At 46.4% G+C, this 144,179-nt stretch overlaps 5 protein-coding genes and 1 long non-coding RNA gene across 6 annotated transcripts; 1 reads left to right on the top strand and 5 right to left on the bottom strand.

The window, feature by feature from the left end:
• Positions 1-51,903: 51,903 nt before the first annotated feature.
• Positions 51,904-68,102, bottom strand: LOC116983989. The gene is made up of 8 exons (XM_033037995.1): positions 68,093-68,102; positions 65,610-65,889; positions 62,390-62,533; positions 60,535-60,822; positions 54,897-55,057; positions 53,818-54,097; positions 52,894-53,024; positions 51,904-52,208 (listed from the first exon to the last, which is right to left on the bottom strand). The coding sequence occupies exons 1-8, from the start codon at positions 68,100-68,102 to the stop codon at positions 51,904-51,906; spliced, it is 1,599 nt and encodes a 532-aa protein (XP_032893886.1).
• Positions 68,103-76,309: 8,207 nt separating this feature from the next.
• Positions 76,310-91,150, bottom strand: LOC116984017. Its single transcript, XM_033038050.1, has 11 exons — positions 91,040-91,150; positions 90,518-90,626; positions 89,793-90,138; positions 86,246-86,406; positions 84,569-84,848; positions 83,751-83,911; positions 82,255-82,534; positions 81,261-81,613; positions 80,027-80,306; positions 77,809-78,086; positions 76,310-76,593 (listed from the first exon to the last, which is right to left on the bottom strand). The coding sequence occupies exons 1-11, from the start codon at positions 91,148-91,150 to the stop codon at positions 76,310-76,312; spliced, it is 2,643 nt and encodes an 880-aa protein (XP_032893941.1).
• A 109-nt stretch (positions 91,151-91,259) lies between these two features.
• On the bottom strand, positions 91,260-99,607 carry LOC116984028 (fucolectin-like). The gene is made up of 4 exons (XM_033038072.1): positions 99,601-99,607; positions 92,989-93,268; positions 92,246-92,406; positions 91,260-91,543 (listed from the first exon to the last, which is right to left on the bottom strand). Exons 1-4 carry the CDS (start codon positions 99,605-99,607, stop codon positions 91,260-91,262), a joined length of 732 nt encoding a protein of 243 aa, XP_032893963.1.
• Positions 99,608-99,628: 21 nt separating this feature from the next.
• Positions 99,629-110,066, bottom strand: LOC116984036. The gene is made up of 9 exons (XM_033038095.1): positions 110,035-110,066; positions 109,522-109,679; positions 108,548-108,827; positions 107,807-107,967; positions 106,847-107,126; positions 106,098-106,258; positions 102,209-102,488; positions 100,539-100,696; positions 99,629-99,708 (listed from the first exon to the last, which is right to left on the bottom strand). Exons 1-9 carry the CDS (start codon positions 110,064-110,066, stop codon positions 99,629-99,631), a joined length of 1,590 nt encoding a protein of 529 aa, XP_032893986.1.
• Positions 110,067-112,252: 2,186 nt separating this feature from the next.
• On the bottom strand, positions 112,253-121,450 carry LOC116984049. Its single transcript, XM_033038113.1, has 8 exons — positions 121,396-121,450; positions 120,141-120,420; positions 119,671-119,840; positions 118,303-118,582; positions 116,663-116,823; positions 114,833-115,112; positions 113,184-113,344; positions 112,253-112,536 (listed from the first exon to the last, which is right to left on the bottom strand). The coding sequence occupies exons 1-8, from the start codon at positions 121,448-121,450 to the stop codon at positions 112,253-112,255; spliced, it is 1,671 nt and encodes a 556-aa protein (XP_032894004.1).
• A 16-nt stretch (positions 121,451-121,466) lies between these two features.
• On the top strand, positions 121,467-130,885 carry LOC116985615. Its single transcript, XR_004415313.1, has 3 exons — positions 121,467-121,498; positions 128,744-128,747; positions 130,873-130,885. It is a non-coding gene; the product is annotated as an uncharacterized LOC116985615 (long non-coding RNA).
• The last annotated feature ends 13,294 nt before the right edge of the window (positions 130,886-144,179 follow it).

A 144,179-nucleotide genomic window follows, 5' to 3' on the forward strand; every position in this document is an offset into this window, starting at 1 on the left:
CAAGCATCTTTGCTAAAATTTTCTGATCCGTATTTAGAAGTGAAATAGCTCTATATGAACCCGGTTCATCTAAATCTTCATCTTTTTTTGGTATAAGTGTTATTGTTGTTTCTGCTAGGGTTTCTGGTAGTTTATTTTCAGTATAAGCCTGCGTGTATAAATTGATTAATCTTGGTACAATTGCCTCCTGAAATCGTTTATAAAATTCATTACTAAAACCGTCTGGTCCTGGGGTCTTCCCATTTTTCAGTGAGTTTATTATTTGTTTTATTTCTTGGCTAGTAATCCGTGCTCCTAATTGCTCTTGTTCTAAACTGTCCAATTTTGGGAGCTTGCAATTATCTAAAAAATTTGTAATTTTACTTACATCTGTATTTATTTTAAATGTATATAAATTATGATAAAATTGGGCAAACCTCTTATTAATATCCTTAGGCAGTGTTAGAAACTCACCCTTATCCGATTTAATTTTAGTAATAGTTTTTTCCTTTTCTCGTTGCTTCAGTTGCCTCGCAAGTAGTTTATGTGGCTTATCCCCAAATTCGAAGTATGCTTGTTTTGTAATTTGGAATAATATTATTACTCTAGCCGATAGTATTCTATTGACTTTATATTTCAATAAAGTTATCTTATTATGTTTATTTATGGTTGGGTCAGTTGCATTGTGCAGTTCTAGTAATTTTATTTTCTGTTCTATCCGCTGAAGTTGTCTTTTATTTTCCTTATTTTGAAAACTTTGGTAAGAAATTATGACACCGCGAATATATACCTTGAAGGTTTCCCATAATAGCGGTGCAGAAATACCCGGCGTGTCATTTATTTCGAAAAAAAGTGTTATTTGTTCTTTTATATACTGATAACCCTGCGGGTTATTTAATATGTGTGCGTTGAATCTCCAACAAGGTTTTATACTCGGCATTCCCTCAATTTTAAGTATAAAAGTCAATGGTGAATGATCAGAAATAATACTATTATGATATGATGGTTTATTCGTATACGGGATTAATTTTGTATCCAATAAGAAATAGTCAATTCGCGAATAAGTTTTGTGAACTGATGAATAAAATGAGTATTCCCTACCACTTGGATTTGCTATTCTCCAAACATCAGCTATGTTCTTATTTTTTATATAAGTATTTAAAAATTCCCAGGTCTTAGTTTTAACAAGACGCTTCCCTAGCTTTATTGATTTATCTAAGTATGGGTCTATAACACAGTTATAATCTCCCCCCATTATTATATTTTGATAATTATGCTCTGCGATTAGATCTATTATTTTCCTAAAAAATTGTGGGTTATCAAAATTAGGCGCGTAAATATTTATCATAGTTAATGGTGTATTGTAAATTTCTCCCGTGACTATAACATATCTTCCCTCTTTATCAGATATGGATTTCTTTAATTTAAAAGGTATACCCTTCCGAATTATAATGGCCGTGCCTCTTGCTTTAGAGGTGAATGAGGAGTAATAGGTTTGACCTATCCAATTTGCCCTTAATCTGATCTGAGTTTGTTGTTTCAAATGTGTCTCTTGTAGGAAAGCAATATCCATATTTAATGATTTTAATTGTGCCAGAATTGTACCCCTCTTAATTGGCTCATTCGCACCTCTGATGTTCCAACTACAGAAGGTGAGACCTCCGATATTTATTCGACTATTATCTTGCATTGGCTATTATTACCAGACTGTATGATTGATGTGATGCAGCCAAGTACCTCGGAATCCCGAATCCAGAGTTGACCTTCATAATTTCTACAGTAGTTTTACATCTCCTGACACTATTAAACATAATTAAGGGAAAGAGAAAAACATAAAATAAAGTGTACATAAAAATTATTAAGTCATACAACACATAATTGTGAATAAACAAAAAGCCGCATTTAAAGTTTGGTGTTCAGTTTTCGGCACCATGTCACAGGAAAGCTGTTGTCAATCTGGAAAGGGTGCAGAGAAAAATTACGAGGATGTTGGCAGAATTCCATGGCTTCAGCTATGGGGAGAGGTTGAGCAAGCAAGCTAGATATATTCCTTTGAGCGCGTAAGTATGAGGGGTGATATAAAATCATGAGAGGAATAGTTCCGATGGACATAGAGTCTCTTGCCCATAGAAACATACACACATAGAAAATAGGTGCAGGAGGAGGCCATTCGGCCCTTCGAGCCAGCACCGCCATTCATTGCGATCGTGAGGGGCCTTGATCGGGTGGATGCACCGAGGATGTTCCCAATGATCGGGGAGGCTAGAACTAGGGGACATAGTTGCAGAGTGAGGGGGGGGCTCTTTTAAAACTGAGATGAGGAAGAACTTCTTCACCCAGAGGGTGGTTAGTTTGTGGAATTCACTGCCCCAGGGAGCAGTGGAAGCAGAAACGTTAAATATATTTAAGTCAAAAATAGATGGTTTTTTAGCTGCCAAGGGGATAAGGGGCTACGGGGAGAGGGCAGGGATATGGACCTAGGTATGGTTAGTATAGTAGACCTGAGTGATCTCCTGGACAAGTGTCGATCGCCTGGATTGGGGTCGGAGAGGAATTTCCCGGATTTTTTTCCCGAATTGGACCTGGGTTTTTATCCGGTTTTTTGCCTCCCCCAGGAGATCACGCGGTTCTTGGGGTGGAGAGGGGTGATAGCGGTATAAAGGGGAGGGTAGTGTCTTGTGTTCTGTGTCTTGTGTCTACTGTTTGTGGGTAAGTGTGTCTGTTTAGTGTTCAGCCATGAGTGAATGGCGGTGCGGGCTCGACGGACCTGGTGGTCTACTCTCGCACCTACTTTCTATGATTCTATGATTCTATGATCATGGCTGATCGTCCCCAATAAATAACCCGTGCCTGCCTTCTCCCCATAACCCTTGGTCCCACTAGCCCCAAGAGGTCTATCTAACTCTCTCTTAAATCCATCCAGTGATTTGGCCTCAACTGCCCTCTGTGGCAGGGAATTCCACAAATTCACAACTGTCTGGGTGAAACCGTTTTTTTCTCACCTCAGTCTTAAATGGCCTCCCATTTATTCTAAGACTGCGGCTTGACATCTCTTTCTTTCGTCTCTCCCTCTCCAGCGATTTGCGTAGCCTCTTCCCCTCTGCCTCCTCAGCGAAGACTCTCGAGCCAAAGACTCACACTTTACTCACAAGGCCGTTCTCTCACTGCCGCTCCCTAAGAGCCGTCTTGCTTATGTTGACTGATAAATTGCCTAATTTACCAATTTACAAACCAAATTCCTCGGTTTTAAACTGTTTCCCCCCTCTGACTCACTGCTAACTCTCCTCCCACTCGGGCTAGAGCCAATCGGTGCTTTTTCCTACTTCTCTTTGCTGCTGTTTCTTCCAAATCCACGGAGGCCCAGATTAGCCGGATCGAGAACCAGATGACATAGGTTAAGGTGAGGTGCGCGTGTGTGTGTCTGTGATGGGGGGGGGGGGGGGGGGGGTGGAGTAATTTAGCAACGTTGAAGAAACATTTAGACATGTTCACGGATATAAACGGTTTAGAATGGTATGGGCGAAAAACAGGTAAGTGTCAAACACAAGTAGGTGTAGATGGGACGTTGGCTGGAGTGGCAATGGGGCCGAAGGACCTGGTTCCATGTTGTAAGGCTTTATACACCCATGAATCTATGAAAGGGTACAAGGAAGGGTAAATCAGTTTGTAGATTACATTAAAATAGTTTGCTTCGTAGAAAGTGACCAACGTTATTAAGATTAACAGAAATCTTTATCAGCGAGACAATTTTCTTCGGGTGGATACAAAAAAAATCTTTTTCCAATGGTGTTACAAATGGTACCCGGACGTGGCGCCGACAGACACGAAGCCGAAGCAAAGAAGTCGAAGCCAAAGAACGGAATGGAAGCGAGGCCGAAACGACAATAAATCGACTTCCTTGCTTCGTCCTCTCGTCCGTCGGCGCCACGTCCGCACACGGTTTCAAATATGACTGGAATTCTATCCACTGCCCGGTGGATAATGCACAATAAACCCCAGAGCCCATGTGAGTGTTGCAGAACAGAGAGATATGTTAATAGATGTGCCTGATTCCCTGAAAGTAGCGAGTCGGGTGAATAGTGTGGTGAAGAAGGCGATTGACACGCTTGCCTTGAGTGCGAAGGGTATTGAGTACAAAGGTATGGACGCCATAATGCAGCTGTACAAGTCATTGGTGATACCACCTTTGCAATACTGTGTGCGTTTCTGGTTGCCGAGGTGTAACAAGGATGCCATCAACTTGGTAAACTAGAATACACCAGAGATTCGTCATGATGTTACTTGTTGTGGCTGGCTTGGTGCATCGGGAGAGGTTGGACAGCATAGGTCTCTCTTCGTTCGCGTCTAGGGGGCTGAGGGACGATAATATTCAGGTGTACAAGATCATTGGGTAAGTTGGCAAAGTGAACGATCACAGTAGTTTTCCTCTGGGTAAAAGAATCGTAAACGAGAGGTGGAGGAAAGAAATTTAAGAGGGACCGTAGCGGCAATATTTTTACTCGGAGGATGGTCGGGATCGCAAACGAGCTGTTAGAGGAAGCTGCAGAAGCGGGTACAATTTCGAGTTTTAACATTCTTTTGGAACGGTACATAGATAGGAAGGGCTCCGGTTGACATGGGCCACGTACCCGCTTCCAGGAGACCTTCTTTGTTCTGATGACCCTGCGAAAGAGGTTGATCTCATGGAAATAGACTGTGAACGTGTTAAAAATAGAAACATGGAAAGATAGAATATAGGAGGAGGAGGCCATTCGGCCCTTGGAGCCAGCACCGACATTCAATGTGATCATGGCTGAACGTTCCTAATCATTAACCCGTGCCAGCTTTCTCCCCATATCCATGATTCCACTAGCTCCTAGAGCTCTATCTAACTGTATTAAATCCATCCAGTAATTTGGCCTCCACTGCCCTCTGTGGCAGAAAATTCCACAAATTCACAACTCACTGGGTGAGAAGAGATTTTCTCACTTCAGTCGTAAATGGCCTCCCCTTTATTCTAAGATTGTGGCCCCTGGTTCTGGACTCGCCGAACATTGGAAACATTTCTCTTGCATCTAGCTTGACCAGTCCTTTTATAATTGTATATGTTTCTATAGGATCCCCCCTCATCGTTCGTAACTACAGTGAATACAAGCCTAATCTTTTCATTCGTTTCTCATATGACAGTCCCATCATCCCAGGGATCGTCCTCGTGAACCTACGCTGCACTGCTTCTATCACAAGGATGTCATTCCTCAAATTAGGACATCAAAACTATACACAATACTATAGATGTGGTCTCACCAGCGCCCTATACCACTGCAGAAGAACCTATTTACACCTATAATGAAATCCACTTGTTTTGAAGGCCAACATTCCATTAGCTTTCTTCACTTGCCTGCTGTACCTGTAAGCCAACTTTCAGAAACTGGTGTACAATGACACCCAGGTCGCGCTGCACCTCCCCCTTACCTAAGTATAACCTAACCCCATTGAGATAATTATCTGCCCCCTTGTTTTTGCCACCAAAGTGGATAACCTCACATTTATCTATATTATACTGCATCTTCCACGCATCTGCCCATTCACTCAACCGGTCCAGGTCACCCTGCAACCTCCTAACATCCTCTTTGCTGGTCACACTGCAATCCAGCTTTGTTTCATCCGCAAACCTGCCAGTGCTGCTCCTAATGCCCACTTCCAAATCATTAATATATATGGTAAACAGTTGCGGCCCCAACACCGAGTTTGTGGCACCACACTCGCCACTGCCTGCCATTCTGAAAAGGACCCATTCACTCCTACTCTTTGCTTCCTGTCTGCCAACCAATTATCTGTCCATGTCAACAACCTACCCCCAATACCATGTGCTCTAATTTTAGTCGCCAGTCTCCCGTGCCGGACTTTCTGAAAGTCCAAATACACTACATCCACAGGCTCACCTTTATCCATTTTACTTGTCATATCATCAAAGTATTCCAGAAGATTAGTCAAGCATGATTTCCCTTTCATAAATCCATGTTGACTTGGACTAATCATTTTACTGCTATCTAAATGCCCCATTATAACCTATTTAATAATTGACTCCAGCATCTTTCCCACCACCGAAGTCAGGTTAACTGGTCTGTAATTCCCCATTTTCTCTCTCGCTACATTCTTGAAAAGTGCGATAACATTAGCTATCCTCCAATCCACTGGAACTGATCCTGAATCTATTGGACAATGGAAAATGACCACCAATGCGTCCACTATTTCCAGAGCCACCTCCCTGAGGACCCTGCGATGCGGACCATCAGGCCCAGGCGATTTATTATGCTTCAGTCTCATTAGCCCACCCAATACTATTTCTCGCCTAATGAAAATGTATTTCAGTTCCTCTACCCCCTTAGATCACGTGTCCTCCAGTACATCTGGGAGATTGTCTGTGCAGGAATGACGGTGGAACAGCAATGGCGGAAATTTCTGGGCATAATCTGGAAGCCGCATGATCACATTGGTGATCATTTTCCAATTTTCAATTTCAGTATAGGAGTAAAGATGGACTTCTGCAGTCGTATAGGGTTCTGGTAAGACCACATCTAGAGTATTGTGTACAGTTTTGATCTCCTAATTTGAGGAAGGGCATCGAGATTGACCACTGGGATGGCGGGACTGTCATATGAGGAAAGATTGAAAAAGAAAAGCTTGCATTCACCGTAGTTTCGAAGGATGAGGGTGGTTCTTATAGAAACGTATACAATTATAAAAGGACTTGACAAGCTAGATGCAGGACAACTGTTCTCAATTTTGTGCGAGTCCAGAACCATGGGCCACGGTCTTAGAGTAAAGGAGAGGCCATTTAAGACTGAGGTGAGAAAAAACCGTTTTCACCCAGAGAGTTGTGAATTTGTGGAGCTCTCGGTCACAGAGGGATGTGGAGGCCAAATCGAGTTAGATAGAGCTCTGGAGGTTATTGGAATCAATGGATATGGGGAGAAGGCAGGCACGGGTTATTGATTGGGGACGATCATCCATGAATGGCGATGTTGGCTCGAAGCGCCGAATGGCCTCCTCCTTGCACCTATTTTCTATGTTTCTATATTTGAAACTATATTGAATTGTGCGCTGGAAGCCTTAGCCAGGTGGTTGGGAACAGAGATCTCAATTCCGTTCGTTTTATGAATGAGAATATGTTTAGACATGTGCGGAGGTTACTACAATGGGAAAATGTACATTGCAACATTTCTTCGGCATGATTACAAAACGGCGCCTATGCAAATTCTCCGTGGATGCTGCCTGACCTGCTGAGTTGCAAATTGAAATAAGGTTGTAAAGAATATGAGTAGAATTGGGCCATTCGGCCCATCAAGTCTACTGCGCCATTCAATCGTGGCTGATCTGTCTCTTCCTCCCACCGCACCTTCTCACCTTAACCTCTGATATCTGTACAGGGATATCCACTGACGACCTCCACAGCGTTCTTGGGTATAGAATTCCACAGATTCACCATCCTCTCACTAAATACAATTCTCCAAATTTACTTCCTAAAATAACTCCTTTAATGTTGAGCCTATGACCTCAAGTGCTAGACTCTCCCTGTAGTGGAATCATCTTCTCCACATCCACTGTATCCAGGCCATTCATACCTTCCCCCCTCTCCCTTACTTTCTCCCCCATCATTCCCTCATACCATCACTCTTCTCTCCATTCCCCATACCCTCCACTACCCCTTCCTTTCCTCTATTTCTCCTGTCCTCATCCCTCTTCTCTCCCTTCTACGTCCCTCCCTCATTTCTCCTCTCCCTTCCCCTCTCTCTTTATTCTTTCTCCCTTCCCCTCCTCCCCTCCCTCATTCGCCGTCTCTCCCCTTTATTCCCTCCCGCGTCCAACCCTCTCTATATCCCATCCCCTCCCTCATCTCTTCACCTCCCTCCTTTACCTCTATCACCACTCCATTACCTCTCCCTTCTCCCTCACCGTAAAGCCTACCCTCACTCTCTCCTCATTCCTCCCTCTGCACTACCCCTGCTCTCCCTCCTTTCCCCCCTCTACACGTTCTCTCTCTCCCCTTTCTCCGCATTCCTTCTATCGCCACATTCTCTCACTCACCTTGCTCTCTCCCTTCCTCCCTCTCCCTCTTCCCTCTCCATCCTTCGCATCATTTTCATTCATTCCCTCCCCACTCCCGTTACCCTCACATTCTCTACCTCCCTCACATTTTCTCCCACCTAATTGCCCCATCCTCCTCCCCGTCCCTCTCCTCCCTCTCCCTCCTCTCTTCCCCTCCCCTCAATCCAACCTTCTCTGTCCTCACCCTCTCATCCCACTCATCTCCTCACCCTATCTTCTCATTCCCTCCCCACTTCCTCAGTCGTATCTTCCGCTCACCCACTACCCCCCCTCCCGATTCCCTCCCATTTGTGTCCCTCCTTCCTTGTCCTTCTCCTGCCTCCTCCCATTCCCTTACTTCCTTTACCCCTCCCTCACCCTCCACTCCCCACTCCATGTCCCCTCCATCATCGCTCCTTATCTCCCCATTTACCCCCTCCCCATTCCCTCTCTCTTCCCTCCCATTCCCCCTCCGTCATTCCCTTCTTCCCTCCCTATCTCCCACCACGCGTCCTCAATCCACCCTTTTCCCGCCCTCCCCTCACATTCTTTCGCTCTCTCCCTCCCTATTCCCTCACACGCCCTCCTTCTTTTTCGCTCCTGTTCCCCCGTCTCCACCACACCCCCCCATCATCCCCTTCTTGTCTTTCTCTCCCCCTTCTCCCCACACAATCACCATCATTTCTCCCACCCTCATTCTCTCCCCTCCCCCTGCTTCTATCCCCCACCCTTATTCCCTCTCTTCCCCTCCTTCTTTCCCCGTTCCTTCATTCCTCCCCTTATATTCTCTCTTTATTCCCACCTTTCCCCTTACACACCCTCTTTCTCCACTCCTCTTCTCCCTCACACAATCACCCCCCTCATTCCCTTATTTCATTCATCTCCCTCTCACATTATCCCTAATTTCTCCCATCCTCATTCTTTCCCCTCTCCCTTTCTCTCCCCTTTATCCCTTCCCTCATTCACTTTCCCCTCCCTTAATCCTTCTCGCTCCCCCTCCCCTCATATTCTCTCCCTCCTTCCTTCTTTTCTGCCCATCTTACCTCATCCCCTCCCCCTCCTGCACCCTCCTTTTCTACCCCTCCCCTCCATTCCCCTCTCCCACCCCTCCCTCATCCTCCTCGTCTCTCTCCCATTCCCTCTCTCCCCTCTCCTCCTCCTCCCCTCTCCTCCCCTCCCCTCTCTCCTCATTTATCGACTCTCTCCCTCTCGCCTCTCCCCATCTCAGCCTACGCTCCCCCTCCTCATTCACAATCTCTCCCCGCACAGACTCACCCTCTCCCCATTACCTTATTTCCTTCCTCCCTTCCATCACATTCTCCCTCCTTCTCCCCCACTCCCTCCTTTTCTCATTCTCCCTCTCTTCACACACCCACTCTCCCCATTTCCCCTCACATTCTATCCCTCTCCACTTCCTCTCTCCCCTCTCCACATTCCCTCCACTTATCACCCCCTTACTACCTCTCTCACTCCCTTCCTCTGTCCTCCGTTATGCCGTTCCGACACTTTCCCTCTCCTCGTCCCCTCGTTCTCCCCCCCCCCCCTCGTTATGCCCGCATTTTGTGCCTGTATTGATAAAACGACAACTGAAGTACGCACCAATCAAAATACGCACATGCAAGATATGGCGGTGCTGGCTCGAATGGCAGAATGGCCTCCTCCTGCACCTATTTTCTGTTTCTATATGAAAATTGCCCGTACTATTTGCAGATTCCATTCTCATATAGATTCTGATATTCGATTTAACAACAGACAGTAATGCTTTCGACGTCTATAGACCACACGAAGGCTCATTCTTTTGTTTGTCTGATATTTATTATTTCAATTCAAATCATACAATACATGCGTTTGCATCCATTCCACGACCACACTGATACATCCTACGATTACCAGATGAAACTATCTAAACATTCGTTCCCCACGGTGCCCGTGTCAGATTGTTGACAGTGGGAGCCTGGTGTGGCCATCAGGCTGTGGGCAACTTCTCTCGCATTTCTACCTTCCAGCCGAAGATTTCAATCTTGCATATGATGAGGGTTTTGCTGTGTCCCGGTAGGATAATGTTCACATATCGTCCCGACCTCCCCTCGCAGACGTAGTCAAATACCGTTCCAGGCACCGACTGGACAGATCCACAGCTTAAAGAGAGGAACATCGATCAATGAAAAGCCAGCACCTGAGAGGATTCTGATCCCGATTGTGTCGCCGTGGAGCATAGAATTTCGGACTTTACTGCTCTTCGCTGGTCACCACGGGGATTTCTACATTATCTACAAATACACAGCACCGATACAGGCCAACAGTCTCTGACGAACGTGGTGGTGCGTCACTGTCGGTGGATGAAGGGACGTCTGTGGCTTTCATTGCCCGTTTCAACCCCAGTTACCTGTGGCCTGACGACCCGTTCCAGACTCGTCTGCGGTGAACTCTAATATGGGCAGATTATCTGGAGACGATGTCCTTCTCTACTCGCTTCGGTAACCGAAATGAATGATTGTCACGGAACAGCGTTTGGGTGGCCGGGTGGAATTTGCTTTAGTTCAGAAGTACATCGCGTAAAAGGGCCATTCGGCCCACCGAGTCCACGCAGAGCAGCGGTTCCCCACACGTAAACTATCTACACACACACTAGGGGCAATTTACTATTATACCAAGCCAATTAACCTACACACCGATACGTCGTTAGAGTGTGGGAGGAAACCGGAGCTCCCGTAGAAAACCCACGTAGGCCACGCGGATAACGTACAGACCCCTGGCAGACAAGCACCCGTAAACAGAGTCGAACCCGGGTGTCAGAAGATGTAAGGCAACACCTCTACCGCTTCGCCACTGTGCCACTCAAATCGTAACGTAAACGTGGGGGGAGATGGGTGTGTGGGCGGGGGCAGCGGGTGGTGGTGGGGGGGGGGGGGGGGGGGGGGGGGGAGGAAGATGAGAGCTCGGTGAAATGCCGGGGAAAGAGCCATGGGGGGAGGGTGGCATCACGGAGGAGGGCATCAGGAACCAGCGAGGGGGGGGGGGGGGGGGGCAGAGGGAAAGTGGCTGGAGCTGGCGGTGCGATAGGGACGCACAGCGGGCGCTGGTCGCTGCTCGGTCTCCTCCGCCGCGATCAGTGTCTCGGCTTTACGTTTAGCGATATCGACGATATCTCCGCCGACAGGCCGGGCCGCTTCCAGTCCCTCGGAATAGTGTGTCAGGTTGGAGACCTCCGCCGGCCATCCAGAGCGTCCCTCAGCTCCAGTAAAGACGCGGTGGTGCGGACCGTCCCAGAGGAGTGACAGGAGAAGAGACTAATCCGCTACTGCCAGGAGAGGAGTTCAATCGGCGCTGACTGCCAGGAGAGGAGTTCAATCTGCGCATTGTTTAAAACTCGCAAACATTTACAATATGCCACCGATCTAGCAGCACAGGAGAACGGTGAGCGAGCTGGGGGGAAATCGAAGCGCTATCGCGTACCATTTTTGCGCAAATAGAAAACACCGGACAAACCGGAATATAACAAGATCAGAGTTTTAGTTATGTGAAGATAGAAGATAGGTTGATAGATAGATGAGCCAAATGCAAGCAAATACAATTAGCGTAGTTCGGGCAACTTGGGCGACATGGACGAGTTGGGAAGAGGGCCTGTTTCCACTCTGTATCACTATGCCCCTGAACTGCAGAAGATCTGCCATTTGCCGCGAATACTTACACGACATTCGAATTATCTACGTGCCCCAAGGCATCTGCAATGCGGAGTTCGGCTGCTCGGAGCCAATCGGCGCAGCAATCCATTCTCTGTGTGATTCTTACGTCGGATACGTCGCAAATTGATTTTGCGTCCATATCCCACCAAGTGTTCGTGGTTCTCTTCATCTGCGTACAGGAAGCCAGCAGCCAAGTGGCTCGTTCGGCATCTGTTGTCCGATAAGCGGTGTTTGTTTCTATCGGCATAAGCGCAATGTTCGCTGTTGGGTAGGAACAGATATTGTCATAACCGCAACGATATATGTTGTGATGAATCAGCTGGTCTCTGTCCTTGACCAATAGAATTTGAAGTCCATTCGCGTCATGTACCATACCCCTAACTCTACCACAGTGTGCACATTGCACTTGCCTCCCACACCGTAAAGACAGACTGGGTTGTCCGTTAATTGGCAGGGTAAAAACTGTAAAAATGTCCCTCTTCTGTGTAGGATAGTGTTAATGTGCGGGGATCGCTGGTTGGTGCGGACCCGTTGGACCGAACGGCCTGTTTCCGCGCCGTATGCCTAAACGAAAATCAATCTCCAAGTTTGATTGATGCGGACACGGCACGCAATATAATCCCGTCAAGTACGAGGTGTGGTATTTGGAGGGAATTCATGATAATAGGCCTTCGTCAGCATTGCTTCGTTAAGGGGAGGTCTTGCTTGACAATTTTTCTGGAATTATTTGAAGAGGTATATAGCAGGACAGACAAAGGAGAGTCGGTAGATATTGTTTACTTAGATTTTCAGAAAGCCTTTGATAAGGTGTCACTCGTCAGGCTGGTAATAAAGTTGGAAGCCCACGGCATCAAAGGGCAGATACCAGCATGGATAGCAGGTTGCTATATTAATGATTTGGAGGAGGGGATTGAAAGCTCTGTGGCCAAGTTTGCGGTGATACGAAAATAGGTGGAGAGGCAGTTAGTGTAGATAACGCAGGGACACTGCTGAAGGACTAGGACTGGTTGGGAGAGTGGGCAGAGAAGTGGCAGATGGAATATAGTGTAGCAAGGGTTGGTAGTAGGATTAAAGGCATAGATTATTTTCTAAATGGGGAGATAATCCGGAAATCGAATGTGCAAATGGACTTGGGGGTGCTTGTGCAGGATTCCCCAAAAGTAATCTGCACATCGAATCGGTAGTGAAGAAGGTAAACTAAATGATAGCATTTATTTCAAAACGGCTTGTATATAAAAACAGGGATGGAATTCGGAGGCTCCATACGGCACTGGTCAGGACCCATTTGGAATATTGTGAGCACTTTTGGGCACCATAGCTAAGAAAGGGCGTGCTAACGACCACGGAGAAGGTCCCGAGGAGGTTTACAAGAATGATCCCAGGAATCAGTAGCATAAACTGTGGTGTGCGTTTGTCGGCACTGTGCCTGTGGATGTGGGGAGGATGTTTCCAGCAGTGGGAGATGAGGAGAGGTTTCTGTGTTCAGATTGTGGTGAATCTGTCGAATTATTTGTCACAAAAGGCTGCAGTGGCCTAGTCATTTGATAGTTTTAAGGCCGAGATAGAAAGATTATTGATTAGTGTCAGTGGTTTTGGGGAGAAGGAAGGAGAATGGGTTTAGGAGGGAGAGGTAGATCAACCATGATTGAATGATGAAGGTGGACCTGATTGGCAGAATGGCCGAATTCTACTCTAGCACATGGCATTATGACCTTCTGAATTTGGCCCTCAGAAGCGCTGAATGATGAATCAAGTGGTCAAATAAGGGTTATATAATATATAAACTTATATTATACATAATATTTATATAATGTATAAACATATAATAACTGATAGACGTCTGGAGAACAATTGTGAACAGGTGGAGCTTGGGATTCATAATTCGCCAAAAGTGACAGCACAGGATATATGGTTATATTGAAGTCCGCGGTATGCTTGTCTTTGGAGGTCGCGGCGTAGCATATAAAAGTTGGGATGTCATGTTATAAATGTACCGAACACGACACAGAATGTACATGGAGTAGTTTGTTCAGTTCAAATCACCACGGTGCAGGGATAATGCGGTCGAACTAGATAGAATGTAGAAAAGATTTACCAGGATAAATTAAATAATCAACGAGACGCAAAACACCGCAGATATTCGTTTCTGTACATAAAACAAAACTTCCAGGAACTCGGCAAGACGGGAGGAATCTATGGAGTGAAGGACAGACGAGGTTATGCGTCGGGATTCTTATTGATAATGATTCAATATCGTTCGTTATTGGGTAATGATTCAATGTCGTTCGTTATTGCAGCGAAGGAGGCTGACGTTTGACTTGATAAAGATAAATGCTTGGTGTGTGGTAGATACGGAGTGTTGGAAAACTAGAGGCTGTATCTTCTACAATCCGAAAGAATAAATATCTCCAGGTGAACTCAGGGGATCGGGCTTTGTAGGACTAAAGGGATAGTCGACGATTCGGACCTAGGCAGTGCGAGAGGACCGCAAGTACAACGAGCGTGTGGAGGTCATGGAGGGTTATGGCAGAGTCTGGAGGGAAATAGTTGGAAGCAAATGTTGGAGTGGATGGTGTGGAGGGGGGGGGGGGGGGGGGGGGGGGGGGGGGGCTAATAACGGCTAGACTAGTAGATATTCGGCGTCTGGCGTGTTCTAATGGGTGGGAAAATTTTACACTGAGACGCAATTGACAAAATAAGCCTGAATTACTCGACCGTTAACCCTTCGCAAAACCAGGTTAGATGTCGACCTGAATGGCAGTTCATCTGACAGCAATAATTGTATCCTTGCGGATCCTCGTTCTCGGGATGTGAGGGTGTTTCACTCAGAGGGTGGCTGGCATATTAAACGAGCTGTCATATGTTGTAGGCGAGTCAGACGCAATACCATTTGAAGGGTACTTGGAAGGCACGAGGATACGAAGGGTTTAATACGACATTGGACAAATGCGGACAATTAGGAGTAGCCTAGATGTGACATCTTGGTCGGAACATGCGACTAGGACTGAAGGGCCTGCTTCCGTGCTGTCTATCTCCATGACTCTATATGACTTTAATACTCTATCTCCACAAGTCTATGAATCTAAACAGTAACAGACAATGCTCCGATTGCAGCTTACCTTCACTAGTCAGCATCGGAAGGTTTACGGCAAACACCGCTACCGCGCACAGGGCCAGGACCTTCTCGCGCCCTGGCATAACGATGTTCACATATCGACCTAATATCCCATGACAGCTGAAGGTTAGGTTTAATGTAGAAATGGACTGGACTGTGGCACAGCTGAAAAAAGATGAAGATCGCATGGTGAGAGGGGAGCGTCGGGAAATCAGCTAACCGTCATGCCAGACGCTGTTCTCCTGCTCAGCGTTTGGAGAAGGTACGCTCCTAGTTGCAGACCAATGTTGGACTTAAGACCCGGTGAGCACACATCTGGAGAAGGGGCATCTTCCTAGTTCCAAATCACATGTGAGCATTAGGACCCAGTGGACACACCGCTGGTGGAGCCGCACCCTCCTAGCTCCAGACTCTTTCTTACAGTGTTAAAACTAAACTAAAACCAGACATAATTCGAAGCAGATTGACAAGGATGTTGGCAGGACAGGATTCGAGGAAATGTATTGAAAGAAGAGGTTGGGCAGGCAAATACGTTGTTCCATGGATCGCAAGAGGCTGCCGGAGTGATCGCATCAAAGTGCATGAAGACATTATTTCCCTGTAGGGAGAATGGCAAAGACGAAAGGCATAGCTTGAGAGTTGAGAGGAAGATGTTTAATGGTTTAAAGACAAAATACGCAGCGTCTTTGTTTACATAACCGTGGTGGTTGCTTGGAACGCGCTGCCAGGGCTGGTGGTGGAAGCAACTACGACAGTAATGTTTAAAAGGTGTTTAGATAACACATGGCTATGTAGGGATGTGGGAAACGTGCAGCATAGATTACATTAACTTGGCGCCATGTTTGGCACGGTTATTGTGGACAGAAGGGCAAGTTCCTGTACTGTACTACTCTGTTTTTTTATGTACGCAGTCTGGCCGCTGAAGTTTGCACACGCTCATTATATTGCAACTTATTACGTTCGTTCTTTTTCCCTTGTATACTCACAGTGTGTTGGATTTGCCGTTGTTCTGCAGAGAGTTCCCAATGCGGATCTCCGCACCAATTAGCTCCTCCCTGCAGCAGTCTATTGTGTTGATGATTGTAACTCGTGACACGGTGAAGGTTTCCTCCAGGTCAAGCCTCCACCACGGGTCGGTGCTTCTCTTGGTGCGCATGCACGATCCCGTACGCCAGGTGTGCACAGTGTTCTGAATGACCGCTCGGTGAAAACCAGCTTGCTCCAGTTTAGTTTCTGTTGGGTAGAGAGTAATGTCACTTAGTGGCAAGGATTAAATATACTTGTCTGGGTGCCAAATACTGGCTTCGAGTTCACCTATAAGTACTTAAGGGGCTATTTTATAGTGTGGAGGCCTCAATAGGCCCGACTTTGGGTGGACAAGAGGATGGGGACTGGACGTTGTGCCTTCCCCCACAGTGGGAATCACTGTGGGGGGATGTTTTTGTGTTGAACTTCTTTTTGAATGCTATGTTGTATTTTTATTAGTGTGCTGCAAGGACATCAGAATTTCCCCTGAATAAGGGGATTAATAAAGTTTAATCTAATCTAATTTAATCTAATTTCCCACCCTATAGTTGGAGGGGATCAAGAGATGGTGCTGTGGATGGGTGATAGCAAACTTGCCAGCAGTGTGCGGTATACTAAAGAGTGGGGGGTGGGGGGGGGGGGGGGTGGGGGGCGGAGAGGGGTGGGGGAGAGGAGGGGGAGAGGGGGGGGGGGGGGGTGGGGGTGGGGGAGAGTGGGGTACAATTGGCGTATAATTTGGAAATGTAAGGGGTGAAATTAAAGGGAAGAAGTTCAGAGGAGAGCTTACTGAAAACTCCAGGAGAAATAATAGTACATAAAGTTTAAAAAGGGATAAGAGGCTGAGGTTAGGTAAAATGGGGGGTGGTGAATACAGACCTAAAGGTGTTATATTTGAATGCGCCTAGAAGGCGGAACAAGTTTCATAAGCTTCTAGCACAATTAGTAAATGATAGGTAATACGTAATAGGCATTACGGAAACATTGCTGAAAGAGGATTGGAGCTGGGAGCTGAATTTCCAAGGATTCACGTCAATGTCAAAGTCAAAGTCAAAATAAGTCTTTATTGTCATTCAGACATTGCGGTCTGAAAGAAATGTCGTTGCCTTGCCACCCTACAAATAGTAAACATGACAAAAACACACAATAAGCACAAATTAACATCCACCACAGTGAGTTCAACAGGCACCTCAATGTGATGGAAGTTAAAAGTCAACAGCATTTCGTTGTCTCTGTACTGTACACTGACAATGACAATTAAAGTTGAATCTGAATCTGAAGTATTTGTCTCTTCCCTCCTTATTCCCCCTCTGCGCGGAGGCGATCCAAGCTTCGGATGTTGTGACCTCGCCGGTCCACCAGTCCAGCGGACGAAGCTGTTCTAGCGGGAGCTCTGGAGAACAGGTCACCAACCTGTGACCTGCGAGCTCCCGACGATGCCGTCCACAGGGCCCGCGGCCGATCCTCCGAGATCGGGTCGCCGCTGCGGCCGGAACGCTCCCCAGCTCCGAGGTCGGGTCGCCGGTGCCGCTGTCCAGCTCCGAGGTCGGATCGCAGCTGCCGCCGGAACACCACAGCGCCGGAGTCCGAATGCTGCCGATGGAACGCTGCCTCAGCTCCGAGGCCGCCAGCTCCGCTATTAGGCCTCGGAGGAGACGGAGACGGGGGATACGACAAGAGAAGTCACATTCCCCCGAAGGAAGAGACCAGAAACATGTTTCACCCCCCCCCCCACCCACACACATACACAACCTAATAAACCAGAAATTAACTAAAACAGGACAAAAGAACAACAACAAAAAATAAAAAAACAGACGGACTGCAGGCGAGCCGCAGCTGCTAAGGCAGCGCCGCCAACGGCAGCGTGGCTCTAGTGGTAAATAATTAGAGGGAAGATACCAGCATGGATAACAGGTTGGCTGTATGGCAGAAGGCAAATATTGGGAATAAAGGGGCTTTTTCTGGTTGTTGCCAGTGACTGGCGGTGTTCGCAGGGTTTAGTGTCGGGACCGTCACGTTGTATATCAATTATTACAAATATGGAATGAATGGCCAATGTTGCGTACAATATGAAGATAGGTGGAAGGACAGGTCATGTAGAGGCAGCAGCGATTCTGTAGAATGATTTGGACGGGTTGCGAGAGATGCAAATAAGTTGGAGATAACAGCATAACAAAGTGAGTGCTCATGCCATGTAGAAAAATAAATACAACTGCAGACTGATTTTTGATGGGGGGGGGGGGGGGGGGGGGGGGGAAGGATTCAGAAATCGGAGGTGCAAATGGACTTGGGAGTCCTGGTGCAGGATTCCCAAAAGGTGTATTTGCAAGTTGAACCGGTAGTAAGGACGGAAAATTAAATGTTAGCATTTATATCCATAGCAAGAAAATAAAAAAGCAGGGGTTTAATGCTGAGGCTTTAAGCGGCTTTTTCACGGGGCGACTTGACGCAAGAATTAACCAGAGTTTAACATCGTGGGAACCTCGTGCGATAACAGTACGGCATTCGTCGACCACCGTGGACCACCGTAGCGCTAACGGCAGGTATTCGTGTACCTTGGTCACTCGGGAGCAAATTCAAGAAAGTTTGAATTTCTCCAAGAGTGACTTGTACACTTGTGGTTGAGCATTGCAACATTGTATGAACATAGTGGCCAGTGCGATATCCGTGCGATATCCGTAATAACTCTTGCGGGTACCGTGGGAACTCCTGCGAACGGTGAGTAACTGAGCAGTTTGATTGTCAGTGCTTGTTTTACCTCATTGTTAAATAAATATATTTTTTACTATCAGATTGATGTCTGCAATTCTTCATTAACACATCACTACCAGATGAATGTCTCTAATGTTATAATCCCTCTCATGCTGAAACACAAAATAGTTGAAGGGAGGTGAAATAATCACATTTTCATTCTTTTTCATTTTTGAGTGTTCAGGTACCTCACTTGCTGAGCTTTTTTACTCTAGCAGTTTGTGTCTCTTTTTGTCTAAAGCAGTTTCTAAGACTGTAGGAACTCCGCGGGCCAGGCAGCAACTACGGAGGGAAATGGACAGGCGACACTTTCTTCAGGCTGCCTTATCTCTCTCTCCCTCCCCCCCCTCCCCCCTACTTCCACCCACACACATAAATGCTGGAGAAACTCAGCGGGTGCAGCAGCATCTATGGAACGAAGCAAATAGGCAACGTTTCGGCCCGAAACGTTGCCTACTTCCTTCGCTCAATAGATGCTGCTGCACCCGCTGAGTGTCTCCAGCATTATTGTGTGTGGGTGGAAGTAGGGGGGAGGGGGGAGGGGGGAGGGGGGGGAGAGATACTTGCATAGAGGCACAACGGTTAAAGAAAGGGCATATAAACAGAGAGGGGGGGGGGGGGACTTCCCTCAGTGCCCATCTGTTACCATTAATTGGACAGTTCGGTCTGTGAAACGTAACACGCCAGCCCCGACATCCAGCCCGGTGGTCAGTCCTTTGAAGATAGACACCAGTTGCTTGGAGCAACTCAGCCGGACAGGCAGCAAATCTGGAGAGAAGGAACGGGTGGCGTTTCGGGTCGAGAGCCTTCTTCAGACTGAGGTCAATCCCCTGCATGGATAACAGGAGTCCCAGCCAACACGACAATCGCCCGTTGCACAGTCTCGGAGCTTCCACTGCGAAAACGGTGCCTACATTTGAGCACGTATGTGACTGAACCATCATAACACCAACCACAGATCATTCCTGAACAACTACCTACCTCATTCGAGACCCTCGGAATGGGGGACGGTTCGGGACGAGACTCTGAAGAAGGGTCTCGAACCGAAACGTCACACATTCCTTCTCTCCAGAGATGCTGCCCGTCCCGCTGTGTTACTCCAGCATTTCGTGTCTATCTTCCGTATGCTCTGTGATGGTCATCTCGGAGTCAAGTGGCAACTCTGGTCTGTAGACACGAGGAACTGCAGACGCAGGAATCACGAGCAAAACACAGAGCGTTGGAGGAGCCTGACCCTTTGAGTTCCTCCATCACTTTGTGTTGAAGTCAGGTCTGGACATTGCTTGGCTCAGTCTCAGGCGCCGGCTAACTAGGAAGGTCGAGTCAAAGTCCAGCACTAACACTCAAGAAATAACGTTTGCGGCCTGATGTTCCCAATATTTAATTGAAATCATTAATAAAGTAAATAAATAGATACCGGTCTAATCAGTATCTACGGGATTGGACAGGCTAGATGCAGGAAGAATGGTCCCGATGTTGGGGGAGTCCAGAACCAGGGTCCCAGTTTTACAGTCTACCGTGGGAACTCTTTAACTCAGTAAAGTAAAGTTAAGTAAAGTAGCCTTTATTGTCATAGCAGCGCACAGGCAGCAGTTGATTGTTGCTCTATTCAGTTTCCCAGGGGGTCGGGACGGGACTGGAGTTGGGAGGGAAAGGTGGGGGAGTCGAGGGAGAGGAGGGGGAGACAGATGGGGGTGTCTTCATTTACTGGCGGCGGGTGTCTGTCACTGAAACAGGCAGGTGAGATATCACATCCACCTTGTGTGTGCCTCTCTCTCTCTCTCCCTCCCTCCGTCTTACACAGGCTGAGAGACTCTGCCTCTGTGAGTGTACGTCTCTTTCTCCCCCTCTCCCACACACAGTAAGACCGAGGTACTGTGCTCAGTCCATCTGTGTCTCCCACATACACAGTAAAACATGTCTCCAAATGAGCCAATTCAACCAAGGGAGGATATTTATAGTGTGTGAAAAAAAAGTGCCATAATTTGTGCCACGTGATGATTTAACAACACTTCACAATGTTCATTCAAGATTTAACGGGAAAACTCGGGAGACGGACAAGTCACTCGCACAAATAACAGAAATGCCGAGTGCCGTGGGAACTATTTATCTACCCCCCCCCCCCCCCGTTATATCGTGTGATATCGTGCTAGACCACGACCACTTCAGTCTGGTTACATTTTGCGTCAAGTCGCCCTGTGAAAAAGCCGCATTACAAAGCACTGGGCAGAGCGCATTTGGAATATTGTGAACTGTTTTGGGCCTCATATGTGAGGAGCGATTTATTGGCATTTTAGAGTGTCCAAGGGAGGATTACGAGACTGATCCCACGGATGATGGGTTAACATGTGGAAATCCTTTGACTGCTCCGGGCCCTGTATTCGCTGGAATAGTAATGGATCATCGGGGATCTCATTGAAACTTATTGGACAGTGAAAGGCCTGGAAAGTGTGAATGTAGGGGGCAAGTATTTAGTAGTGGGAGAGTCTACGACCAAAGGGCAGAGATTCAGAATAAAAGGACATACCATATGGATGGAGATGAGGAGGATTTGTTTTAGCCAGAGGGTACTGAATCTCGGGCTAACGTGATTCCCTCGGTAAGAAATAGTATCAGTGAGAGATAGCATGTCTGAGAATGCCTCAGTGTCTACAACCACTGTCTTAGCGCGTATTTGAGCCTACCTGTTCCAGTATCAGGAGGTTTTGAAGCAAATACCTCAACCTCGCACAGGGTCAAGATTCTATCCCGTCCCGGCAAGAAGATGTTCACATATCGACCAACAAGTCCATCACAATTGAAGGTAAGCGTTGTCAAATCAACTGAATCAACGGTTCCACAGCTGAAAGAGATGATTGAAAATCAGACTCCGCTACCTCGATCAAGACGGACGAGAAAGCGTTTGTTATCGTAGGCCTGTGCTGGTGAACTGATGAGAGGTGTATGCGATGTCGGGGGCTCCCGTGGCTGCTCTGGCATCCTCCCCACTGCCTTGTGTCACAAATAACTAGGAACAGGAGAGGACCCGGTGACATATGGCCTTGTCTGGACAGAGAGTGCATGATCCGTCACCCATAGGGACTGGTAACCAGAACATTGCCACTGCAATCCGATTGTCCGATATTACATAATTAGAATTAATTTAAAATGCAGCTATAATAATATCCTTTCATTGATCCCACCGCTATAGATATACGCGAGCAGCTCTTTCCACCGGTCTACGGCACTTTATCACGTTCTCTCGCATCTGCATCGGCGGTGCACAGGTTCATTTTTTTCTGCAGTGAGTTCAGTCTTATCCTGCAGCTTCTCTCTGTACCCCATTCTGGTTAACACCACAACAGTAACAATGGAACTTGCAGAACAAGATCCCGCAGCTGTATTACGTCGGCGTTTGTTTCTAAATACTTACAGTGTGTTGGAATTGCCATCGTTCTCCAGCGAGTCCCCGATGCGTATCTCGGCACCTAACAGCTGTTCCGAGCAGCAGTCTGCTATGTTGGTGATTCTTACATCTGACACGCTGTAGCTTTCATTTAGTTCCATTCTCCACCAAGGGTCCGTGGAATTACTGGTGCGCGCGCATGAACCATGCCTGAAGTCGCTGTCTTTGTTCCCGTCAATGGCTAGTTCAGCAGGTGCCTCGTGATTCGTGCCGGACTGGGTCGGTGGTGCTCCGTGTACCACGGGTTCTGTTGGATGGGAAACACGTGACTTACGCGCATGAGTAATGTATTCCATTATATTTGATGGCGACGGATCTAAGCCTTCTATCAAGGGTTGAATCCGCAGTGTATTGATATTCGAATTTCTACGTTCAATTGAACTGAGATGCAGTGGAAACCCTTGTTTGCACTAACCGATTAAATCATACTATACATCGGTGCAGTGAATCCGTACACAAGGGCAACAGGTAAAGTCAAACAGAGTTCAGTGTAACAAGGTCGTGACTCACCAAATTAAATGTTCTTTCAAGATGTGACCAAAATTAGTTGATTGTGACAGAACTACAGTCGTTGTATACATGGAGTTTACTGAGGCATTTAAGAAAGTTCCGAGTGGTTGGCTGCTCTGGAGGTTTAGAGGGGAAATGCCACTCAAAGAGAGACAACTGAATGGATAGAATATTGGCTTCATGGAAGGAAGCAGAGGGTGATGGTGGAAGGCTGCTTTTCGGACTGGAAGATTGTGATTGGTGGTTTGCCTCAGGTTTCGGTACTGGGCCCTTTGCTGTTTGTCATCTACATGAATTATTTGGATGAGAAAACTACACGGTAAGCTTTGAAAGTTTGCAAATGTAGACAGTGAAGATTGTTGTCAACATTTGCAGTAAGATCTTGATCAATTGGGCAGGGGACTTGAGGAATGATTGGTGGAATTTAATGAAGATAAATGTGAGATGTTGCATTTGGGAGGAATCACATGGGCAGAACATCCACAACGGTGGTATTCTGAGTAAGATTGTAGAGCAGGTGGATCGAGGAATGCAGGTACATAATTCGGTGAAAGTGGCATCACAGGTAGATAAGGTGGTCACAAAGGTGCCTGGCACATTGACCTTCATCAGTTACAGCATTGACTATAGAAGCTGGGAGGTCATGTTGCAGTCGTGTAAGACGTTGATGAGGCAACGTTGTGTTCAGTTTTGGCCACCATGTTATAGGAAAGATGTGTCAACTGGAAAGGGCGCAGAGAAGTTCTACGAGTGTGTTGACAGAACTCGAGGGTCTGAGCTATGGTGAGAGGTTTAGCAAGATATGACTATTCCTTGGAGCGCAGGAGATGAGATATATGTTATCATATATAGGTGTATAAAATCATAAGAGGCATTTATCGGTTAGACGCTCGGAGTCTCCTGCCGACAGTCGGGGAATCGAGTATCGTGGCTTTAAGCTGAGTGGGATTTGATAAGAACCATAGAGGTAACTTTTCCACGCAAAAGATGGCAGATGTATTGAACGAGTTCCCATAGGACGTAGTTGAGACAGGTACTATCGCGACATTTAAGAAATGTTTGGTGAGATACATGGATATGACAGGTTCAGAGGGATATGGGCCGAAAGCAGGTAGGTGGGACTAGATGGCCGGTGTGGGCCTATTGGGTCGGAGGGCTTGTTTCCATGCTGTGAAACTATGATTACTATGAAAACTCTGTAACTCAAGAGGGGGGCGCACGGTAGTCAGATGGCGGACAGACACGATTTAAAAGTGTTTCAATAGGTGTGCAATTCGTTGCTGTGTGGCTCGTGTTTATTTGCTTCAGCGAGTGTCTCGGGGATGTCATTCATAGACCGGATTATGTTTGGACAACATGAGGGTCCAAGACAGGCGATTTAAATAAGAATGGTAAAGTGCATAGTTGTTGAGAAAGACGGCAATGTGCTTCAGGAAGGTAGTTATCCTCAAACATTATCAGCGTGAGTTCAAGAGCTCAAGATAATTTTATTGTCATGTGTCCCTGATAGGACAATGACATTATTCCTTTGCTTTAGCACAACAGAACATAGTTGGCACGAATACTGAACAGATCAGTGTGTCCATATAGCATTTGATAAATATATACACACATGGATAATTAAACTGATAAAGTGGAAATAAACGGATAATGGGCTATTAATGTTCAGAGTTTTGTCCGAGCCGAGTTTAGTAGCCTGATGGCTGTGGGGAAGTAGCTGTTCCTGAACCTGGTCGTTGCAGATTTCAGGCTCCAGTACCTTCGACCTGAAGGTGGCAGGGAGATGGGTGTGTGGCCGGAGTGGTGTGGGTCCTTGATGATACTGACAGCCTTTTTGCGGAAGCGATTGTGATAGATCCCCTGGATGGATAGGAGGTCAGAACCGATGTTGGACTGGGCAGTGTTTCTCACTTGTTGTAGTCTTTTCCGCACCAGGGCGCTCAAGTTGCCGAACCAAGCCACGATGCAACCGGTCAGCATGCTTTCTATTGTGCACCTGTAGAAGTAAGAGAGAGTCCTCCTTGACAATCCGACTCTCTGTAATCTTCTCAGGAAGTAGAGGCGCTGATGTGCTTTCTTTATGATTGCATCAGTATTCTCGGAAGAGGAGAGATCTTCAGAGATGTGCACGCACAGGAATTTGAAGCTGTAGACCCTTTCCACCATCGACCCGTTGATATAAACGGGACTGTGTGTCCCCATCGTCCCCCTTCCAAAGTCCACAATCAGTTGCTTGGTTTTGCTGGTGTTGAGGGCCTGGTTATTGTGCTGGCACCATTTGGTCAGTCGGTCGATCTCACTTCTATAATATGTCTCGTCCTCATCAGTGATAAGTCCCACATAAGTGGTGTCGTCAGCGAACTTGATGATGGAGTTCGCACCATGACCGGCTATGAAGTCATGAGTACAGCAGGGAGCTAAGCACGCAGCCTTGAGGTGCTCCCGTGCTGATTGTTATTGAGGCTGACACATTTCCACCAATACGAACTGACTGCGGTCTGTTAATGAGGAAGTCGATGAACCAATTGCAGAGGGATGCGCAGAAACTCAGTTATGCGAGTTTGGTAACCCGCTTGGAGGGGATGACTGTAATAAATGCCGAGCTGTAATCAATGAATAACAGCCTGACATATGAGTTGTTGATGTCCAAGTGGTCCAGAGCGGAGTGGAGAACCAAAGAGATCGCATCCACCGTTGATCTGTTGTGGCGGTAAGCAAACTGCAGTCGGTCGAGGTTTTTGTCGAGGTAGGAGTTGATTTGCGCCATGATGAACCTCTTCAAGCACTTCATCTGTGGCGTATTCGTTCAGGTCCGTTGCAGTTCCTGAACATTGCCCAATCTACAGACTCCAAACAATCCTCATGTCTCGTTGAAACAGGACATAGAGCATTCCATTAGCTCCCTTTGATAAAGCAGCCTTGCCCTTAAGTCCTCCACTTTATTTTCAAGGGACTGTACATTGGCCAGTAGGATAGTAGGGAGAGGCGGCCGAAGTCCTCTGCGCTTCAGTCTGATCTGAAGTCCTGCCCGTCGGCCACGTTCCCGGACACACTGGAGGCAGCTCCAGCTACGTTGTTCCTGGAAGATCCAGCCCGTCGGCTCTGGAGGTCATCCCGGACATTCCAGGTACAGTACCTGCGTTCCTCCGTCGGGTCGGGTGATTTCAAGTCAGCGTGGGAACGTTTTAAGTCTGGGGCTCCCGCAGCTGCGGGAGTCGCGAAATTGCAAGAGCCTTCAGGTGCCCATGCAGCTTATCCTAAACGGCACATATGTCTGCTGTTTCCCTGATGCGGGTGAGTTGTTGGGAGTTGATGTTGATCCTTTGATGTTCTTGTGCTTTGCAAAAGTCGCCGCAGGCAGGAGCCATCTTTGTCCAAATACGCTTCGATGCAGTGCAGAGCGAGAGCGTCAGCGGGAATTTCAGCGTACCTGTTCCAGGTAAAGACGGATGTTCCGTACCGAAGATCTCAACCTCGCACAGGTGCAATATTTTATTCTGGCCCGGGATGATGATGTTCACATATCGACCGACAAGTCCACCACAATTGAAGATCAATTTCGTCACAGAAACTGAATCAACGATTCCACAGCTGAAAGAGATGAGGATTGAAAAGTGAGACTCCACAGTTTCGGTCATGCCGATGAGCAGGAGAAGGTTCGGATACAGATGTAACCTTCTCTGGGTAGGGACTGCATGATCGGCGAAAATTGCTACTGCCATCAGATTGCTCAATACTAAATAACTTGAATGAATTTCAATTACAAATGCATTGAAGAATTTAAGAAGGTACAGCAGATAACTGCAGAGGACTTGAAGAAGTGTTTCGGACCGAAATATTACACATTTCCTTCGCTCCATAGATGCTGCTGCACCCTCTGGGTTTCTCCAGCACTTTTGTCTACAAATATACTGATCTTATTTTATTGAAGGTACTCCATTGATCTGGAAGTACATCAGCAGGTCGTGACACTGAATAAGTGGTCTGCGGCTCCATGTCATTTTCTCTCGCACCTGGGTTGTGTTCTCAGATTCAGCTTTCTGCAATTAGATCGGCCATAACCTGCAGCTTCACTCTATTTCCCACGTATGTCGTCACTGCTCCAGCAACAATGGAACTTACAAAATAAGACACCGCAACTGAATAGAGTAGGCGTTTGCTTCTGAATACTCACAGTCCGTTGGAATTGCCATCGTTCGCCAGTGAGTTCCCGATGCGGATCTCCGCTCCACGTAGCCGGTCCGAGCAGCAGTCTGCTCTGTTGGTGATTCGTACATCTGACACGTTGAAGATCTCTATTAGATCGACTCTCCACCAAGGGTTCTTGGATTTCCAGGTGCGTGTGCATGAACCATGCGTGAAATCGGTATCGCTGTTACCGTCATTGGCTCGCTTAGCACCTGCCCATCGATACGCGCTGGATTGGGTCGACGGTTTTCCGAAAGCCACATTTTCTGTTCGTTGGGAAAAACCTCACTGAGCCGCAAGGGCGATATTGAATGCCGACGGATGTAGGCTTTCTATCACGGTTTGGATCAACGTACTTCATTGATATAAGTATTGATTTAGTATGGCCAAGTGATGTAAGGTGCAGTGGAAACCCGTGTTTGTACTATCCACTCAAATCATATCACACATCATCTCTATGAAGCCGTGCACAAGAGCAACAGGTAAAGTGAAAAGTAAAATCAATAGGTTGCATAACATGGTGTTAACGTATTATAGGTTACGATTATAAAAAAAGAAGTCCAAGAATCGCGCTGCGGCAGATTAAATGATCGGGATTGCACAACAACTCGAGAGAGGACGATTCAGTGGTCTGTAGCGGGGAGCAATTCTACAAGGGCGTTTCAGTAGGTGTGTAATTTGTTGTTGCGTGGCTTGTGCTTACGTCTCCGGACTTAATGGATGAGGGTGCGTGCATCGAGTATCTCGGGGATTTCATTCATAGGACAATGTTCATGTTAGGACAATGCGAGGGTCCAGGACGATTAAACTAAAATGGAAATAGGGTAGGACGATGGGATAGACGGTTCTGGACTCCAGGAAGACTATCAGCTGGAGGCTCGCTTAACTAGTATGTGATGCTGTGCATTGCTTTACTAAGGTCAAATGAAGTGCGATGAAGTGAATGCCCTCGTCTCCACTATCAAATCTAATCAAATCAAGCAACAGATAAAGTCGAAAAATCGATAGATTTCATGATATGGTATTACAGTGTAATGGATTTGCGGTTATGGAAAAAAAGTCCCAACACCGCACCGAGGCGTTAAAATAATAAGGTTGCACGACTTTTCAAGCTAGGACCGTTACATAATCTGACAGCAGGGTGGTAATCTCCAAGCGTGTTTCATGAGATGCGGATTTCGTTGGTGCGGGGCTGGTGCTTATTAGTATTAGGTCGCGTGGCTGAAGCGTGGCAGATGCAGTAAAATATATATACATGTGAGGTTATCCACTTTGGTGGCAAAAACAAGGGGGCAGATTATTATCTCAATGGGGTTAAGTTAGCTAAGGGGGGAGGTACAGCGAGACCTAGGTGTCTTTGTACACTGGCCACTGAAAGTTGGCGTGGAGGTACAGCAGGCAGTGAAGAAAGCTAATGGAATATTGGCCTTCATAACAAGAGGATTTCAGTATAGGAGTAAAGAGGTTCTTCTGCAGTTTTATAGGGCTCTGGTGAGACCACATTTGGAGTATTGCGTACAGTTTTCGTCTACGAATTCGCGGAAGGACATCGTTGTGATTGAAGCACTGCAGCGTAGGTTGACAAGATTGATCCCTGGGATGGCGGGACTGTCATATGAGGAACGATTGAAAAGACTAGGCTTGTATTCACTAGAGTTTAGAAAGATGAGGGGGATCTCATCATATCGAAACATATAAAATTATACAAGGACTGGCCCAGCTAACCATTTTCAATGTTTCTATGTCTCTGACTGAATCGCTGTGAGCATGTGCAGCGAGTCTCTCAGGTTTGCACTCGTAGACAGGCTCGTGCTTGGACAAATGTAGGGTGAAAGTGCCGATTAAACTAAGCATTACAAAGAGCAGAACGTTGGGGATTCCGGTACTTGTCTTCAGTGATGTAATTATTCACAAACATTATCAGCGGGAGACTCGCTCAACTAAGCTGTGCGGCGGAGCGCCAGCGGATTCAGCCTACCTTTTCCACGGAAGTGCGGGAGTTTTGCACCAAATATCTCAACCTCACACAGGGTTAAGGTTTGATCCGGGCCTGGGATGATGATGTTCACATATCGACCGATAAATCCACCACAATTGAAAGTCAATGTCGTCACAGAAACAGAATCAACGATTCCACAGCTAAAAAAAGATGAGTATGTAAAGTTAAGATTCCATTGTCTCGATCGTGCGTATGAGGAAGCGTGTCAAAAGTTATTGTAGGCCTGTAGTGGTGCATTGATGACACATTCCAGGGACATGTGGTGCTCCCGTGGCAATTGACGGCATCGTATCCTCTTGCTCCTGTGCGGAACAGCAGAGGTTGCGAATAGAAAAGTAGCCTTCCGGGTCAGACATCGTCCCTGGAGTCTGAACGAGGTTCTCTAACCGAAACGTCTGCTATACTTTTTCTCCAGAGTTTCTCTCCGATCGGCTGAGTTACTCCAGCTATTTTTGTCTAACTTCGGTTGAAACCTGCATCTGCAGTTCGTTCCCACACACACAAAGGTAGCCCTGAGTGGATCGAGCGTGCATGATGCTTAATAATAGGCATTGGTTACCTGTCTCACTTGGCCATCATTTGCGCTCATTACGCTACCTCGTCGCGTTGAGACGCACGGGTAGCGCGTGGGCCGCGCGGGACGGTCGCATGGGGAAGCGCGGAGGATTATGGAGATGCGCGCGGTATCGCGCCGCGCTCCAGGATTTTGTTGGGCATAAATTCTTCGCGCGCCTCCGGCGTGTCGTATCGCGTATGCGCGCAGGCGTATTGCGGTCGTACGCAGGCGTCCTGACTTCGCTCGTGCAGCGCGAGGTGACGGATGATTACGTCACCGTGCGTAAAGAAGGGCCGCCACGCGCCGCAGATACGCAGTCGGCCACAATGAGAAAATAATTACGCCGTAAGCAAAAATGCTTTCAGAGTAATGCCTTCAGAGTAACACTTTAATACATATTTTTGAAACATCCTTAGTTAAGGGTGTTTCAAAAGTTAACATCCAGGTAAGGATTGCAGATTTGTATCCTAAAAGAACACTAGTAACTAGATAATTTTTTTTAAATAACCACCAACAATTTAACTAACACCGTTTAAAAAAAAATTGCAAACTAATTCTTAAGCTGGGTTCAAACCCTCAAACTGCTTTAATTGAATACAATGTTGTGTTTGTTGGGGGTAATTCTGAAACTTTATATGTAAATGAAATTTTATAGCAAAAAATAGTTTTATCAATGTTTCAATACGCTGACTCTATTTACAATAGACAATAGACAACAGGTGCAGGAGTAGGCCAGCACCGTCATTCAATATGATCATGGCTGATCATCCCCAATCAGTACCCCGTTCCTGCCTCCCCCCCCCCTTAGCCCCTGAGTCCACTATTTTTAAGAGCCCTATTTAGCTCTCTCTTGAAAGCATGCAGAGAACCTGCCGCCTCCGCCCTCTGAGGCAGAGAATTCCACAGACTCTCTGTGAGAAGTAGTGTTTCCTCGTCTCCGCTCTAAATTGGGACGACAGATGGCGCAATGGGCTAAGTGTTCGGCTGGCGACCGGAAGGTGGCCGGTTCGAATCCCGCTTGGAGTGCATACTGTCGTTGTGTCCTTGGGCAAGACACTTCACCCACCTTTGCCTGTGTGTGAATGTGTGTGTGAGTGATTGGTGGTGGTCGGAGGGGCCGTAGGCGCAGAAGGGCAGCCACGCTTCCGTCAGTCATCCCCAGGGCAGCTGTGGCTACAGAAGTAGCTTACCACCACCGAGTGTGACTGAGGAGTGAATGAATAATGCGATGTAAAGCGCCTTGAGTATTAGAAAGGCGCTATATAAATCCCATCCATTATTATTATTATTAAATGGCTTACTCCTTATTCTTAAACTGTGGCCCCTGGTTCTGGACTCACACGACATCTGGAATATATGTCCTGCCTATAGAGCGTCCAAACACTTAGCAATCTTACATGTTTCGATGAGGTATCCTCTCATCCTTCTAAACTCCTGAGTGTACAAACCCAGCTGCTCCATTCTGTCAGCATATGACAGTCCCGCCATCCCGGGAATTAACCTTGTAAACCTACGATGCACTCCCTCAATGGCAAGAATGTCCTTCCTCAAATTAGGGGACAAAAACAGTGCACAATACGCCAGGTGTGGTCTCACTAGGGCTCTGTACAAATGCAGGACTTCTTTGCTCCTATATTCGGTTCCTCGTGTTATAAAGGCCAACATGCCATTCGCTTTATTCACTGCCTGCTGCACCTGCATGCTTACTTTCATAGACTGATGTACAAGGACCCCTTGATCCCGTTTTATCCCATTTTTCCCAATTTGACGCCATTTAAATAGTAGTCTGTCTTCCTGTTTCTGCTACCAATGGGGATAACTTCACATTTATCCGCATTAATCTTCAACTGCCATGCATCCGCGCACTCCTCCAACCTGTCCAAGTCACAGCCCACACTGCCACCCAGCTTTGTGTCGACTGCAAATTTGCTAATGCTACTTCATCCAAATCATTGAGGTATATTGTAAATAACTGCGATCCCAGCTTCGAGGCTTGCGGTACCCCACCAGTCACTGCCTGTCCTTCTGAAAGGGGCCCGTTAATCCCTATTCTTTGTTTCCTGTCTGCCAACCACTTCACTATCCATGCAGCATTCTATCCCCAATACAATGTGCCCTAATTTTGCCAATAATCTCCTATGTGGGACCTTATCAAATGCTTTCTGAAAGTCCAGGTACACTACATCCACTGGCTCTCCTTTCTCCCTATTCTTAGTTACATCTGCAAAAGAAAAATCCAGTAGATTAGTCAAGCATGATTTCCCCTTCATACATCCATGCTGACTCGGACCGATCCCGTTCCTGCTGTCTGAAGAAGGGTTTCGGCCCGAAACGTCGCCTATTTCCTTCGCTCCATAGATGCTGCTGCACCCGCTGAGTTTCCCCAGCAATTGTGTGTACCTCCTGCTATCTAAATGTTCGGCTATCTCATATTTTATATTTGACTCCAGCATCTTCCCCACCACCGATGTCAGGCTAACTGGTCTATTATTCCCTGTTTTCTCTCTCCCGCCTTTCTTAAAAAGTGGGATAACATTAGCTACTCTCCAATCCACAGGAACTGACCCTGAGTCTATAGAACATTGGAAAATTGTCACCAATGCATCCAGGATTTCTAGAGCCACTTCCTTAATTACCCTGTGATGCAGACCAGCAGTTCCTGGGGATTTATCGGCCTTCAGTCCCATCAGTCTATACAACAAGATTGCCTGCCTAATGTGGATTTCCTTCAGTTCCTCCGTCACGCCAGATCATTTGGCCACTACTATATCAGGAAGATTGTTTGTGTCCTCCTTAGTGGAGACAGACCCAACGTACCTGTTCAACTCATCTGCCATTTCCTTGTTCCCCATAATAAATTCACCCTTTTCGTTTTCAAGGGGCCATCTTTGGTCTGAACTAATGTTTTCCTCTTCACATACCTAAAGAAGCTTTTACTGTCCGACTTTATATTCTGCAGAGCAAATAACATTCGAAAGGGCATGATGATGCGCGCGACTGTCGCACGCCAGTCACTATCGGACTGTCGCGTAAATGAATTAAATGAATTGTTTGCTTTATGCATGTCCTTTTGTTGAACATTGCTATAGATGTACGTCAGCGGGCCATGCCACTGGATACGTGGTCAACGGCTCTGTATAATTTTACCTCGCATCAGGGTGAGCGCAGCGCAATTTCAGTTTTTTTTCTGCAGTGAGGTCATTTTATCATTGCAATGACAGTGGAATTTGCAGAGGAAAACATAACAGGTGAGTAGAGTCGGCGTTTGTTTCCCAATACTTACAGTCTGTTGAAATTGCCATCTTTCTCCAGCGAATCCCCGATGCGGATCTCGGCACCTACGAGATGCTCCGAGCAGCAGTCTGCTCTGTTGGTGATTCTTACATCTGACACGTTGTAGCTTTCATTTAGATCGACTCTCCACCAAGGGTCCTTGGATTTATATGTGCGCGCGCATGAACCATGCCTGAAGTCGCTGTCGCTGTTACCGTCGTTGGCTCTCTCAGCACCTGCCCCTGCATACGTGCTGGACTGGGTCGTACTTGATTCCAACGCAAAGTTTTCTGTAGGTTAGGAAACACCTCACTGAGCCGAAAGGGTGGGATTTATTACCCTTCTATTAGCTTTGGAGGGGGGAGAGGGGGGGGGGGCAATGGCGTACAATTTGGAAATGTAAGGGGAGAAATTAAAGGGAAGAAGTTCAGAGGAGAGCTTACTGAAATCTCCAGGAGAAATAATAGTGCATAAAGTTTAAAAAGGAATAAGAGGCTGAGGCTGCCGCTGGAACACCACAGCACCGGAGTCCGACTGCTACCGCTGGAACGCTGCCCCAGCTCCGAGGCCGCCAGCTCCGCTATTAGGCCTCGGCGGAGACAGAGACGGGGTATACGACAAGAGAAGCCGCATCCCCCCGAAGGAAGAGACCAAAAACATGTTTCTCCCCCTCCCCCCACCCACACACATACACAACCTAATAAACCAAACATTAACTAAAACAGAACAAAGGAACAACAACAAAAAAGAAAAAAACAGACGGACTGCAGGCAAGCCGCAGCTGCTAAGGCAGCGCCGCCAACGGCTCAAGTGGTAAATAATTAAATTCAATCCTTAGCAAGGGATGACACAGGATCAGAAAGTATATCATTTGTGTGGGTTAAGTTAAGAAACTGCCAAGGCAAAAATTATCTAATGGGAGTTATACACATGCCTTTGATAGTAGCCAGAACGGACGGTGTAAATTACATCAGGAGATACAATCGATCATGAAGAACGGCAATGTTACAGTTATGATGGAGAATTTCAAAATGCAGAAATACTTGGATAATCACTTGCTACTGGATCACAAGAGAATGGATGTGTTGAGTGTCTCTGGGATCGCTCCTTGATTGAGCAGCGTGCAGTTGATCATCCGAGCGAAAAGGCAATGCTGTATTTGGTATTGCGTAACGAACAGGATTGATTATGGAGCTGAAGGTAAAGGAACCCCTAAGAGGCAGTGACCATAATATGATAACATTCACTCTGCAGAGGGAGAAGAAGAAATCAGATGTGCTGGTATTACTGCCGAGTAATGATAATAACTGAGGCATGAGGAAGAAACTGGCTCGGGTTGATTGGAAAAGGACCCGAGCAGGAATGATGGCGGAGCAGCAATGGCAGGATTTTCTGGGGGTAATTGGGAAAATGCAGCACATTTTAATTGTAATGAAGAAGAAAGGTGCTATGAATTAATAAGATGACCGTGGCTGACAAAGGAAATCAAAGATATGTTAAAAGCACAAATGAAGGCGTATAATATAGCAAATATGAGCGGGCAGCTAGATAACCATATAACACCATATAACCATATAACAATTACAGCACGGAAACAGGCCATCTCGACCCCTCTAGTCCGTGCCGAACACATAGTCTCCCCTAGTCCCCTAGATGATTGGGAGCTTTTAAAAACCAACAGTGTGTAACTTAAAATACAATAATGAGAGAAGATATTAAATATTAAGGCAAGCAAGCCAATAATATAATAGAGGATACCTAAAGTTACTTCAGATATATAAAGAGTAAAATGGAGGCAAGAGTGGACATTGGAATATAGGAAAATGACGCTGGAGAAGTAGTAATGGGGAATAGAAACATGGCAGACAAATTGAATACGTTGTTTGCGTCAGAACTCATAGCAGACACAAGCAATGTGTCTGAAATTGACGAGCGTCAGAGGACTAGTGTGGCTGGGACATGTTGGCCGGTGTGGGCAAGTTGGGGCAAATGGCTTGTTACAACACTGTACCACTATGACTCTATGGCAGCAGTTGTTGGACGTGTTATTACCAAGGAGAAGGTGCTTGGGATGATGAAAGATCTGAATCTGGACCAGGTGGGCTATACTCAACTGAAAGAGGTGGCTTTAGGGATTGTGGTGTATTTGGTAGTAATTTTTCAAGACTCACCAGGGTCAGGAGTGGCCCCAGAGGACTCGAATTGTCAATCTTACTTCACTGTTACGAAGGAAGCAAAGCAAAAGGGAGAAAACTATAGTGTGGTAATCCTGACTTCATTGGTTGATAGGAATTTATAGTTCATTATATAAGATGAGGTTTCTGAGAAGTTAGAAGCACACGATAACATAGGGAGAAGGGCATAAATAATAGGACCAGTGGGTGTTGTTTAGTTGGATTTTCAGGCGTTTGATAAAGTGCAGGATTGGAGGCTGCTGAACACGAGATCCCGTGGCATTAGAGAGAAGACACCAGCATGGATAGCAGGTTGGCTGTATGGCAGAAGGCAAATAGTGGTAATAAAGGGGCTTTCTCTGGTTGTTGCCAGTGACTGGCGGTGTTCGCAGGGTTTAGTGTCGGGACCGTCGCGTTGTATATCAATGATTTCAATTATGGAATGAATGGCCAATGTTGCGTACAATACAAAGATAGGTGGAGGGCCAGATCATGTAGAGGCAGCAGCGATTCTGTAGAATGATTTGTACGGGTTGGGAGAGATGCAAATAAGTTGGAGATAACAGCATAACAAAGTGAATGCTCATGCCATGTAGTAAAATAAATAAAAATGCTGACTGTTTTTTGATGGGGGGGAAATGATTCAGAAATCGGAGGTGCAAATGGACTTGGGAGTCCTTGTGCAGGTTTCCCAAAAGGTTTATTTGCAAGTTCAACCGGTAGTAAGGACGGAAAATTAAATGTTAGCATTTATATCGATAGCAAGAAAATTAAAAAAAAGCAGGGGTCTAATGCTCAGGCTTTATAAAGCACTGGGCAGCGCGCATTTGGAATATTGTGAACTGTTTTGGGCCTCATATGTGAGGAGCGATTTATTGGCATTTTAGAGTGTCCAAGGGAGGATTACGAGACTGATCCCACGGATGATGGGTTAACATGTGGACATCCTTTGACTGCTCCGGGCCCTGTATTTGCTGGAATAGTAATGGATCATCGGGGATCTCATTGAAACTTATTGGACAGTGAAAGGCCTGGAAAGTGTGAATGTAGGGGGCAAGTTTTCCGTAGTGAGAGAGTCTACGACCAAAGGGCAGAGATTCAGAATAAAAGGACATTCCATTTGGAAGGAGATTAGGAGGATTTGTTTCAGCCAGAGGGTAGTGAATCTCGGGCTAACGTGATTCCCTCCGTAAGAAATAGTATCAGTGAGAGATAGCATGTCTGAGAATGCCTCAGTGTCTACAACCACTGTCTTAGCGGGGATTTGAGCCTACCTGTTCCAGCTCCAGATGGTAGATTTGTTCCAGTTATCAACGAGAAAACAGTATCAGGAGGTTTTGAAGCAAATACCTCAACCTCGCACAAGGTCAAGATTCTATCCTGTCCCGGCAAGAAGATGTTCACATATCGACCAACAAGTCCATCACAATTGAAGGTAAGTGTTGTCAAAGCAACTGAATCAACGGTTCCACAGCTGAAAGGAATGATTGAAAGTGAGACTCCGCAACCTCGATCAAGACGGATGAGAACGCGTTTGTTATCGTAGGCCTGTGCTGGTGAACTGATGAGAGGTGTATGCGATGTCGGGGACTCCCGTGGCTACTCTGGCATCCTCCCCACTGCCTTGTGTCACAAACAAATAGCTAGGAACAGGAGAGGACCCGGTGATATAGATGGCCTTGTCTGGACAGAGAGTGCATGATCCGTCACCCATAAGGACTGGTAACCAGAGCATTGCCACTGCAATCCGATTGTCCGATATTACATAATTAGAATTAATTTAAAATGCAGCTATAATAATATCCTTTCATTGATCCCACCGCTATAGATATACGTGAGGAGCTCTTTCCACCGGTCTACGGCACTTTATCACGTTCTCTCGCATCTGCATCGGCGGTGCACAGGTTCATTTTTTTCTGCAGTGAGTTCAGTCTTATCCTGCAGCTTCTCTCTGTACCCCATTCTGGTTAACACCGCAACAGTAACAATGGAACTTTCAGAACAAGATCCCGCAGCTGTATTACGTCGGCGTTTGTTTCTAAATACTTACAGTGTGTTGGAATTGCCATCGTTCTCCAGCGAGTCCCCGATGCGGATCTCGGCACCTAACAGCTGTTCCGAGCAGCAGTCTGCTATGTTGGTGATTCTTACAACTGACACGCTGTGGCTTTCCTTTAATTCCATTCTCCACCAAGGGTCCTTGGATTTACTGATGCGCGCGCATGAACCATGCCTGAAGTCGCTGTCGTTGTTCCCGTCAATGGCTAGTTCAGCAGGTGCCTCATGATTAGTGCCGGACTGGGTCGGCGGTGCTCCGTGTGCCACGGGTTCTGTTGGGTGGGAAACACTTGACTGACGCGCATGGACAATGTATTCCATTATATTTGATGCCGACGGATCTAAGCCTTCTATCAAGGTTTGAATTCGCAGTGTATTGATATTCGAATTGTTACGTTCAATTGAACTGAGATGCAGTGGAAGCCCTTGTTTGCACTAACCGATTAAATCATACTATACATCGGTGCAGTGAATCCGCACAAAAGGGCAACAGGTAAGTCAAACAGAGTTTAGTGTAACAAGATCGTTTAGTGTAACAGCGTTGTTCCTTTACGGCTTTATAAATTAAGTCCAAGAAGCGAACTGACGCACGGTGAAAGGTGGCGATTGCACTACAACTGATCAGATTTGTCCACGGACATTGTGGGGAGCTAGGGAGGAAATTGCACGAGCCCTCGTTGAGATTTATGTCGTCGTTACATGCAGGTGAGATGTCGGAAGATTGGAAGGAGGCAAATGCTGTGCCTCTATTCAAGACGGGCTGTAGGGAAGGGCTGGGAACTACAGGCCAGCGAGATTGACATCTGTGCTCGGAAAGTTACAAGAGACTATTCTGGCGGATAGGATATGCATGTACTTAGATTGACGTGCAGATCAGGGATAGTCAACGACCTGTGTGTTGGAGGTCGTGACTCACCAAATTAAATGTTCTTTCAAGATGTGACCTAAATTAGGTGATTATGTCAGAACTACAGTCGTTGTATACATGGATTTTACTGAGGCATTTAAGAAAGTTCCGAGTGGTTGGCTGCTCTGGAGGTTTAGAGGGGAAATGCCACTCAAAGAGAGACAACTGAATGGATAGAATATTGGCTTCATGGAAGGAAGCAGAGGGTGATGGTGGAAGGCTGCTTTTCGGACTGGAAGATTGTGATTGGTGGTTTGCCTCAGGTTTCTGTACGGGGCCCTTTGCTGTTTGTCATCTACATGAATTATTTGGATGAGAACATACACGGTAAGATTTGAAAGTTTGCATATGTAGACAGTGAAGATTGTTGTCAACATTTGCAGTAGGATCTTGATCGATTGGGCAGGTGACGAGGAATGATTGGTGGAATTTAATGAAGATAAATGTGAGATGTCGCGTTTGGGAGGAATCACATGGGCAGAACATCCACAACGGTGGTATTCTGAGTAAGATTGTAGAGCAGGTGGGTCGAGGATTGCAGGTAAATAATTCGGTGAAAGTGGCATCACAGGTAGATAGGGTGGTCACAACGGTGCCTGGCACATTGGCATTCATCAGTTACAGCATTGACTATGGACGCTGGGAGGACATGTTGCAGTCGTGTAAGACGTTGATGAGGCCACATTGTGTTCAGCTTTGGCCACCATGTTATAGGAAATATGTTGTCAACTGGAAAGGGCGCAGAGAAGTTCTACGAGTGTGTTGACAGAACTCGAGGGTCTGAGCTATGGTGAGAGGTTTAGCAAGATATGACTATTCCTTGGAGCGCAGGAGATGATATATATGTTATCATATATAGGTGTATAAAATCATAAGAGGCATTTATCGGTTAGACGCTCGGAGTCTCCTGCCGACATTCGGAGAATCGAGAATCGTGGCTTTAAGGTGAGTGGGATTTGATAAGAACCATAGAGGTAACTTTTCCACGCAAAAGATGGCAGATGTCTTGAACGAGTTCCCATAGGACGTAGTTGAGGCAGGTACTATCGGGACATTTGAGAAATGTTTGGTGAGGTACACGGATATGACATGTTCAGAGGGATATGGGCCGAAAGCAGGTAGGTGGGTCTAGATGGCCGGTGTGGACCTATAGGGGCGGAGGGCCTGTTTCCATGCTGTGAAACAATGATTACTATTAAAACTCTGTAACTCAAGAGAGGGGCGCTCGGTAGTCAGATGACGGACAGACACGATTTAAAAGTGTTTCAATAGGTGTGCAATTCGTTGCTGTGTGGCTCATGTTTATTTGCTTCAGCTCTGCGGACTGAATGGATGACGGTGCGTGCACCGAGTGTCTCGGGGATGTCATTCATAGACCGGATTATGTTTGGACAACATGAGGGTCCAAGACAGTCGATTTAAATAAAAATGGTAAAGTGCATTGTTGTTGAGAAAGACGACAATGTGCTTCAGGAAGGTAGTTATCCTCAAACATTATCAGCGTGACTTCAAGAGCTCAAGAGAGTTTTATTGTCATGTGTCCCTGATAGGACAATGAAATTCTTCCTTTGCTTTAGCTCAACAGAACATAGTTGGCACGAATACTGAACAGATCAGTGTGTTCATATACCATTTGATACATATATACACACATGAATAATTAAACTGATAAAGTGCAAATAAACAGATAATGGGCTATTAATGTTCTGAGTTTTGTCCGAGCCGAGTTTTATAGCCTGATGGCTGTGGGGAAGTAGCTGTTCCTGAACCTGGTCGCTGCAGTTTTCAGGCTCCAGTACCTTCGACCTGAAGGTAGCAGGGAGATGAGTGTGTGGTTGGGGTGGAGTGGGTCCTTGAGGATACTGCCAGCCTTTTTGACACGCGACTGTGATAAATCTCCACGATGGACAGGAGGTCAGAACCGATGTTGGAGTGGGCTGTGTTTGTCACTTGTTGTAGTCTTTTCAGCGCCAGGGAGCTCACGTTGCCGAACCAAGCCACGATGCAACCGGTCAGCATGCTTTCTACTGTGCACCTGTAGAATTAGAGAGTGTCCTCCTTGACATACCGACTCTCCGTAATCTTCTCAGGAAGTAGAGGCGCTGATGTGCTTTATTTATGATTGCATCAGTATTCTCGGTCCAAGAGGGATCTTCTGAAAATGCACGCACATGAATTTGAAGCTGTTGACCCTTTCCACCAGCGACCCGTTGATATAAACGGGAATGTGTGTCCCCATCCTCCCCCTTGTAAAGTCCACAATCAGTTGCTTGGTTTTGCTGGTGTTGAGGGCCTGGTTATTGTGCAGGCACCATTTGGTCAGTCGGTCGATCTCACTTCTATAATATATCTCGTCCCCATCAGTGATAAGTCCCACAAAAGTGGTGTCGTCAGCGAACTTGATGATGGAGTTCACACCATGACCGGCTACGCAGTCATGAGTATAAAGTGAGTACAACAGGGGGGTTAAGCACGCAGCTTTGAGGTGCTCCCGTGCTGATTGTTATTGAGGCTGACACATTTCCACCAATACGAACTGACTGTGGTCTGTGAATGAGGAAATCGATGAACCAATTGCAGAGGGATGCGCAGAAACCCAGATATGCGAGTTTGGTAACCCGCTTGGAGGGGATGATTGTATTAAATGCCGAGCTGTAATCAATGAATAACAGCCGGACATATGAGTTTTTGTTGTCCAAGTGGTCCAGAGCGGAGTGGAGAGCCAACGAGATCGCATCCACCGTTGTGACACAACATCTGTTGTGACGGTAAGCAAACTGCAGTGGGTCCAGGTTTTGGTCGAGGTAGAGTTGATTTGCGGCATGATCAACCTCTCAAAGCACTTCATCACCACCGACGTTAGTGCCACTGTTCGATAGTCATTGAGGCACGTCACCGTACTCTTATCGGACACTGGTATAATTGATGCCCTTTTGAAGCAGGTGGGAACCTCAGAACTAAGAAGTGAGAGGAAGTAAAAACTCCAGCCAGTTGCGCCGCACAGGTTTTTGGAACACGACCGGGTATACCATCAGGTCCAGGCGCTTTTCGAGGGTTCACCCCTCTGAAGTATATCTGACGTCAGCCTCTGTGATGGTGACAGAAATATCATCACAGCGAATGGGGCCTCGATAAGGCACATCAGTGTTCTCCCTATTAAAGCTTGCGTAAAACGCATTGAGCTCGTCAGGGAGTGATGTTTTGCCGTCATTCGAGCTGCCTCCTGATCTCGCCTTGTAGGAGGTGATTGCATCCAAGCCCCGCCACAGCTGCCGAACATCTGTCTCATCCTCTAGTTTGGAGCAGTCCCTTTTCCCCTTTTTGATGGCCTTACCAAGATCGTATCTTGACTTCTTGTAGACCACTGTATCATCAGACATGAGTGCCCGTTCTTCAGAAGAGTGCGAATCTCATAGTTCATATGCAGTCCTCTACACATTTCTTTATGAAGTCTGTAACGACTGTGGTGTATTCGTTCAGGTCCGTTGCAGATTCCTGAACATTGCCCAATCTACACACTCCAAACAATACTCTGCCCCCCCCCCTCCACCCACGACCAGCTGTGTGCAGTCCTTACCTCGGGGGGGGGGGGGGGGGGGGGGGGGGGGGGGTGCTCTTCAATTGCTGTCTGAAAGAAGGAAGAAGCAGCACCGCGGTATGGTCGGATTTACTGAAGTGAGGGCGAGGGATAGAGCGATAGGCATTCTTAATGGTGGTGTCGTCGTGATCGAGGGTGTTTGGTCCTCTGGTGCAGCAGGAGACATGTTGGTGGAAGTTTGGGAGCGATTTCTTCAGGTTGGCTTTATTGAAGTCCCCAGCTATGATGGTGAACGCCCCGGTATAAGACGTCTGGTGTCTGTTGACCATGGCGTACAGCTCCTCCAGTGCCAGCCGGACGTCTGCCTGGGGTGGGATGTAGATCGCGGTCAGGATGATGGAGATGAATTCCCTTGGGAGGTAGAAGGGACGGCACTTCACCGCCAGATGTTCGAGTTATGGAGGGCAGGAGTTGTACAGGACTGCCACGTCTGAGCACCACGCAGAGTTGACCATGAGGCAGACGCCCCATCCTCTCCCTTTTACAAATGCCAGTGTACGGTCCATAAAGTGGATGGAGATCCCATCAGGCTGGACCGGACCGCTGAGTCTGTGGAGCTGGGGTGAGCCATGTCTCGGTGAAAGAACACAGAGCATTACATCAGCACCCTTTGATAAAGCAGCCTTGCCCTTAAGTCCTCCACTTTATTTTCAAGGGACTGTACATTGGCCAGTGGGATAGTAGGGAGTGGCGGCCGTGGTCCTCTGCGCTTCAGTCTGACCTGAAACCCTGCCCGTCGCCACGTTTCCGGACACACTGGAGGCAGCTCCAGCTACGTTGTTCCTGGAAGATCCAGCCCGTCGGCTCTGGAGATCATCCCGGACATTCCAGGTACAGTACCTGCGTTCCTCCGTCCGGTCGGGTGATTTCAAGCGAGCATAGCAACGTTTTAAGTCTGGGGCTCCCGCAGCTGCGGGAGTCGCGAAATTGCAAGAGCCTTCAGGTGCCCATGCAGCTTATCCGAAACGGCACATATTTCTGCTGTTTCCCTGATGCGGGGGGGTTGTTGGGAGTTGATGTTGATCCTTTGATGTTCTTGTGCTTTGCAAAAGACGCCGCAGGCAGGCGCCATCTTTGTCCAAATACGGTTCGATGCAGTGCAGAGCGAGAGCGTCAGCGGGAATTTCAGCGTACCTGTTCCAGGTAAAGACGGTAGGGGTGCTGAGGAAGAGGATTTTTTGGAATGTATGCGGGATAGTTATCTAAATCAACATGTAGAGGAACCAACGAGAGAGCAGGCTATTTTAGACTGGGTATTGAGTAATGAGGAAGGGTTAGTTAGCAGTCTTGTTGTACGTGCCCCCTTGGGCAAGAGTGACCATAATATGGTTGAGTTCTTCATTAGGATGGAGAGTGACATTGTTAATTCAGAAACAATGGTTCTGAACTTAAAGAAAGGTAAATTTGAGGGTATGAGACGTGAATTGGCCAAGATTGACTGGCAATTAATTCTAAAAGGGTTGACGGTGGATATGCAATGGAAGACATTTAAAGACTGCATGGATGAACTACAAAAATTGTTCATCCCAGTTTGGCAAAAGAATAAATCAGGGAAGGTAGTGCATCCGTGGATAACAAGGGAAATCAGGGATAGTATCAAAGCGAAGGATGATGCGTACAAATTAGCCAGAAAAAGCAGCATACCGGAGGACTGGGAGAAATTCAGAGACCAGCAGAGGAGGACAAAGGGCTTAATTAGGAAAGGAAAAATAGATTATGAAAGAAAACTGGCAGGGTACATAAAAACTGACTGCAAAAGTTTTTATAGATATGTGAATAGAAAGAGATTAGTTAAACAAATGTAGGTCCCTTGCAGTCAGAAACAGGGTGAGTTGATCATGGGGAACAAGGATATGGCGGACCAATTGAATAACTACTTTGGTTCCGTCTTCACTAAGGAAGACATAAATAATCTGCCGGAGATAGCAGGGGACCGCGGGTCAAAGGAGTTGGAGGAATTGAGTGAAATCCAGGTTAGCCGGGAAGTGGTGTTGGGTAAATTAAATGGATTAAAGGCCGATAAATCCCCAGGGCCAGATAGGCTGCATCCCAGAGTACTTAAGGAAGTAGCTCCAGAAATAGTGGATGCATTAGTAATAATCTTTCAAAACTCTTTAGACTCTGGAGTAGTTCCTGAGGATTGGCGGGTAGCAAACGTAACCCCACTTTTTAAGAAGGGAGGGAGAGAGAAAACGGGGAATTACAGACCAGTTAGTCTAACATCGGTAGTGGGGAAACTGCTAGAGTCAGTTATTAAAGATGGGCTAGCAGCACATTTGGAAAGTGGTGAAATCATTGGACAAAGTCAGCATGGATTTACAAAAGGTAAATCATGTCTGACGAATCTTATAGAATTTTTCGAGGATGTAACTAGTAGCGTGGATAGGGGAGAACCAGTGGATGTGGTGTATCTGGACTTCCAGAAGGCTTTCGACAAGGTCCCACATAAGAGATTAGTTTACAAACTTAAAGCACACGGCATTGGGGGTTCAGTATTGATGTGGATAGAGAACTGGCTGGCAAACAGGAAGCAAAGAGTAGGAGTAAACGGGTCCTTTTCACAATGGCAGGCAGTGACTAGTGGGGTACCGCAAGGCTCAGTGCTGGGACCCCAGCTAATTACAATATATATTAATGATCTGGATGAGGGAATTGAAGGCAATATTTCCAAGTTTGCGGATGACACGAAGCTGGGGGGGGGGGGGGGGGGGCAGTGTTAGCTGTGAGGAGGATGCTAGGAGACTGCAAGGTGACTTGGATAGGCTGGGTGAGTGGGCAAATGTTTGGCAGATGCAGTATAATGTGGATAAATGTGAGGTTATCCATTTTGGTGGTAAAAACAGGAAAGCAGACTAATATCTAAATGGTGGCCGACTAGGAAAAGGGGAGATGCAGCGAGACCTGGGTGTCATGGTACACCAGTCATTGAAAGTGGGCATGCAGGTGCAGCAGGCAGTAAAGAAAGCGAATGGTATGTTAGCTTTCATAGCAAAAGGATTTGAGTATAGGAGCAGGGAGGTTCTACTGCAGTTGTACAGGGTCTTGGTGAGACCACACCTGGAGTATTGCGTACAGTTTTGGTCTCCAGATCTGAGGAAGGACATTATTGCCATAGAGGGAATGCAGAGAAGGTTCACCAGACTGATTCCTGGGATGTCAGGACTGTCTTATGAAGAAAGACTGGATAGACTTGGTTTATACTCTCTAGAATTTAGGAGATTGAGAGGGGATCTTATAGAAACTTACAAAATTCTTAAGGGGTTGGACAGGCTAGATGCAGGAAGATTGCTCCCGATGTTGGGGAAGTCCAGGACAATGGGTCACAGCTTAAGGATAAGGGGGAAATCCTTTAAAACCGAGATGAGAAGCACTTTTTTTCACACAGAGAGTGGTGAATCTCTGGAACTCCCTGCCACAGAGGGTAGTCGAGGCCAGTTCATTGGCTATATTTAAGAGGGAGTTAGATGTGGCCCTTGTGGCTAAGGGGATCAGAGGGTATGGAGAGAAGGCAGGTACGGGATACTGAGTTGGATGATCAGCCATGATCATATTGAATGGCGGTGCAGGCTCGAAGGGCCGAATCGCCTACTCCTGCACCTAATTTCTATGTTTCTATGTTTCTATGGTAGAGATGAGGATTGAAAAGTGAGACTCCACTGTTTCGGTCATGCCGATGAGGAAGCGTGTTAAAAGTTCTCATAGTCCTGCGTTGGTGAACTGGAGACATATTCCTTGGATGTACGGGGCTCCTGCGGCTACCTCAGGCATCCTGCCCACTTGCTTCCTTCCTGAAAAGATGGCTAAGAACAGGAGAGGGTCCGGATACAGAGGTAACCTTGTCTGGGTAGGGACTGCATGATCGGTGAAAATTGCTACTGCCATCAGATTGCTCAATACTACATAACTTGAATGAATTTCAATTACAAATGCATTGAAGAATTTAAGAAGGTACAGCAGATAACTGCAGAGGACTTGAAGAAGTGTTTCGGCCCGAAATATTACATATTTCCTTCGCTCCATAGATGCTGCTGCACCCTCTGTGTTTCTCCAGCACTTTTGTCTTCAAATGTACTGATCTTATTTTATTGAAGGTACTCCATTGATCTGGAAGTATATCAGCTGGTCGTGACACTGAATAAGTGGTCTGCGGCTCCATGTCATTTTCTTTCGCACCTGGGTTGTGTTCTCAGATTCAGCTTTCTGCATTTAGATCGGCCATAACCTGCAGCTTCACTCTATTTCCCACGTATGTCGTCACTGCTCCAGCAACAATGGAACTTACAAAATAAGACACCGCAACTGAATAGAGTCGGCGTTTGCTTCTGAATACGCACAGTCCTTTGGGATTGCCATCGTTCGCCAGTGAGTTCCCGATGCGGATCTCCGCTCCACGGAGCCGGTCCGAGCAGCAGTCTGCTCTGTTGGTGATTCGCACATCTGACACGTTGAAGATCTCTATTAGATCGACTCTCCACCAAGGGTTCTTGGATTTCCAGGTGCGTGTGCATGAACCATGCGTGAAATCGGTATCGCTGTTACCGTCATTGGCTCGCTTAGCACCTGCCCATCGATACACGCTGGACTGGGTCGACGGTTTTCCGAAAGACAAATTTTCTGTTCGTTGGGAAAAACCTCACTGAGCCGCAAGGGCTATATTTAATGTCGACGGATGTAGGCTTTCTATCACGGTTTGGATCACGTATTTCATTGATATAAGTGTTGATTTAGTATGGCCAATTGATGTAAGGTGCAGTGGAAACCCGTGTTTGTACTATCCACTCAAATCATATCACACATAATTACTATGAAGCCGTGCACAAGAGCAACAGGTAAAGTGAAAAGTAAAATCAATAGGTTGCATAACATGGTGTTACAGTATTATAGTTTACGGTTATAAAAAATATGTCCAAGAATCGCGCTGCGGCAGATTAAATGATCGGGATTGCACGACAACTCGAGGGACGACCATGCAGTGGTCTGTAGCGGGGAGCAATTCTACAAGGGTGTTTCAGTAGCTGTGCAATTTGTTGTTGCGTGGCTGGTGCTTACGTCTCCGGACTTAATGGATGAGGGTGCGTGCTTCGAGTGTCTCAGGGATTTCATTCATAGAAAGGATCATGTTTGGACAATGCGAGGGTCCAAGACGATTAAACTAAGAATGGAAATAGGGTAGGACGATGGGATAGACGGTTCTGGACTCCAGAAAGACTATCAGCTGGAGGCTCGCTCAACTAGTATGTGATGCTGTGCATTGCTTTACTATGGTCAAATGAAGTGCGATGAAGTGAATGCCCTCGTCTCCACTATCAAATCTAATCAAATCAAGCAACAGATAAAGTCGAAAAATCGATAGATTTCATGATATGGTACAACAGATGAAGTAGAAAAATCAATAGATTTCATGATATTACAGTGTAATGCATTTACGGTTATGGAAAAAAAAGACGCAACACCGCACTGAGGCGTTAAAATCATGAGATTGCACGACTTCGCAAGATAGGACCGTTCAATAATCTGACAGCAGGGTGGTATTCTCCAAGCGTGTTTCATGAGATGCGGATTTCGTTGGTGCAGAATAGTATTAGGTCGCATGGCTGAAGCGTGGCAGATGCAGTAAAATATATATACATGTGAGGTTATCCACTTTGGTGGCAAAAACAAGGGGGCAGATTATTATCTCAATGGGGTTAAGTTAGATAAGGGGGGATGTACAGCGAGACTTGGGTGTCCTTGTACATTGGCTACTGAAAGTTGACGTGCAGGTACAGCAGGCAAGTGAAGAAAGCTAATGGAATATTGGCCTTCATAACAAGAGGATTTCAGTATAGAAGTAAAGAGGTTCTTCTTCAGTTGTATGGGGCTCTGGTGAGACCACATTTGGAGTATTGCGTACAGTTTTGGTCTACGAATTTGCGGAAGGACATCCTTGTGATTGAAGCAGTGCAGCGTAGGTTCAAAAGATTGATCCCTGGGATGGCGGGACTGTGATATGACGAACGATTGAAAAGACTAGGCTTGTATTCACTAGAGTTTAGAATGATGAGGGGGATCTCATTATATCGAAACATATAAAATTATACAAGGAATGGACAAGCTACCTATTTTCAATGTTTCTAAGTCTCTGACTGAATGGCTGTGAGCATGTGCAGCGAGTCTCTCAGCTATTACACTCGTAGACAGGCTCGTGATTGGACAAATGTTGGGTGAAAGACTGGCGATTAAACTAAGAATTACAAAGAGCAGAACGTTGGGGATTCTGGTACTTGTCTTCAGTGATGTAATCATTCTCAAACATTATCAGCGGGAGACTCGCTCAACTAAGCTGTGCGGCGGAGCGCCAGCGGATTCAGCCTACCTTTTCCACGGAAGTGCGGGAGTTTTGCACCAAATATCTCAACCTCACACAGGGTTAAGATTTGATCCGGGCCCTTGATGATGATGTTCACATATCGACCGATCAAACCACCACAATTGAGAGTCAATGTCGTTCCAGAAACAGAATCAACGATTCCACAGCTAAAAAAGATGAGTATGTAAAGGTAAGATTCCACTGTCTCGATCGTGCGTATGAGGAAGCGTGTCAAAAGTTATCATAGGTCTGTGGTGGTGCATTGATGACACATTCCAGGGATATGTGGTGCTCCCGTGGCAATTCACGGTATCGTATCCTCTTGCTCCTGTTCGGAACAGCAGAGGTTGCGAATAGATAAGTAGCCTTCCGGGTCAGACATCGTCCCTGGAGACTGAAGGAGGTTCTCTACCCGAAACGTCTGGTATACTTTTTCTCCAGAGTTGCTCTCCGGTCGGCTGAGTTACTCCAGCTTTTTGTGTCTATCTTCGGTTGAAACCTGCATCTACAGTTCGTTCCCACACACACAAAGGTAGCCCTGAGTGGATTGAGCGTGTATGATGCTTAATAATAGGCATCGGTTACCTGTTTCACTTGGCGATCATTTGCGCGCATTTACGCGACCTCGTCGCGTTGTGACGCACGGGCAGCGTGTGGGCCGCGCGGGACGGTCGCATGGAGAAGCGCGAATGAGTATGGAGTTGCGCGCGGTATCGCGCCGCGCTCCAGGATTTTGTTGGGCATAAAATCATCCAGGATTTCTAGAGCCACTTCCTTAAGTACCCTACGATGCAGACCAGCAGGTCCTGGGGATTTATCGCCCTTCCGTCAGTCTATACAACACCATTTCCTGCCTAATGTGGATTTCTTTGTTCCTCCGTCACCCCAGATCATTTGGCCACTACTATATCAGGAAGATTGTTTGTGTCCTCCTTAGTGAAGACAGACCCAAAGTACCTGTTCAACTCATCTGCCATTTCCTTGTTCCCCATAATAAGTTCACCCTTTTAGGTTTTCAAGGGACCATCTTTGGTCTGAAATAATGTTTTCCTCTTCACATACCTAAAGAAGCTTTTACTGTCCGGCTTTATATTCTGCAGAGCAGATCAAGTATTTGAAGGGGCATGATGATGCGCGCGACTGTCGCGCACCATTCACTATCGGACTGTCGAGTAAATGAAATAAATGAATTGTTTGCTTTATGCATGTTCTTTTGTTGAACCCATTTCTAGATGTACGTCAGCGGGCCATGACACTGGATACGTGGACAACGGCTGTGTATAATATTCCATCGCATTAGAGTGAGCGCAGCGCAATTTTAGTTTATTTTCTGCAGTGAGGTCATTTTATCATTGCAATGACAGTGGAATTAGCAGAATAAGACACCACAGGTGAGCAGAGTCGGCTATTGTTGCAGAATACTTACAGTCTGTTGAAATTGCCATCGTTCTCCAGCGAATCTCCGATGTGGATCTCGGCACCTACGAGATGCTCCGAGCAGCAGTCTGCTCTGTTGGTGATTATTACATCTGACACGTTGTAGCTTTCATTTAGATCGACTCTCCACCAAGGGTCCTTGGATTTATATGTGCGCGCACATGAACCATGCCTGAAGTCGCTGTCGCTGTTACCGTCGTTGGCTTTCTCAGCACCTGCCCCTGGATACGTGCTGGACTGGGTCGTACTTGATGTCAACGCAACGTTTTCTGTAGGGTAGGAAACACCTCACTGAGCCGAAAGGGTGAGATTTATTAACGACGGATGTAGTACTTCTATTAGGTTTGGATCAGCAGGGTATCTCATTAATATTCTTATTGCTTTACCATGATCAAGTGAAGCGATATCTAGTGCATTCCATCGTCACTACTATCGAATCAACTCTTACGGTACATCAGTGCCATGAAGCCGCAGACAAGAGCACCAGGTAAAGTTGAAGAATCAATAGATTTCATGTCAATGTTATGGATTTACATTTATACACCGCACTGACGCGTGAAAAGATTGAGTTTACACTACTACTCAACATAGGACAAAAGAACAAAGGACATGTATTGTCACATGCACCAATTGGTAGCACAGTTCAAGTACAGTTCAAAGATAGCACAGTTCAATAGTATGATAGCTGGGTGATACTCTTCAATCGAGTTTCATTAGATGTGCATTTCGTTGGGGCGTGGCTGGTGCCTATCAGCATGAGGTCTCCGGGTTGAATGGATGTTTAATTGTGCACCGTATCTCTCAGGCAATGCATTCGGAGACAGGTGCATGCTTGGACAAAGGGATGGTCCAAGACTGGAGATTAATCTAAGAATGGTACAAAGCAGAGCTGTGGGTACTTGGCTTCAGTAAGGTTAGTATCTTCAAACATTATCAACGGGAGATTCTCTCACTTAAGCTGTGGGTCTGTGAACAACAGGAGCCTCAGCGGATACTTCAGTCTACGTTTTTCATGCAAGGACGGGAGTTCCTAAACAAATATCCCAACGCCGCGTTTTCTGTTGGGCGAGAAACATCTCACTGGACCGAAAGGTGGGTATTTAATACCAAGGGATGTCGGCCTGCTGTCAGGTTTTGGGTCAACAGTGGATTGCATTGATATTCGTTCTCATTTAGTGTGGTCAAGTGAAGCGTGATGCAGTGCAAACACTTCTTTGTGCTACACAAACAAATCATACTGCACATCAGTGCAATAAAGCCGCACACCGGAGCAAAAGGTAAAGTACAAATAAAACAACAGATTGCATAACATGGTGTCATCGTATTATAGCAATAGGGCTTGGGAACATTAGTCTGCGAACCGCGCTGAGGTAAGATGAATATCGGGATTGCACTGCAACTCACATGAGGACCGTTCTGTAGTCGGGTAACGGGGAGATACTCTATAACCATGCTTCAATAGAAGTGTATTTTTGGTGCGTGGCTGGTGTATGTCAGCATAATGTCTGCGGACGAATTGGTTGAAGGCTAATGTACCGACCGTCTCAGGGATTTCATGAACAGCCAGGCTCATGTTCGGACACAGCGAGGGTCCAAGACTGGCGAGAAAACTACGAATGGCAAAGACCAGAGCGTAGGAAGTGGCTGTACTGGGCTTCAATAAGGAACTTATACTCAGACTTTATCAGCGGGAGAATCGCTTAGCTAAGTTATACAACCAGAGCATCAGCGCGGTGTCCAGCCTACCTTTTCCATGTAAGTACAGGAGTTCTGAACCAAATATCTCAACCTCGCACAGGGTTAATGTTTTATCCGGGCCTGGGATGATGATGTTCACATATCGACCGATAAATCCACCGCAAATGAAGAGCAATTTCGGCCCGAAAACTGCATCAACGATTCCACAGCTGAAAAAGATGATGATTTAAAGGTGAGACTCCACCGTCTCGATCATGCGAATGAGGAAGCGTCTCAAAGGTTATCGTAGGCATGTGCTGGTGTATTGGTGACACCGTCCGCGAATATGTGGTACTCCCACGGCAATTGCCGGGTTCGTATAAACTTGCTAGTGTTCCGAACAGATGGCTAGCAACCGGAGTGGATCCGGGTACACGGACGACCCGTGTCTGAAGAAGGGTTTAGGCCCGAAACGTCGCCTATTTCCTTCGCTCCATAGATGCTGCTGCACCCGCTGAGTTTCCCCAGCAATTTTGTGTACACACGGAAGACCATGCGGGTCAGACACCATTTCTGGAGAAAAGGAATAGGTGACGTTTCAGGCGAGACCTTTCTTCACACTGAATACACTGAAGGAGGGTCTCATCCCAAAACGTCTGCTATTCCTTTTCTCGATTTTTGATGTCCGACCTGCAGTTGCTTGACCATTTTGTGTCTATCTTCGGTTTAAGCCTGCAACTGGAGATCGCTCCTTCACATAGGTAGCCCTGAGTAGTTCGTGCCTGCAATTATTCTCAATCATAGTCATTGGTTACGTGAACATTGCCAGTGCAATCCCATTATTCAGAATTACACGACTTCAATTTTGATATAAGCACCTAATTTTTAATGAACCCCTCGCGATAGTGGTACGTCAGCAGCTTATGCCACTGATTAAGTGTAAAATAGTTTTGTATCATTTTCTCCCGCATCTGGATCATGGCAGCAAAATTTTAATTTCAACTGCATTCTACACCCGCAGCATCTGTTTTCCCCATTCATTTTATCATTGCACCAGTGACGATGGAATTTGCATAAGAAGACACCGCAGTCGGTGATTGCTTCTGAACTCTTACAGTCTGTTGGAATTGCCCTCATTCTCCAGCGAGTCCCCGATGCGGATCTCGGCTCCTTGCAGCTGGTCGGAGCAGCAGTCTGCTCTGTTGATGATTATGACGTCTGACACGTTGAAGCTTTCCGTTAGATCAGCTCTCCACCAGGGGTTCTTCGATTTCCTGGTGCGCGAGCATGAGCCATGCCTGAAGTCGTTGTCGCTGTTACCGTCATTGGCTCCCTCCGCAGCTGCCCCTTCATCCGTGCTGGACTGGGTCGGACTTGCCCCCAACGCCACGTTTTCTGTTGGGTGGGAAAGCTTTACTGACACGTAAGGGGGAGGTTTATTAACGATGGGTGTATGCCTTCTATCAAGGTTTGTATCAGCAGTGTATTTCATTAATGTTCGTGTTGCTTTATATGGTCAAGTAAAGTGAGATGCATTGAATTCTGTCGTCTCTACTATCAAATCTAATCATACTGTACATCAGTGCAATGATTCCGCACACTAGAGCAACGGGTAAAGTAGACAAATCAGTAGATTTCGTGGTATGTTGTTGTAGTGTTATGGATTTACGATACAGAAAATAAGACCAAGCACCGCACTGAGGGGTTAACATATTGGGATTTACAACTACTTAAGTTAAGGCTATCATAGCAGGGTGATACTTTTCTTTAAGTGTGTAATTTTATGGTGTGTAGCTGGTGTTTATAAGCATAAGGTCTCCAGACGAAATGGATGACAGCGTGTGCACAGAGTGTCTCAGGGATTTCATGAACACGCACTGTGGCTCATGTTCGGACACAACGAGGGTCCAATATCGGTGACTAAACTACGAAAAGGAAAGAGCAGAGTTTTGGGAGAGACGGTACTGGGCTTCAATAAGGAAGTTATCCTCAGACTTTATCAGCGGTAGAATCGCTCCACTAAGTTGTACGGCTGTGTTAAACCAGAGCCTCTTCGGGACGTTCAGCCTACCTTTTCCATGTAAGTACGGGAGTTCTGAACCAAATATCTCCACCTCGCACAGGGTTAACGTTTTATCCGGGCCTGGGATGATGACGTTCACATATCGACCGATAATTCCACCGCAATAGAAGGTCAATGTCTTCCAAGAAACTGAATCAACGATTCCACAGCTAAAAAATATGAGAGATTTAAGGCTCCACTGCCTCGATCGCGCATATGAGGAAGCGTGTCAAATGTTAGCATAGGCCTGTGCTGGTGTACTGATGACACGTGCGCGGATATGTGGGGCTCTCGCGGCAATAGCAGAAATCGTATCCACTTGCTCGTGTTCTGAACCGATGGCTAGGAACAGGAAAGGTTCCGGATACACAGGAGGCCTTGCGGTTCAGGCAACATTTGTGGCGAAAAGGAATAGGTGATGTTTCGGTTTGAGACCCTTCATCAGACTGAAGGACGGTCACGACCCGAAACGTCAGCTATTCATTTTCTCCATAGCTCCTGTCCAACCCACCGAGTTACTCCAGTTTTTGTGTATATCTTCGGTTAAAATCTGCATCTGCAGTTCGTTCGGACACACAGATATCGCTGAGTGGATCGAGTCTACATGAGCCACATTCATTGGCATTGGTCACCTAAACATTGCCACTGCAATCTGGTGGTTCAGTATTACTTAACTTGAATTAACTTCAATTACAGATTTATGCACCTCCTTTTATGAACCCGCGTCGCTAAAGCGATACGGCAGCACCTCGTGCGATTGGGTTAGTGGACTACGGCTCTGTATCATTGTCTCACGCACCCGGAGTAGAGGAAGACATTTTGTATTTAACCCGCAGCGAAACCATTCGTAACCTCCTGAATCTCTCTTTTTTATCCACTCATGTTATTATTGTACCAATAACAGTGGAATTCGTAGAAGGCACCGAAGATGAATAGATTAGGCGGTTGCTTATGAATACTTACAGTCTGTTGAAATTGCCATCGTGCTCCAGCGAGTCCCCGATGCGAATCTCGGCTCCTTGGAGCTGGTCCGAGCAGCAGTCTGCTCTGTTGGTGATTCTTATATCTGATATCAGGTAGGTTTCATTTAGATCGACTCTCCACCAAGGGTTCTTGGATTTGCTGGTGCGCGAGCACGAACCATGCCTGAAGTCGCTGTCGCTGTTACCGTCATTGGCGCGCTCAGCAACTGCCCCTTCATCCGTGCTGGATTGGATCGGACTGGCTCCCAACGCCAGGTTTTCTGTGGGGATGGAAACGTCCCACTGAGTCGAAAGGCAGGATGTATTTAAGAGACAGTTACATATAAAACTCTGGGATAACGGATTGAAGGGATATGGGGGGAAAGCAGAAACGGGGCACTCATTTTGGATGATCAGCCATGATCGTATTGAATGGCGGTGCTGGCTCGATTGGCGGAATGGCCTACTTCTACGTTTCTATTTAATGCTATTCCTTTCCTGTGGTGAAGTGAAGCGAGATGCATCAAAATCTCTTCTTAGTATTAAACAATTAAATCGAAATGCATATCAGTGCAATGGAGCCGCACGCAAGAGCAACAGGTAAATTAGAATTGAAACAACAGATTGCATCCCATGGTGTTATAGTATTATATCAAGAAACCTATAGAAAATATGTTCTAGTACCGCGCTGAGGCAGGTTAAAATATCGCGATTGCACCGCAATTCAAGGGAGGATTGTGCTGTAGTATGGTAACGGGGAGATACGCTCCAAGCGTGTTTCAATAGACGCGATTTTGTTGATGCTGGCTCGTGTTTATCAGCATAAGGTTTGCGGACGAAATAGATGACGTCGTGTGCAACGAGTGTCTCTGAGTTTTCATTAAAGGACGGGCTCAGGTTCGGAGAGGGCGATGGTCCCCGACCGGTGATTAAACCAACAATGGCAAATAGCAGATCGTTGTCAGAGACGGTACGGGGTTTCAGTAAGATAGTTATACACAGACTTCATCATCAGGAGCATTGCTCAACTAAGCTATGGGGCAGTGTACCACCAGAGCCCCAGTGGGGACTTCAGCCTACCTTTTCCATGGAAGAGCGGGAGTTCTGAGCCAAATATCTCAACCTGGCACAGGGTTAAAGTTTTATCCGGGCCTGGGATGACGATGTTCACATATTGTCCGACAATTCCACCACAATTGAAGGTCAACGTCGTCCCAGCAACTGAATACACGATTCCACAGCTGAAAAAAGATGAGGATTTAAACGTGAGATTCCACTGTCTCCCTCATGCGTAAAATGTGATCACAGGCCTGTACTGGTGACACGTTGCGTGGATAAGTGGGTTACCAGGGCGATAGCCGGCATCTTATTCATTTGGTCGTGTTCTTAACAGATGGCTATGAACAATCGAGGTTCCTGATAGACGGGTAGTCTTGCTGGGCAGACAGGGTGAAGGAAAGAGCGTTCACGTCACGGCCCTGTTTTCACCAATGTTTCCACCACCACGCACAAGATGTACAAGAAACACAAGACCATTGTATGTAGATGCCGATAAGTGGGTTGAGCTCTGGCTGAACAACTTCTAATCTTGTGTGTGGGCTCGATACAAACAAGCTGATCAGACAGCATCTCTGGAGAAAAGGAATATGTGACGTTTCGGGTCGAGCCTCTTCTTCAGACTGATTACACTAAACTAAATAGCGGGGAAGAGGGGTAGCAAATGGAAAAATGAGGATGGGGTCAAAGGAGAAGAGGATCCAGGAAAAGTTACGAAAGGCTCCCCAATTAATGGGACGGAAAGTTCAAGAAGGGATACGAGTGCAAGTTTAGGTGAAAAAGGATCCGGTGGGAGAGGAGACGTGAATACCGAATTTAAAGTGTTATATATGAATGCACGAAGCACAAGAAATAAAGTGGATGAAATTGAGGCTCAGCTAGAAATTGGTGAATATGATGTTGTGGGAATTACAGGCATGGCTGCAAGTAGTTCAGAGCTGGGAACGGAATATTCAGGGGTATACGTTATATCGAAAAGGCAGACAGGTGCGCAGAGGGCGTGGGGTGGCTCCGTTGGTCAGGAATGAAATTCAGTCCCTTACGAGGGGTGACTTAGAATCAGAAGATGTAGGGTCATTGAGGATAGATCTGAGGAATTGTAAGTGTAAAAATACCCTAATGGGAGTTATGTACAGGCCCCCAAACAGTAGCCTGGAAATAGGGTGCAAGTTGCACCTGGAGTAATAATGACCATGTCACAAATGTAATACAACGGTGGTTATGGGAGATTTCAACATGCAGGTCGACTAGGTAAATCAGGCTGGTACTAGCCCCCAAGAAAGGAAGTTTGTGGAGTGCCACCGAGATGGATTCTTGGAGCAGCCAACCAGAGAGGAAGCAATTTTGGATATAGTTTTATGTAATGCACCGGATTTGAGTCGGGATCTCAAGGTATAGGAACCATTAGGAGGTTGTGACTGGAGGATGTGACCATAATATGATACGTTTTAATCTGCAATTTGAGAGGGAGAAGTTAAAATCGGAAGTGTCGGTATTGCAGTTGAACACATGGGACTATGGAGCCATGCGGGAGGAGCTGGCCAACTTCTGTAAAATAACCCTAGTAGGGATGACGATGGAACACCAATGGCAGGTATTTCTGGGAATAATTGAGAAGATGCAGGATCATTACATTACAAAGAGGAAGAGAGATTCCAAGGGGAGTAAGGGACGACCGTGGCTCACAAGGGAAGTCAGGGACAATATAAAAATTAAAGAGAAGATGCAGTATGATGTGGATACATGTGAAGTTATCCACTTTGGTGGATAGAAAGGGAAGGAGGTTATTATCTGAATGGTGTCCAGTTGGGAAAATGGAAAGTACAACGAGACCAGGGTTTCCTTGTACATCAGTCACTGAAAGTAAGCAAGGAGGTACAACAGGCAGTGAAGAAATCTCATGGCATGTTTGCCTTCATAAAGAGAGGAGTTGAGTAGAGGAGCAAAGCTGTCCTTCTGCAGTTGTACAGGCCACTGGAGAGACCACATCTGAGTATTATTTGCAGTTTTGGTGTCCTAATTTGAGGAAGGACATTCTTGCTATTGAGGGAGTGCAGCGTAGATTTACAAGGTTAATTCCAGGGATAGCGGGACAGTCATATGCTGAAAGAATGGAGCGACTGGGCTTGTACTCACATGAATTTAGAAAGACAAGAGGGGATCTCATAGAAACATATTACATTTTTAAGGGATTGGTCACGCTAGATGCAGGAAGCATATTTTCGATGTTGGGGCAGCCCAGAACCAGGGACTGCAGTGTAAGAATGAGGTGTAGGCCATTAAGAACTGAGATGAGGAAAGACGTTTTCACCCAGAGAGTTGTGAATTTGTGGCATTCTCAAATCGCACAGGGTCAAAACATTTTCCGGGCCTGTGATGACGACGTTCACATAGCGACCGACATATCCACCACAATTGAAGTCCCCGAAACGGAGTCAAAGATTCCACAGCTGAAATTATGAGGATTTAAAGGTAAGACGTAACTCTGCCAATAATACGGCAAGGAAGCGTGCTAAAGTTTATTCCAGGCCTGTGCGGGTGAACTTGTGACAGGTCCCGGGAAAATGTGGGGCTCACACGTAACCTCCGGCATCGTATCCACCTGCTTGTGTTCCGAAAAAAATGGCTCGGAGCAGAAGACGATTCGGATACATAGGTTGCCTTGCGGCTCTGACATCTTTGGCGAAAAATAATATGCGACGTTTCGTATCGAGACCCATTTTCAGACTCAGTACAATCTGAAGAAACGTCTTGACACGAAACGTCACATGTTTATTTTCTCCAGCAATGGTGTCTGTTCCGATTTTTGTGTTCGGTTTCTTCTGTTTAAACCATAATCTGCCGTTCCTTCCGATAAATAGGGATCATTGACTGGATAGAGACTGCATGATCTCTCACTCATAGGCATTGGTTACTTGAACATTGCCCCTGCAATGCGATTGTTTAATATTACATTACTTGAATTCAATTACAGATTTATTGTTCTCCTTTTATTGACCCTATCGCAAAAGAGATATTGCAGCAACTCATGCATTTGGATAAGAGGACAACGGCTCTGTAACGTCAAATTGGCAGGGGTGCTGAGGAAGAGGATTTCTTGGAATGTATGCAGGGTAATTTTCTGAACCAACATGTAGTGGAACCAACGAGAGAGCAGGCTATTCTAGACTGGGTATTGAGTAATGAGGAAGGGTTAGTTAGCAGAGATGTTGTGCGTGGCCCCTTGGGCAAGAGTGACCATAATAGGGTTGAGTTCTTCATTAGGATGGAGAGTGACATTATTAATTCAGAAACAAGGGTTCTGAACGTAAAGAAAGGTAACATTGAGGGTATGAGACGTGAATTAGCCAAGATTGACTGGCAAGTGATTCTTAAAGGGTTGACGGTGGATATGCAATGGAAGGCATTTAAAGACTACATGGATGAACTACAACAATTCTTCATCCCAGTTTGGCAAAATAATAAATCACGGAAGGTAGTGCATCCGTGGCTAACAAGGGAAATCAGGGATAATATCAAAACAAAAGAAGAAGCGTACAAATTAGCCAGAAAAAGCAGCCGACCAGAGGACTGGGATAAATTCAGAGTCCAGCAGAGGAGGATAAAGGGCTTAATTAGGAAAGGGAAAGTAGATTATGAAAGAAATCTGGCAGTGAACTTAAAAACTGACAGCATACGTTTATTGATATATGAAGAGAAGGAGATTAGTTAAAACAAATGTAGGTCCCTTGCAGTCAGAAACATGTGAATTGATCACGGGGAACAAGGACATTGCATACCAATAGAATAAATACTTTGGTTCTGTCTTCACTACGGAAGACATAAATAATCTGCCGGAAATGAGATGGAGGAACTGAGTGAAATCCAGATTAGCCGGGAAATGGTGTTAGGTAAATTGAATGGATTAAAGGCCGATAAATCCCCAGGGCCTGTTAGGCTGCATCCCAGAGTACTTAAGAAAGTAGCCCCAGAAATAGTGGATGCATTAGTGATATATTTTCAAAACTCCGTAGATTCTGGAGTGGTTCCTGAGCATTGGACGGCAGCTAATACAACCCCACTTTTTAAAAAGGGAGGGAGAGAGAAAAAGGGGAATTACATACCTGTTAGTCCAACATCGGCAGTGGAGAAACTGCTAGAGTCAGTTGTTAAAGATGGGATAGCAGCACATTTGGAAAGTGGTGAAATCACTGGACAAAGTCAGCATGGATATACGAAAAGTAAATCATGTCTGACGAATCTTATATAATTTTTCGAGGATGTAACTAGTAGAGTGTATAAGGGAGAACCAGTGGATGTGTTATATCTGGACTTTCAGAAGGGGTTTGACAAGGTCCCACATAAGAGATTAGTATACAAACTTAAAGCACACGGTATTGGGGGTTCAGTATTGATGTGGATAGATAACTGTCTGGCAAACAGGAAGCAAATAGTAGGAGTAAACTGATCCTTTTCAGAATGGCAGACAGTGACTAGTGGTGTGCTGCAAGGCTCGGTGCTGGGATCCCAGCTATTTACAATATATATTAATGATTTGGACGAGAGAATTGAATGCAACATCTCCAGGTTTGCGGATGATACGAAGCTGGGGGACACTGCTAGCTGTGAGTAGGATGCTAGGAGGCTGCAAGGTGACTTGGTTAGGCTGGGTGAGTGGGCATATGCATGGCAGATGCAGTATAATGTGGATAAATGTGAGATTATATATTTTTGGTGGCAAAAACAGGAAAGTAGACTTTTATCTAAATGGTGGGAGATTAGGAAAAGGGGAGATGCAACGAGACCTGGGTGTCATGGTACACCGTCGTTGAAAGTAGGCATGCATGTGCAGCAGGCAGTAAATAAAGCGAATGGCATGTTAGCAATCAAAGCAAAAGGATTTGAGTACAGGAGCAGGGAGGTTCTACTGCAGTTGTACAGGGTATTGGTGAGACCACACCTGGAGTATTGCGTACATTTTTGGTCTCCAAATCTGAGGAAATACATTCTGTCCTCAGAACTTTCACCAGACTGATTTCTGGGATGTCAGCGCTTTCATATGAAGAAAGACTGGATACACTCGGCTTGTACTCGCTAGAATTTAGAAGATTGAGGGGGGATCTTATAGAAACTTACAACATTCTTAAGCGGTTGGACAGGCTAGATACAGGAAGATTGTTCCCAATGTTGGGGAAATCCAGGACAAGGGCTCACAGTTTAAGGATTAAGGATTAAGGGGAAATCCTTTAGGACTGAGATGAGAAAAACATTTTCACACAGAGAGTGGTGAATCTCTGGAACTCTCTGCCACAGAAGGTAGTTGAGGCAAGTTCATTGGCTATATTTAAGAGGGAGATAGATGTGGCACTTGTGGCTAATGGGATCAGGGGGTATGGAGAGAAGGCAGGTACAGGTTACTGAGTTGGATGATCAGCCATGATCATATTGAATGGCGGTGCAGGCACCTATTTTCTATGTTTTTATGTTTTTATGTTTCTATGTTCTGTTACGCATCTTGAGCGGTGGAGCAAACTTTTAATTTTATCTGCAGTGAAATAATACGTACCCCGCAGCATCTCTCTCTCTTTCACCTACTCATGTGATCATTGCTCCAGTAACAGTGGCATTTGCAGAATATGCCACCGCAGGTGAATAGATTCGGCGATCACTTATGTATATTTACCGTGTGTTGGAATTGCCATCGTTCTCCAGCGAGTCCCCGATGCGGATCTCGGCTCCTAGGAGCTCGTCCGAGCAGCAGTCTGCTCTGTTGGTGATTCTTACATCTGACACGTTGTAGCTTTCCTTTAGATCGACTCTCCACCAAGGGTTCTTGGATTTCCTGGTCCGCGCGCATGAACCATGCGTGAGGTCGGTGCCGATGTTCCCGTCATTGGCTCGCTCAGCAACTGCCCCTTCATATATGCTGGACTGGGTCGCTCTCATTCTCAACGCCACGTTTTCTGTTTGGTGGAAAACACCTCACTGAGCCGAAAGTGGGAGATCTAATACCAATGGATGTTGTCCTGCTTTCAGGAGTTGGGACATCAGTGTATTTCATTGACATTCGTTCTGATTTAGTGTGGTCAACTGAAGCGAGATGCAGTGTAAACACTTATTTGTACTGTACATACCGTTAGTACAATAAGCCGTTCACAAGAGCAACAGGTAAAGTAGAAATACACCAATAGATTGTATAACATGGTGTTATAGCATTATATCAATTGGATTAGAGAACAGTGATCTGAGAACCGCGCTGAGGCAGGTTAAAATATCGAGATTGCACTACAACTCAAGGAAGGACCGTTCTGTCCTCGGGTAAAGGGAAATCCCGTGGAATTAGAGGGAAGCTACCAGCATGGATATCGGGTTGGCTGTACGGAAGGCAAAGAGACGGAATAATGTTTGTTTTTCTGGTTGGTTTCCAGTGAGTGGCGTTGTTCACAAGGTTTTGTGTTAGGTCCGACACTTTGCACATGGTATATCAATGATGTGAATAATGGAATTAATGCTTATGTTTGGATATTAAGTATTATCCCAACTTAATGTTGCGGATAATACAAAGGTAACTGGAGGCCAGGTCATGCAGTGGAAGCAGCGAATCTGTAGAATGGCCTGGGCGAGTTGGGAGATAGGCAAATAAGTCGCAGATTGAAGACAGCATAACAAAGTGAGTGCAAATTGGAAAAATAAATTAAAGTGCAGTGTTTTTCAATGTGGGAGAGATTTAGAAATCGGAGGTGCAAATGGACTTGGGATTCCTGGTGTTGGATTCCCAAAAGGTTAATTTGCAATTTCAACCGGTGTTAAGGAATGCAAATTCAATGTTAGCATTTATATCCAGAGAGCTAGAATTTAAAAGCAGGGGTCAAATACAGAGGCGTTATAAGGCACTGGGCAGAGCGCATTTGGAATACTGTGAACTGTTTTGGTCCCCATATCTGAGGACAGATGTGCTGGCATTGTAGAGGTTCCAGCGGAGGATTACCTGAATTGAACCCAGGGATGATTGATATAACATATGGAGATCTGTTGACTTTTCCGTACCGTGTATTCGCTGGAGTAGTAATGGATCATTGGGCATATCATTGAAATATCGTGCAATGGAAGGTCTGGATAGTGTGAATGTAGGGAGCATGTCTCCAGTAGTTTGAGAGTTTAGCATCAGAGTGCACAGATGCAGAATCAAAGGACATACCATTAGGAAGGAGATGATGAGGATTTGCTTTAACCAGATGTTAGGAAAACTCGGGCTAACATGATTCCATCCGTCCAGAAACAGTATCAATGAGAAATTTCGTGGCTGAGAGTGCCTCAATGTCTACAAGCACAGCCTTAGCGGGGCGTTGAGCCTACCTGTTCCAGCTCCAGACAGTAGATGTGTTCCAGTTCCGAACGAAAGATTCCTTACGGTTGCGGACGGGATTTTCGTTCCAGATATTGGCGGGATTTTCGTTCCCTTTTGGATGGGAGTGTGCGCTTTCGTATCAGGTGCGGACGTGGCTCTCATGTCTTTTTCGAACGGGAAATGGATATAAGGACTTTCTGATGCAAATATCTCAACCTCGCACAGGGTCAAGATTTTATCCTGTCCCGGCAAGAAGATGTTCACATATTGACCTTCAAATCCATCGCAGTTGAAGGTAAGTGTTGTCAAAGCAACTGCAGCAAAGGTTCCACAGCTGAAAGAGATGATTAAAAGTGAGACTCCGCTACCTCGATCACTACGGAAGAGAATGCGTTTGTTATAGTGCGCCTGTGCTGGTGAACTGATGACATGTGCATGGCATGTAGTGGGCTCCCATGGCTACTCCGGCATCCTCCTCACTGCCATTTCCTTTCTTCGCTGCCTGCAGTACCCGCATGCTTACTTCAATGACTGATGCACAAGGACACAGATGTCTCGTTGCACATTCCCGTTTCTTGTTCTCACACCGTTCCGATAATAATCTGCATTTTTGTTCTTACCATGACAGTGGATAACCTCACATTGATCCACATTAAACTGCATCTGTCATGCATTTGCCCACTCACTCAACATATTCATCCTGAGGACTGAAACCATTCTCCTGGAAGCTCACACTTTCCCCCAGCTTTGTGTAATCCGGAAACCTGGAGATGTAACATTTAATTCCTTCGTCTAAATCGTTAATATATATTATAAATAACAGGGGTCTCAGCACTGAGCCTTGCGGAACCCCACTAGCCATGTCTTGCCTTTCTTAAAATTACCCGTTAATTTCTACTCTTTGCATGCTGTCTGCAAACCAGTTTCCGATCCATGTCAATACCCTACTCCCAATACGATTAGCTCTAGTTTTGTACACTAATCACTTATGTGAGACTTAGGTAAATGCTTTTTGAATATCCAGATACACCACATCCACTGTCTTTCCCTTATACATCCTACTTGTTATATTCTCAAAAATCCAGAAGACTATTCAAACATAATTTGGACTTTGACTGATCCTGTCACTGCTTTCCAAATGCGCTGCTATTACATTTAAAATCATCGACTCAAGCATCTTCCCACTACCGATGTCAAGACAAGTGGACTATAATTCCCAGTTTTCTCTCAGCATCCTTTCTTAAAAAGTGGGGTTACATTAGCTGCACACCAGTCCACAAGAACTGGTCCTGTAGATCATTCCTGCACGTTGGCCGCATTGACTGGCTAGATGTTGCATGATCCTTACTCATGGGCATTGATTACCTGACTATTGCCACCGCAATCCGATTGTTCATCATTACATAACTTGAATTAACTTAAATTATAGATTTATGCATCTCCTTTCATTGAGGGGGAGGCGCAGCGAGACCTGGGCGTCCTTTTACACCGGTCACTGAACGTTGTCGCGCAAGTACAGCAGGCAGAGAAGAACGCTAATGGAATGTTGGCTTTCATAACAAGAGGATTTCAGTATAGGCGTAAAGAGGTTCTTCTGCAATTCAATAGGGCTCTGGTGAGACCACATCTGGAGTATTGTGTGCAGTTTTGGTCTCCTAATTTGAGGAAGGACATCCTTGTGATTGAGGCGGTGCAGCGTAGGTTCACGAGATTGATCCCTGGGAAGGCGGGATTGTCATGCGAGGAAAGATTGAAATGATTAGGCTTGTATGCAGTGGAATTTAGAAGGATGAGGGGGATCATATAGAAACATATAAAGTTCTAAAAGGACTGGGCTAGCTAGGTGCAGGGAAAATGTTCCCAATGTTGGGCGAGTCTAGAACCAGGGGCCACAGTCTTAGAATAAAGGGGAGGTAATTTAAGACTGAGGTGAGAAAACACGTTTTCACCCAGAGAGTTGTGAATTGATGGAATTCCCTGCCACAGAGCGCAGTGGAGGCCAAATCACTGGATGGATTTAAGAGAAAGTTAGGTAGATCTCTGGGGGCTAGTGTAGTCAAGGGATATGTGGAGAAGGCAGGCACGGGTGATTGATAGTGGACGATCAGCCATGATCACAATGAATGGCGATGCTGGCTCGAAGGGCCGAATGGCCTCATCCTGCACCTATTTTCTATGTTTCTATGACCCCACCGCTATTGAGGTGCGATAAAGGCTCGTGTCATTGGATAACTGGACTATGGCTCTGAACCATTTTCTCTCGCATCTGGACTTAGATAGAGCTCTAGGGGCCAGTGGAATCTAGGGAGAGAAGGTAGACACGAGTTATTGATAGGGGACGATCAACCTTGATCACAATGAATGGTTGTGCAGGCTCGAAGGGGCTAATGGTCTTCTCCTGCACCTATTTTCTAGGTTTCAATGTTTCCATGGATCAGCGGAGAATACTTTTAATTTTATGTGTAGTGGGATCATGTCACTGCTTTCCGAATGCGTTGCTATTACATCTTTAATAATTCACTCAAGCATCTTCCCCGCTACCGATGTCAGGATTCATTTTATATAATTCCCCGTTTCCTCTCTCCCTCCTTCTAAAAAAGTGGGGTTACTTAAGCTGCACTCCAGTCCACAGAACTGAGCCAAAGTCTATAGAACATTGGATTTAAACGTGAGATTCTACTGCCTCCACTGCCTCGATCATGCGGATGATGAAACGTAACACAGGTAATCGTAGGTCTGTGCTGGTGAACTGATGGCACGTTGCTTGCTTGCTCCGGTTACGAACAAATGGCTAGGAACATGATATATAGGCAGCCATGAGCGTCGGAGAGCATCTCTGGAGAAAACGAATGTGACGTTTCGGATCGAGACCCTTCTTCCAACTGTATGCAGTCTGAGGTAGGGTTTCCACCCGTAACGTCACCTAATGCTTTTCGCCAATGATGCCGTCGGAACGCACACGGTATTCCATATTTGTGTGTATATCTTCGGGTTAAACCACGACCTGCAGTTCCTTTCCACCCATAGGCCGCATTGATTGAGTGGATGCTGCATGATCCTCACTAATCGGCATTGGTTACCTGACTATTGCCACAGCAATCCGATTCTTCATTATTGCATAACTTGAATTAACTTAAATTACAGATTTATACTTATCCTTTGATTAGCCCCACCGCTATAGAGGTACGTCAGCAGCTTATATCATTGGATAAGTGGACTACGGCTCTGTATCATTTTCTCTCGCATCTGGATCAGCGGATAATACTTTTAATTTTATGTGCAGTGAGATCATTGTTATCCTGCAGCAACTCTCTTTTCCCACTGATATTACCATTGCTCCAGTAACAGCGAAAATTGCAGAAGAAGTCAACGCTTGTGACTTGAGTCGGCGATTGCTTAAGAACACTTACCGTCTGTTGGAATTGCCATCGTTTTCCAGCGAGTCCCCGATGCGGAGCTCTGCTCCTAGTAGCTGGTCCGAGCAGCAGTCTGCTCTGACGGTGATTCTTACTTCTGACATGTAATAGCTTTCTTTTAGATCGACTCTCCACCAAGGGTCCTTGGATTTCCTGGTCCGCGCGCATGAACCATGCCAGAAGTCGCTGTCGCTGTTCCCGTCAATGGCTCGTTCAGCACCTGCCTCTTGTTCCGTGCTGGACTGGGTCGGACTTCCTCCCAACGCCACGTTTACTGTGGGGAGGGAATCGTTTCACTGAGCCGATAGGCAAGATGCATTTAAGTGAAAGTTGGCATTAGCTCTCAGGTATAACGGATTCAAGGGATATTGGAAAAAAGCAAGAACTCATCAAGGATGAGTGCCATGTGCAGGACGGACATCTTTGTGATTCAGCAATCGGAGGTGCAAATGGACTTTGCTGGTGCTGGATTTCCAATATGTTTATTTGCAAGTTGAAAAGGAGATAAGAAAGGCAAATAGATTGCTTGCATTTAAATCCAGAGAGCTAGAAAATTAAAGCAGGGGGTAAAAAGGCGTTTGGAATATTGTGAACAGTTTTCGGCCCCATATCTGAGATGTGCTGGCATTGTGGAGGGTCCAGTGGGGGATTACGAGAGTGATCGCTGGGTTGATTACGTTAACATATGGAGATCCACTGACTGTTCCGGGCCCTGTATTCGCTGGAGTAGTAATGGATTATTGGGGATCTCATTGAATCTTATCGGACATTGAAAGGCTTGGATAGTGTGAATGTAGAGAGCACGTTCCCAGTTGTGGGAGAATCTAGGACCAGAGGGCACAGCTTCAGAATAAGATGTCATGCCATTGAGAAGGAGACGAGGGGGATTTGTTTTAGCCGGAAGGGGCTAAATCTCGGTCTAACATGATTCCCTCCGTCCGGAAATTGTATCAGTGGCTGATATATTTTGTGGCTGAGAATGGCTTCACGGCTTGGCGATGCGATGAGTCTACCTGTTCCAGTTCCCAATGGTAGATTCGCTCCCAGTAGGAACGTACCTTTTTTTCCGGTTCTTGGCTGGATTCCAGGTATGGACAGTATTTTCGTTCCCTTTAGTGAAGGGGTATTAGTGGTGGTTAGCTTTTCCCTTTCGTGTGCGGAAGGGGGATACGTCTTTGGTTTTGTCGAGGTATCGATGGTGGGAAGTATTGAAGTAAAGACCACAACCTCGCACAAGGTCAAGGTTTTATCCTGTCCCGGCAAGAAAATGTTCACATATCGACCGATGAAGCCATCACAATTGAAGATAATTGTCGTCAAAGCGACGGAAACAACGGTCCCACAGCTGAAAGAGATGTTTGAAAGTGAGACTCCTCTATCTCGATAACTACGCAAAAGAAAGCATTTTTTTAATCATCATCTGTCATGCATCTGCCCACCAACTGAACCTATCCAAGTCACCGTGCATCCCCATAGCATCTTCCTGGCATCTCACACTGCCACCCAGCTTTTTGTCAACCGCATACTTCGAGATGTGACATTTCATTCCTTCGTCTAAGTCGTCAATATATATTGTAAATAACATGTGTCTCAGCACTGAACCTTGCGTAACCCCACTGCCTGCCATTCCGAAAAGGACCCGTTAAACTCTACTCTTTGCGTGTTCTCTGCCAACCTGTTCTCTAGCCATAACAATACCTTACTCGCAATACTATGTGCTCACATTTTGCACGCTAATCTCGTGTGTGGGACTTCGCAAAGGCGTTATTTTTTAAATCCAGATATACCACATCCACTGTCTCTCCCTTATCCATTCTGCTTGTTATATCCTAAAAAAATTAGTCAAGCATGATTTCCCCTTTTAAATCCATGCTGACTTTGACCGATCCTGTCACTGCTTTCCGAATTCGTTGCTATTACATCTTTAATAATTCACGCAAGCAGCTTCCCCGCTACCGATGTCAGGATTCATTTTATATAATTCCCCGCTTTCTCTCTCCCTCCTTCTTAAAAAGTGGGGTTACTTAAGCTGCACTCCAATCCACAGGAACTGAGACAAAGTCTATAGAACATTGGATTTAAACGTGAGATGCTACTGCCTCCACTGCCTCGATCATGCGGATGATGAAACGTAACAAAGGTAATCGTAGGTCTGTGCTGGTGAACTGATGACACGTTGCTTGCTTGCTCCGGTTACGAACATGGCTAGGAACAGGATATATAGGTAGCCATGAGCGTCTGAGAGCATCTCTGGAGAAAAGGGATGTGACGTTTCGGATCGAAACCCTTCTTCCGACTGTATGCAGTCTGAGGTAGGGTTTCGACCCGTAACGTCACCTAATGCTTCTCGCCAATGATGCCGTCTGAACGCACACGGTATTCCATATTTGTGTGTATATCTTCGGGTTAAACCACGACCTGCAGTTCCTTTCCACCCATAGGCCGCATTGATTGAGTGGATGCTGCATGATCCTCACTAATCGGCATTGGTTACCTGACTATTGCCACAGCAATCCGATTCTTCATTATTGCATAACTTGAATTAACTTGAATTACAGATTTATACTTATCCTTTGATTAGCCCCACCACTATAGAGGTACGTCAGCAGCTTATATCATTGGATAAGTGGACTACGGCTCTGTATCATTTTCTCTCGCATCTGGATCAGCGGATAATACTTTTAATTTTATGTGCAGTGAGATCATTGTTATCCTGCAGCAACTCCTTTTCCCCCACTGATATTACCATTGCTCCAGTAACAGCGAATATTGCAGAAGAAGTCAACGCTTGTAACTTGAGTCGGCGATTGCTTAAGAACACTTACTGTCTGTTGGAATTACCATCGTTTTCCAGCGAGTCCCCGATGCGGAGCTCTGCTCCTAGGAGCTGGTCCGAGCAGCAGTCCGCTCTGTTGGTGATTCTTACATCTGCCACGTTGTAGCTTTCATGTAGATCGAGTCTCCACCAAGGGGACTTAGATTTCGCGGTGCGCGAGCATGAGCCATGGCTGAAGTCGCTGTCGGTGTTCCCGTCATGAGCTAGCTCAGGAGGTGCCCCTTCTTCCGTGCTGGACTGGTACGGCGGTGATGCGTATGCCACCTGTTCTATTGAGTGGAAAACACCTCACTGAGCCGTAAGGGATATATTTAATGCCGAGAGAGAGGAAGATAAAGGAGTTGGTGTAGGGGACAGGGATTTAGATTTATGGATCTTTGGGATCTCTTCTGGCACAGTGGCGTCCTATACAACAGAGACGGGTTGCACCTTAACTGGAGGGGTACAAACATCTTGGCGAGCAGGTTTGCTGATGCTACACGAGAGGGTTTAAACTCGATTGGCAGTGGTAGGGATCTAATACATGACTGATGTACATTGGAGGTTGATTTGTACGTTGACGAGGGAAGGACCGTTCTGTCCTCGGGTAAAGGGAAATCCCGTGGAATTAGAGGGAAGCTACCAGCATGGATATCGGGTTGGCTGTACGGAAGGCAAAGAGACGGAATAATGTTTGTTTTTCTGGTTGGTTTCCAGTGAGTGGCGTTGTTCACAAGGTTTTGTGTTAGGTCCGACACTTTGCACATGGTATATCAATGATGTGAATGATGGAATTAATGCTTATGTTTGGATATTAAGTATTATCCCAACTTAATGTTGCGGATAATACAAAGGTAACTGGAGGCCAGGTCATGCAGTGGAAGCAGCGAATCTGTAGAATGGCCTGGGCGAGTTGGGAGATAGGCAAATAAGTCGCAGATGGAAGACAGCATAACAAAGTGAGTGCAAATTGGAAAAATAAATTAAAGTGCAGTGTTTTTCAATGTGGGAGAGATTTAGAAATCGGAGGTGCAAATGGACTTGGGATTCCTGGTGTTGGATTCCCAAAAGGTTAATTTGCAATTTCAACCGGTGTTAAGGAATGCAAATTCAATGTTAGCATTTATATCCAGAGAGCTAGAATTTAAAAGCAGGGGTCAAATACAGAGGCGTTATAAGGCACTGGGCAGAGCGCATTTGGAATACTGTGAACTGTTTTGGTCCCCATATCTGAGGACGGATGTGCTGGCATTGTAGAGGTTCCAGCGGAGGATTACCAGATTGAACCCAGGGATGATTGATATAACATATGGAGATCTGTTGACTTTTCCGTACCGTGTATTCGCTGGAGTAGTAATGGATCATTGGGCATATCATTGAAATATCGTGCAATGGAAGGTCTGGATAGTGTGAATGTAGGGAGCATGTCTCCAGTAGTTTGAGAGTTTAGCATCAGAGTGCACAGATGCAGAATCAAAGGACATACCATTAGGAAGGAGATGATGAGGATTTGTTTTAACCAGATGTTAGGAAAACTCGGGCTAACATGATTCCATCCGTCCAGAAACAGTATCAATGAGAAATTTCGTGGCTGAGAGTGCCTCAATGTCTACAAGCACAGCCTTAGCGGGGCGTTGAGCCTACCTGTTCCAGCTCCAGACAGTAGATGTGTTCCAGTTCCGAACGAAAGATTCCTTACGGTTGCGGACGGGATTTTCGTTCCAGATATTGGCGGGATTTTCGTTCCCTTTTGGATGGGAGTGTGCGCTTTCGTATCAGTTGCGGACGTGGCTCTCATGTCTTTTTCGAACGGGAAATGGATATAAGGACTTTCTGATGCAAATATCTCAACCTCGCACAGGGTCAAGATTTTATCCTGTCCCGGCAAGAAGATGTTCACATATTGACCTTCAAATCCATCGCAGTTGAAGGTAAGTGTTGTCAAAGCAACTGAAGCAAAGGTTCCACAGCTGAAAGAGATGATTAAAAGTGAGACTCCGCTACCTCGATCACTACGGAAGAGAATGCGTTTGTTATAGTGCGCCTGTGCTGGTGAACTGATGACATGTGCATGGCATGTAGTGGGCTCCCATCGCTACTCCGGCATCCTCCTCACTGCCATTTCCTTTCTTCGCTGCCTGCAGTACACGCATGCTTACTTCAATGACTGATGCACAAGGACACAGATGTCTCGTTGCACATTCCCGTTTCTTGTTCTCACACCGTTCCGATAATAATCTGCATTTTTGTTCTTACCATGACAGTGGATAACCTCACATTGATCCACATTAAACTGCATCTGTCATGCATTTGCCCACTCACTCAACATATTCAAGTCATCCTGTGGACTGAAACCATTCTCCTGGAAGCTCACACTTTCCCCCAGCTTTGTGTAATCCGGAAACCTGGAGATGTAACATTTAATTCCTTCGTCTAAATCGTTAATATATATTATAAATAACAGGGGTCTCAGCACTGAGCCTTGCGGAACCCCACTAGCCATGTCTTGCCTTTCTTAAAATTACCCGTTAATTTCTACTCTTTGCATGCTGTCTGCAAACCAGTTTCCGATCCATGTCAATACCCTACTCCCAATACGATTAGCTCTAGTTTTGTACACTAATCACTTATGTGAGACTTAGGTAAATGCTTTTTGAATATCCAGATACACCACATCCACTGTCTTTCCCTTATACATCCTACTTGTTATATTCTCAAAAATCCAGAAGACTATTCAAACATAATTTGGACTTTGACTGATCCTGTCACTGCTTTCCAAATGCGCTGCTATTACATTTAAAATCATCGACTCAAGCATCTTCCCACTACCGATGTCAAGACAAGTGGACTATAATTCCCAGTTTTCTCTCAGCATCCTTTCTTAAAAAGTGGGGTTACATTAGCTGCACACCAGTCCACAAGAACTGGTCCTGTAGATCATTCCTGCACGTTGGCCGCATTGACTGGCTAGATGTTGCATGATCCTTACTCATGGGCATTGATTACCTGACTATTGCCACCGCAATCCGATTGTTCATCATTACATAACTTGAATTAACTTAAATTATAGATTTATGCATCTCCTTTCATTGAGGGGGAGGCGCAGCGAGACCTGGGCGTCCTTTTACACCGGTCACTGAAAGTTGTCGCGCAAGTACAGCAGGCAGAGAAGAACGCTAATGGAATGTTGGCTTTCATAACAAGAGGATTTCAGTATAGGCGTAAAGAGGTTCTTCTGTAATTCAATAGGGCTCTGGTGAGACCACATCTGGAGTATTGTGTGCAGTTTTGGTCTCCTAATTTGAGGAAGGACATCCTTGTGATTGAGGCGGTGCAGCGTAGGTTCACGAGATTGATCCCTGGGAAGGCGGGATTGTCATGCGAGGAAAGATTGAAATGATTAGGCTTGTATGCAGTGGAATTTAGAAGGATGAGGGGGATCATATAGAAACATATAAAGTTCTAAAAGGACTGGGCTAGCTAGGTGCAGGGAAAATGTTCCCAATGTTGGGCGAGTCTAGAACCAGGGGCCACAGTCTTAGAATAAAGGGGAGGTAATTTAAGACTGAGGTGAGAAAACACGTTTTCACCCAGAGATTTGTGAATTGATGGAATTCCTTGCCACAGAGCGCAGTGGAGGCCAAATCACTAGATGGATTTAAGAGAAAGTTAGGTAGAGCTCTGGGGGCTAGTGTAGTCAAGGGATATGTGGAGAAGGCAGGCACGGGTGATTGATAGTGGACGATCAGCCATGATCACAATGAATGGCGATGCTGGCTCGAAGGGCCGAATGGCCTCATCCTGCACCTATTTTCTATGTTTCTATGACCCCACCGCTATTGAGGTGCGATAAAGGCTCGTGTCATTGGATAACTGGACTATGGCTCTGAACCATTTTCTCTCGCATCTGGACTTAGATAGAGCTCTAGGGGCCAGTGGAATCTAGGGAGAGAAGGTAGACACGAGTTATTGATAGGGGACGATCAACCTTGATCACAATGAATGGTTGTGCAGGCTCGAAGGGGCTAATGGTCTTCTCCTGCACCTATTTTCTAGGTTTCAATGTTTCCATGGATCAGCGGAGAATACTTTTAATTTTATGTGTAGTGGGATCATGTCACTGCTTTCCGAATGCGTTGCTATTACATCTTTAATAATTCACTCAAGCATCTTCCCCGCTACCGATGTCAGGATTCATTTTATATAATTCCCCGTTTTCTCTCTCCCTCCTTCTAAAAAAGTGGGGTTACTTAAGCTGCACTCCAGTCCACAGGAACTGAGCCAAAGTCTATAGAACATTGGATTTAAACGTGAGATTCTACTGCCTCCACTGCCTCGATCACGCGGATGATGAAACGTAACACAGGTAATCGTAGGTCTGTGCTGGTGAACTGATGGCACGTTGCTTGCTTGCTCCGGTTACGAACAGATGGCTAGGAACATGATATATAGGCAGCCATGAGCGTCGGAGAGCATCTCTGGAGAAAACGAATGTGACGTTTCGGATCGAGACCCTTCTTCCAACTGTATGCAGTCTGAGGTAGGGTTTCCACCCGTAACGTCACCTAATGCTTTTCGCCAATGATGCCGTCGGAACGCACACGGTATTCCATATTTGTGTGTATATCTTCGGGTTAAACCACGACCTGCAGTTCCTTTCCACCCATAGGCCGCATTGATTGAGTGGATGCTGCATGATCCTCACTAATCGGCATTGGTTACCTGACTATTGCCACAGCAATCCGATTCTTCATTATTGCATAACTTGAATTAACTTAAATTACAGATTTATACTTATCCTTTGATTAGCCCCACCGCTATAGAGGTACGTCAGCAGCTTATATCATTGGATAAGTGGACTACGGCTCTGTATCATTTTCTCACGCATCTGGATCAGCGGATAATACTTTTAATTTTATGTGCAGTGAGATCATTGTTATCCTGCAGCAACTCTCTTTTCCCACTGATATTACCATTGCTCCAGTAACAGCGAAAATTGCAGAAGAAGTCAACGCTTGTGACTTGAGTCGGCGATTGCTTAAGAACACTTACCGTCTGTTGGAATTGCCATCGTTTTCCAGCGAGTCCCCGATGCGGAGCTCTGCTCCTAGTAGCTGGTCCGAGCAGCAGTCTGCTCTGACGGTGATTCTTACTTCTGACATGTAATAGCTTTCTTTTAGATCGACTCTCCACCAAGGGTCCTTGGATTTCCTGGTCCGCGCGCATGAACCATGCCAGAAGTCGCTGTCGCTGTTCCCGTCAATGGCTCGTTCAGCACCTGCCTCTTGTTCCGTGCTGGACTGGGTCGGACTTCCTCCCAACGCCACGTTTACTGTGGGGAGGGAATCGTTTCACTGAGCCGATAGGCAAGATGCATTTAAGTGAAAGTTGGCATTAGCTCTCAGGTATAACGGATTCAAGGGATATTGGAAAAAAGCAAGAACTCATCAAGGATGAGTGCCATGTGCAGGACGGACATCTTTGTGATTCAGCAATCGGAGGTGCAAATGAACTTTGCTGGTGCTGGATTTCCAATATGTGTATTTGCAAGTTGAAAAGGAGATAAGAAAGGCAAATAGATTGCTTGCATTTAAATCCAGAGAGCTAGAAAATTAAAGCAGGGGGTAAAAAGGCGTTTGGAATATTGTGAACAGTTTTCGGCCCCATATCTGAGATGTGCTGGCATTGTGGAGGGTCCAGTGGGGGATTACGAGAGTGATCGCTGGGTTGATTACGTTAACATATGGAGATCCACTGACTGTTCCGGGCCCTGTATTCGCTGGAGTAGTAATTGATTATTGGGGATCTCATTGAATCTTATCGGACATTGAAAGGCTTGGATAGTGTGAATGTAGAGAGCACGTTCCCAGTTGTGGGAGAATCTAGGACCAGAGGGCACAGCTTCAGAATAAGATGTCATGCCATTGAGAAGGAGACGAGGGGGATTTGTTTTAGCCGGAAGGGGCTAAATCTCGGTCTAACATGATTCCCTCCGTCCGGAAATTGTATCAGTGGCTGATATATTTTGTGGCTGAGAATGGCTTCACGGCTTGGCGATGCGATGAGTCTACCTGTTCCAGTTCCCAATGGTAGATTCGCTCCCAGTAGGAACGTACCTTTTTTTCCGGTTCTTGGCTGGATTCCAGGTATGGACAGTATTTTCGTTCCCTTTAGTGAAGGGGTATTAGTGGTGGTTAGCTTTTCCCTTTCGTGTGCGGAAGGGGGATACGTCTTTGGTTTTGTCGAGGTATCGATGGTGGGAAGTATTGAAGTAAAGACCACAACCTCGCACAAGGTCAAGGTTTTATCCTGTCCCGGCAAGAAAATGTTCACATATCGACCGATGAAGCCATCACAATTGAAGATAATTGTCGTCAAAGCGACGGAAACAACGGTCCCACAGCTGAAAGAGATGTTTGAAAGTGAGACTCCTCTATCTCGATAACTACGCAAAAGAAAGCATTTTTTTAATCATCATCTGTCATGCATCTGCCCACCAACTGAACCTATCCAAGTCACCGTGCATCCCCATAGCATCTTCCTGGCATCTCACACTGCCACCCAGCTTTTTGTCAACCGCATACTTCGAGATGTGACATTTCATTCCTTCGTCTAAGTCGTCAATATATATTGTAAATAACATGTGTCTCAGCACTGAACCTTGCGTAACCCCACTGCCTGCCATTCCGAAAAGGACCCGTTAAACTCTACTCTTTGCGTGTTCTCTGCCAACCTGTTCTCTAGCCATAACAATACCTTACTCGCAATACTATGTGCTCACATTTTGCACGCTAATCTCGTGTGTGGGACTTCGCAAATGCGTTATTTTTTAAATCCAGATATACCACATCCACTGTCTCTCCCTTATCCATTCTGCTTGTTATATCCTAAAAAAATTAGTCAAGCATGATTTCCCCTTTTAAATCCATGCTGACTTTGACCGATCCTGTCACTGCTTTCCGGATTCGTTGCTATTACATCTTTAATAATTCACGCAAGCAGCTTCCCCGCTACCGATGTCAGGATTCATTTTATATAATTCCCCGCTTTCTCTCTCCCTCCTTCTTAAAAAGTGGGGTTACTTAAGCTGCACTCCAATCCACAGGAACTGAGACAAAGTCTATAGAACATTGGATTTAAACGTGAGATGCTACTGCCTCCACTGCCTCGATCATGCGGATGATGAAACGTAACAAAGGTAATCGTAGGTCTGTGCTGGTGAACTGATGACACGTTGCTTGCTTGCTCCGGTTACGAACATGGCTAGGAACAGGATATATAGGTAGCCATGAGCGTCTGAGAGCATCTCTGGAGAAAAGGGATGTGACGTTTCGGATCGAAACCCTTCTTCCGACTGTATGCAGTCTGAGGTAGGGTTTCGACCCGTAACGTCACCTAATGCTTCTCGCCAATGATGCCGTCTGAACGCACACGGTATTCCATATTTGTGTGTATATCTTCGGGTTAAACCACGACCTGCAGTTCCTTTCCACCCATAGGCCGCATTGATTGAGTGGATGCTGCATGATCCTCACTAATCGGCATTGGTTACCTGACTATTGCCACAGCAATCCGATTCTTCATTATTGCATAACTTGAATTAACTTGAATTACAGATTTATACTTATCCTTTGATTAGCCCCACCACTATAGAGGTACGTCAGCAGCTTATATCATTGGATAAGTGGACTACGGCTCTGTATCATTTTCTCTCGCATCTGGATCAGCGGATAATACTTTTAATTTTATGTGCAGTGAGATCATTGTTATCCTGCAGCAACTCCTTTTCCCCCACTGATATTACCATTGCTCCAGTAACAGCGAATATTGCAGAAGAAGTCAACGCTTGTAACTTGAGTCGGCGATTGCTTAAGAACACTTACTGTCTGTTGGAATTACCATCGTTTTCCAGCGAGTCCCCGATGCGGAGCTCTGCTCCTAGGAGCTGGTCCGAGCAGCAGTCCGCTCTGTTGGTGATTCTTACATCTGCCACGTTGTAGCTTTCATGTAGATCGAGTCTCCACCAAGGGGACTTAGATTTCGCGGTGCGCGAGCATGAGCCATGGCTGAAGTCACTGTCGGTGTTCCCGTCATGAGCTAGCTCAGGAGGTGCCCCTTCTTCCGTGCTGGACTGGTACGGCGGTGATGCGTATGCCACCTGTTCTATTGAGTGGAAAACACCTCACTGAGCCGTAAGGGATATATTTAATGCCGAGAGAGAGGAAGATAAAGGAGTTGGTGTAGGGGACGGGGATTTAGATTTATGGATCTTTGGGATCTCTTCTGGCACAGTGGTGTCCTATACAACAGAGACGGGTTGCACCTTAACTGGAGGGGTACAAACATCTTGGCGAGCAGGTTTGCTGATGCTACACGAGAGGGTTTAAACTCGATTGGCAGTGGTAGGGATCTAATACATGACTGATGTACATTGGAGGTTGATTTGTACGTTGACGAGGGAAAAGTTAGTGGACGGAATAGGCAGGTGAAAGGCGGAGAGCGAGGAAGGAGCTTGTGTTGATCTGCACGTATTTTAATGCAAGAGGCCTGACTGGTAAGGCAGACGAGCTCAGTACATGGATAGGTCCGAGCGACAGGGACGTTATAGCCATAATTGCAATTTTGTTAAGAGAGTGGCAGACCTGGCAGTTCAATGCTTCGGGTTACCGGAGCTTCAGGAGAGTTGTTCAGGAGAATTCACACAGAGAGTTGTGAGTCTGTGGAATTCTCTGCCTCAGCGCACGGTGGGTGCTGGTTCTCTGCAGGGTAAATGTTGTGCAAAATACAGGCACGGACATCGCTATCAAAACATGGGGGGGGGGGGGGGGACAATTTATTGGCGGCCGCGTGTGCATGCGCACATACACACAAACACATGAATGCGCGCGCATGTACACACACACGAGGCTTCGGCCGTGGACCCTGTGGGTGGATGGTAACATGGGGGCGTGCGGGGGTGGGCAATTGTCCCCACCTCTCAAAGCACGTGGAGGACGTTTCCCGCCGTCCCCTCCACGATTTCAACAATAGGCCGGGGAACTTTATAAGGCACTGGGTAGAGTGCATTTGGAATATTGTGATCTGTTTTGGATGTGCTGGCATTTTAGAGAGTCCAGCGGATGATTACTAGACTGATCCCATGGATGATTGGATTAACATTTGGAGATCCTTTGACTGCTCCGTGCTTAGTGCTCGCTGGAATAGTATTGGATCTTTGAGCATCTTATTGAAACTTATCGTCAAAGGCCTGGATAACCTGAATGTAGAGATCACGTTTCAGTAGTGGAAGAGGCTGGGACCAGAGGGAACAGATTCAGCATAGAGTGATCTATTTCGTGGCTGTGAATGCCTCAGTGTCTACGACCATACTCAGCCTACCTGTTGGGATATACATTCCAGGTATGGGCGGGTGTTTCGTTCCCTTTACGGACGGGATATGGATGGGAGTTTGCTTTTCCGTCTCAGGTGCGTACGTGGGTTTCTTGGCCTCTTCTAACGGGATATGGATAGAAGCAATTTTTGAAGCGAAGATCTCAACCTCGCACAGGGTCAAGATTTTATCGTGGCCCGGGATGAAGATGTTCACATATCGACCAACACGTCCAGCACAATTGAAGGTAAGTGTCGTCATAGCAACTGAATCAACGGTTACACAACTGAAAAACATGTTTAAAAGTTAATCTCCACTATCTCGATCAAGGCAGATGAGAAAGTCTTTGTTATCCCAGGCCTGAGCTGTTGAACCGGTGACAGGTGCATGGGATGTGGGAGGGGGGGGGGGGGGGGGGGGGGGGGGGGGGGGGGGGGGGGGGCTCCCGTGGCTATTCCGGCATCCTTACCACTGACATTTCCTTTCTTCGCTGCCTGCTGTATCCGCATGCTCATTTTCAGTGACTGATGTACAAGGACACAGAGGTCTTGTTGCACCTCCCCTTATCCTATTCTGATACCATTCCGATAGTAAACTGCATTCTTGTTTTTGTCCCCAAAGTGGATAACCTCACATGTATCGACATTATACTGCATCTGCCATGCATCTGCCAACTCACCCAGCCTATCCAAGTCACCCTGCAGCCTCAACGTTGTGTCATCCGTAAACTTGGAGATGTAACATTAATTCATTCGTCTTAATCGTTAATATATATTGTAAATAACAGGGGCCTCAGCACTAAATCATGCGAAACCCCAATATCCACTGCCTGCCATTCTGAAAAGGACCTGTTAATTCCTACTCTTTGCTTCCTGTCTGCCAACCAGTTCTCTTTCCATGTCAATACCCTACTACAAATCACATGTGCTCTAATTTTGCACATTAATCTCTTGTGTGGGACCTTGCAAAGGCGTTTCTTTAAATCCAGATATACCACATCCACTGTCTCTCCCTTATCCATTCTGCTTGTTATATCCTCAAAATATTAGTCAAGCACGATTTACCCTTTTAAATCCATGCGACTTTGACCGATCCTGTCACTTTTTTCCGAATGCGTTGCTATTACATCTTTAATAATTCACTCAAGCATCTTCCCCGCTACCGATGTCGGGATTAATTTTATATAATTCCCTGTATTCTCTCTCCCTCCTTTCTGAATAAGTGGGGTTACATTAGCTGCACACCAGTCCACAGGAACTGATCCAAATTCTCTAGAACATTGGATTTAAATGTGAAATTCTACTGCCTCGATCATGCAGATGATGAACCGTATCAAAGGTAATCATAGGCCTGTGCTGGTGAACTGAGACACGTTCCGGGGATATGGGGGGATCATACGGCTACTTCCGTCATCCGGCCACTAGATCCCGTTACGAACAGATGGCTAGGAACAGGAGAATATCCGGACACATAGGCGGCCATGCGCTTCACAGAGCATCTCCGGAGAAAGGAATTTCGGATGGAGATCCATCTTCAGACTTAGTGTTCAAGAAGGAACTGCAGATGCTGGAAAATCGAAGGTACACAAAAATACTGGTGAAACTCAGTCTGAAGAAGGGGTTCGGCCCGAAACGTTACCTATCTCCTTCGCCCCATAGATACCGCTGCACCCGCTGAGTTTCTGTAGAATTTTTGTGTACCTTCTTCAGACTTAATTCAGTCTGAGGAAGGATCTCGATCAGGAATGTCATCTATTACTTTTCTCCAAGGATGCGGTCTGACCGCACACGTTAGGCCATATGTCTGTGTATATCTTCGGGTTAAACCACGATCTGCAGTTCCTTTCTGCATATAGGCATCATTGACCGAGTAGATGCTGCATGATCCTCACTCATCGGCATTGGTTACTTGTCTATTCCCACTGCAATCCGATTGTTCATTATTACATAACTTGAATTACAGATTTATACTTGTCCTTGCATTGACCCCACCGCTATAGAGGTGCATCAACCGCTCATGTCATTGGATAAGTGGACTACGGCTCTGTATCATTTGCTCTCGCATTTGGATCAGCGGAGAACAGTATTGAATTAATCTGCAGTGAGATCATTGTTATCGTGCAACAACTCTCTTTTTCCCCACTGATATTATCGTTGCTCCAGTAACAGCGTAAGATACAGAAGAAGGCAACGATTGTGACTGGAGGCTAGAGGTAACGACACTTACAGTCTGTTGGAATTGCCATTGTTTTCCAGCGAGTCCCCGATGCGGATCTCGGCTCCCAGGAGTTGGTCGGAGCAGCAGTCTGCTCTGTTGGTGATTCTTACATCTGACACGTTGTAGCTTTCCTTTAGATCGACTCTCCACCAAGGGTTGTTGGATATCCAAGTGCGCGCGCATGAACCATTCCTGAAATTGCTATCGCCGTTTCCGTCATTGGCTCGCTCAGCACCTGCCCCTTGATCCGTGCTGGATTGGGTCGGCGTTGCTTCGGTTGCCACGTTTTCTATGAGTGGGAAACATAGATACATAGATACATAGAAAATAGGTGCAGGAGTAGGCCCTTCGGCCCTTCGAGCCTGCACCGCCATTCAATATGATCATGGCTGATCATCCAACTCAGTATCCCGTACCTGCCTTCTCTCCATGCCCCCTGGTCCCTTTAGCCGCAAGGGCCACATCTAACTCCCTCTTAAATATAGCCAATGGACTGGCGTCAACTACCTTCTGTGGCAGAGAGTTCCAGAGATTCACCACTCTCTGTATGAAAAATGTTTTTCTCATCTCACCTGTGACCTCCTGTCATGGACAACTCACTCAGCCGTAAGGGAGATATATAATGCCGATGGATTTCGACGTTCTATCAAGGTTTTGATCAGCAGTGAATGTATTTAATATTCGTATATCTTTTGTGTGACCATGTGAAGCGAGATGTTGTAAAGACACTTGTTTATACGATACTGTCAAATCTTACTTTATGTCAGTGCATTGAATCCGCATACTAGAGCAACAGGCAAAGTAAACACTATAACAGATTGCATGATATGATGTTACAGTGTATTTTCTGTGTGGCTGGGGTCAAGGAAAGTGCGTTCACGTCACGGCCCTGTTTCCACCAATCTTTCCACCACCACGCACAAGAAGCACAAGAAACGACAAGACAGACACCATTGTATGCAGATGCCGAGAGGTGTGCTCAGCTCTGGCTAAACAACTTCGAATCTTGTGTGTGGACTCGGAAAGAAGAAGAAGAAGCAGTATGGCTATAGAACATATCCAAAACCGCACTGACACCGCTTAAATTTATCGGGATTGCACCAACTCAAGGGAGGATCAGTCAGTGGTCTGATAGCGGGCGGATACTCTTCAAGAGTGTTTCAGTACGTGTGCAATTCGTTGGTGCGTGGCTGATATTAATCAGCATAAAGTCCCCTGCCTGAATGGATGAGGGCGTGTGTACCTGGTGTCGCAAGCACTTTATTCGTAGACATGATGAAGTTTGGATACTGCTCGGGTCCAAGACTATCGAGTAAAGTATGAATATCAATGTGTGGCTTGCTGAGAAAGGCGCTCATGTGCTTCAGCGGGAGACTCGTTAAAGTAAGTTGTGGGGCTGCGTACAACCAAAGCCTCAGCGGGAACTTCAACCTACTTTTTCCATATAAGTCCGGGAGTTTTGAACCAAAGACCTCAACATCGCACAGAGTCAAAATTTTATCCTGGCCTGGGATGATGATGTTCACATATCGACCGATAAATCCATCACAATTGAAGGTCAATGTCGTCGCAGGAACCGAATCCACGGTCGCACAGCTGAAAAAGAAAAGGTTTTAAATTTGAGACTGCAATGTTTCCTTCATGAGGAGCGTGACAAAGGTTATCGTAGGTCTGTGTTGGAGAAGTGGAGATACGTTCATCGGATGTGTGGGGAGGGATGTGGCCTTATGTAACCCCCCCCTTCCTTCCCACCCCAGCCCAGCCCCCCCCCCCCCCCCCACCCCTCCCCACACACATACTTGCTCATCTTCCAAACCGATAGGTAGGCACAGGAGAGGATCCGTATACACAGGTAAACTTGCATGGGTAGATACTGTATGATTCCTCACGCATCGTCATTCGTCACATGAACATTGCCACTGCTATCCGACTACTCGATATCACATAACTTAAATAAACTTAAATTGCAGATATATACATCTCCTTCAATTGATCCCACCGCTTTGGAAATACGTCGGCAGCAGATGCTACTGGATAAGTAGTCTCCGGCTCTGTCTTATATTCTCCCGCATCCAGATCGGCGGTTATTCGTTTTAGCTTTTTCTGCAGTTAGATCAGTCTTAACCTGCAGCCCCTCTTTTTTTCCCACGCACATTATCATTGCTCATGTTAAAGCGGAATTTGCAGAAGATGACAACGTAGCTGAATAGAGTCGGCGTTTGCTTCTGGATACTTACAGTCTGTTGGAGTTACCATCGTTCTCCAGCGAGTCCCCGATGTGGATCTCGGCACCTTGGAGCCGCTCCTTGCAGCAGTCTGCTCTGTTGGTGATTCTTACAACTGACACGTTGTAGCTTTCCTTTAGATCCACTCTCCACCAAGGGTTCTTAGATTTACGGGTGCGCGTGCATGAACCATGCCTGAAATCGCTGTCGCTGTCACCATCGTTGGCTCTCCCAGCACCTGCCTTTCGATGCGTGCTGGATTGGATCGGCTGTGCTCCAGACGCCAGATTTACTGTTGGGTGTGAAACACCTCACTGAGCCGCAAAGGGAATATATAATGCCGAAGGGTATTGGTGTTCTATCAAGGTTTGCAACAGCAATGTATTTAATTGATATTGGTATTTCTTTAGTATAGTCAAGTGAAGGAGAACCACTTGTTTATACTATACAGTCAAATCACACTGTATATCAGTGCATTGAAGCTGCATACAGGAGCAACATGTAAAGTACCAGACAGTAATAGATTGCATGATATGATATTACATTTTGATAGCTGTATGTAGCTGAGACCGATTGGAATATCGGGATTGCATTTAAACTTAGGGAGTGCCAGTTGGCAGTCTCATAGCGGGGGGATACCATTCAGTGGGTGTGCAATTCGGTGCTCCGGGAGCCAGGTTTGTCGTTGGGTGGTAGACAACTTACAGAGCCGACGGATGTGAGCCTTTTATCAAGGTTTGAGTCGGCAGTGTATTATTTTAATATTCGTTTTGCTTTAATGTGGCCACGTGAAGCGAGATGTAGTGGAAATCCAAGTGTATTCTACTCATCAAATCATACTGTGTACCAGTTCAATGGGCCGCACAGAAAAGCAACAGGTAAAGTTGAAAATATAGAATAGGTTGCATGTTAAATGGTCGGGGTTGCACTGCTACTCAAGCGAGGATCGTTCAGTAGTCTGATAGCTGGTAGATAGTCTTCAAAATGTGTTGGAAGTATTTGAAGATTTGCAATGCTGGTTTAAAACGAAGGTAGACACAAAATCCGGCGTAACTCAGCGGCATAAGCAACGTCTCTGGAGAGAAGGAATGCGTGACATTTCAGGTCGGGACTCGAAATGTCACCCATTCCTTTTCTCCAGAGATGCTGCCTGTCCCTCAGAGTTACCCCAGAATGTTGTGTCTATCTTCAGATACTCTTCAAAAGCGTTCACTGGGGTTGGTGCGCAGCTGGTGTTTATCAGCATAAAGTCTACGGAATTAATGGATGAGGGTGTGTGCAGCGAGTGTCTCGTGGATTTAATTCACCTACAGGATTATGTTTCAACAATGCTGGGTTCAACGACTGACGATTAAATGAAGAATGGGGAAGAGCAGTTCTTTGGCAAAGCCGGTACACGTCTTCCGAAAGGTAGTTGTACTCAGACCTTATCAGCGGGAGACTCGCTCAAGCTCATCTAAACTGTGGGGCTGCGTGCAACCACAGGCTCAGCGAGAAGTTCAGCCTACCTTTTGCAAGTGAGGACGAAAGTTCTCTACCAACGATCTCAACCTCGCACAGAGTCAAAATTTTATCCTGGCCTGGGATGATAATGTTCACAAATCGACCGATAAATCCAAAACAATTAAATGTCAATGTCGTCCCAGAAACGGAATCCACGGTTCCACAGCTGAAAGAGATGAGGATTTGAAGGTGAGACTCCACTCTTTCGATCATGCGGATGAAGCACGTGCCAAACGTTATTTTGAGCATGTGCTGGTGAACTGGTGACCTTCCCGCGATGTGGGGAGGGGGGGGGGGGGGGGGGGGGGGGGGAAGGGGGGGGGGGGGTGGAGCACCCACGACTACTTTCTGCATTATACTCACTTGCTCCGATCCCGAACAGCTTGCTCGGAGCAGGAGAGTATCCGGATACATAGGTAGCGATGTCTGGGTGGGTGTTCTTACTCACTCACGCATAAGACTTTGTAACATTGAATAACAGTAATCCGATTGTTCAATAATACATAACTTAAATTACAGATGTATTCATTTCATTTTATTGACTCCACCGCTATAGAAATACGTCAGCATCTCATGCCTTTGGATAAGTGAACTAAGGATTTATGCCATTTGCTCTCGCACCTGCATCAGCGGAGCACAGTTTTAGCATTTTCTGTAGGGAAATCAGTTATAACCTGCAACATCTCTCCGTTTCCCTCTCATGTTATCATTGCCATTGTAACAGTGGTATTTGCAGAACAGGACACCGCAGATGAATAGAGCCGACGTTTGTTTCTGAATACTTACAGGCGAACGGATTCCGCGATTACTTATGAATACTTACAGTCTGTTGACATTGCCATCGTTCTCCAGCGAGTTCCCGATGCGGATCTCCGCTTCTTGTAACCAGGCCGAGCAGCAGTCTGCTCTGTTGGTGATTCTTACAACTGACACGTTGTAGCTTTTCTTTAGATCAACTCTCCACCAAGGGTTCATGGATTTCATGGTGCGCGCGCATGAACCATGCCTGAAGTCGCTGTCGCTGTTCCCGTCATTGGCTCGCTCCGCACTTGCCCACCGATAGGTGCTAGACTGTGCTGCCGGTACACCCACCGCCACGTTTTCTGTTGGATGGAAACACCACACAATGAGCAGATTAATTACCGACGGACGAAGTCTTCCATCAAGGTATGGATCAGCAGTGTATTTCATTGAAATTCGTATTCGCAAGTAAAGCGAGATGCTATAGAAACACGTCTTTGTACAACCATACTGTACATCGGTCCCATAAAGCCGCACGCAAGAGCAACCGGTAAATTGGTAAAAATAACAAAGGAATGCAAGATATGGCGTTACAACCTGATAGCTTTGCGACTATTGAAAATAAGTCCAAGAACTGCATTGAGGCAAATCATGAGATCGAAATTGCACTACGCCTCAAGGACATGGGCGGAAATCCCGGGGGTGGGGGTCCCCTCCAAGCTTTGACAGCTGGGGGACAACCCCTGCCACGTTTTGCAATCCGGATTTTTAAATGTGACAAAATAATCTATTAAAAATCTCCGCTTTCCGCGAGACAGTGGTGTGGGACTGACGATTGGACGAGAGAGGCGTCGGCAGCAGGCAACGGGGTGCGGATGGGGTCATGATGATTCAGCGCGATGATTGGAGGAGGGTGGTGTCGGTCAGAGGCGGAAGTTGGGGCGTTGGGACTGAGGATACAGCGCGGTGATTGGAGGAGGGAGACGTCCTGGTGGAGCAAATACCATAGTGCAGAGTTTGAATAGGCCCGTTCGCGGGGCATTTCATGGCCCGGCGCGGCTTAAAATCGGACGCGGGTTCTTCCATCGCCCCGCGTCAAATTGCTGCATCGAGGCGATCGAGGCTCCCGATGTTGAAGCGCCCGCCTGGCGATGGAAGATCCCGCGGCCGGATTTAAACCGCGCCGGACGTTGAAAGGACCTGCGAACGTGCCGATTGAAGCCCCACGATTCGGGGCGGACGAAGCTGCTGTTGCTGGAGTTGAAGTCGGGCACCAACCAAGTCAGCTCCCGATGTTACCGTCCACAGGGCCCACGGCCGAAAGCCTCCGAAGTCTCGCGTGTGTGCGCGTGCGCGCGCGGCCGCCAAGAGATTGTGTCCCCCTCCCACACCATGTTTGATAACGATGTCCGCCCCTGATTAAGGGAGAACCGTTCAGTGGTCTGATTGCTGGCAGAAACGCTCAAGAGTATTTCAATAGTTGTATTCAATTACTTGATGCGTGACTGGTGTTTATCAGCACAAGATCTCTGGACTGAATGAATGGGGGCGTGTGCGCCAAGTGTCACATGGATTTCCTTCACAGACGGAATCATGTTTGGACAATGCTTTGGTCCAAGACTGGTGATTAAACAAAGACCGAGAGGGTGTAGCTTATTGCGAGAGACGGTATGGGGCTTCAGGATGGTAGTTATGCTCAGACTTCATTTCTGGGAGTCTCCCTCAACAAACCAGTGCTTCAGCGGGACGTTCAGCCTACCTATTCCAAGTAATGACGGAAGTTTTGAACCAAAGATCTCAACCTCGCATAGGGTCAACCTTTTATCGTGCCCTGGGATGATGATGTTCACATATTTACCGACAAGTCCACCACAATTAAAGACTAATGTCATCAAGTGAACTAAGTTGACGGTTCCACAGCTGAAAGAGAAGATGTTTAAAGTTAAGCCTGAACGAACTGGATCACTGGGGAAGAGACAACGTGTCAAGTCTTATCATAGGCCTCTGCGGGTGAACAGTTCACGCGTTGTGGGGGAGGGGACGGCACGGTTACCTGCGGATTTTTTGCAGAGAGATCAATCTTACCCTGCAACTTCTCTGTTTCCAACTCATTGTAGATCTGCTCCACCGAATACTAACACACATATGTTACAAACCACTCGGATCAATAACCAATCTGGATTTTACCTTACAGTCACCATATATTACTAACGCTTCCAGACACTAGTCGGCCAGTCGGGATGTGGTCGCAGTGGTGACAACATGCAGTGTAACTTTACTATATGCCAATAAACCTGTTGGATTGTTACTTGGAGTGTCTGTTATCAGCTCTGAATGGTGTCAGAGTTTGCTGGCCCATTCTGCCCCTAGTTTATCTGGTTTATTTTCTTTGTTCCCCAGTAGTTTTTTTCTCTTTCCCACTTCATTATGGCTCAATCGTTTAAAAAGCCCAACCTCCTGGGTTTCGATGCCGACCTCAGTGAACTTTGGCGGATTTTCGACAAGGATTTCAACGTCAACATTCGGGCTGCCCATCGTGGAACAAGAGCAAACAGCTGCTGTGCTTCTCAATGTCGCGGGGCTGCCCGATCCAGCTCAAGCTGTGCCGTATCTTTGTTGGAATTTGTCGGAACCTGACAGCTCCAGCCTAAACATAAATTCTCTATCAGAGATTTCATGCAACTACGCGAACCCCAGTCACATTCCAAATCAGCAACACTACTGCTGTGGCAAAGATGGACACTGGGGCTCACTGTAATGTTACGTCTCTGGCTGAGTTTTCCAGCGTCAAGAATCCTGAAACTTTTGTAAACACAAAAGCCTTGTTAATTCTTTTCGGAGGGGGACAGGTTCACTTAATTGGCAGGGTTGGCCTGCATTTCCATCTAGCGACACGCGTGCACAAGCTGAACGTTTTCCTGTCCCAGGAAAGGTAACAACCCTGTTCGGTATCGATGCCTGTCAGGACCTGGGATTGGTACGCTTAGCAGAAGAGATGCACCAACCTTTCTCTGACCCAGATACCACCGAACAGATTTTTGCTCAGTACAAGGAACTCTTTGACAACAAACCTGGCAAACTACCCCTTAAGTACTCTATTGTAACCGACCCTGACATAATGCCCGTTGTTCGCGCCCCTCATAAAATTCCGCATGCCTTGCGTGACAGCGTACAAAGCTAACTTCAATCAATGGAATTATTAGGCGTCATCGCTGCAGTCAACGACACGGCCACCAAGAAAAACAAAGACGAAATACGAATCTGTATCAACCCCAGATATCTGAATACTGCGATAAAGCGCCCGCACTACCAAATACGCATAATAGAAGAGGTAGTGGCACTCCTGGGCAAAGCGATTGTGTTCTCTGTTCTAGATGCCAAAAGTTCATTCTGGCAAATCCCGTTAGAGCACAAATCGTCTGAACGAACCACTTTGGCCACACATTTTGGCCGCTACAAGTTTCTGCGAATGCCCTTTGGCATCAACCCCGCCAGTAAAATCTTTCAGCGCACGATGTTCGCAGGACACCCTTGTGCCATTGTTGTCGATGCCTACATTGTGATGATGGTGTCTTACCTTCCCACGGAGTGCCTGGCCATCTTGGCTGCCCAGCCAGCAGCCGATGACACCACACAGTCCCTATCCTCGATCATCTGGCAGGGCTGACCCAATACACAGCACAAGGTATCTGTTGCCATTCGCCCGTACTTCCAGGACGGCGTGATTGTCAAGGGACACAAGACGATCATTACAACTGCTTTATGAGACATATAGTTCGACTCTGTCGACGGGGGACATCCCGACACCAAGGCAACCATACTTCGAGCCAAGAGCATGTTTTTCTGTCCCGGAATCACCGAGCTTATACGGGAGAAGGTGGACGCCTGCACGATCTCAAGTAGCCTGGTGCCCCAACAACCTTAGCAGCCGCTTCTCCCTCACCCAATCCCTGTCTTACCATGCTCCACACTGGAAACATACATTTCCGAATGGGGTGGTAAACAATACATGGTTCTGGTCGACACGTACTCTGGCTGGCTTGAGATCGATCTGCTTCTCAGCCCCATTTCTGCAGTGGTGGTTCAAAAGCTAGCGCGAAACTTGTCAAGTCACGCGGCAGCCGTGAAACTCATGTCTGACAACGAAAACCATTTCACCACCCAGTACTTCAAAAAAATTGACCAACGATGGGACTTTCGTCACATTACAAGCAGTCCTAGATGCTCTCAATCGAACGGGCTAGCCGAGTGGGAAGTCCTGAGTGCCAAACATGTGATAGAAAAATCACACTTGGCAAAATCTGATGTTTACCTGGACTTGCGCAACTTAAGAAACATTGCCCGCGACCCAGTGCTAGGGTCCCCTGCGCAGCGCCTCATGTCAAGGCAGCCCCGTACAACGCTGCCCGTACCCAAGCAACTACTACAGCCACAGGGTTTCAAACCATCAGTAATTCAAGCACAGCGTCAGCATAAGCGCGAGATCCAGAAACACTCGTACGACCAAACGAGCAGGCCACTCGAGCCGCTGGCAAGCGGTCAATCTGTAAGGCTTCAAACTGACAAAGGACATGGACGCCTTGTTACAATCACGTTCATACATGGTCGATTCTAATGGAGGGAATTTCCGGCGAACCCGTCAACACCTTTTGCCAGTGAATGAACCGCAACCTATGAACCGTATCCAGATGTTCCTGGACTGTGTCGCCGTATAACTGGTACTCTCTGTTCCTCGGCCCAGCGTCCGTTTGCGGAGTATGTGCCCAGCATGTATCCTTCCTTCTCCCCACCACAGTCGATGTCCCGCCCTCCAGCCTCCCCTCAGCCGTGTCACGGATCTCCGATGCTCCATCAACCCCGGGGTCGTATTTGCAAACCTACCCTTGGATACTGAGCTTAACCTGCTCCAGTGCTGATTTTATTAGACGCCAGTTAAACTTGATTAGTTGTATCACATATGTATTCGTAGTTTCGTTATTTTCTTAAATGGAAAGATGTAGATCTGCTCCACCTGATACTAACACACATATGTTACATCACTCGAATCTATAATTCAGTCCTGGTTTTACTATACGGTCGCCAAATATTACTAACGCTTTCAGATACTAGTCGGTTAGTCGGGATGTAGTCACAGTGGTGACATCATGCAGTGTGACTTTAGTATATGCCAATGAACCTGTTGGATTCTTATTTGGAGTGTTTGTTATTAGCTCGACACATATGTTATCACTGCAACAGCAACCGTGGAACTTGCAGAACATGACAACGCAGGCGAATAGAGCCGGCATTTGCTCCTGAATACTTACAGTCTGTTGGAATTGCCATCGTTCGACAGCGAGTTCCCGATGCGGATCTCGGCTCCATTGAGCCGCTTCCCGCAGCAGTCTGCTCTGTTGGTGATTCTTACATCTGACACGTTGACGCTTTCCTTTAGATCGACTCTCCACCAAGGGTTCTTAGATTTCATGGTGCGCGCGCATGAACCATGCTTGAAGTCGCTGTCTCTGTTCCCGTCATTGGCTCGCTCTGCAATTGCCTTTCGATACGTGCTGGACTGGGTTGGCAATGCACCGACCGCCAGGTTTTCTGTTGAGTTGGAAACACCACACTGAGCCGCAAGGGAGATGTTTAATGCCGACAGATGTAGGCCTTCTATCAAGATTTGTATGAGCAGTGTATTTCATTGATAATCGTGATGCTTTTTTATGGTCAAGTGACGCAAGATGAAATGATAACCCTTATTTGTACCATACACTCATAACATACTGTACATCTATGGAATGAAGCCTCACGCAAGAGTCTTCATCAAGTGCCTCAGAGACTTCATTCATAGATAGGATTATATTTGGACAATGCGAGAGTCCAAAACTGGAGAAGAGCAGAAAGACGGTACATGACGATCTTCATTTCGCATACATTATCAATGGAAGAATCACACAACTATGCTGGGGGGGGGGGGGGGGGGGGCGGGGGGGGGGGGGGGGGGGGGGGGCTGTGCACAACCAGAGCCTCAGCGGAAAGTTCCGCCTACCTTTTCCAATGAAGTACGGGACCTCTGTACCAAAGATCTCAACCTCACACAGGGTCAAGATTTTGGCGTGGCCGGGGATGTTGATGTTCACATATCGACCGACAAATCCCTCACATTTAAAGATAAATGTCGTCAAATTAACCGTAGCAACAGTTCCACAGCTGAAATAGATGAAGATTTAAAGGTGAGCCTGCAATATCTCATTCACTGCGGTCGGGGCCTCGTGTCATGCGTTATCGTAGGCCTGTGCGGTTGAAGTGGTGTCACTTTCATGGCATGTGCTGGGCCCCCGCGTCTACCTCGAGCATCCTTGCCGCTATCTCCCCAACAAGTAACTCGGAACAGGGAAGGGTCCGGATACATTGGTCGCCTTGTCTAGGAAGGAACTCCATGTTCCCTCACACATGGGCGTTGGTTACCTGAAAATTGCACATGCAATCCGATTGTTCAATATTATTTTTATTGAATTAACTTAAATTACAGGTATAGTCGTCTCATTTTATTGAACCTACCCCTACAGACGTGCGTCACCAGCTCGTCCACCGAATAAGTGGTCTGCGGCTCTGTATCAGTTTCTCTCGCATCTGGATCAACCGTGATAGTTTCAGTTATTTCTGCAGTGAGTTCAGACATAGCCTGCAGCTTCTCTCTGTTTCCCACATGTTACCATTGCAACAGTGCCAGTGGAACTTGCAGAACACGATCACGCAGCTGAATAGGGTCGGCGTTTGCTTCTGAATACTTACAGTCGGTTAGAATTGCCATCGTTCTCCAGCGAGTTCCCGATATGGATCTCGGCTCCTAGGAGGCGAAATGAACAGCAGTCTGCTCTGTTTGTGATTATTACATCTGACACATTGTAGATCTCTATTAGATCGATTCTCCACCAAGGGTTTGTGGATTTCCTGGTGCGCGAGCATGATCCACTCCTGAAGTGGATGTCGCTGTTACCGTCATTGGCTCGATGAGCACCTGCCCCTGCATACGTGCTGGACTGGGTCGGCCGTCCTCCGGACGCCACGTTTCCTGTTGAATGAGAAGCACCCCAATGAGCCGCAAAGGAGACATTTAATTCCGACGGATGGATGCCTTGTATCAAGCAATGAATCAGTAGTGAATTTCATAGATATTCGTATTGCTTTAGTATGGTCAAGTGAAGCCAGATGCAGTAAAAACCCTTGTTTGTGCTATCCAATCAAAATCATACTGTACAACAGTGCAACGAAGCCGCACACAGGAGCAACATGTGAGGTAGAAACGGTAATAACATAATGCATTATGTGACAATATGATGTTATGTTCTTACGGTTTACGGTTTTTCAAATGTCCAAGAACCGCAATGAGGCATGTTAAAATATCTGGATTGAATTACAACTCAAGGGAGAACCGTTCAATAACCTGAGAGCAGGGAAGTACTATTCAAGTATGTCCCAATCGTCGTGTAATTGGTAGGGGCGTGCCTGCTGCTGATCAGCACAACGTCACCGGATGAATGATGAGGGCGTGTGCACTCTGTGTCTCGGGGATTTCACTCATAGAAAGGATTATGTTTGCACAATGCGAGGGCCCAAGACTGGCGATTAATCTAAGAATGGCAAAGAGTAGAGCGATAGGAAATACGATTCTGGGCTTTAGGAAGGTAGTTATCGACAAACTTTATCAACTGAAGACGTTCAACTAAGATGATATGCGGTATCCAAGCAGTGCTCAGCGGGAAGTTCAGCCTACCTGATCCAAGTAACGACGGGAGTTCAGAACCGATGATATCAACCTCGCACAGGGTCAAGGTTTTATTATACCCTGGGATGATAATGGTCACATATCGACCGACAATTCCACCACAATTGAAGTTCAATGTTATCAAAGAAACTGAATCCACGGTTCCACATCTGAATGAAATAAGGATTTAAAAGTGAAACTCCACTATGTCGATAACTGCGGATGCGACAGACGTTAACGAAGGCCTGCGCTGGTGAACTGGTGACAGGTTCATCGGATATAGGGGGCTCCCGCTGCTATTCCCAGTTTCCTGCCCACTTGCTCCTGTCCCGAACAGGTAGCTGGAGACAGGAGAAGATCCAGATACATAGGTGGCCTTGTCCGGGGAGGGAGTGCATGATCCCTCACCCATAGTCACTGGTTGAACAATCCCGTTGCAATCCGATTACTCAAAGTTACATAACTTGATTTATCTTACATTACAGGTACATTCATCTCATTTTCTAGAACGCACCACCACTAGAGGTACGTCAGCAGCTCATGCAACTGAATAAGTGGGCTACGGTCTGTATCATTTTCTCTTGCATCTGGATCAGCGGTGCCCAGATTTCATTTTGTCTTCAGTGAGACCAGTCTTAATCTACGGCATTCCTCAGATTCTCACTCATGTCATCACTGCAGTTATAACAGTGGAACTTGCAGAATAACACACCGCAGCAGAATAGAGTCGGCGTTCACCTCTGAATACTCACAGTCTGTTGCGATTGTCATCGTTCGACACAGAGTCCCCGATGCGGATCTCGGCTCCTTGAAGCCGATCCGAGCAGCAGTCTGCTCTGTTGCTGATTCTTACACCTGACACGTTGTAGCTGTGTATTAGGTCGACTCTCCACCAAGGATTTTTGGATTTATTGGTTTGCGTGCAAGAACCATGCCTGAAGTTGCTGTCGCTGTTACCGTCATTGGCTCGCTCAGCAGTTGCCCATTGATACGTGCTGGACTGGGTAGGCAGTGCTCCGAACGCCACGTTTTCTGTTGGATGGGAAAAATCTCTCTGAGTCACCAGGGAGAGATGTATTGCTGACTGATGCAGTTTGACGGGATAAAATCAGGTTTGCACTGGAACCCAACAGAGGGGAATCAGAGTGTACCTCCAAGATGCTTTCCCGGAACAACTTGCAGTGCCGCCTAACGGGGAAAATGCAATTCTGGATTTAGTGTTCTGTAGTGAACTGGGTTTGATATTGGAGCTTAAGGTAAAGGAACCTCAGAAAGTTGCCGACCACAATATGTTATAATAAAGAACCTGAAATTTGACAGGAAGAGGATGCAATTGAGCGGGTTGGCTTGAATACTCTGGAATTTAGGGGGATGAGAGTGCATTTTATTGAAACGTATAAGACACGCTAGAGGCATGATTTTTTTCCCAGAACCAGGGGGCACACGTTAAGAATAAGAGGAAGGCCATTTAGAAAGGAGATCAGGAAAAACTTTTTCACACAGAGTATTGTGAATTTGTGGAATTCTCTGCCCCAGAGGGACCAATTCTCTGGATTTTTCAAGAGAGAGTTAGATAGGGCTCTTAAAATAGGTGGAATCAGGGGATATGATGAGCAGGCAGGAACGGGGTATTGATTGTGGATCATCAGCCATAATCACAGTGAATGGCGGTTCTGGCTCGAAGGACCGAATGGCATACTCTTGCACCTTTTGTCTATTATCTATTGAAATCAAATGTGTCGGTATTAGAACTTAACAAATGGGACTACCGAGGTATGAGGAGGTTGAATGGAAAATGACCCTCGCTGGAATGACGGTGTAACTGCAATGGCACGAACTTCTGGGAATAATTCGGAAGATGCAGGATATTTTCATTCCAAAGTGGAAGACAGATTCTAGAGGGAGACTGAGGTGACCGTGACTGACAAGGGAAGTCAAGGACAGCATTGAACTAAAAGAGAAGGCATGCAATAATTCAAAGATTATGGGGAAGCGAGAGGCTTGGGATATTAAGAGTTTCTTCAGATATATATATAATGAGAAAGAAGCAAGAATGGAAGTTGAGCTGCAAGAAAATGATGCAGGGGAAGTGATAATGGGGAATAAATAAATGGCAGTGGAATTTAATAAAGTTTTGCAGCAATCTTCACAATAGAAGACACCAGTAACGTGCCTGAAATTCAAGAGTGTCAGGGGGTGGAAGTTAGTGATGTGTCTAATACTAAGGAGTATGTCCTTGGGTCTGAAGGTGGATAAGTCACCTGGACCGGATGGACCGCACGCGAGGGTTGTAAAAAAAGTGAAGTTAGAGATTGTGGAGGCATTTGTGGTGATATTTGAAGAATCATTTGTGTCAGGAGTGGTTCCAAACGAGTACACAGTTGCAGTACACAATAGTGGGAACAATAGACCGGTTAGTCTAACTCAAGTGGCTGGTAAGACTACATTACATTACAAAGGATGAGGTTACGGAGTACGTAGAAGTTCGTGATAAAATATCCGACGTCAGCATGGTTTTGTGAAGGGGAGATCTTGCCTGACGAAGCTGCTCGAATTATTTGAGGATGTAAATAGCAGGCCAAAGGAGAGTCAGTGGATGTTGTTTACCTAGGTTTTTAGAAAGCCTGTGATAAAGAACCGCACGTGAAGCTGCTAAGGAAGATGAGAGCCGATGGTACAAAAGGGGGGATACTAGCATGGATAGCAGTTTGGCTGAATGGCAGAAAGGCAAAGACTGGCAATAAAGGGTTGACTGCCGGTGACTGGGGGAGTTCCACAGGGGGCGCTGCTGGCGCGTACAATATTTGAAGTGTTCGTACGGTATACCCAAAATGTTTATTGCCATGTCCAATCGGGACTAAGAACGGCAAAGGCAATGCAATCATTTATTTCAAGAGGACTAGAATACAAAATGAGGCCGTAATGCTGAGCCTCCACAAGGCGCTGATTCGGGCCGCAGTTGGAGTAATGAGAGCAATTTCGGACCCCATTTCTAATGTAGGATGTGTTCCAGAGGGACACTAATGAAGGAGGGTCCAGAAGAGGGTTACGAGAATGATCCCAGGAATGAGTGGGTTAACCTAAGATGAACGTTTGATGGTAAAGGTCTCCATTCGCTGGAATTTAGAAAAATAAAAGGGGACCTGGATAGACTGGATGCGGGCAGGATTCTTTCACTTGTGGAAGGATCTGGGATCAGAAGTCGTAGCCGCAGAATTAAAGAACGTTCCTTTAGGAAGGAGATGATGAGCAACTTGTTTAGAAAGAGGGTGTTGGATCTGTGGAATTGATTGCCCAATTGATTGCCCAATTGATTGCCACATCAATGGATATCTTTTTAAGACAGAGATAGATTCATAATTAGTACGGCTGAAGAGCATTCACCGTACGGTACGAAGAGCATTCCATGTTACAGGATGACCAGTGGCCGAGGGAGTAAAAGCAATCAGCTAAAGGAGCTAAACCTGCACTTTCACAGATTTCATGGAGGGACCTCTGCCCACTGCTTCCCGACAAACTCTCACCCTCAACCCTCTGATCCACTTGCTGTGCCCTTTCTGTGTCGCTCCTGACCATCAAGGCCGAGTAAGTGAGGGCCATGCAAAACTATGTTCCCCTAGGACACTCCATGCATGTACCAGGCAGTATTGCGGAGTACTTAACAGGTGTGGGACCAGCATTCTGGCAGGCTGGTTTGCCACTGCTACACGGGTGGTTTCAAACTGAATACGGGGGGTGGGGTGTCGAATGGGATAGTGGAGGATGGAGTTAAAGGGAAAGGGTTTCTTAAATGTGTGAGCGTAGATACAGAGGGGTGTGAAATTAGGGTAGAAGCAATAGGTAGCAAGGTGAAAAGTAAAAGTGGCAGGCCGGCAAATCCAGGGCAAAAATCAAAAAGGGCCACTTTTCAGCATAATAGTATAAGGGGTAAGAGTGTTGTAAAAACAAGCCTGACGGCTCTGTGTCTCAATGCAAGGAGCATTCGTAATAAGGTGGATGAGTTGAATGTGCAGATAGCTATTAACGACTATGATATAGTTGGGATCACGGAGACATGGCTCCAGGGTGACCAAGGCTGGGAGCTCAACATCCAGGGATATTCAATATTCAGGAGGGATAGACAGAAAGGGAAAGAAGGTGGGGTAGCGTTGCTGGTTAGAGAGCAGATTAACGCAATAGAAAGGAAGGACATTAGCTTTGAGGATGTGGAATCGATATGGGTAGAACTGCGAAACACTAAGGGGCAGAAAACGCTAGTGGGAGTTGTGTACAGGCCACCTAACAGTAGTAGTGGAGTTGGGGATGGCATCAAACAGGAAATTAGAAATGCGTGCAACAAAGGTAAAACAGTTATAATGGGTGACTTCAATCTACATATAGATTGGGCGAATCAAATTGGCAAGGGTGCTGAGGAAGAGGATTTCTTGGAATGTATGCGGGATAGTTTTCTAAACCAACATGTAGAGGAACCAACGAGAGAGCAGGCTATTCTAGACTGGGTATTGAGTAATGAGGAAGGGTTAGTTGGCAGTCTTGTCGTGCGTGGCCCCTTGGGCAAGAGTGACCATAATATGGTTGAGTTCTTCATTAGGATGGAGAGTGACATCGTTAATTCAGAAACAAGGGTCCTGAACTTAAAGAAAGGTAACTTTGAGGATATGAGACGTGAATTGGCCAAGATAGACTGGCGATTGGTTCTTAATGGGTTGGCGTTGGATATGCAATGGAAGACATTTAAAGACTGCATGGATGAACTACAAAAATTGTTCATCCCAGTTTGGCAAAAGAATAAATCAGGGAAGGTAGTACATCCGTGGATAACAAGGGAAATCAGGGATAGTATCAAAGCGAAGGATGATGCGTACAAATTAGTCAAAAAAAGCAGCATACCGGAGGACTGGGAGAAATTCAGAGACCAGCAGAGGAGGACAAAGGGCTTAATTAGGAAAGGAAAAATAGATTATGAAAGAAAACTGGCAGGGTACATAAAAACTGACTGCAAAAGTTTTTATAGATATGTGAATAGAAAGAGATTAGTTGAAACAAATGTAGGTCCCTTGCAGTCAGAAACAGGTGAGTTGATCATGGGGAACAAGGATATGGCGGACCAATTGAATAACTACTTTGGTTCCGTCTTCACTAAGGAAGACATAAATAATCTGCCGGAAATAGCAGAGGACCGCGGGTCAAAGGAGTTGGAGGTAGTGAGTGAAATCCAGGTTAGCCGGGAAGTGGTGTTTGGGTAAATTGAATGGATTAAAGGCCGATAAATCCCCAGGGCCAGATAGGCTGCATCCCAGAGTACTTAATGAAGTAGCTCCAGAAATAGTGGATGCATTAGTAATAATCTTTCTAAACTCTTTAGATTCTGGAGTAGTTCCTGAGGATTGGCGGGTAGCAAACGTAACCCCACTTTTTAAGAAGGGAGGGAGAGAGAAAACGGGGAATTACAGACCAGTTAGTCTAACATCGGTAGTGGGGAAACTGCTAGAGTCAGTTATTAAAGATGGGATAGCAGCACATTTGGAAAGTGGTGAAATCATTGGACAAAGTCAGCATGGATTTTCAAAAGGTAAATCATGTCTGACGAATCTTATATAATTTTTCGAGGATGTATCTAGTAGCGTGGATAGGGGAGAACCAGTGGATGTGGTGTATCTGGACTTCCAGAAGGCTTTCGACAAGGTCCCACATAAGAGATTAGTATACAAACTTAAAGCACACGGCATTGGGGATTCAGTATTGATGTGGTTAGAGAACTGGCTGGCAAACAGGAAGCAAAGAGTAGGAGTAAACGGTTCATTTTCACAATGGCAGGCAGTGACTAGTGGGGTACCGCAAGGCTCAGTGCTGGGACCCCAGCTATTTACAATATATATTAATGATCTGGATGAGGGAATTGAAGGCAATATCTCCAAGTTTGCGGATGACACTAAGCTGGGGGGCAGTGTTAGCTGTGAGGAGGATGCTAGGAGACTGCAAGGTGACTTGGATAGGCTGGGCGAGTGGGCAAATGTTTGGCAGATGCAGTATAATGTGGATAAATGTGAGGTTATCCATTTTGGTGGCAAAAACAGGAAAGCAGACTATTATCTAAATGGTGGTCGACTAGGAAAAGGGGAGATGCAGCGAGACCTGGGTGTCATGGTACACCAGTCATTGAAAGTAGGCAAGCAGGTGCAGCAGGCAGTGAAGAAAGCGAATGGTATGTTAGCTTTCATAGCAAAAGGATTTGAGTATAGGAGCAGGGAGGTTCTACTGCAGTTGTACAGGGTCTTGGTGAGACCACACCTGGAGTATTGCGTACAGTTTTGGTCTCCAAATCTGAGGAAGGACATTATTGCCATAGAGGGAGTGCAGAGAAGGTTCACCAGACTAATTCCTGGGATGTCAGGACTGTCTTATGAAGAAAGACTGGATAGACGTGGTTTATACTCTCTAGAATTTAGGAGATTGAGAGGGGACCTTATAGAAACTTATAAAATTCTTAAGGGGTTGGACAGGCTAGATGCAGGAAGATTGCTCCCGATGTTGGGGAAGTCCAGGACAAGGGGTCACAGCTTAAGGATAAGGGGGAAATCCTTTAAAACCGAGATGAGAAGAACTTTTTTCACACAGAGAGTGGTGGATCTCTGGAACTCTCTGCCACAGAGGGTAGCCGAGGCCAGTTCATTGGCTATATTTAAGAGGGAGTTAGATGTGGCCCTTGTGGCTAAGGGGATCAGAGGGTATGGAGAGAAGGCAGGTACGGGATACTGAGTTGGATGATCAGCCATGATCATATTTAATGGCGGTGCAGGCTCGAAGGGCCGAATGGCCAACTACTGCACCTAATTTCTATGTTTCTATGTTTTACTCTAGCTTAGATTCAACGTGACCCTGAGCCGGGAGAGGGCTCCTGTGATATGGAAGACGTCAGGTCTCGTTCCTGTAAAAAAAAAGATGACGCGTTCCACTTACTCCAATGACTACAGGCCGTTGGCGCTGACCTCAAACATCACGAAGCATCTGGAAAGGCTGGTGCTTACTCACTTGCAATCCCTGGTTAAACCAGGGTCCCCTGCAGTACGTTTACATAACAAAGGTGGGGATTGAGGACTCCATCATCCTCCTGCTCAATTGTTCCTATGCTCACCAGGATAAACTGGGAAGCAGTGAAAGACGTGTTTCTTTGTTTCTCCAGTGATTTTAACACCATCCGCCTACGAAGCAAACTGACGAAGATGCAGCTGGATGCTCCATTGGTGTCTGGGATTACCAACTACCTGACTGGTCGACCACAGTATGTCCGGCTACAGAACTGTGTCTCGGACATGGATGTGAGCAACATATGGCCCCAGAGGGGAGGTTCCTCTCTCCCTTACTGTTCATCATGTACACCTCGGATTTCAGCTACAACTCGGGCTCCTGCCCCCTGCAGAAGATTTCAGTTGGCTTTGCAATTATGTGTTGCATCAGTGAGGAGAGGGAAGCTGAATACAGAGGTGTCGTCAACGACTTTGTTGGGTAGTGTGGTAACGTATATAAAGTGCTATCGTATCGTCTTGTGCCGTGTTAGGGGTTACAGGGAAACACAGGAGAATTGGATTAGGGCGGGTAAATAGATGAGCCATGATTGATTGGAGGAGTTGACTTGGTTGTCCTAATTCTGCTCCTCCCACATATGAACTGATGATCTTATCGATGTATGCATTATATGAAGGTTTGTATCAGCAGTGTATTTCATTGATATTCATATCGTTTACATGAAGCAAGATGCAGAAAAACATTATTTATACTATACAACCAAGTCATGCTGTACATGTGTGCAATGATGCCGCACACGAGCAACAGGTGAAGTAGAGAAACCAATAGATGGGTCAAAATTATGTTATTGTGTTACAGCTTTATGGCTATATAAAATACGTCTACGAACCGCACTAAGGCAGGTCGGTATTGTACTAGAACTCAAGGGAGGACCGATCAGTAATCTGACAGCAGTGAGATATTCTTCAAGCCCGTTACAATCGGCGTGTAATTCGTTAGTGCGTGGTAGTTCTTTATAGCATGAAGTCTCCGGAATGAATGGATACGAGCATGTGAACCATGTCTCATGGATTTAATTCACAGACTGGAACATGTTTCTACAATGCGAGGGTCCAAGATTGGCGAGTAAACTAAGACTAGTAAAGTGTAGGGCATTGAGAAAGGCAGCATTGTGCTTCAGGTAGGTAATTTACCTCAGACGTTATCAGCGGGAACCTGGCTGAAATGAAATGCGATATTGTGTGGAACCAGAGCCTCAGCGGGCAGTTCAGCCTACCTGTTCCAGGTAAAGACGGAAGCTGTGAACCAAAGATCTCAACCTCGCACAGGGTCAAGATTTTGTCCAGGCCTGGGATGATGATGTTCACATATCGACCAACAAATCCACCACAGTTGATGGACAACGACGTAGAAAACGATTCCACTGTTGCACAGCTGAAAGAGACGAAGATTAACTTGTGACACTCCACTAGCTCTATGAGGGCGGACGAGGCAACGTGTCAAGTGTCATCGTGGGCCTGAGTCTAGTTTAATGTCACACGTACCACGGTACAATGGAACGCTTTTTGTTCTGTGCTAACCGGTCAGCGGAAAGACAATACATTTTTACAATCGGGCCACCCATAGTATACATGATGAAGGGATTATCGTAAGTAACATTTGGTGTAAGAGAGCCAGTAAAGTCCGATCAAGGGTAGTCCTATGGTCTCCAGTGAGGTAAATAGTAGTTCAGGATTGCTCTCTAGTTGTTGGCAGGACGATTGCGTTACCTGATAAAGGCAGGGAAGAAACTGTCGCTGAAGTTGTAGGTGTGCGTTTTCACTGTGCTTGCCCCTCAACTGGTGACACGTCCAAGTGATGTTGGGTTGTGGAGGGAGGTGGGGGATTGCTCTCGAGGCTGCTTCCGACATCATCCCCATTTGCCCCTATCCCTAACAAATAGTTAGGAACAAGAGAGGGTCCAAGTACATGGAAATGACTCCTTGAACCCTCACCCATTGGCATTGGTTACCTGAACATTGCCACTGTAATCTGATTGTTTAATGTGACATAACATGAATTCAATTAAATTGCAGATATATTCATATCCTTTAATTGAACCAACCGCTATAGAGGCACGTCGGAAGCTCATGCCACTGGATAAGTGGTCTACGGCTCTGCATCATTTTCTCTCGCATCTGGATCGGCGGTGACCAGGTGTATTTCTTTCTGCGATGAGATCCGTCTTAACCTTCAGCTGTTCTCAGTTTCTCATACATTGTATAACTGCAACAATAACAGTGGAACTTGCAGAACAAGACACCACAGCTGAATAGTGTCGACGAAAAAAAAAAATTTAAAATTGTACAAGGCATTGGTGAGGCCAATTCTGGAGTATGGTGTACAATTTTGGTCGCCTAATTATAGGAAGGATGTCAACAAAATAGAGCGCGTACAGAGGAGATTTACTAGAATGTTGCCTGGGTTTCAGCAACTAAGTTACAGAGAAAGGTTGAACAAGTTAGGGCTTTATTCTTTGGAGCGCAGAAGGTTAAGGGGGGACTTGATAGAGGTTTTTAAAATGATGAGAGGGATAGACAGAGTTGACGTGGAAAAGCTTTTCCCACTGAGAGTAGGGAAGATTCAAACAAGGGGACATGACTTGAGAATTAAGGGACTGAAGTTTAGGGGTAACATGAGGGGGAACTTCTTTACTCAGAGAGTGGTAGCTGTGTGGAATGAGCTTCCAGTGAAGGTGGTGGAGGCAGGTTCGTTTTTATCATTTAAAAATAAATTGGATAGTTATATGGATGGGAATAGGAATGGAGGGTTATGGTCTGAGCGCAGGTATATGGGACTAGGGGAGATTATGTGTTCGGCACGGACTAGAAGGGTCGAAATGGCCTGTTTCCGTGCTGTAATTGTTGTATGGTTGTATGGTTGTATGGTTTGCCTCTAAATACTTACAATCGGTTGGAATTGCCATTATTCTCCAGCGAGTCCCCGATGCGGATCTCGGCTCCTTGGATCTGGTCCGAGCAGCAGTCACCTCTATTGGTGATTTTGACATCTGACACTTTGTACCTTTCCTTGAGATCGACTCTCCACCAAGGGTTCTTGGATTTTTTGGTGCGCGCGCATGAACCATGCCAGAAGTCGCTGTCGTTGTTACCGTCATTGGCTCGCTCAGCACCTGCCCCGTCATCCGTGCTGGATTGGGTCGGGCGTGCTCCCAACGCCACGTTTTCTGTTGGGTGCCAGGGTTCAAGATGTCACGAACCGAATTCGGAACATCCTCGAGAAGGAAGGTGAGCAACCGGCAGTAGTTGTGCACGTGGGCATAAACGACATCGGGAAGAACAGGAAGGAGGTTCTGCAACGTGAGTCAAGGGAGTTGGATGAAGACTGAAAAGCGGGACTTCTAAGGTGGTTATCTCTGCGTTGCTTGCAGTACCTCGAGCTAGTGAGGACAGGAACAGGGAGATAGGGGATCTGAATGTGTGGCTGAGAGTCTTGTGCAGGGAGCAAAGATTTAGATTTATAGACCAATGGGATCTTTTCTGGCGTAGGGGTGGCCTGTACAAAAGGAACGGGTTACACCTTAACTGGAGGGAGGCCGACGTTCTGGGAGACAGGTCTGCTAGGTCTACACGTGTTAGTTTGAACTACATAGTTGGGGGGGGGGGGGGGGGGTGGGATTGACACATTTGGAGTATAAAGATGGATTTGAAGGGGAAGTGAGTACAGGAAAATGTATAAAAATATTCCAGAATTAATGGGAAGAAAGTTCGAGAAGGGATAAGAGAGTAGGTAAGGCCAATTGCGAGCAGTGCGAGAGGGAAGGTAAATTCCGAGGTCAAAGTATGCGCGAAGTATAAGAATTAAAGGGGACGAGCTTGAGGCTCAGTTAGAAATTGGCAAGTATGATGTTGTAGGAATTACAGAGACAAGGCTGCAAGATGGCCAGGACTGGGAAGTCAATATTCAAGGATATACATACTATCGAAAAGACAGAAAGGTGGGCAGAGGTGGTTGGGCAGCTCTGTTGTTGAGGAATGAAAAAATATTCTAAATGGGACCCCCAAACTACCCTTGATAGAGGGTGCAAGTTGAGTCAGGAGTTAAAATTGGTGTAATACAGGTAATGCTAAGGTCGTTACGGGAGATTGCAACATGCAAGTAGACTGGGAAACTTAGGTTGGTACTCGAACCCATGAAAGGGAGCTTGTGGAGTGCCTCCGTGATGGATTCTTAGAACAGCTTGCATTGGAGCCTAACAGGGAGCAGGCAATTCTGGATTTAGTGTAATGCAATGAACCGGATTTGATAAAGGAAGTTGAGGTTAAGGAGCCATTAGGAGGTAATAATCATAACATGGTCAAGTGTAATCTACAATTGGAGAGGGAGAAGGGTAAATCGGAGGTGCCAGTGTTACAATTAAATAAAGGGGACTATGGAGCCATGAGGGAGGAGCTGGCCAAAGATGACTGGATGAGAGTGGAACAACAATGGCAGGAATGTATAGGTATAATACAGAAGGTGCAGGATCAGTTCATTCCAAAGACGAAGAAAGTTTCCAATGGGAGAAAGGGGCGACTGTGGCTGACAAGGGGCGTCCGGCACAGTAGAAAATTAAAATAGAAGAATTACAACGTAGCAAAGATGAGTGGGAAGCAAGAGGAGAAACGATGAGGTACGAAGGTAAGTTAGTCAAGAATATAACGGAGGATAGTAAAACCTTAATAAGATATGCGAAGAGGAAAACAATAGTTAAAAACAAAGTTGGACCCATGAAGACTGATAAAGATGAATTTATTACGGGGAACAAGGAAATGTCAGATGAGTTGAACTTATACTTTGGATCCGTCTTCACTAAGGAGGACACAAACAATTGTCCTGATATAGTAGTGGCCAGAAGATCTGGGGTGACGGAGGAACTGAGGAAATCCACATTAGGCAGGAAATGGTGTTGGGTAGACTGATGGGACGGAAGGCTGTTAAATCCCCAGGGCCGGATGGTCCGCATTCCAGGGTACTTAAGGAAGTGGCTCCAGAAATCGTGGATGCATTGGTGATAATTGTCCAATGTTCTATAGATTCAGGATCAGTTCCTGTGGATGGGAGGGTGGCTAATGTTATCACCGTTTTTAAGAAAGGCGGGAGAGAGAAAACAGGGAATGATAGGCAAGTTAGCCTGACATCGGTGGTGGGGAAGATGCTGGAGTCAATTATAAAAGATGAAACAGATAGCACAAACAGGATCCGTCCGAGTCAGCATGGAATTACGAAGGGAAAATCATGCTTGACTAATCTTCTGGAATTGTTTGAGGATGTAACGAGGGAAATGGACAAGGGAGAGCCAGTGGATGTAGCGTACCTGGACTCTCAGAAAGCATTTGATAAGGTCCCGCATAGGAGATTAGTGGACACAATTAGGGCGCATGGTATTGGGTGTAGAGTGCTGACATGGATAGTAAATTGGTTGGCAGACAGAACACACAGATTAGGGATTAACGGGTCCCTTTCAGAATGGCAGAAAGGCTCGGTGCTGGGACCGCAGCTATTTACAATATACATCGATGATTTAGATGAAAGAATTCAAAGTAACATTCGGAAATTTGCAGATGACACAATGCTGGGTGGCAGTGTGAACTGTGTGTAGGATGCTATAATAATGCAGGGAGACTTGGACAGGTTGGGCGAGTGAGCAGATGCATGGCAGATGCAGTTTAATGTGGATAAATGTGAGTTTATCCAATTTGGTAGCAGGAAGGCAGATTTATATCTAAATTGTGTCAAGGTGGGAAAATGGGAGGTACAACGGAATATGAGGGGGGGAGGGTCCTTGTTAATCAGTCAATGAAAGTAAGTATGCAGGCACAGCATGCAGTGAAGAAAGCGAATGGCTTGTTGGCCTTCATAACAAGAGGAGTTGAGTATAACAAGAGGAGCAATGGGATCCTTCTGCAGTTGTATAGGGCTCCAGTGAGAACAGACCTGGAGTATTGTGTGCAGTTTTGGTCCCCTAATTTGAGGAAGAACATCGTGCTATTGAAGGAGTGCAGCGTAGGTTTACAAGGTTAATTCCCGGGATGGGCGGGACTGTCCTGTGTTGAAAGAATTGAGCGGCTCGGCTTGTATACTCTGGAGTTTAGAAGGATGAGACGGGATCTTGTTGAAACATATAAGATTATTAAGGGGTTGGACACGCTAGAGGCATGAAACATGTTTCCGGTATTGAGGGAGTCCAGAATCAGGGGCCACAGATTAAGAATAAGGGGTAGGCCATTTAGAACGGAGACGAGGAAAAACGTTTTTTGGCAGAGAGTTGTGAGTCTGTGGAGTTCTCTTCCTCGGAGGGCGGTGGAGGCCGGTTCTCTGGATATTTTCAAAAGAGAGCGAGATAGGGCGCCTAAAGATAGCGGAGTCAAGGGATATGGGGAGAAGGCAGGAGAGGGGTACTGATTGGGGATGATCAGCCATGATTTCATTGAATGGCGGTGCTGGCTCGAAGGGCCGAACGGCCTGCTCCTGCACCTATTGTCTATTGTCCATTGTGTATTGTGTGTAATTTGTTGGTGCGTGACTGGTTTCTATCTGCATAGGTTCTGCGGACTGAATGGATGAGGGCGTTTGCACCGATTGTCTTAGGGATTTCATTCATATACGTGATTATGTTTGGACAATTCGAGGGTCCAAGACTGGCAATTAACCTAAGATCAGCAAATAGCAGAGCATTGCCAAAAAAGGCATTGTGCTTCAAGAATGTAGTTATCGCCAGACGTTAACAGCGGGGGCCCCGTCAGCAGCTGTGGGGCAGTATACAAACAGAGCCTCCGGTGGAAGTTCAGCCTACCTGCACCATGTAAGTACGGGAGTTTTGAACCTATGATCTCAACTTCGCACAGGGTCAATATTTTGTCCTGTCCTGGGATGATGATGTTCACATAACGACCGACAAATCCACGGCAGTTGAAGGTAAATGTCGTCCAAGAAATTGAATCAACGATTGCACAGCTGAAAAAGATCAGGATTTTATTGTGAGACTCCTCTATCTCGGTCACTGCGGACGGGGGAGCGTGTCAATCTTTATCTTTTGCCTGTTCTGGTGAACTGCCGACAGGTTCATGGGATGTAGGAGGCTCCCGCAGCTACTTTCAGTGTCCTGCCCACTTGCCCTTGTCCCGAAGAGGTAGCTGGGATGAGGAGAGTATCTGGATACATTGGTGGACCTGTCCGGGTCGGCACGATTACCTCCCCATAGGCATTATTTACCTGAACATTGCCACTGCAATCCAATTATTCAACATTACATAACATTCATTAACTGAAACTACATATAAATACATCTCCTTTTATTGAATCCGTCGCTATCGGGGTATTTCAGCAGCATGTGCCGCTGGATAAGTAGTCTACGGCTCTGTCTCAATTTCTCTCGCATCTGGATCATGGATGCAGCGCTTTACGTTTTTCCTCAGTGAGATCAGTCTTAACCTACAGCTTCTCTCTATTCCCCTCTCGTGTTATCACTGAAACAGTAACAGTGGAACGTGCAGAACAATACACGGCAGCTGCATAGAGTGGTGTTTGATTCTGAACACTTACAGTGTGTTGGAATTGCCCTCGTTCTCCAGCGAGTCCCCGATGTGGATCTCGGCTCCTAGGAGCTGGTCCGAACAGCAGTCTGCTCTGTTGGTGATTCTTACATCGGACACGTTGTAGCTTTCCTTTAGATCGAGTCTCCACCATGGGTTCTTCGATTTAATGGTGCTAGAGCATGAGCCATGCCTGAAGTCGCTGTCGCTGTCCCCGTCAGTGGCTCGCTTAGCACGTGCCCCTCCATCCGTGCTGGACTGGGTCGGCAGTGCACCGGGCGACAGGTTTTCTGTTGGGTGGGAAACACCTCACTGAGCCTTAATGGAGAAATTTAATACCGACGGATTTACGCCTTCGATCGGCAGTGTATTGATATTCGTATTGCTATAGTATGGTCAAGTCAAGCGACGTTCAGTGGAAACCCTTGTTTGTACTATACAGTCAAGTCATACAGTATTTAGATGCATTGAAGCCAGAGCAGCAGGCAAAGTAGTGGAAAAGCAATACATAGATTGCATGCTATGGTGTTCCAGTGTTATTGCTTTGTGGCTACCGAAATTAAGTCCATGAACCGCACTGGGGAAGGTTAAAAGTTCGACATTGCACTACAACTCGAGGTAGGACCATTCCGTAGTCTGATAGCGGGGATATACTCGTCAAGGGTGTTTCAATTTATGTGTGGTTCGGTGATACGTGGCTACTTTTTATCCGCATGAGGTCTCCGGAATGAATGGATGAGGGCGTGTGCACCGAGTCACTCGAGGATTTCATTCATAGACAGGATCATGTTTGGATATGCGAGGATCCAAGACTGGCAAGTAAATTCAGAACGTTAAAATTCACGGTGTTGCCAATGACGGCGGTGGGCTTCAGGATAGTAGTTATCCTCAGACTTTATCGGTGGGAGACATCCTGAACTAAGCTGAGATGTTCTGTACACCCCGAGTATCAGCGGGAAGTTCAGCCTACCTGTTTCAGGTAAGGAAGAGACTTCAGATCCAAAGATCTCAACCTCGCACAGGGTTAATATTTTATCCTGGCCTGGTATGAAAATGGTCACGTATCGGCCCACAATCCCACCACATTTGAAGATCAATGTCGTCCTAGAAACTGAAGCAACGGTTCCACAGCTGAAATAAATGAATAATTAAAAGTGTGACTCCACTATGTCGATAACTGCGGACGAGGCAGCTTGGAAAACGTTAACGTAGGCTTGTGCTCGTGAACTGATGACAAGTTCACGTGATGTAGGGGGCTTCATCTGCTACTTAAGGCATCCTCCCCACTTGCTCCTCTCCCGAACAGTAAGCTAACAACAGGAAAGGGTCCGGAAACAGAGGTAACCGTGTCTCGGTCATGACCACAATGCTCTTGGTTATTTGAACATTCCCACTGCAATCCGATTGTTCAGCATTAAATAACTTGCTTTTACTTAAATTACAGAATCATTTATTTTGTTTTATCGACCCTACCGCTATAGAGGCACGTCAGCAGCTCATGCCACTCGATAAGTGGTATCCGGTTCTGTATCATGTTCTCTCGCATCTAGATCAGCGGTGCATGGGTTTATTTTATTCTGCAGTGAGAACAGTCTTAACCTGCAGCTTTTCTCTGTTTTCCACTTATGTTAACACTGCACGAGTAGTAGTCGAATTTGCAGAGAAAGGCACTGCAGCAGAATAGAGTCGGCGTTTGCTTCTTAATACTTACAGTCTGTTGGAATTGTTATCTTTTTCCAGTGTTTCCCCGATGCGGATCTCGGCTCCATGGAGCAGGTCAGCGCAGCAGTCTGCTCTGTTGGTGATTCTTACATCTGACACGTTGTATATCTCTATTAGATCGACTCTCCACCAAGGGTTATTGGATTTCCTGGTGCGCGCGCATGAACCATGCGTGAAGTCGCTGTCGCTGTTACCATCAATGGCTCGCTCAGCAATTGCCTCTTCATCTGTGCTGGATTGCTTCGGCAGTGCACCGAAAGCCACGTTTTCTGTTGGGTGGGAAATACCTCACTGAGACACAATGGTGAGATGAACGCTTTCTGTCAAGGTTAGGATCAGCAGTGATTGATATTCGTGTTGCTCTTGTAAGGTCAAGTGTAGCAAGTTGTAATGGAAACCGTTGTTTGTTATCAAATCATACTGTACATCAGTACAATTACGCCGCAGACAAAACAATAGGTGAAATTTAAAAAACAAAACCATTATAGATTGCAAGATATGGTGTTACAGTGTTGTAGCTTTGTGGCCCAGGAAAATAAGTACAAGAACCGCTCTAAGGCAGGTTAGAAGATCTGGTTTGCCTCCAATTCAAGGGAGGGGGGGGGGGGGGGGGGGGTGCGTTCAGTAGTCTGAGATCGGGGTGAAGTTCTTCAAGCGTGTTTCAATTAGAGTGTAATTTGTTGGTGCGCGGCTGTTTTTTTTTTATCAGCATAAGGTCTCCGGACTGGTGGATGCGGGAGTGTGAATCGAATGTCTTAGGGATCTCATTGATTGGCAGGGTCGTGTTTTGACAATGCGAGGGTCCAACACTGGCGATTAACCAAAATGGAACCTTGCATGGTGTTGAAGAAGCCGGCGGTGCATCAAGAAGGTGGTTATCCTCAGACATTATCAGCGGGAGACACCCTCAACCAAGCTGTGAGGCTGTGAACAAGCAGAGCTTCAGCGGGAAGTTCAGCCTACCGGTTCCAGATGAGGATAATACTTCTGTTCCAAAGATCTCAACCTCGCACAAAGTCAACATTTTAGCCTCTCCTGGTATGATGATGTTTACATATCGGCCTTCAAATCCACCACAGTTGAATGTAATCGTTTCAGAAGCGGAATCAACTGTTCCACAGCTGAAAGAGATGAGGATTTAAAAGTGAGACGCCAGTATCCCGATCACTGATGAAGTGGCAACGTGACAAACGTTATCGTAGGCCTGAGTCTAATTTAATGCAAGTGTCAGCGGAAAGACAAGACATAATTACAATCGGGCTATCCACTCTGTGCAGATACATGATAAAGAGAATATCGTGAATAAAGTAAGATAATGCCAGTAAAGTCCGATCAAAGATAGGCCAAGGGTCTCCGCAGAGTAGATAGTAGTTCAAGACTGCTCTTGGGTTGTTGGCAGGATGGTTCAGTTACCTGATAACAGCTGGGAATAAACTGTCGCTGAATATGGAGGCGTGCGTTATCACACTTCTATACCTTTCAGGGTCTTGTGCTATGCTCGCCAACATTCTGTCTGCCCATTCTTCTTTTTTGTTATTTTTAATATGTGTTAATAAGTATGTTTTAGTGTTCATTGGTTTGTTTAATGTCGGGGGTGGGAGGGGGGGGGGGGGGGGGGGGTGGTGGTGTCGGGCTGGGAGAATGATTTTTTTCAATCTCTTCCCTCGAGCACATAGTATTGGGGGTAGGGTGGTGACGTGGATAGAAAATTGGTTGGCAGACCGGAAGAAAATTCTAGGAGTGAACGGGTCATTTTCAGAATGGCAGGCGGTGGCGATAGAAGTGCCGCAAGGCTCGGTGTTGGGGCCGCAACTGTTTACCATATATATTAATGATTTTGAGGAGAGAATTAGGAGTTACACTAGCAAGTTTGCGGATGACACAAAGCTGGATGGCAGTGTGAACTGTGAAGAGGATGTTAGGAGGTTGCAGGATGGCCTGGACAGGTTGACTGAATGGGCAGATGCGTGGCAGATGCAGTATACTATAAATAAATGTGAGGTTATCCACTTTGGTGGCAAACACAAGGGGGCAGATTATTATCTCAATGGGGTTAGGTTAGGTAAGGAGGGTGTACAGCGAGACCTGGGTGCCCTTGTACAACGGTCACTGAACGTTGGCGTGCAGGTACAGCAGGCAGTGAGGGAAGCTAATGGAAGGTTGACCTTCAGAACAGGAGGATTTCAGTATTGGAATAAAGAGGTTCTTCTGCAGTTGTATGGGGCTCTGGTAAGACGACATCTGGAGTATTGTGTACAGTTTTGAGGAAGGACAATAATTTCCTAATTTGAGGAAGGACAATAGACAATAGACAATAGGTGCAGGAGTATGCCATTCGGCCCTTCGAGCCAGCCACGCCTTGTGATTGAGGTAGTGCAGCGTAGGTTCACGAGATTGATCCCTGGGATGGCGGGACTGACATATGAGGAAAGATTGAAAAGACGAGGCTTGGATTCACTGGAGTTTAGAAAGATGAGGGAGGATCTTATAAAAACATATAAAATTATAAAGGGACTTGACAAGCTAGATGCATGAAAAATGTTCCCAATGTTGGGCGAGTCCTGAACCAGGGGGGCACAGTCTTAGAATAAAGGCCATTTAAGACTGAGGTGATAAAAACACTTTTTCACCCAGAGAGTTGTGAATTTGTGGAATTCCCTGCCACAGAGGGCAGTGGAGGCCAAATCACTGGATGGATTTAAGAGAGAATTAGAAATAGCTCTAGGGGGCCAGTGGAATCAAGGGATATGGGGAGAAGGCAGGCACGGGTTATTGATTGGGGACGATCAGCCTTGATCACAACGAATCAAGGCTCGAAGGGCCGAATGGAGTCCTCATGCACCTATTTTCTATGTTTCTATGTTTCTATGACGGAGATGCGATTTTTTTTCCGTATCGACTCTCCGTCCGCACTGCGGCCTAACATCTTGTAATTGGCGGCCTTTCCTGGAGACGGACAGGCGCTCCAAACTGCGGCAGCCTGCAGACTTTAAAAACCGGAGGTTGCGATCCCTTTGCCGGGGATCGAAGCTCCAACCGCGGGGCCTGAGAACTTTAACATTGTGAAGCCCCGGGTCTCTGGTAAGAAGAGGACGACTCGGTGGCTCCATGCCGCGGAGAGAGTTTCAACCGCCCAGATGCGGGAGTTTCGAGCAGCCCGACGGGGGCTTCGATCGTCGGCTGCGGGGGCTTTGATCGCCCATATATGCGATAAATAAAGGTGGGAGTGGAGGTTTGCACTCACGGCTACTTCCGACATTCTCACCACTTGCTATATGTCTCTAACATATCGCAAGAAACGGGAGAGTCCAAATACATTATTAGTATTATCTCGGTTTGCACTGATTGCTCCCTCACCCACAGGCATTGGTTACCCGAACATTGTCACAGTAATCCGATTGGTCAATATTACATTACATGAATTCACTTAAATGACAAATGTATCATTCTCAGTATTTGACCCCACATCTATGGAGGTACGTCAGCACCACATGCCACGGGATAATTGATGTACGGCTCTGTTTCATGTTCCCTCTCATCTGGATCTGTGGTGCACAGTTGTAGCGTTCTCTGCAAAGAGATTGCTTTCGACCTGAAGCAGCTCTCTTTTTCCCACTGACGTTATCAACAGTACCAGTAGAATTCCAGAACAAGTCACAGCATGTGCATAGAGTCGGCGTTCGCTAATGAATACTTACAGTCTGTTGGAATTGCCATTGTTCTCCAGCGAGTCCCCGATGCGGATCTCGGCTCCTTGGAGCTGGTCCGAGCAGCAGTCTGCTCTGTTGGTGATTCTTACTTGTGACACGTTGTATCTTTCTATTTGATCGACTCTCCACCAAGGGTTATTGGATTTCGTGGTGCGCGCGCATGAACCATGCCAGAAGTTGCTGTCCCTGTTCCCGTCATTGGCTCGCTCAGCATCTGCCCCCTCATCCGTGCTGGATTGGATCGTCGGTACTCCGGACGCTACGGGTTCTGTTGGGTGGGAAACACCTCATTGAACCGCAAGGAATGTGTGCGCTCTATCAAGGTTTGCATCATTATTCGTATTGCTTTAGTATGGTCTGGTCAAGCGAGATTCAGTAGAAACCTTTGTTTGTACTATACAGTCAAATCATACTGTACACATGTGCAATTAATCCGCACACAAGAGCAACAATTAAAGTGAAAATAAAAGAGTAGATTGCATGATGTGGTGTTATAGAGTTATAGCTTTATGGCTTTAGAAAATATGTCCAAGAACCGCACTGTGACAGGTTAAAATATTGGAATTGCACTACAACGCAAAGGAGGACTTTTCAATAGTCTGATAGCAGGGAGCCACCCGTCACGGGGGTTTAAATAGGTGTGTAATTCCTTGGTGCGCGGCTGTTTTCTATCAGCATAAGGTGTCCAGCCTGAATGGACGAGGGCGTGTGCACCGAGCGCCCCGGGGATGTCATGCAAATGATCATGTATGCACAATGCGAGGGTCCAAGAATGGTAATTAACCTAATAATGTGGAGAAATACGATATTGAACTTCAGGAGGGTAGTTATGCTGAGGCTTTATCAGCGGGAAACTCCCTCAGCTAAGCTGTGGGACAGTTTACAACCAGTGCGTCAGCGGGAAGTTCTGCCTACCTTTTCGAAGTATGATCGGGAGTGTTGAACCAAAGATCTCAACCTCGCACAGGGTCAATGTTTTGCCACGGCCAGGGATGACGATGTTTACATATCGACCGACAAGTCCACCGCAATTAAAGGTAAATGTCGTCCCAGAAGCCGAATGAATCATTCCACAACTGTAAGAGATGAGGATTTCCGTGTGAGAGAGTTTCTGCGATCGATCGGAGTAGCGCCCGCCGTGAGCCTGTGAACTCATCGCGTGCCTGTGCTCGTGAACGACTGGCACAGTTTCATGGCACGTGCGTCATAGGGCTTCTTCCGGCAACATCCCTAAATAACTACGTATGTTTTGAGGAGGCAGTACAAACGGGACAGACCCCAAATCCACTAAGGATGGCAATGTGTTTCTTTGCTCAACAAAGCAGCAGTTACCGTGAACATTTATAAGCGCGCGCATATGTTCTCATGTTCATTATTTCAAGCTTTCATTGTTTTCTCTGGCATTACGGGGGTTGAGGGGAACCATGGTTAAAGTTTAGAAAGTGATGTGAGACATCTACAGGGTGGGCAATCAGAGCATATAATTTCCAGGGTGGAAATATTATCGCCTTGAGGGAAGAGCTTTAAGGTGAGAAGAGGAATCTTCAAAGGAGATGTGTGCAGCAAGTGAGTCTGGAACGCGCTGCCAGTTGTGATCGATTGGTTCGTTTCGTTTATTGGCACGTGTTCCGAGGTGCACTGACAAGGATGTTAGTTGCGTGCTACGGAGTCAGCGAAAAAACGATACGTAATTACAATCAAACCGCCCACGATGTACAGATACAGATTAACGGGAATAACTTTTAGTGTAAGATGCATTTCCAATAAATCCGATTAAATCCGACGTAGGTAGGTAGGTGGTAGTGTAGGGAGGAACTGCAGAAGCTGGTTTAACCCGAAGGTAGACACAAAAAGCTGGAGTAACTCAGCGGGAAAGGCAGCATCTGGAGAGAAGGAATAGGTGGCCTTTCGGGTCGATACCCTTCTTCAGACGAAGATGATAGGTCCGCATCACTCCCTTGTTGGTGATACAATGGTCCGGTTGCCCGAAAACAGCTGGGAAGAAACTGTCCCAGAATATATACGGTTTCATATTTCTGTGCCATTGTCTGTTGGAAGAGGTCAGAGGTGGAAGTGCCCTGCGTGTGCCTGGTCCTTAATTATGCCGGTGACCTTTGTACTGAACGTAGATACGATAGGGACCATTAGCGGGTGTTTTAGATAGTATCATGAACATGCGGGGAATAGAGGGATTTGGATCACGTGCAGCCGGAGGACATTAGTTTAACGTGCCGTCATATTCGGCAGGAATATTGTGGGTCGAAGGGTCTGTTCTTGTACTGTACCGTTCTGTGATCCATGGTACTCAACGTGACTTTATGGTGGAACTATAGATGCGTCATCTGCTTCAAATTAACTCCCCCCTGCCTTAGAGGCAAGGTTGGAGATCCAACCGCTGAATAAGTGGTCGAAGATTCTCCCTCGTCTGTGGATTAGACATGCGAAACCTGCTCTGCAGTAAAACTGCATTGGAACTGATGGTCTTCAATGCAACACCGACATTGGAACTTCCGGAGCGCGACGCAGCTGCAAATTAGAGTCGGAGTTTGCCTCTGCATACTTACAGTCTGTTAGCATTGCCATCGTTCTCCAGCGAGTCCCCGATTCGGATCTCGGCTCCCGTAAGCAATTCCGAGCAGCAATCTCTTCTATTTGTGATTCTGACAACTGACACGTTGTAGGGTAGCTTTAGATCGGCTCTCCACCAGGGGTCTGTTGATTTGGTAGTGTGTGTGCAAGAATCACGCATGAAGCTGCTGTTTTTGTTGCCGTCAATGGCTCGCTCAGCACCTGCCGACTCGAAGGTGCTCGACTGGGTGACCTCTGCTCTGGGCGCCGCGTTTCCTATTGGGAAGCGTCAAACGTGGTTTATTGTCATATATCCCGAAACGGAATAATCCCATTTTTACTTGCACAAACGAAACAAATATGTAGACATGGTACTCTTCAAATGCGATAATAAACAACAAGAAAGTTTAGTAGATATCGTACTCAGTATAAAAAAACAAACAAATAAACAATAATAATGCAAAGCCAGAAATCAATGTCCCCTGTCCCGTCCCCCCCCCCCCCCCCCCCCCCCCCCCCCCCACCTCCCTCCCCCCACGTATGTTCCGAGCTTGCTTGGAGGTCTTAGTGTTTAATAGCCTGGTGGTTGTTGGGAAGAAGTTGCTTCTGAACCTGGACGTGGCTTTCAGGATTTGATACTGTACCTTCTTCCCGACGGAAGACGTGGATTGAAAGCGCGGTGTGCGTCTCTAATGATGCTGCCTGTCATTTTGAGGTAGCGATTCGTGTAAATCTCTTCGATGGCGGGAAGGTGAGTACCATTGATGGGTCGGGCAGTATTCACCGAGGCCCAATTAAGAAATCTCATGCCAAGCGGTCATGTAGCTGACCTCTTATACCACATTATAATCTCATACACTCGTGTATATCGTCCATGCGATCGTTGTTTTCGCTCTTCCTATAATGTACCGCATGATGGGAGGGAAATGGGAAGGGATGCTGGTAGAGCTGCTGTCTCAGAGCGCTGGAAATTCGGGCGTGGGTTTGCTCCGATTTCCTCTCAGATTTCACAGACGTGCGGGTCTGTAGATTAATTGGTCTCTGTACCTTGAACCTGGTGTGTAGGGAATTGATGAGAAAGTGAGATAACTTTGAACTAGTGTGAGTGGGCGATCTGTGATCGGCGTGAACTCGGTGGGCTGAAGGGCCTCTTTCCATGTTGTATATTTCAATCTGACAATTAATACGAGCACAGGGCACTGCAGTCGTGGATCACGTCCACTTAACATACATGGTAGTGATGCGGATAGGTTGAGGAGCCGATAATTTTTCGCCGACCCCTCTGGGCGATGAAGGAGAGAATTGCGGGCTGCGGGACGATTTTTTACCAGGGTCCTGAAGAGAGATGAACTTCAGGGCAACTGAATGTGTGCCGGTACTTCGACCAACATCAACATGTCCACTTTGGTCCAGAGCGGGCACTGGTGGCTGTTATGGCCGTGTTATTTTCAAATGTCTTTCTTCCTGAGCATCTCACTGTGCTCTCGCCATTATACCACCGGCGGTGTGCGACGGTGCATTCTATCGGTTGTTTTGATGTAATTTTAGATGCTAGGTTACAGAGATTGGCGGACTCACAATCAGTGACTGTGTTCTCCCACCGCACCAACGCGTAACGCGTCGTCTCGTTTTTGGTTCACTTAATCATGTTGTGTGGAAGTATGGACTGCCGTTCTCTGCAGTGCCACAATGGACACTCTTCAAATCTTTTTGAATCCGTATGTAATTTATTTGTTGTGTGTGGCTAGCTTATATCAGCGTAAGTACCTCAGACTGCATGGGTGAGGGCGTGGACGACCACAACCCTGGCGCAGATTCGAACCTACCTGCATCTGGCAGTGACGGGACTTTTGAGCCAAAGACCTGAACCTCGCACAGGGTCAGGGTTTTAGCAGGTCCTAAGATGATGACGTTCACATATTGACCAGTGAAACCGCCACAGCTGAAGACTTGTGTCGTTGCCGAAACTGATTTGATGATTCCACAGCTGAAAGGAATGGAAGTTGCACGATGAGTAGAAAGCGGCTGAGATACTACCATCTTCTAAAAAACATTGGTTTCCGACAATGTGTGCGTTGGGAAGCTGCTAGTTACAGGTCGCCATCAGCTGGCAACGTTTACAATTGCTTGGGAGGCAGCTCGGTGACTCCCGGCTTCAATCCGCGTTCTCCCTGTAAAGTGCAGTAAATCACTCGAGGAATTCCAGAACTATAAACAGGTCGGCTATTGAGGTGTACAAAATATGATAAATAGACATGCGGAATGAAATCTGGAGAGTAACAAAGAGACCCGTAGTTTGGCGGTGTGCAGAAAGATTTTGGAAGTGGTCTCAAAATCGTAACTAGGGAGAGAGTAGTTCGCATTAAGTATAAGCGCGACCGCTCTCACGTGCAGCTGAGTCTACTTTTATAGGGGAGAAGGTGTTGGGGGATAATGAGCTCGACAGCAGACTCATTCAAAACGAAGATAGACACAAAAATCTGGAGTTACTCAGCGGGACAGGCAACATATCTGGAGAGAAGGAATGGGTGACGTTTCGGTTTCGACTGATACTCATAGAACGCGGAAGCTGGAGGAAAACCTTCTGAGGCGTTTGGCTCCAGAGGAGTGGCCATTGGAAGTGGCTGTGACAGTGGCCGAGCGAGTTATATGTGCAGGGCTTGGTAGGTGCGTCCTGACGCTATGGTTTATGAGACTTTGACGTGGGTGAGGATTTGGCTTAGTCCGTGTATTAGTTAGCGCAGTTATATGCTATTCTACAGGTTGTGGAAGTTCAAGAAAACATCCCACGCCCCCGATGACAATAGTCGAGGGAATTATGGCCAGCTGCAGCTAGTGGCTGCCTGGAGGTACCGTTGCATGCACGCGGGATGACGCTGAGATGAGATTATCGTTGATCGGGGCCTTGGAAGGTGCTCTCACCTCGTATTAGGTAACGTCTGGGCAGGTGACTGGTGTTTCAATGAGAGAGCCTTTGGTTACTGTGATCATAACTTCTTACCTATTGAGATATTTATGAATGTGTCAACCTGGACATTGGGTAAAGGTGTCGAATTGGGAGGGTTAATTACAACGTTGTTAGGCAGGAACCATAGAGAACAAATTGGGAGCAGTTGGTATTCGGTTAGTCCACATGTGGCATGTGGGGGCTATTTAACAGCCAGCCTATGTGCGTTCCGGACCGAAATATTCCAGAAAAGAATATGGTCGTGGAGGGCAAGATAATGAATCCTTGGATTGAGCTGTAAATTTGCTCAAAATGAAAAGGCGTATCTAAAGTTTAAGAAGATGAACGCAGATATGACCTTTCAGGGACATCAAGGCAGTAGGAAATATTTCAAGCATTGAATTACAGGGGCCAGGAAGGGCCATGGAATGTAATTGGCAGGTTAGATTGAAGATAATTCGAAGGCGTCTTATATGAGATAAATTAAAAATAAGGCACCGTCTGCTGCTGAATAATTACACTCTGTTGGAATTGCCGTTGTCCTCAAGCGAGTTTCCAATGCGGATCTCGGCACCGATGAGCCGATCCGAGCAGCAGTCTTTTCTGTTCGTGATAGATACCATCGATATTGCGTAGATATCATTTAAATCTACTCTCCACCAAGGGTCCTTGGTTCTGTTGGTGAGTGTGCAGGAGCTATGAGTCCAGTGGCTTTGGCTGTTCCCGTCAGTGGCTCGCCCAGCGTCTGCCTTTTGTGCCGTGCTGGACTGGATAGCTGGTGCTCCGAACACCACGTTTTCTGTTGGGTAGAAAAATGAAAATGATTAAATGCAATGGTAGTCTGCCAACTGCCTTCTTTTCGTTGCCTCGTATGTTGAATGGGCAGCAGTAGGTACGTATGACTGGGGTCATATTATGGACGCGCCAGTGCTGGGCTGACGAGCGGATTCTCCAACTTTGCCCAAACCATGCTCCTGCCCTAGCGCTTGCCTCTGTCGTCTGTTTCTGGCGAGATCTGTGTTGTATCTGGTTGCAACTCGCCTCTTCCTTCTCGACGATCGGACCGCGGGTTATGGCCGTTATCTCTACATTATAACCATATAACCATATAACAATTACAGCACGGAAACAGGCCAACTCGGCCCTTCCAGTCCGTGCCGAACACTTATTCTCCCCTAGTCCCATCTACCTGCATTCAGACCATAACCCTCCATTCCTTTCCCGTCCATATACCTATCCAATTTATTTTTAAATGATAAGATCGACCTTGTCTCCACCACTTCCACTGGAAGCACATACACATTCATACAGCGCCGTAGCAGGACCTTCAGCCAACTAGTCCACTTTCATCCCATTTGGCCGATATCCCTCTAAACCTTTCCTATTCGTTTACCTTTCCAAATGTATTTCAAACTGTGCTATTCTCCGGCCTCAACCAATTTCATTTGACAGCTCGTTCCGTTCGTCGACCACGCTCTATGTGAAAACGTCGCCACTTATATTATTATTACATCTTTCCATTTTCACCTTAAACCTATACCCCCTATTTCCCCTACCCTTGGAGAAAGAGTCTGTGCATTCACCCTATCACCATGGTTTTATATGCCTCTATCGTCCAGTCTCCTGCGTTGAAAGGAATAACGGCCGAGCCTGTCCAACCTCTCCCGATAACCCAGATCCTTGATTCCTGGCAACAGATGCACGTCAGGACCACACACAAAGCCCCACGTCAAAGTTGGCGTTTTGGTGTGGAAAGTGTGTTGCAGCATTGATGTACTATCTCGGTGTTTAATTGGTTTGGTCGTGTTGTTGAATGTTCTGAATCTGTATTGGGTAACTTTTATCCGAGTAAAGTCGCCATGGTGCGCGCAGCGGACGCTATCCCACCTCCAGTCGTTACCGTTCCAGTGGGCATGTAGAAGCCAAACACCTCAACCTCGCACAGCGCCAGAATTTTATCAGGACCCGGGATGAAGACGTTCACATATCGACCGATGAAACCTTTGCAATAGAAGGTAAACGTCGCTGTTTTTGAAGCTACTTGTACGATCCCACACCTGAAAGAGTGGACATTGTCAGGGTGAGCAATTTACATGTTGACCACGTAACCTTGTTTGCACTTTATTCCGCGGTCACCTGGACTTTACCCTAGCAGACGGACCTCCTCACTGTACATGCAATAGATCATTTTAACACGATTAACGTCTTCCCCGTTCTCATGCGTGCACTTCCCTCAAAACCTAGCCTGACCTGCTCAGTATTTGGTTGTTATTTTAGATTTACAACGTGTACTGTTTTTATTTACATCCTCGCTCGAAACCGCTTTGTAGTTCCAGCGTTAATAGGTGAATACTTACAGTTTGTTAGAATTCCCGTTGTTTTCCAATGAATTCCCGATGCGGACCTCGGCCCCTTGAAGCTGTTCCGAGCAACAGTCTCCCCTGTTGGCGATTCTGATTGACGACACGACGAACGTTTCCTTTAAATCGACCCTCCACCAGGGGTTTGGTGACTTTTTGGTTTCCGTACAGGAACCCAGCCTCGCGTCCTCCTGGTTATCGCCGTCAATGGCTCGTCCAGCAACGTTTTCCTGGGCCGTGCTGGACTGTATCGCCAATCCTCCCACAGCCTGGTTTCCTATTGCGAAGGAACGTTATTCACTCGACAGCAACAAAAAACTAAATGCCTCTCATCGCGCTTTATTTGTTGAGAAAAGTATTTGCTTATCCGGGCCTGGCGATGGAACTAGGCAACGGGCTGGGACTGCAAGCAATGCAGGGAATGGTCCTGGCTTTTTCTTTGTGTCTAGTTGCTGTGCACAATTGTTGGTTACCCGACGCTGTCCTGACTATGCCGGCTGTGTGCATATGTATTCTGTGGAGTACAGAGAATGACGCCACTATCCGCCTGCTGAGAGCGTGTGGTCTAATCACAGAGCGCGAGATAGTGGAAACGGAAGTTCGTGTCTGGCTAAGTATGGATATTTTCAGGGGTGAGCATTTGGGTTGTCCATGTAGACTTCAACACAGTATTTAACAAATACAAGTTCAAGACAGCAAGCCCCCAGAATAAGTGGAAATTCGTGAAGCTAAAGCAAAGATTGACTGGGTTACACAATTTAAGGAACCGTTCAACGGGTTGGGAAATCCTCCAGTATATCCTTTCCCCCGCCCTTGTTCCATCATCCTCCATTATATCACACCTCACCCTTGTTTCGACATCCTCTACTATATGACAACCCCACCCCACCCCCCTCCCCCTCCTCTTCATCCTTACGGGAGAAGGCAGGAAAGGGGTACTGATTGTGGATGATCAGCCATGATCACATTGAATGGTGGTGCTGGCTCGCAGGACCGAATGGCCTACTCCTGCACATATTGTCTATTGTCTATTGTCTACTCCGTCATCCTCCACTACATCACTACCGCCAACCCCTCGCCCACACGCACACTTTGTTCTGCCCGAGAGTGAACTGGGGTTTGGACAATCTTTGAGCCTTTCAGTACATTCGGTGAATTGCGTTAATTTCTGCCCTGCAAGCCTCGCGTCATCACGCTTCCTATCCGAGCCTCCCACGTGACATCCACGCGGCTCTCGGCATCTTTAATTTACCGGATCTTACTTCGCACGTGTTTATGTTAACATTTCTGCACTGGAGCGGCGACATATTTTCAGTGGTGCATTACATGGATACGCGAGGTTGAGAAGGATATTGGTCAAACGCGGGAAAATGGACCAAGCTTAGTCCGGGACATCTCGATCGGCATGGACGAGTTGCGAAGAAGGGTCTGATTTCAATAGTGTATAACTTTAGAGAGACAGATAAAAAAGAAACAGGCCCTTCAGTCCATCGAATCCTCAGCGGCCAGCGATCACTACCTTAGTTTACGAGCACTATCTTGTACACTAGGGACAATTAACTTTTTTTTTAACCGGTCAATTAACCGAGTGTGGGAGGAAACCTGAGCAGCCGGGGAAACCCCACATGGTCACGGAGATAACGTACAAACTCCGTATAAACAGCACCGGTAGTCGGGTCCAATCCGGGTCTCTGGCGTTGTAAGGTAGCAACTCTACCGCTCCACCACCGTGCCGCCCATTCTATTATTCAATTGGGGGTGAAAGCCTCTATGCGGTCTGAGTCACAGTATGTAAGGGCAAGTACAGCGAGGACCAATGTAGGTCTATTAGCCTACCTTCAGTTATACAGAGAGGATCTGGGGGGCTCCAGCCAAACACCTCCACTTCGCAGAGAGTTAGTTTTTTATTTTTTCCTGGAATTACGATGTTCACATATCGACCCGCAAAATTATCACAGCGAACGGTAATTGTTCCGGTTTTCGAAATAGAGTTGATGATTCTACAGCTGAAACAGAAAAAAACAGTCTCAGGCTGGCAGTCAGCGGGTGCAAATCAGCAATCATCTGGAACCGGGGCCATCACTGAGCAGTTAGCTACATAGTTGGATCCTAGCCCGCTGTAGTGTGGATAGTGCAGCCCATCGTAGGTAGCCGTCATGAACTCGGTGGACATGCAGGCTTCGTATGGTGTGGTTCTGATGGCTTTGAGAAGGGATCAAGCACCATCTCTGGAGAAAAGGGATATGTGACATTTCGGGTTGAATCCCTTCTTCGGACTGAAAGGCGGGGCGAGGAAAATTCGACGTATGAGAAATCAGAACAAATCAGAGCCAGCACCGATGACCAATGAAAGGTGGATCCCAAAATGTTTCACGGTGAGTTAGAGTACAGAATAGGGGGGGGGGGGGGGGTAAGGCGGGGAGCGAGGAGGGAAGGTTGGTTTAAACTTACGTATGTTTATGCAAGGGGTCTGAGGAGTAAAGCAGATGAGACTAGGGAATGGACAGGAATGTGCGACTGAATGGTTGTAGCCATTACCGAAACCTGGTTATGAGACGAGAAGGAATGGTACCTCAATTTTCCGTGACACAGGTGTTTCAGGAGTAACAGGGGTGATGGTAAAAGAGGAGGACATGTTGCATTATTGGTGAATGAGGATGTCACGGCATGAGAGGTGACATTACGGATGGTTCGTACATATGGGTGGAGCTAAGGAACAAGAAAGGGCCGCTCACCTTGTTGGTGTACTACGAACCCCCCAAATAGTCAACGGGAATTAGAAGAACAAGTATGGCAGGAGATTGCAGACAGCTGCAGGTCAAATAAGGTTGTTATTGGAGGGGATATCAACTTTCCCAATAGAGAGTGGGAAAATCGTAGTGTCAAAGGTTTAGATGGGGTGCAATTTCTCAAAGGTGTTTAAGAGAGTTTATCCAGCAATATGTAGAGGAACTCCCGCGTGAGAAGGCAACAGTTGACTAGTCTTGTGAAATTGGGAGGAGTAAGTTAAGGAAGTGTTTGCGGAGGATCCTTTTGGGACGAGTTACCACTTTTCGATTATGTTTAAGATAGTTATGGATGGGAACAGAGAGGACCCACGTGTTAAAAATCTGAATTGGGGTAAGGCGAACATTGAGGGTATGAGAGAACGTCTCTCTAAAGTTGAGTGGATCAGATTGTTTGAGTGGGAAAGAGGCAAACGTGAGGAAGCTTGGATAACGGGAGACATTGGGGCATCAGTCAAGAAAACGAAAAGCCGAATGAGACAGGTAGAAGCAACTGGGATCAAGTGCATCCCTGGTGGAGTTTCGGGAACTAGGAAACTAGAAGGGCAACAAGGGGGCAGGATATTGCCCTGGTACATAGAATTCATAAAAATCCAAAGATATTTTATAAATAGGCAAAGGGGAAAAGGGCAACCAGAGAGAGAGTGGGACTCCTCAGTAATCAATGCGGTCAACTTTGTGTGAAAGTAAAGGCCCTCAATTAGTATCTCTCCTCTGTATTTACCGAGGAGAAAGACAGGGGGACAGAGCAACACGGGGCAGTCGATGGCCATACCTACTGTGACTCAAGTTTCTTGAGAAATATAGAAACATAGAAATATAGAAAATAGGAGCAGGAAGAGGCCATGTGGCCCTTAGAGCCAGCACCGCCAATCATTGCGATCATGGCTGATCATCCACAATCGGTAACCCGTGCCGGCCCTCTCCCAATATTCCTTGATTCCGCAGGCCCCTAGAGCCCGATCTAAATCTCTTTTAAATTAATCCAGTGAATTGGTCTCTATTGCCTGCTGTGGTAGAGAATTCCACAAATTCACAACTCTCCGGGTATGCCTACTATATTCTGTTTTGCTGAAGCAAAGCAAGAATTTGATTGTACTACCTGGGACACATGATAAACTCTCTTGAATCTTGAATCTTGTATCTTGAATCTTGAAAACGTTTCCTCTTTTGAGTTTGAAATGGCCTCCCCTTTATTCTTACACTATGTCCCCTGGATCTGGACACCCCCGACATTGGGAATTGTTTCCTGCATCTTGCTTGTAAAGTCATTGTATAATTTTAGATGTTTATATTAGATTTCCTCTCATGCTTCTAAATTCCAGTGAATAGAAGCCCATTTTCCCCAATCTTTCCTCATATGCCCGTCCCTCCACCACGGAGATTGACCTCGTAAATCCACGCTGCAATGCCTCAAAATCTAGGGTGTCCGTCCGCTAATTAAGAGACCTAAATTGCACACAATGCTCCAGATGTTGTCTCACCAGGGCCTTGTACAATTGCAGAAGATCCTCTTTACTCTTATACACAAATCCTCTGGTTATGAAGGCCAACATACCATTAGCTTTCTTCACTGCCTGTGTACCTGCATGTTTAATTTCAGTGAATGGTGTACAAGGACACCCATGACTCGTTGCACTTCCCTTTTTCCTAATCTGACATCATTGAGACAATAATCTGCCTGTTTGTTCGTGCCGCCAAAGTGGATAACCTCACCTTGATCTACATAATACTGCATCTGCCATGCATCTGCCCACTCACTCAATCTGTCCAAGTTATCCTGCATCATCCCAGCATCCTCTTCGCAATTAACACTGCCACTCAGCTTTGTGTCATCTGTAAATTTGCTAGTGTTACTTTTAATCCCTTCATCTAAATCATTAATATATATAGTAAATAGTTGCGGCCCCAGCACCGAGCCTTGCGGCACTCCACTCTTCACTGCCTGCCATTCTGACAGGGACCCGTTTATTCCTATTGTGTTCAAAAGGGAACTGCAGATGCTGGAATATCGATGGTACACAAAATTGCTGGGGAAACTCAGCGGGTGCAGCAGCATCTATGGAGCATCTATTCATCAGTCTGAAGAAGGGTTTCGGCCCGAATCGTCGCCTATTTCCTTCGCTCCATAGATGCTGCTGCACCCGCTGAGTTTCCCCAGCAATTTTGTGTACCTTCGTTTATTCCTATTCTTTGTTTCCTGTCTGCCAACCAATTTACTTATCATGTCAATACCCTACACCCAATACCATGTGATCTAATTTTGCCCACTAATCTCCTGTGTGGGACCTTATCAAAGGCGTTCTGAAAGTCAAGATAAACTCCATCCACTGGCTCTCATTTATTCATTTCACTTGTCACATCCGCCAAAAAATCCAGAAGATTAGTGCAGCAGGATTTTTCCTTCAAAAATCCATGCTGACTTCGACCAATCTTTTTACTGCTGTCCAATTACGCCGCTATTGCTTCTTTAATCATTCTTTAAGCATCTTCCCCAAAAACAATGTCAGGCTAACTGGTCTGTAATTCACGGTTTTCTCTCCAGCTCCTTTCTTGAAAAGTTGGATAACATTAGCTAGCCTCCAATCCACAGGAACTGATCCTGAATATATGGAACGTTGGAAAATGATCACCAATGCGTGCACGATTTCTAGAGCCATCTCAATGAGTACACTGCGATAGACATGTGCGTGAGGAAGCCATTCGGCCCTTCGAGCCAGCACCCCCATTCATTGTGATAATGGCTGATCGTTCCGAATCGATAACCTGTACCTGCCTTCTCCCCATATCCCTTGATTCCACTAGCCCCTAGAGTTCTATCTAACTCTCTCATGAATCCATCCAGTGATTTGGGATCCACTGCCCTCTGCGGCAGGGAATTCCACACATTCACAACTCTCAGGTTGAAAACGTTTTTTTCTCACCTCAGTCTTAAATGGCCTCCCTTTTATTCCAAGTCTGTGGCCCCTGGTTCTGGACTCGGCCAATATTGGGAACATTTTTCCTGCACCTAGCTTGCCCAGTCCTTTTATAGTTGTATATGTTTCTACAAGATCCCGCCCACCCCCCTATCCTTCTAAACTCAAGTGAATACAAGCCCAGTCTGTTCAATCATTCGTCATATGACATTCACGCCATCCCAGGGAACAATCTCGTGAACCTACGCTGCACTGCCTCAAGGACAAGGATGTCCTTCCTCAAATTAGGAGACTAAAACTGAACACAATACTTCAGATGTGGTCCTACCAGAGCCCTATACAACTGCAGAAGAACCTCTTTACTCCTATACTGAAATCCTCTTGTTATGATGGCCAACATTCCATTAGCTTTCTTCACTGCCTGCTGTACCTGCACGCCAACATTTAGTGACTGGTGTACAAGGACACCCAGGACTCGATGCACCTCCCCCTTAACTAACCTATCCCCATTGAGATAATAATCTGCCCCCTTCTTTTTGCCGCCAAAGTGTACAACCTCACATTTATCTATATTATACTGCATTTGACATGCATCTGCCCACTCACCCAACCTGTCCTGGACACCCTGCAGCCTGCTAAAATCATCTTCAGAGTTCACACTGCCACCCAGCTTTGTGTCATCTGCAAACTTGCTAGTGTTGGTCCTAATTTCCTCTTCCAAACCATTAATATATATGATAAACAATTGCGGCCCCAACACCGAGCCTGTGACTTCGGGACTGTGGTTGCGGGGCGACCCAACATCCGACCCGATTTTGGAGCGTCGGAGGCTCGGCCGCGGGTCAGTGGACGACATCATCGGGAGCTCGCAGGTCACAGGTGGTGACCTGTTTTTCCGGAGCTCCCGCAACTACAGCTGCGTCCGCTGGACTGGAGGACGGCAGCTCCGGCAGCTTCGACCGCCCCGGGCCGCGGAGTTTGAACGGGCCCGTTTGCGGAGCACGGATTCAGCCGCGTGACTTACCATCACCCGGCGGGGCCACAACATCGGAAGCTTGGATTGCCTCAGCGCAGAGGGAGAGCAAGGAGGGAAGAGACAATGACTTTGGGGCTTTAAACTGTGTTGAGTGTTTGTTATTTATTCTATGTTATGACTGCAGGCTGAACCATTTCGTTGCACTAAAAAGTGCAATGACAATAAATTGAATCCAATCCAATCCATTGCCACTGCATGCCATTATGAAAAAGAACCGTTCACTCCTATTATTTGCATCCTGTCTGCCAACCAATATCCTATGCATGTCAACACCCTATCCCCAATACCATGTGCTCTTAGTTTAGTCACCAGTCTCCCGTGCGGGACAATATCAAAGGCTTTCTGAAAGTCTCGATACACCACATCCACTGGCACCCCTTCATCCATTTTACTTGTCACATGCTCAGAAAATTCCGGAAGATTAGTCAATCATGATTTCCCTTTCAAAACTTCATGTTGACATGGACTAATAATTTTACTGCTATTCAAATGCCCCATTATTATCTCTTTAATAATTGACTCCAACATCTTTTCCACCACCGAAGTCAGGCTAACTGCTCTGTACTTTCCCGTTTTTTCTCTCGCTCCTTTCTTGAAAAGTGGGATAACATTAGCTATCCTCCAATCCACAGGAACTGATCCTGAATATATTGAGCATGGGAAAATGATCACCAATGCGTCCACTATTTCAACAGCCACCTCCCCCAGGATCCTTGGATGCGATCCATCCGGCCCAAGGGTCTTATCATCCTGCAGTCCCATTAGACTACCCAATACAATTTCTCGCCTAATGTAAATTTATTTCTGACCCTCTACCCCCTTGGATCCTCTGTCTTCCAGTACATCTGAGAGATTGTTTGTGTCTTCCTTAGTGAAGACAGATCCGAAGTACCTGTTCAGGTTGCTGATGCAGACAATCAGCCCAGGGGATTTATCAGCCTTCTGTCCCATCAGTCCAGCCAATACTATTTCCCGCCTAATGCAAATTTCGTTAAGTTCCTCTGTCTCCATAGATCTTCTGTCCTGTAGTACACCAGGGAAATTCTTTTGTCTTCCTTAGTGAAGACAGAACCAAAGTACCTGTTCAACTCTTCTGCCGTTGCCTTGTTCCCCAGAATAATTTCACCTGTTTCTGCCTTCAAGGGACCCACATTTGTCTTTACTAATCTTTTTCTCTTAACATAGCTAAATGAGTGTTTACTATCCTTTCTTTGTGTTCACCCTCGACCTTCATCTATTCAACCCGTGTTCCCCATTGTGTTACCTTCTGCGTCCTATGAAAGTTACCAATTCATCTGGCTTTTCGCTAATCTTTGCTATGTTATACGCCTTTCCCTTTAGTTTTATTCCATCCCTAACTTTCCTTGTCAGCCACGGTTGCCTCTTTTCCCCCTTGGAATATTTCTTCCTCTTTGTAATGTTATGGTCAGTGTTACGATCGAAGAGAGGCTGAACATAAGTAGACAAATCTCCAGGGCTTGACTCCACAATAGTGAGGACATTGTACGAAACCAGAGAGGAAATTGCGGGAGCCCAGGTTGAGATTTTACGAGTCGTCGTTAAATACAGGAGAGATGCGGGGACACTAGAGGGCGGCAAATGTTGTGCATTTGTTCACGAAGATTTAATAGGAATCTGAGGAGAAACTTGTTCACGCAATGGGTGGTGCGTGTATGGAATGAGCTGCCAGTGAAGGTATTTAAAGTTAGGACTATCCCAACGTTTAAGAAATAATTAGACACGGGTTGGACAAGTTTGGGGAGGGGGGGGGGGGGTATTGACCAAGACCAGGCAAGTAGGCATTTGGGCCGAGTTTCTCTACTACTATAAGGGCTGCAGGGAAAATGCTGGGAACCAAAGGCCAGTGAGCTTCACATCTGTAGTTAGAACGTTACCAGGGATTATTCGCAGTGCTATCCAGGTATCCAGGACAGACAGGTATTGAGACGGACAAGGGCTGATTAGCGATAGTCAGCATAGTTTTGTACGAGGCTCCTCGTGGTCGGCTGGTCTGGAAGGTTAGATCGCATTGGTTGCAAGGGGAGATAGCAGAATGGATAGAACATTGGCTACGTGGAAAGAAGCAGAAGATGAACGTGGAATATTGCTTCTCGAATTGGAGGCCTGTGACTAGTGGTGCACCTCCCGGTTCGGTGCTTGGCCCGTTATTGTTTGTCATCTCTGTCAATGATTTGGAAGCTAACATAAAGCGCAACAATAGCAAGTTTGCAGATGATACAAACGTGGATGGTTTACAGATGATGTAGATGGTTGTGAAAATTGCAGCATGATCTTGATGGGCTGAAAAATTGTTGATGGAATTTAAACAGAAAAATGCGAGGTGTTGCATTTAAGGAAGTCTAGCACCGGCAGGACCTACTTAGAACTGGTGTGGGTCTGGGGCGTGTTGTAAAGCCAAGGAATCTAGGAGTGCAGATGCATGGTTCCTTGAAGGTAGAGGCGCAAGTAGACCGGGTGGTCAAAAAGGCCTTTGGCACATTAGTCTTTATTACTCACAGTATTGACTATAGAAGTTTGGAGGTCATGTTGCAATTGCATAAGACGTTGGTGAGGCCGCATTTAGAGCATTACGTTCAGCTCTGGGCATCATGCTGTAAGAAGTTGTGAACCTGGAAAAGGTACAGAGATTTACGAGGATGTTTATTGGACGAGCGTGTTTGACATATAGAGAAAGGACGAGGAAGCTGGGACTATTCCTCGGAGCACAGGAGGATGACTGGTAATCTTACCGACGTGTATAAAATAATGAGAGGATTAGATCGGGTAGATCTGGCAGTCTCTTGCCCAGTGTAGGTATATCGAGAAACAGAGGGCATAGGTTTAAGGTGAAGGGGAAAGACTTAATAGGAATCTGAGGGTTAACGGTTTCACACAAAGGGTCATGGGTGCATGGAACAAGCTGCCAGAGGAGGTAATTGAGGCTGGTGCTATCTCAACATTTAAGAAACAGTAAGACAGGTACATGGATATGACACGTTTGGAGGGATATGGACCAGACGCAGGCAGGTGGGACCACTGTAGCTGGGACATGTTGGCCGGTGTGGGCAAGTTGAGCCGAAGAGCCTGTTTGCATACTGCATCACTCCGTGACACTATGACTCTATCACTTCTTCCACAGACAACGATGGCCCATTGTGGGCACCACTTTTTCTTGGTCACCGGTGCCGGTTCCGATTTCGTCTGATCATTCTCGTGCATCTTGTCTCACCTTCTATAAACTGATCTGAATCAGTATAAAGAAGGGTCCCGATCTCAAAGGTCGTCTATTCACTTTCCCCAATAGATGCTGCTTAGCCCGCTTAGTTCCTCCGGCACTTTGTGTTTTGCACAAGGCACCGGCGTCTGCGGTATCTCTTGATTCCTTTTAGTTTGTGTATGGTCGGGAGATGTCGAGTTACCGCTAACTGTGGATCCCCAAGCCCTCACGACCCGAGGGGGCAGTCAAGATTTGCCGCGGGGCAAAAGTAACATATATGTTGACAGAACTGCTCGTCAAAAATTGTTTATGGTTCATTTGATTAAAATTTTTTGACGCACTGAGCCATGTTGAACCCAAAATATTTTTGGATATTAGGAAGAAAGCATCACGAGCAATGTATATTCCAAAACCGCCGCTATTGTCCTCCAAGGCAGAGCTCTCAGAGGACCAGCGTTTGCCGCTGAATACTCACAGTCTGTTGGAGTTCCCATTGTTCTCCAGCGAGTTCCCGATGCGGATCTCGGCTCCGATGAGTTCTTCCGTGCAGCAGTCCATCCTGCTGATGATTCTTACATCCACCACAATATAAATTTCCTTTAAATCGACCCTCCACCAAGGATTGTTGGATAGCTCAGTTTGACTGCAATAGCCTAGGTTCGCATCGGAGTTATCGTTGCCGTCAATGGCTAGCCGTGTAACTGACCCATTATTGTTACTGGACTGCTCCGCGGTTCCCCATAGCGCTAGGTTGTCTGTTGGGAGGGGCAAGAAGATGAATCAAGAAGGGCACACCCAAGACCGTTTCGATAATCATCCGGCTTCCCATCCGCGTAAACGAATGGGAACTGTCGTTCCTTGCTGCCATGTGGAATGAGTCTGATGCGGAACCCAAGTGTCGAACAGGGTCTGACCTTGGGACTGCGAAAGGAACAGTGTTTGTGAGACGGAGTGTGTCTGTGTCTGGTTTTGTGTACGGTTTTGGACTTCGATTGCGCTCGGTTTTGTATCACGTGACACACCCATGACTGCACCATCCGTGGACCCAATGCCGGATGATGTTGCCGGAAAATATTCTCAGTGATTCTCGGCGTTCAGGAAGATGGAAAATTATGGAAGACACTTCTTATGGAAGATCGTGTGCAGATAAGAAGTAAGGTTTGAGGGCAGGGCCAAGAAGGGGAGGGAATTAAAAATAGAGCAGAGAGAGATGGAGCACAGGACCAGGCCCTTCGGCCCGTAATGCATGAGCCGAACATGATGTCAAATTAAACTCATCCCCATATTGCTCCATTTCCTTCACACCCATGCGCCCATCTAAAATGCATACAGAGAGTGCATTTAACACATTTCTCTTCAGCGGGTCTCTTCATAAAGTCTGATGTGACGAGTTGCTCACGAAGGTAAATATCTTAATGAATCGGAGAAAAGTGAGGGATCTGGGGGAAATGGCTTATTGAACTACACTGTGGAATTCCACTGAGCTCCGTTGTATATATGTGATTATGGGTGAGATTTTAGATTTAAATGTAATGACCGCGATTTGGCGATGAACACAAGACTGGCAAAGTGGTTGATGAAGATGTAGATGAAGGTTCTGCTTTCAGATGGACATGTCGCGGACAGCACGAGGAGGACATGACGGCGTGCATTCCTTATGACCGAGGGTGTCAGACTGACCTGTACAAATTCCAACGGGGAATATCCCAGCAAGGACGGCAAATCCCAATAAATACGCCAGAATCATCTTCTGCAAAATGAAGCAACAAGTTAAAATGTCATCGCATCTACAGTATGTCACGTAGAGACTATTTGTTAAACCTGGGATCCTGTACCGTTTCCAAAGGGCTATGGGTATGACGAGATACACACAGTTCCGTCGGTATGGGCTTCTCTTTGCGATATCCTCTCTCAATAGACTATAGACAATAGACAATAGATAGTAGGTGCAGTAGTCCATTCGGCCCTTCGAACCAGTACCGCCATTCAATGTGATCATGGCTGATCATTCCCAATCAGTACTCCGTTACTGCCTTCTCCCCATATCTTTAGACTCTGTGTTTTTAAGAGCCCTATCTATTTCTCTCTTGAAGGCATCCAGAGAACCCGCCTCCAGGCAGAAAATTCCAGACTCACCACTCTCTGTGAGTAAAGGTGTTTCCTCGTCTCCGTTCCAAATGGCTTACTCCTTATTCTTAAATTATGGCCCCTAGCCCTCGACTCCCCAAACATCGGGAACATGTTTCCAGCCTCTAGCGTGTCCAAACCTTTAACGATCTCATATGTTTCAATGAGATACCCTCTCATCCTTCTAAACTCCAGAGTGTACAAGCCCAGCTGCTGCATTCTCTCAGCATATGACAGTCCCGCCATCCCGGGAATTAACCTTGTAAACCTGCGCGGCACTCCCTCAATAGCAAGAATCTCATTCCTCAAATTAGGGGACCCAAACTGCACACAATACTCCAGCTGTGGCCTCACTATGGCTCTGTACCACTGCAGAAGGACCTCTTTGCTCATATATTCGATCCCTCTTGTTATAAAGGTCAACATGCCATTCGCCTTATTCACTGCCTGCTGTACCTGCATGCTTATTTTCATAGACTGAAGTACAAGGACTCCCAGATCCAAGGACTCCCAGATTTGCTTTCCCTTTTCCCAACTTGACGCCATTTAGATAGTAACCTGCCGTCCTGGTTTTTCTACGAAAGTGGAGAACCTCACATTTATCCGCATTAAACTTCATCTGCCATGCATCTGCCTACTCCCCCCAACCCGTCCAAGTAACCCTGCATTCTCATAGCATGCTCTTCACAGTTCACACTACCACCAGCTTTGTGTCATCTGCAAATTTGCTAATGTTACATTGAATCCCTTCATCCAATTCATTGATATTTATTGTAAATAGCTGCGGGCCCAGCACCGAGCCAAGCGCACCCCGCTAGGCACTGCCTGCCATTCTGAAAGAGACCCGTTAATCCCTACTCTTTGTTTCCTCTCTGCCAATCACTTCTCTGTCCATGTCAGCACTCTACCCCTAATACCATGTGCCATAATTGTCCCCACTAATCTCCTATGTGGGACCTTATCAAATGCTTTCGAAAGTCCAGGTACATTACATCCACTGGCTCTTCCTTGTGCATTTTCCTAGATACACCTTCAAAAAAATCCAGAAGATTAGTCAAGCATGATTTCCCCTTCGTAAATCCATGCTGACTCGGACCGATCCTGTTACTGCTATCCAAATGTTCGGCCATCTCATCTTTTATAATTGATTCCAGCATCTTCCCCATCTATAACCATATAACCATTTAACAATTACAGCACGGAAACAGGCCATATCGACCCCTCTAGTCCGTGCCGAACACATAATCTCCCCTAGTCCCATATACCTGCGCTCAGACCATAACCCTCCATTCCTTTCCCATCCATATAACTATCCAATTTATTTTTAAATGATAAAAACGAACCTGCCTCCACCACCTTCACTGGAAGCTCATTCCACACAGCTACCAATCTCTGAGTAAAGAAGTTCCCCCTCATGTTACCCCTAAACTTCAGTCCCTTAATTCTCAAGTCATGTCCCCTTGTTTGAAACTTCCCTACTCTCAGTGGGAAAAGCTTTTCCACGTCAACTCTGTCTATCCCTCTCATCATTTTAAAAACCTCTATCAAGTCTCCCCTTAACCTTCTGCGCTCCAAAGAATAAAGCCCTAACTTGTTCAACCTTTCTCTGTAACTTAGTTGCTGAAACCCAGGCAACATTCTAGTAAATCTCCTCTGTACTCTCTCTATTTTGTTGACATCCTTCCTATAATTAGGCGACCAAAATTGTACACCATACTCCAGAATTGGCCTCACCAATGCCTTGTACAATTTTAACATTACATCCCAACTTCTATACTTCAGGCTAACTGGTCTATAATCCCCCGTTCTCTCTCTCCCGCCTCCCTTAAAAAGTGGGACAACAGCAGATACCCTCCAATCCACAGGAACTGATCCCGATTCTATAGAACATTGGAAAATGATCACCAATGCATCCACGGTCTCTTGAGCCACTTCCTTAAGTATCCTGTGATGCAGACCATCAGGCCCTGGGTACTTGTCCCCAGTCCCATCAGTTTATCCAACACCACTTCCTGCCTAATTTGGATTTCCTTCAGTTCCTCCGTCACCCCAGATCCTCTGGCCACTACTATATCAGGAAGATTGTTTGTGTCCTCCTTATAGAAGACAGATCCAAAGTACCTGTTCAACTCATCTGCCATTTCCTTGTTCCCCGTAATAAATTCACCTTTTCGGTCTTCAAGGTTCCAACTTTGGTCTTAATAAATGTTTTCCTCTTCACATACCCAGTATTGTCTTTTTGGGTTATCTTCTGTTGTTCTTTAAACATTACCCAATCCTCTTGCTTCCCGCTCATCTTTGCTATGTTGTACTTCTTCGCTTTAATTTTTATACTGTCCCTGACGTTCCTCGTCAGCCACATTCGCCCCTTTCTCCCCTTGGAACCTTTCTTCCTCCTAGGAATGAACTGATCCTGCACCTTCTGTATTATTCCTAGAAACACCTGCCATTTTTGTTCCACTGTCATCCCAGCTAGTGCATCTTTCCACGCAATTTTGGGCGGCTCCTCCCTCATGGCCCCATAGTCCCCTTTATTCAACTGCAACACTGACACCTCCGACCTACCATCCTCCCTCGCCAAATGTAGATTATACCTGACCATGTTATGGTCACAGCCTCCTAATGGCTCATTAACCTCGAGGTCCTTTATGAAATCCGGTTCATTACATAACAATATATCCAGAATTGCATTCTCCCTGGTTGGCTCCAATACAAGCTGTTCTAAGAATCCACCACGAAGGCCCGTAGATTACTCCCATTAGGGTATTTATACCCTTACAATTCCTTAGTTCCATCCATACTGACTCCACATCTCCTGTTTCAATGGCACCCCTTGTAAGGGAGTGAATTTCATTCCTCACCAACTGGGCAACCCCACCCCATATGCCCACCTGTCTGTCTTTTCGATAGGAGGTATACCCTTGAATATTCAGTTCCCATCCATGCCCTCTTGCACCCCTGTCTCAGTAATTCCCACAACATCATACTTGCCAGTTTCTTACTGAGCCTCAAGCTCGTCCACTTTATTCCTTATACTTCGCGCATTCATATACATCACTTTGACATCCGTATTAACTTCCCCCTCACACCCGGTCCTGACCTTACTCTGTTGTCCATTCTCGAGCTTTCCTTCCCATTAATTCGAGAATATTTTGTATTTTTTCCTGTAGTCACTTCCCCTACTACTCCATCTGTATACTCCAATTTGTCAACCGCTCCCCCTCCCCGACGATTTAGTTTAAACCCACACGTGTGTAACCAGCAAACCTGCCTGCCAGAATGTCGGTCCCCCTCCAGTTACGGTGTAACCCATCGCTTTTGTACAGGTCAGCCCTCCCGCAGAAGAGATCCAAGTGCTCTATACATCTAAATCCTTGCTCCCTGCTCCAGCCCCGCAGCCACTCTTTCCGATCCCCTATCTCCTTGTTCCCGTCCTCACTAGCACGTGGTACAGGAAGCAATCCAGAAATAAAGACCCTCTAAGTCCGGCATTTCAGTCTTCTTCCCAACTCTCTGAACTCATGTAGGAGACCATACTTACTCTTCTCCCCGATGTCTGTGTGCCTACAACTACTGCCGGCTGTTCACCTTCTCTCTCTCGAATGTGCTGAATTCGGCTCGTGACATCCTGAACCCTGGCACCAGGGAGCAACAGACCATCCGCGCATCTCGTGTACCGCCACAGAATCTCCTGTCCGCTCCTCGGACAATGGGGTCACCCACCACTAGGGCTCTGCCCGACGTCGGTCTTGCCGGTCGAGTCCCATCTCTAGGATTGGAGCACCCGACGTATCCGCCGCTCGGACTGGAAACATCATTTCCCCGGACAGTTCCCAAGAGCCGTACCTGTTTTCATTAGGCACAGCCACCTAGTTCTTCTGCACTCCACTATTTCCACCATTTCCACTTTCTCTCCGTCACACACCTTGGTTCATCCCGTATCCTCGGTGTGACTGCCTCACTGTCGGTCCTGTCCAGGACACTCGCGTTTTCCCGGATGGCCCTGATGTCATCCACTGCTTCTCCAGTGCCCCAACACGGTCCTTTTGTAGCGGAAGCTGGACGCACTTGCCACAGTTATAGCAGCCAGAGACTACATATGTGTCCCTGGACTCACACATCTGCGAGCCTCACACTGTCTCATCTGCCCAGATATGTGTTCACTGCGTTCCGTCCTCTCGAACTTTATGCGTAGCCTCCCCTCCTCAGCCTCCTCGTCGAAGACTCTCGAGTCTCGACTCAGACTTTACTCACAAGGCACTTCCATCACACGGCCGTTCCCTCACTGCCGCTCCCTAAGACATGTCTTGCTTATATTGACTGATACATTGCCTAATTTACCAATTTACCAACTTACAAACCAAATTCCTCAGTTTAAACGGTTGTCCCCCTCTGACTCTCTTCTAACTCTCCTCTCACTCGGGCTCGAGCCAATCGTTGCTTTTTCCTGCTTCTCTTTACTGCTGTTTCTTCAATATCCACGGAAGATCTGAGTTAAGTCTGTCTGTGCTTGCCTCTCTTTTTAAACTGTTTTCCCCCTCTGACTCACTACTAACTCTCCTCTCACTCGGGCTAGAGCCAATCACTGCCTTTTCCTGCTTCTCTTTGCTGCTTTCTTCAAAATCCACGGAAGATCTGCGTTAAGTATGTCTGTGCTTTGCCTCTCTTTTTAAACAGTTTTTCCCCTCTGACTCACTACTAACTCTCCTCCCTTCTCCGGCTTGAGCCAAGCAATGCCTTTTCCTGCTTCTCTTTGCTGTTGTTTCTTCAAAATCCACGGAAGCTCTGAGTTAAGTCTGTCTGTGCTTTGCCTCTATTTTTAAAGTGTTTCCCACTCTGACCCACTTCTAACTCTCCTCGCGCTCGGATAAGAGCCAATCACTGCTTTTTCCTGCTTCTCTTTGCTGCTGTTACTTCACAATCCACGGAAACTCATAGTTAAGTCGGTCTTTGCTTTGCCTCTCTTTTTAAACTATATTCCCCCTCTGACTCACGTATAACTCTCCTCGGAAGTGTTTCCCACTATGACCCACTTCTAACTCTCCTCTCGCTCGGGCAAGAGCCAATCACTGCTTTTCCCCACTTCTCTTTGCAGCCTCCTAGGCCTCCAACATAAAGATGGAGGACGTCCCTTACCCTCCCCGCCAAGTTGAAGTACAGGTCGCCACGCCATATATTTGTAATTTTTGCATGGTGTTCCGTGTCTTCATCTGATTCCGAGATTCAGATATCGAACTGTCTTTGTGTAAACAAAATCGGTCCCCTCTAAACCACATTAATTTACCTTCCTCTCATCTCAGTGCGAGACCACGCTGCAAATAGAATCACAGACGTGACTATGATACAAGAGCTGTACTTCCTGCGTTGCTATGGAACGGGCTACTGATCGGGAAGATATGGATGGAGAAAGATGTCCGAGTCAGAGTCCTGAAAGAGTAATCCATAATAATGGGCGGTGGGATGTGTGATGCGATTGGTAGCAGAGTCCTTTTTGAGCTGGCGGAAATGGCATGGGGATATATGTTGTATACAAAAGCTTGTGCCAATTCAGGTTTATTGTCATATGGACAAGTACGATGAGTTACAGGAACAATCTTGTTTGTACAACAGCACAGGAACCTGGATATGGAGATTTCACAAAATCAACAATTTTCAGACGACACCACCCAGTGGTGGGCCGTTACACCAACAAAGACCGGATAGTGTGAAAGAAGGAGTTAGAATGCTTAGTGACAGATTGCCAGGACAATAAACCCTTCCTAAACCCAACAAGACCAAGGAACTGGTTACTACTTCAGAAAGCATGATGGAGTACATGCCCCAATTAGCATCAATGAAGCGGAGTGGAAATGTTCGACTACATCAAGTTCAATGGTGTTAATGTTATCAATAATCTGCCGTGGACTAAATACATTTATGTGACAGCTAAGAAGGTACACGTACGCCTTTACTTCTTGAGTTACTGAGGAAATTCGGCATGCCTCCTGTTACCCTGGAAAACGTCTAGAAATGCATCACAGAGAGCATGCTGTCAGATTGCATCACAGCTTGGTTTGAGAACAGCTGTGCAGAGAGTTATACATGTAGTCCAGTCCATCTCGGCGAACAGATTTCCTACTATTGACTCCATCTACACCATGCTGCCTTGGAAAACCCGGACACTTATTCTTCTCCCGACTACTGTCTAGCAGAAGGTACAGAAGTTTGAAATCGCGCACTCCCAGTTTGACGAACAGCTTCTTCTTCCCTGTTATGAGGATCTGAACGGTCCTTCTGTAAGCTAGGGTACTGTCCGATTCCCCTCTACCCCATTGATGTAATTGTATTTTGCCAATGGAACAGTTGCACCACAATGCTGAAAATTATATTCTGCATTGTTTCTTCTGTTTTGCTCTACCTGTTGTATTTGAGTTTTATCTCAATGGCTGAATATAAATAAGTAATAAATATTCAGCTAAAATATACATACAACATACAATTGTGCCTATCTATTATATATTCCATGTTTGGATAACATGCAAATCAAAGCCGCAAATTGCACCTTGTAATAATAATACATAGAAACATAGAAAATAGGTGCAGGAGTATGCCATTCGGCCCTTCGAGCCTGCACCGCCATTCAATTTGATCATGGCTGATCATTCAACTCAGTATCATGTACCTGCGTTCTCCCCATACCCCCTGATCCCTTTAGCCACAAGGGCCACATCTAACTCCCTCTTAAATATAGGCAATGAACTGGCCTTAACTACCTTCTGCGGCAGAGAAGTCCAGAGATTCACCACTCTCTGTGTGAAAAAAGTTTTCCTCATCTCGGTCCTAAAAGATTTCCCCCTTATCCTTAAACTGTGACCCCTTGTTCTGGACTTCCCCAACATCGGGAACAATCTTCCTGCATCTAGCCTGTCCAACCCCTTAAGAATGTTGTACGTTTCTATAAGATCCCCCCTCAATCTTCTAAATTCTAGCGAGTACAAACCAAGTCTATCCAGTCTTTCTTCATATGAAAGTCCTGACATCCCAGATATCAGTCTGTTGAACCTTCTCTGTACTCACTCTATGGCAAGAATGTCTTTGCTCAGATTAGGAGACCAAAACAGTACGCAATACTCCAGGTGTGGTCTCAACAAGACCCTGTACAACTGCAGTAGAACCTCCCTGCTCCTATACTCAAATCCTTTTGCTATGAATGCTAACATACCATTCGCCTTCTACACTGCCTGCCTACTTTTAATGACTGGTGTACCATGACACCCAGGTCTCGTTGCATCTCCCCCTTTCCTAATCGACCACCATTCAGATAATAATCTACTTTCCTGTTTTTGCCACCAATGTGGATAACCTCACATTTATCCATATTATACTGCAACTGCCATGCATTTGTCCACTCACCCAGCCTATCCATGTCACCTTGCAGCCTCCTAGCATCCCTTTCACAGCTAACACTGCCACCCAACTTCGTGTCATCCGCAAACTTGGAGATGTTGCATTCAATTCCCTCGTCCAAATCATTAATATATATCGTAAATAGCTGGGGTCCCAGAACTGAGCCTTGCGGTACCCCACTAGTCACTGCCTGCCATTGTGAAAAGGACCCGTTTACTCCTACTCTTTGCTTCCTGTCTGCCAACCAGTTCTCTATCCACATCAATACTGAACCCACAATACGCCTGAATCTATATACAACGACACCTTAAAGTATACATAAAATCTATAAGATAGTGAAATAATTAAAAAACGATGCAAAATAAAAAGTCATGTGAAAATTACAATCCGAAACAATTCTGAGTAGAGCGCAGGGGGTTGAGAGGTGATATTATAGAGGTTTAAAGTAATGACATGGATAAATAGTATAAATGCACCGATACTTTTACATAGAGTAGGTTAATTGAAAACCAGGGGACACTGGTTTAAGGTAAGGGGGGTGGGATTTATTAGGAACCTGATGATAAACTTATTTACATGAAGGGTGTTGGGTATATGGAACGAGCTTACAGATAATTTAAAAAATACTTGGCCAAGTATAGGGATGGGAAATGTTCAGGGGAATGTGGGCCAAACGTAGGCAGATCGGTATCGTGTAGATGGGGTATGTTGGTCGGCGTAGGACAAGTTGGGACGTAGAGGATGTTTGCACGCTCCATGACACTAATTCATGGTAATGGATAACAGGGTTGCCGTGTGCTCCATTGATGAGGTAGGATTGGGGGTTTGCAGGCATGTTCAAGAACAAGGTGGCTGTAAGAAAGTAGGTGGGCCTGAACTGGTGGCGAGGGACTTCTGGCCTCTGTATCTCTTACCCGACGGTTGCAGCTAGAAGAGGTCATAGTCCGGGATGTGGGACGCCTTAAAGATAGATGGCGCAGTAACATGGCATATAAATGCTTTCGATGGAGAGATGGGCTCCGCACCGGGTGTATCTCGGCGAGCCACGCGCCGCATGTATCTAGGCGAGCGACTCACCGGGTGTACCCCGGTTTACGGCTTTCCCGCGGCGGACTCCAAACTCGGGTCCGAACCACTGACGAGAACGAAGAGGTGGGGGGGGGGGGGGGGTGTGGGGGGGGGGGGGGGGGGGCGGCGGGAGACGCCGAGAACGAAGGGGGGTGCAGCGATGGGGGTGGGGGGAAGAGGCTGCTGACACATGCGGCGACATGCAGAAGATAAAATTCGAACGGTGACCTTTTGTAACTTTGTAGGCACCAGAAACGTAGCAACTCTTATATACTGCCTAGTTGAGTTCGCTGTATGATTATACCGGGTTGGATGCAAAACAAAACATTTAATTTTACTTAGGCACACGAAGCGATAAGGTATCATTGAATCGTTGAATGGGATGAAAGTAACGAGAAGCATAGTTTTGAGGAGAGAGGGACAAAGTTTTAAGGAGGTGATGGGTCATTATTTTTACTTAGGCAGATTGTGATCGATGTCTGCAACTCGCTTTCCGGGCTAATGGTGGAGGCAGATACGATGCCTGCCTAGTTTGAGACAACCCTAATTTTGGATAAGGACAGCATATCAATCTTATCGCGGTGTTTACGATTTAAACCCATCTATTGCTTCATACTCAGAGAGAAAACAATTTCAGCCTCTCCGTTTAGCTGAAAAACCTCAGTCCCAGCAATATTCTCGTGAATCTTTGATGCACATAGTTTACCTTAATTGAATTATTCCTATAATATGAGTAGAACGACACGCAATATTTAAGGTGCGATTTTCTCAACATATTTCACAGCCGTGAAATGGCACCCCTATTCTGCTATGCAGCTACAAAGATAAACGTTCACCTTACCCTCGGTCCAAGCCAGCTTTGAATCCAATATACCAATTTTCGCTGGAGGCCTTGGGCTCTAACCTTTTGTCCCGTCTCCACGAGAAACTTTCTCAAAGGCGTGGCTGGTCCATGTAAACAACATCTACATCACTGCTTTGGTCACCTCTTCAGACAATGCAATCAGATCGATCACATGCGAGCCACCCTTCGCAAATATGTGCTCCGATTAGTGGTTTCCTTCCCAAGTTGTGAATCCATACCCTTGATTCACTTATTACTAATACCTTAGAGGTACAGGTTTGAAGGTTAATTGGATTCAGTAAAAAAGAATTAAGTTATCCCTGGCGTGTAGGGTAGTACTAGCATACAGGGCGATTGCTGGACGGCGCGGATTCGGTTGGCCAAAGTGTCTGTTTCCGCACTGTATCTCAAAGTCTAAAGAGATTCATTTCAGACTGCTATGGGAGGCAATGGAAGAAATTCCTGAGGCTCGCTAGACACTGATGTAGTTCCAAGTGGCTGGCGGATGGTAGGTAGAGGACCAGGGAAACGCATCGAAAATTATCTATCTCCGTACAGACAGCACCCGTAGTCAGGATTGAATCCGGGTCTACCTTTGCGCCACTATATCCGCCCTAATCTCATCTGGCCCTAGCGATGTATCCAACTTTAGCATGCCGAAGCATCTTGTACCTCTTCGGTATTAATGGAGACATGCTAGAATTTGACATTCCCCTTCGCTGAAATTCTCCGCCAACAAAGTCCATTTGTTTTTATTCATATGAATTGAAATTATTCATGAGGGACCTTTTCTATGTCCCTGGCTGTGCTTACCCTCGAGGACCCACAGCTTTCGCTGCTTAGATTTTTCGTTTAGTTACTGCGAGCGTAGTACCTTCATCTTTCCCATTTCTGGCTTCCAGCTGACTGACAACGAGCAGCTCAGCTTACACATACCACCAACCCATCAATTCTCCGACAAATCATCCGTTTTATTTTCTTCGTCACTGACACGTTTGGAAACCGCGCACACGCAATTTGGAATTCACTGCCACAGATGGCTCATGGTTTAGTTTAGTGGAGATTGACAGATCCTTGCTTAGTTATGCCCCTGTCCCACTTAGGAAACCTGAACAGAAATCTCTGGAGACTTTGCGCCTCACTCAATGTTTCCGTGTGGCTCCCGGAGGTTTTTGTCAGTCTCCCTACCTGCTTACACTACCTGCAACCTCCGGCAACCACCTGCAACTTCCGGGAACCGCACGGAAACCATGGGTGGGGCACAACGTCTCCATAGGTTTCCGTTCAGGTTTCCTAAGTGGGACAGGGGCATAAGAGTGTCAGGCGTTATGGTACGAAGGCGAGAGAATGGTTTTAGGAGGGGAAAATAGATCGGCCATGATTGAATGGCGGAGTAGACTCGATCGGTCGAATAGCGTGATGACTCAAGCAATGTTAGAATGTTAAGCAAAAACGAAAATAAAGCGATGGAGGAAATCAACGGGTCAGGCAGCATCTGCGGACGAGTCTGCACAGACGATTAATTCTGCACCTCTGGCTAATGAACATGAAAAAGTTCTCCCCTCCCAGCCACTCCACCCACGCCATCGGTTTGAGGAAGAGTCTCGTCCCGAAACGTGGTCTGTGCAAATATGTCCGCAGATGCTACCCGACCCGCTAATTTCCAGCAGTGCTTTAGTTATTCATTTTTTGCTTAAGTTTCTAACATCTGCAGTTTCATGTGTCCCCATGCCATTCTTACCGTGGGCCTGAGCGACGGGACCTTGTCGATAGAGCTTTTCGTGTCTTACGCCCGTCCCACTTAGGACACCTGAACGGAAACCTCTGGAGACTTTGCGCCCCAACCAAGGTTTCCGTGTGGTTCCCGGAGGTTTTTGTCAGTCTCCCTACCTGCTTCCACTACCTGCAACCTCCGGTAACCACCTACAACCTTCGGGAACCGCACGGCCACCTTGGGTGGGGCGCAAAGTCTCCAGAGGTTTCCGTTCAGGTTTCCTAAGTGGGATAGGGGCATTGCCCGCGTTGTCTCTGCACCTGAAGTCTCTGACCGGTGATGCATTTCCTGCAGTCCAACAGGTGTAGCTTGAAAGAACACATGTGGAAGAATGGGATAGACGGAAATGACCTGAGAATCTGAAGAAACTCAACGGTCGAAGGCTTCTGTATCGCGAGAAATATGAATAATATGTAGTGCGTCATCTCCGAAAGTAAATGCCTCGTAACCCATCCTTGACCAGTCCTGATGCATGAAGTGGACGCCGTCCAACACAAGCTGCCTCCCTTCCTCCACTGCATCCCTTTTTACTTATCTCATTAAAACTTCTGCAAAGCCACCCTGGCTAAGATCCATTGGCCGCCGTATTTATACTAAATTTAACAACTCGTCATATCTTTCTGACGTGTACATCCTTATGGGCATAAAGCGGCAAATGTGTGCATCAAATTGAATAAAACTTGCGTAACAGATTCAGCCTTCGTTTGTTTCCTCGCTACACCAAAATCAAAACTCTCTCAGTCCTGCGCCTGCCTCATGCGCATTTAAATTCAAACAAAAACTGCGCAACCCCAGGGAAGTCCAATCTTTAGGGTAATCCCACCAACCCCAAATCTCTTTATCGCATATCTTATTCTTACCCACTTGTCCATGATGTTTG

This window comes from Amblyraja radiata, chromosome 2 (genome assembly GCF_010909765.2).
Source record: "Amblyraja radiata isolate CabotCenter1 chromosome 2, sAmbRad1.1.pri, whole genome shotgun sequence".
NCBI lineage: Eukaryota > Metazoa > Chordata > Chondrichthyes > Rajiformes > Rajidae > Amblyraja > Amblyraja radiata.

Coding starts and splice junctions, on each gene's coding strand:
- LOC116984049 (XM_033038113.1), bottom strand. CDS start 121,450: ATGTCGCCGCTCCAGTGCAGAAATGTTAACATAAACACGTGCGAAGTA. Junction 119,841..120,140: donor AACGGGAATTCTAACAAACT/GTAAGTATTCAC, acceptor CCACTCTTTCAG/GTGTGGGATCGTACAAGTAG. Junction 116,824..118,302: donor AACGGCAATTCCAACAGAGT/GTAATTATTCAG, acceptor CATTCCTTTCAG/CTGTGGAATCATCAAATCAG.
- LOC116984017 (XM_033038050.1), bottom strand. CDS start 91,150: ATGTCTGAACTCACTGCAGAAATAACTGAAACTATCACGGTTGATCCA. Junction 83,912..84,568: donor GATGGCAATGTCAACAGACT/GTAAGTATTCAT, acceptor CATCTCTTTCAG/CTGTGGAACCGTGGATTCCG. Junction 80,307..81,260: donor TAAAGTGCTTGCGACACCAG/GTACACACGCCC, acceptor TCCCACTCATAG/AAAACGTGGCAACCGAAGCA.
- LOC116984036 (XM_033038095.1), bottom strand. CDS start 110,066: ATGTTGGCGAGCATAGCACAAGACCCTGAAAG. Junction 106,259..106,846: donor GAGGGCAATTCCAACACACT/GTAAGTGTTCAG, acceptor GATCTTTTTCAG/CTGTGCAATCGTTGATTCAA. Junction 100,697..102,208: donor AATGGCAATTCCAACCGATT/GTAAGTATTTAG, acceptor CGTCTCTTTCAG/CTGTGCAACAGTGGAATCGT.
- LOC116983989 (XM_033037995.1), bottom strand. Junction 54,098..54,896: donor CCCGCTCTTCCATGGAAAAG/GTAGGCTGAAGT, acceptor CCATCCCCACAG/AAAACCTGGCGTTGGGAGCC. Junction 52,209..52,893: donor GTGCGAGGTGGAGATATTTG/GTTCAGAACTCC, acceptor CTTACGTGTCAG/TAAAGCTTTCCCACCCAACA.
- LOC116984028 (XM_033038072.1), bottom strand. Junction 92,407..92,988: donor GATGACAATCGCAACAGACT/GTGAGTATTCAG, acceptor TATTTCATTCAG/ATGTGGAACCGTGGATTCAG. Junction 91,544..92,245: donor CCCGTCGTTACTTGGATCAG/GTAGGCTGAACT, acceptor CTCATTCAACAG/GAAACGTGGCGTCCGGAGGA.